At 47.1% G+C, this 133,047-nt stretch overlaps 1 protein-coding gene across 2 annotated transcripts; it reads left to right on the forward strand.

Annotated features, from left to right (window-relative positions):
* The first annotated feature begins 15,318 nt into the window (after nucleotides 1–15,318).
* Nucleotides 15,319–114,296, forward strand: tmem107l (transmembrane protein 107 like). 2 transcript variants are annotated; one of them, XM_038779512.1, is made up of 6 exons: nucleotides 15,319–15,395; nucleotides 23,924–24,042; nucleotides 49,080–49,147; nucleotides 71,529–71,629; nucleotides 100,502–100,598; nucleotides 114,005–114,296. In XM_038779512.1, exons 2-6 carry the CDS (start codon nucleotides 23,956–23,958, stop codon nucleotides 114,072–114,074), a joined length of 423 nt encoding a protein of 140 aa, XP_038635440.1. In that variant the 5' UTR covers nucleotides 15,319–15,395; nucleotides 23,924–23,955; the 3' UTR covers nucleotides 114,075–114,296. The 2 variants fall into 2 exon arrangements, with proteins under 2 accessions (XP_038635440.1, XP_038635441.1); XM_038779513.1 differs by lacking the exon at nucleotides 100,502–100,598 and adding an exon at nucleotides 105,855–105,951.
* The last annotated feature ends 18,751 nt before the right edge of the window (nucleotides 114,297–133,047 follow it).

Genomic DNA, 133,047 nt, shown 5'->3' on the forward strand with positions numbered 1-133,047 from the left:
AGTGAAAGAGCGCGAGGAGAGCGGCGGGGACACAGGATAAAAGAGGGAGAGGAGAGCGGCGGGGACACAGGATAAAAGAGCGCGAGGAGAGCGGCGGGGACACAGGATAAAAGAGCGGGAGGAGAGCGGCGGGGACACAGGATAAAAGAGCGCGAGGAGAGCGGCGGGGACACAGTGAAAGAGCACGAGGAGAGCGGCGGGGACACAGTGAAAGAGCGCGAGGAGAGTGGCGGGGAAACAGTGAAAGAGCGCGAGGAGAGTGGCGGGGACACAGTGAAAGAGCACAAGGAGAGCGGCGGGGACACAGTGAAAGCGCACGAGGGGAGAGCGGCGGGGACACAGTGAAAGAGCACGAGGAGAGCGGCGGGGACACAGTGAAAGAGCACGAGGAGAGCGGCGGGGACACAGGATAAAAGAGCGCGAGGAGAGCGGCGGGGACACAGTGAAAGAGCGGGAGGAGAGCGGCGGGGACACAGTGAAAGAGCACGAGGAGAGCGGCGGGGACACAGTGAAAGAGCGCGAGGAGAGCGGCGGGGACACAGTGAAAGAGCGCGAGGAGAGCGGCGGGGACACAGTGAAAGAGCGCGAGGAGAGCGGCGGGGACACAGGATAAAAGAGGGAGAGGAGAGCGGCGGGGACACAGGATAAAAGAGGGAGAGGAGAGCGGCGGGGACACAGTGAAAGAGCGCGAGGAGAGCGGCGGGGACACAGGATAAAAGAGGGAGAGGAGAGCGGCGGGGACACAGGATAAAAGAGGGAGAGGAGAGCGGCGGGGACACAGGATAAAAGAGGGAGAGGAGAGCGGCGGGGACACAGTGAAAGAACGCGAGGAGTGCGGCGGAGACTCAGGATAAAAGAGGGCGAGGAGTGCGGCAGGGACACAGGATAAAAGAGGGTAAGGAGGGCGGCAGGGACACAGGATAAAAGAGCGCGAGGAGAGCGGCGGGGACACAGGATAAAAGAGCGCGAGGAGAGCGGCGGGGACACAGTGAAAGCGCGCGAGGAGAGCGGCGGGGACACAGTGAAAGAGCGCGAGGAGAGCGGCGGGGACACAGGATAAAAGAGGGAGAGGAGAGCGGCGGGGACACAGGATAAAAGAGCGCGAGGAGAGCGGCGGGGACACAGGATAAAAGAGCGGGAGGAGAGCGGCGGGGACACAGTGAAAGAGCGCGAGGAGAGCGGCGGGGACACAGTGAAAGAGCGCGAGGAGAGCGGCGGGGACACAGGATAAAAGAGCGCGAGGGGAGCAGCGGGGACACAGTGAAAGAGCGCGAGGAGAGCGGCGGGGACACAGGATAAAAGAGCGTGAGGGGAGCAGCGGGGACACAGTGAAAGAGCGCGAGGAGAGCGGCGGGGACACAGGATAAAAGAGCGGGAGGAGAGCGGTGGGGACACAGTGAAAGAGCGCGAGGAGAGCGGCGGGGACACAGTGAAAGAGCGCGAGGAGAGCGGCGGGGACACAGGATAAAAGAGCGCGAGGGGAGCAGCGGGGACACAGTGAAAGAGCGCGAGGAGAGCGGCGGGGACACAGGATAAAAGAGCGTGAGGGGAGCAGCGGGGACACAGTGAAAGAGCGCGAGGAGAGCGGCGGGGACACAGGATAAAAGAGCGGGAGGAGAGCGGTGGGGACACAGTGAAAGAGCGCGAGGAGAGCGGCGGGGACACAGTGAAAGAGCGCGAGGAGAGCGGCGGGGACACAGGATAAAAGAGGGAGAGGAGAGCGGCGGGGACACAGTGAAAGAACGCGAGGAGTGCGGCGGAGACTCAGGATAAAAGAGGGCGAGGAGTGCGGCAGGGACACAGGATAAAAGAGGGTAAGGAGGGCGGCAGGGACACAGGATAAAAGAGCGCGAGGAGAGCGGCGGGGACACAGGATAAAAGAGCGCGAGGAGAGCGGCGGGGACACAGTGAAAGCGCGCGAGGAGAGCGGCGGGGACACAGTGAAAGAGCGCGAGGAGAGCGGCGGGGACACAGGATAAAAGAGGGAGAGGAGAGCGGCGGGGACACAGGAGAAAAGAGCGCGAGGAGAGCGGCGGGGACACAGGATAAAGAGCGGGAGGAGAGCGGCGGGGACACAGTGAAAGAGCGCGAGGAGAGCGGCGGGGACACAGTGAAAGAGCGCGAGGAGAGCGGCGGGGACACAGGATAAAAGAGCGCGAGGGGAGCAGCGGGGACACAGTGAAAGAGCGCGAGGAGAGCGGCGGGGACACAGGATAAAAGAGCGTGAGGGGAGCAGCGGGGACACAGTGAAAGAGCGCGAGGAGAGCGGCGGGGACACAGGATAAAAGAGCGGGAGGAGAGCGGTGGGGACACAGTGAAAGAGCGCGAGGAGAGCGGCGGGGACACAGTGAAAGAGCGCGAGGAGAGCGGCGGGGACACAGGATAAAAGAGCGCGAGGGGAGCAGCGGGGACACAGTGAAAGAGCGCGAGGAGAGCGGCGGGGACACAGGATAAAGAGCGCGAGGGGAGCAGCGGGGACACAGTGAAAGAGCGCGAGGAGAGCGGCGGGGACACAGGATAAAAGAGCGGGAGGAGAGCGGTGGGGACACAGTGAAAGAGCGCGAGGAGAGCGGCGGGGACACAGTGAAAGAGCGCGAGGAGAGCGGCGGGGACACAGTGAAAGAGCGCGAGGAGAGCGGCAGAGACACAGGATAAAAGAGCACGAGGAGAGCGGTGGGGACACAGTGAAAGAGCGCGAGGAGAGCGGCGGGGACACAGGATAAAAGAGGGAGAGGAGAGCGGTGGGGACACAGTGAAAGAGCGCGAGGAGAGCGGCGGGGACACAGTGAAAGAGCACGAGGAGAGCGGCGGGGACACAGTGAAAGAGCGCGAGGAGAGTGGCGGGGACACAGTGAAAGAGCGCGAGGAGAGTGGCGGGGACACAGTGAAAAAGCGCGAGGAGAGCGGCGGGGACACAGTGAAAGAGCACGAGGAGAGCGGCGGGGACACAGTGAAAGAGCACGAGGAGAGCGGCGGGGACACAGTGAAAGAGCACGAGGAGAGCGGCGGGGACACAGGATAAAAGAGTGGGAGGAGAGCGGCGGGGACACAGGATAAAAGAGCACGAGGAGAGCGGCGGGGACACAGGATAAAAGAGCGCGAGGAGAGCGGCGGGGACACAGTGAAAGAGCGGGAGGAGAGCGGCGGGGACACAGTGAAAGAGCGCGAGGAGAGCGGCGGGGACACAGTGAAAGAGCGCGAGGAGAGCGGCGGGGACACAGGATAAAAGAGGGAGAGGAGAGCGGCGGGGACACAGGATAAAAGAGGGAGAGGAGAGCGGCGGGAACACAGTGAAAGAGCGCGAGGAGAGCGGTGGGGACACAGGATAAAAGAGGGAGAGGAGAGCGGCGGGGACACAGGATAAAAGAGGGAGAGGAGAGCGGCGGGGACACAGGATAAAAGAGGGAGAGGAGAGCGGCGGGGACACAGTGAAAGAACGCGAGGAGTGCGGCGGAGACTCAGGATAAAAGAGGGCGAGGAGTGCGGCAGGGACACAGGATAAAAGAGGGTAAGGAGGGCGGCAGGGACACAGTGAAAGCGCGCGAGGAGAGCGGCGGGGACACAGGATAAAAGAGCGCGAGGAGTGCGGCGGGGACACAGGATAAAAGAGCGCGAGGAGAGCGGCGGGGACACAGTGAAAGCGCGCGAGGAGAGCGGAGGGGACACAGTGAAAGAGCGCGAGGAGAGCGGCGGGGACACAGGATAAAAGAGGGAGAGGAGAGCAGCGGGGACACAGGATAAAAGAGCGCGAGGAGAGCGGCGGGGACACAGGATAAAAGAGCGCGAGGAGAGCGGCGGGGACACAGGATAAAAGAGGGCGAGGAGAGCGGCGGGGACACAGGATAAAGAGGGAGAGGAGAGCGGCGGGGACACAGTGAAAGAACGCGAGGAGAGCGGCGGGGACACAGTGAAAGAGCGCGAGGAGTGCGGCAGGGACACAGGATAAAAGAGCGCGAGGAGAGCGGCGGGGACATAGTGAGACCGAGGGGAGAGCGGCGGGGACACAGGATAAAAGAGCGCGAAGAGAGCGGCGGGGACACAGGATAAAAGAGCGCGAGGGGAGCGGCGGAGACTCAGGATAAAAGAGTGCGAGGGGAGCGGCGGAGACTCAGGATAAAAGAGCGCGAGGAGTGCGGCGGAGACTCAGGATAAAAGAGTGCGAGGGGAGCGGCGGAGACTCAGGATAAAAGAGCGCGAGGAGTGCAGCGGGGACACAGGATAAAAGAGCGCGAGGAGTGCGGCGGAGACTCAGGATAAAAGAGCGCGAGGAGTGCGGCGGGGACACAGGATAAAAGAGCATGAGGTGTGTGGCGGAGACTCAGGATAAAAGAGCGCGAGGAGAGCGGCGGGGACATAGTGAGACCGTGGGGAGAGCGGCGGGGACACAGGATAAAAGAGCGCGAAGAGAGCGGCGGGGACATAGAGCGGGGAGAGCGGCGTGTTTCAGCAGCAGGAGGAGAGGGAGTGCTGTCCAGGGGACCGCCGGGAAGGTGAGTGACTGATTGTTCAATTTAAAAACGTAATTTGTCTATAGGCGGAGCGCATGTGGGACTGCCGGGTAAGTGAGATACATATTTGTGTGGTTGCTTTACCCGAAACACTACTTAGGTAGTGTCTCCCACCCATCCTCTTCCTCTAACCAAAAAAAAAAGTTCTCTCCGTCGGATTGCTAAACTAACAATTTTTTTTTTTGTTGTTGTTTTCTTTTGGTTTTTCAGTAGTTGGGAAGTTAGTTCAGTGGGAATGGAGGCTAGGGCAGTTGAATGTTCAACCTGCAGAATGTGGGAGGTAAGGGTCACCTTGAGTGTCCCTGCTGGCTACATCTGCGGGAAGTGCACCCAACTCCAGCTCCTCGAGAACCGCATTAGGGAACTAGAGCTGGAGATGGATGAACTTCGGATCATTCAGGAGGTGGAGGGGGTTATTGAAAGGAGTTATAGTGAGGTAGTCACACCTCAGGTAAAAGAAGAAGGAAGATGGGTTACCGTCAGGGGAACGAGAGGGAACCGGCAGGCAGTGCAGGGATCCCCTGTGGTCGTTCCCCTCAATAAAAAGTATACTGTTTTGGATACTGTTGGGGGGGGGGGGGGGGGGGGATTTACCAGGGGTAAGCAATGGGGCACAGGTCTCTGGCACAGAGTCTGTCCCTGTTGCTCAGAAGGGAAGGGAGAAGAGGAACAGAGCACTTGTCATTGGGGACTCCATAGTTAGAGGAACAGACAGGAGGTTCTGTGGGAACGAAAGAGACTCACGGTTGGTGTGTTGCCTCCCAGGTGCCAGGGTTCATGATGTCTCTGATCGTGTTTTTGGGATCCTTAAGGGGGAGGGGGAGAAGCCCCAAGTCGTGGTCCACATAGGTACCAACGACATAGGTAGGAAGAGAGATGGGGATTTGAGACAGGAATTCAGGGAGCTAGGGTGGAAGCTGAGAGCTAGAACAAATAGAGTTGTTATCTCTGGGTTGTTACCCGTGCCACGTGCCAGCAAAGTGAGAAATAAGGAGAGAGAGGAGTTGAACACGTGGCTACAGGGATGGTGGTATATAATAAGGAAGTATGGGATTGAAGGTGATTTAGCGGTTTGGATCAGTAATTGTCTAGCTGAAAGAAGACAGAGAGTGGTGGTTGATAGCAAATGTTCATCCTGCAGTTCAGTTACTAGTGGTGCACCGCAAGGATCTGTTTTGGGGCCACTGCTGTTTGTCATTTTTATAAATGACCTGGAAGAGGGTGTAGAAGGATGGGTTAGTAAATTTGCAGATGACACGAAGGTCGGTGGAGTTGTGGATAGTGCTGAAGGATGTTATAGGATACAGAGGGACATAGATAAGCTGCAGAGCTGGGCTGAGAGGTGGCAGATGGAGTTTAATGTGGAAAAGTGTGAGGTGGTTCACTTTGGAAGGAATAACAGGAATGCAGAGTACTGGGCTAATGGCAAGATTCTTGGTAGTGTAGATGAACAGAGGGATCTCGGCATCCAGGTACATAAATCCCTGAAAGTTGCCACCCAGGTTAATAGGGCTGTTAAGAAGGCTTATGGTGTGCTAGCCTTTATCAGTAGGGGGATTGAGTTTCGGAGCCACGAGGTCATGCTGCAGCTGGAAAAACTAGAACCAGAGGACACAATCTCAGACTAAAGGGATGATCCTTTAAACAGAGATTAGGAGGAATTTCTTCTTCCAGAGGATGGGGAATCTGTGGAACTCTTTACCACAGAAGGCTGTGGAGGCCAAATCACTGAATGTCTATTAGACAGAGATTGATAGCTCCTTCTTGATTAATAAGGGGATTAGGGGTTGTGGGGAGAAGGCAGGAGAATGGGGAAGAGAAAAATATCAGCCATGTTTGAATGGCGGAGCAGACTCGATAGGTTTAGTGGCCTAATTCTGCTCCTATGTCTTATGGTCCCAGGTTCAATTCCGGGCTTGGGTCAATGTCTGTGCGGATACTGCACGTTCTCCGTGTCTGCCTGGGTTTCCTCCGGGTGTTCCAGTTTCCTCCCACAAGTCCTGAAAGGTGTGCTGTTAGGTGAATTGGATATTCTGAATTCTCCCTTTGTGTACCCAAACAGGTGCCGGAATGTGGCAACTCAGGGCTTTTCATAGTAACTTCATTGCAGTGTTAATGTAAGCCTACATGTGACAATAAAGTATTATTTACTGTATAATGCACACCAGAGAGGGAAGTGCAATGAGACCTGGGTATCATGGTGGAACAGTCGCTGAAGATTGACATGCAGATATAGCAGCCGATGAGGAAAGCTAATGGCATGCTGCCCTTCATAGCAAGATGATTTGAGTATAAGAGTAGGGATGTCTTGCTCAGCTATACAGGGACTTGGTGAGGCCACACCTTGAGTATTAGATGTGGTTTTGGTCTCCTAGTCGAGTAAGGGCATTCTTGCTATTGAGGGTGTCCAGCGAAGGTTCACGAGACTAATTCCCAGGGTGGTAGTGAGGAAGTGAGCAAACGAATATGATGGACAGTAGGACCTTGAGGGTGATGAGTTCACAGACAGAGAACAAAGGGATGAGCAAAGCATGGCTCGGGGGATGGTAGCCTCGTAGAGAGAATGGTGAAAAGGATGTTGGGTAACAAGAGGCCCAGGATAAGTGAGCCAATTAGGATATATGACCAGATCAGGAGGTGTGTAAAATGACCAATGGGAAGTTTGTATGCGAATCTTGATGTAATTTGAAGTATATCTCCAGTGTTCCTTTGTCCTGAGGTTCTCTTTATCCTGGGCTCTCAGAAGACAGTGTGTGTGTCCTGAGGTCCTATGGATTAAGTCAGCCTTGCAAGTTAGTTATTATCAAATGATATGATACCTGCAAATCCATCTCAGATTTTATTGAATCCAGACTGACAGCAAAATAATCAGGAATTAACCGTAGGACGGACATTTGAAGAAAGAATGGATCGACTGGGCTTGTACTCACTGGGGTTTAGAAGAACGAGAGCTGATCTCACAGAAACATATAAAATCTTGATGGTAGTGGACAGGTTAGATGTGGGAAGATTGTTCCCGATGTTGGGGACGTCCAGAACTTGGGATCACATCCTAAGAATAAGGGATACGCCATTCAGGACTGAGATGAGAAAGAACTTCTTCTCTCAGAAGTTGTGGAATTCTCTACTACAGAAAGCTGTTGGAGTCAGTTCTTGGATATATTCAAGAGGGAGCTTGACGTGGCCCGTGCGGCTAAAGGGATCATGGAGCATGGGGAGAAAGCGGGAGTGAATTTGCATGATCAGAATGAATGGTGATGCAGTCTCGAAGCCCAAATGGCCTACTCCGGCACCTATATTCTATCTTTCTATGTTTCAAGAAGGTGATGGTGCGGCAACTGTGCCATGTCCTTGTGGATTTGGCACCACATGGATGAGGAGGACACCTGCTCTCTGTGGCCGTCATGGTCACCGCAGCCCTTAACCTTTACGCTTTGGGATCATTCTGAGGCTCAAGCAGGACCTGTGTGGCATCTTGCAGGCCACAGCCCCCAAACCCAGAGGCCGATAAGTAATCCTGTGTTTGTTAACTTTATTTATAAGTGTTTTTGACCTGTGATGTGTTATGCTTGATTGGAAGTAAAGGAGGTATCAGTAATGAGATAAAGGGCATGAATCTCCGGAAAGTGCTGGTAGAGAATGGGAATTGCAGCGAACTTCCCAGCAATCATGCCAGCGAGGCCGGCAACGCTATTCAACGTTAATTGGTCCATTTAATGATGCCTCAAGGGCTTCCTGCCGCAAATGAAGGCTTGCCAGCTGATTCGCCGGCACTGCGCTCGCCAGACCCCTGCTAAAAAGGTTGAGTAGCCCTTAAGCTGCAGTTGCTCAGCCACCCCAGCCAGCTAGCAACAATGGCGCCGAGGAGACCAGCCCCGGAGACACTGACCTGGGGAGGCTGCTAGACGCTGTGACATTCAGAGGGACATGTCAGCATCAATCCAGCAGTCTATGGCTGCTTGGAGGAATCCGAGAGTCTCCAGGCACAGGAGATGTTGCCAGCAATGTGTGACACCGAGGCCAACATTGCTCGGGTGGCAACCGCAATGGAGAGCCTGTTGCACGACGTCGACACCATTAGTGAAGGTGTCCAAGACGGCATGCAGTCAGGACGGCCATGGCTGAGGATCTCAACAGAATGTCCACCTCGCTGGAGGATATGACCCAGCACCAGGTTGACCTTGATGAGGTTCTGCGGGCAGGTCCTGCTCTCAGATGAGTATGGCCGAGGCGCTGCGGAGCATGTGCCAGTCACAGGTGGGCATTGCCAAGGCACTGCAGAGCGGAAATGGCTGTCACGAGGGGACAGAATTTTAAGGTGATTGGAGGAAGGTATAGGGGAGATGCCTCTGCCACTTTCTTCCGCAATGCAGGCTTGGCCCATCTCTCCAGGCAGCTCCTCCTCCTCGTGGCACTCACCTGCCCTCTGGCCATGGACATGTCCCTGGAGGTGTGTTTGGATGCTGGCTGTTTCATGTGTGGTGTTACCTCTCACAGTGTTCAAGCTCAATGTCCAGGCATCAAGGTGTGCTTTGGATGCTAGGCAATGACTTCTACATGCTACATGGCCCACACAACCACAGGGATCCACTTGTGTTGTGTGAAGTGCTCACTTAACTAACCAAGTATTGTTGGTTATTTTACTTTTCTTTTAAATTTGGAGTACCCAATTATTTTTTTAAAGTAAGTGCAATTTAATATGGCCAATCGACCTATTTTTTGGGGGTTGCGGGGTGAAAATCATGCGGACACGGTGAGAATGTGCAAACTCCACATGGTGTGGCCATCTAAAATGGCCACCCACAAAGGATAATGGGAATTGTGGTCAAGGTGGAACACAGACAGTACACAGCCCCTGTGTATTGTGCAATGGAAAACCAGACCAAACTGAAATTTGCACCTGTTAAAGGTCAATCACCGATTTCCCTTGGACAATAGACTCAAATTAAGGAATAGCAACAGTAGCAGACTCACCGATGCCGCCTCCCCTTATATGGAAAGGCCTACTTACTTGGGACAATGATAACTAAGACCCGCGATCACTACCTGAGAGAGACGAGCCGCAGCCGAGACGAACCTGATGAGTTACAGCCGACACACGTGGGGATTCAGATAAAGGCTCTATCTACCTGCACCGGTCACCCAGAAGTTAAGTAAAAGTCATCTTAGTTGATAGGTGTAGTTTAATGCATAGCCGCGTGTATCATTGCACATAGAGATAAGTCTTGGGCGCGATTCTCCGCAAATGCAGAGAATCGTAAAGGCTGCCGTGGGACAGGCCGTGACCCACGGCAACCTTCACGACCACTTCTGGGGCCGATTCTCCCCCCAGGGCGGGGCTAGGAGCGCGGCCCCGTGCGTCACGATGGCGCGGCCTTGACGACGGTCGTCAAGGCCGCACGTCAAGTGTCACAGCGGCTGACGCGCCCGATGATGTCAGCCGCGCATGCGCAGGTTGGACAACGCCAACACGCGCATGCGCAGTTGCCGTCTTTCTCCTCAGCCGCCCGGCAAGACGTGGCGGCTTGATCTTGCCGGGCGGCGGAGGGGAAAGAGTGCGTCTGTTTTTGACGCTGGCCCGACGATCGGTGGGCACCGACCGCGGGCCTGTCCCCTCCCGAGCACAGTCGTGGTGCTCCCGTGCCAATCGGGCCTCTAGATGCCCCAAACGGGCATCTGGCGCCGTTTCACGATGGCAGCGAGCAGGTGTGTTTGCTGCCGTGGTGAAACGGGCGTGAAGGGCCGACTGCTCGGCCCATCGGCCTCGGAGAATCGCTGCTTGCCGTAAAAAACGGCGAGCGGCGATTCGTGGCGTGGGTCGGGCATGGAGGGGGGAAAATAGCGGGAGGGCGTGATAAATGTCGGGAGGCCCTCCCGCTATTCTCCCACCCGGCGTGGGGGGGCGGAGAATCGCGCCCCTTGTGTTTAATAATAAACTGTCTTTTGAACTAACAGACTGGTTGTGTGGTAATTTGATCAATACTCGTAAACATACTCGTGGCTTGTGGTTATTAATAAAGATAGCAACAATGGACAGTGCTCCAGGGCCGGGATCGAACAGGGGTCCTCAGCGGCATGAGACAGCAGTGCTAACCACTGCACCACTTCGATGCCTCCATTGTTAAGCCCTGTTAACTGGTAATTGTAAGCTATATTTCTGTGATGTAAGACAGTTTAATACTATGTTAATAATATACTTTGTGTTAATAAACCATATCCCAATTGGTGCGTGGAATCACTCCTGGAGCAAAGTATCCTTTCCTTACAGTTTTACATATTATAAAAAAGTGATTAGGGTTTTTGTATGGCATCGTAGTAAATATTGAAGTCTGGTGCAGGATTGTAATGTATGGTAAATGTGCAGATTAATGTGAAAATTGGGGGTTGGCGTAAGCTGGTACTTGAACATCAGGATGCCAAAAGCGTGAACGTTGTCCTAGGGGGGTGTTTGCTAGAGCTGTTGGGGAGGGTTTAAACTAATGTGGTAGGGGGATGGGAACCGATGCAGGAAGTTGGAAGGTAGTAAAACAGGGACAGAAGCAAAAGGAAGTAAGGGGAAAAGTGCAAGGCAGAGAAGACATAGTCAAAAATCTAAAAGGGCAACAGTACAAGGTACAGTGACTGAGGGGAGCTCAGTGAATAGGCCCAGTAATACGAAAAGGAATAAAACTGGAGATGTTAAGATTCAAAACAGAGGTAAAAAAACCAACATAAGTGTACTTTACCTGAATGTTCGTAGTATTCGGAATAAAGTAAATGAGTTGATGGCACAAATCATCGTGAATGACTATGATTTAGTGGCCATTACTGAAACATGGTTAAAGGATGGTCACAACTGGGAGTTAAATATCCAAGCGTATCAAACTATTCGGAAGGACAGGGTGGATAGTAAGGGAGGTGGTGTTGCTTTGTTATTTAAGGATGACATCCAGGCAATAGTAAGGGATGAAATCTGTGCTATGGAGGATAAGGTTGAATCCATTTGGGTGGAAATCAGGAATAGTAAGGCGAAAAAGTCACTGATAGGAGTAGTCTATCGGCCAGCAAACAGTAACGTTATGTTGGGGCAGGCAATAAACAAAGAAATAACTGATGCATGTAGAAATGGTACAGCAGTTATCATGGGGGATATTAATCTACATGTCGATTGGTTTAACCAGGTCGGTCAAGGCAACCTTGAGGAGGAGTTTATAGAATGTATCCGCAATACTTTCCTTGAACAGTATGTAATGGAACCTACGAGGGAACAAGTGGTCCTAGATCTTGTCCTGTGTAATGAGACAGGATTGATTCATGATCTCATAGTTAGGGATCCTCTCGGAAGGAGCGATCACAATATGGTGGAATTTAAAATACAGATGGAGGGTGAGAAAGTAAAATCAAATACTAGTGTTTCGTGTTTAAACAAAGGAGATTCAAATGGGATGAGAGAAGAACTAGCTAAGGTAGACTGGGAGCAAAGACTTTATGGTGGAACAGTTGAGGAACAGTGGAGAACCTTCCAAGCGATTTTTCACAGTGCTCAGCAAAGGATTATACCAACAAAAAGGAAGGACGGTAGAAAGAGGGAAAATCGACCGTGGATATCTAAGGAAACAAGGGAGAGTATCAAATTGAAGGAAAAAGCATACAAAGTGGCAAAGATTAGTGGGCGACTAGAGGACTGGGAAATCTTTAGGGGGCAACAGAAAGCTACTAAAAAAGCTATAAAGAAGAGTAAGATGGAGTATGAGAGTAAACTTGCTCAGAATATAAAAACAGACAGTAAAAGTTTTTACAAATATATAAAACAAAAAAGATTGGTTAAGATAAATATTGGTCCTTTAGAAGATGAGAAGGGAGTTTTAATAATGGGAGATGAGGAAATGGCTGAGGAACTGAACAGGATTTTTAGGTCGGTCTTCACAGTAGCACTGTGAATAGCACAATTGCTTTACAGCTCCAGAGTCCCAGGTTCGATTCCAGCTTGGGTCACTATCTGTGCGGAGTCTGTACATCCTCCCCGTGTGTGCGTGGGTTTCCTCCGGGTGCTCCGGGTTCCTCCCACAGTCCAAAGATGTGCAGGTTAGGTGGATTGGACATGATAAATTGCCCTTAGTGTCCAAAATTGCCCTTAGAGTTGGGTGGGGTTACTGGGTTATGGGGATAGGGTGGAGGTGTTGACCTTGGGTAGGGTGCACTTTCCAAGAGCCGGTGCAGACTCGATGGGCCGAATGGCCTCCTTCTGCACTGTAAATTCTATGATAAACATGCCAGCAACTGATAGAAATGAGGCTATGACAGGTGAGGACCTTGAGAGGATTGTTATCACTAAGGAGGTAGTGATGGGAAAGCTAATGGGGCTAAAGATAGACAAGTCTCCTGACCCTGATGGAATGCATCCCAGAGTGCTAAAAGAGATGGCTAGGGAAATTGCAGATGCACTAATGATGATTTACCAAAATTCACTAGACTCTGGGGTGGTCCCGGTGGATTGGAAATTAGCAAACGTGACACCACTGTTTAAAAAAGGAGGTAGGCAGAGAGCAGGAAATTACAGGCCAGTGAGCTTAACTTCGGTAGTAGGAAAGATGCTGGAATCTATCATCAGGGATGAAATAGCGAGGTATCGGGATAGAAATGGGACAGCATGGGTTCATAAAGGGCAGGTCGTGCCTAACTAATTTAGTGGAATTTTTTGAGGACATTACCAGTGCAGTAGATAATGGGGAGCCAATGGATGTGGTATATCTGGATTTCCAGAAAGCCTTTGACAAGGTGCCACACAAAAAGTTGCTGCATAAGATAAAGATGCACGGCATTAAGGGTAAAGTAGTAGCATGGATAGAGGATTGGTTAATTAATAGAAAGCAAAGAGTGGGGATGAATGGGTGTTTCTCTGGTTGGCAATCAGGAGCTAGTGGTGTCCCTCAGGGATCCGTGTTGGGCCCACAATTGTTCACAATTTACATAGATGATTTGGAGTTGGGGACCAAGGGCAATATGTCCAAGTTTGCAGATGACACTAAGATGAGTGGTAAAGCGAAAAGTGCAGAGGATACTGGAAGTCTGCAGAGGGATTTGGATAGGTTAAGTGAATGGGCTAGGGTCTGGCAGATGGAATACAATGTTGACAAATGTGAGGTTATCCATTTTGGTAGGAATAACAGCAAACGGGATTATTATTTAAACGATAAAATATTAAAGCATGCCGCTGTGCAGTATGCTAGTGCTTGAGTCACAGAAAGTTAGTTGACAGGTGATTAAGGCGGCAAATGGAATTTTGTCCTTCATTGCTGGAGGGATGGAGTTTAAGACTAGGGAGGTTATGTTGCAATTGTATAAGGTGTTAGTGAGGCCACACCTGAAGTATTGTGTTCAGTTTTGGTCTCCTTACTTGAGAAAGGACATACTGGCACTGGAGGATGTGGATATGCAGAGGAGATTCACTAGGTTAATTCCACAGCTGAAGAGGTTGGATTATGAGGAGAGGTTGAGTAGACTGGGACTGTACTCGTTGGAATTTAGAAGGATGAGGGGGGATCTTATAGAAACATATAAAATTATGAAGGGAATAGATAGGATAGATGCGGGCAGGTTGTTTCCACTGGCGGGTGAAAGCAGAACTAGGGGACATAGCCACAAAATAAGGGGAAGTAGATTTAGGACTGAGTTTAGGAGGAACTTCTTCACCCAAAGGGTTGTGAATCTATGGAATTCCTTGCCCAGTGAAGCAGTTGAGGCTCCTTCATTAAATGTTTTTAAGGTAAAGATAGATAGTTTTTTTGAAGAATAAAGGGATTAAGGGTTATGGTGTTCGGGCCGGAAAGTGGAGCTGAGTCCACAAAAGATGAACCATGATCTCATTGAATGGCGGAGCAGGCTCGAGGGGCCAGATGGCCTACTCCTGCTCCCAGTTCTTATGTGACAAAATGTAAGGCTCGATAAACTAGTTAACCTGCACACATTAATCATTTTCATATTTCCTCCCTCTATTCTCCAGTCAATGACTAGATGTTAGGGGCCTCACGGTAGCATGGTGGTTAGCATCAATGCTTCACAGCTCCAGGGTCCCAGGTTTGATTCCCGGCTGGGTCACTGTCTGTGTGGAGTCTGCACGTCCTCCCCGTGTGTGCGTGGGTTTCCTCCGGATGCTCCGGTTTCCTCCCACAGTCCAAAGATGTGCGGGTTAGGTGGATTGGCCATGCTAAATTGCCCATAGTGTAAGGTTAATGGGGGGATTGTTGGGTTACGGGTATACGGGTTACGTGGGTTTAAGTAGGGTGATCATTGCTCGGCACAACATCGAGGGCCGAAGGGCCTGTTCTGTGCTGTACTGTTCTATGTTCTATGTTACTTCCCAAATCTGTGATAATGTTTTCCACAAGCTGTTTGAACCTTTTCAATCTGGGTTTCTGCCTTTAATAATCTGTATTAGTGTCACGAATAGGCTTACATTAACACTGTAATGAAGTTACTGTAAAAATCCTCTTGTCACCACACTCCAGCGCCTGTCCAGGTACACTGAAGGAGAACTCAGAATATCCCATTCACCTAACACATATTTCGGGACTTTGCCCCGAAACCGGAACACCCAGAAAAGCCTCGCAGACGTGGGAGACCGTGCAAACTCCGGCCAGACACCCAAGCCGCCCTTTGCTACAGGGCTGAAAATGGTTTTATCAAATTAACCCGGCTGTTCCTCACCAATCAGTCGTTGAACTCAAGGCGACATTAGGAAGCAGAGAAACACGCCACCTCCCACCCAGACACTCTCTCTGAGAGATGATCAATGGCACATGCATCAACCCAGTATGCACTGCGAGGTGGAATAGGCTCAGTGCAGACAAGAGGGGTTTAGTACGCAGGCGCAGCGAATAGCGGCCGGTGACCGTTTTCAGGGCGGAGGTGAGAGACAGAGAACCGAGACGGCGAGGAGGGGATAGGGAAACGATGGGATGGGGTAGATCAGATCCAGATTCCTTTCACGGGGGTTGAGGCGTCTCAGTTCATTTTGTTTGGAGCCGGTGTTAAGCCCCTGTTGCCCGGGAAACCGGCCGCCATCTTGTCCCAGGCCGCAGACATCCCCAAATTAAATTATTTAAAATCGAGCTCCCCCCCACACCCCCGAAATCCAGGGTGAACCGTCTTCCTTCTCTCATCCATTCACCGCACCGGATTAAAAAACCCTTGCCCCTCCTCCCCCAGACCGGGTACCCCTCCATACACATGAAATAAACCCCCCAGTACCCCCTCCAAACAATGGGGTAAACATCCCAGCCCCCCTCCAATCGCAGGGTAAACCTCCCCCTAAAACAGAGTAAACCATCGTGGGTGAACCCCCTTCAACTGGATGAAATTCCCTGTCTCTCCCCGCCCCTGTGGGTGTAACACCTCTTCTTCCCGCGCCCCCCCCCCCCCCCCCCCCCCAGTGGGTGAACCCGCCCCAACTGGGTGAATCCCCTTTGTCCCCCCACCAAGCCAGGTGAAAACCCCTCTTCCCACCGCCCCCCCCCCCCCGGTAAAGCCACTCTTCCCAGCCCCCTCCCCAAGCTGGTGAAAAAACCCTTTCACCTGCCGCCCACCACCACTGGGCATGGCAGCATAGTGGCTAGCACAGTTGTTTCACACCTCCAGGGTCCCAGGTTCAATTCCTGGATTGGGTCATTGTGTTTGCACTTTCTCCCCGTATCTGCATGGGTTTCCACCGGGTGCACCGGTTTCCTCCCACAGTCCAAAGATGTGCAGGTTAGGTGGATTGGACATGATAAACTGCCCCTTACTGTCCAAAAAGGTGGGGTAGGGTTACGGGGATAGGGTGGGGATGTGGGCTTAGGTGGGGTGCTCTTTCAAGGGCTGGTGCAGACTCGATGGGCCGAATGGCCGCCTTCTGCACTGTAAATTCTACGACTTCCCCCCCCCCCCCCCCAGCGGGTGAAACCCCCTCCCCCTCCCAGCGGATGAAACTCCCTTGACTCCCCCCGCCCCACACACACACATCGGGTGGAACCCCCTTCCCACCCTTTCTTCTCTGCCCAAACAGGGAACTCCCACCCCGGACTCCAGTTACAAACACCCTCACCGTCCCATCCCCCAAATGCTGGGCAAAACGTCCTCCCCTCCTGTGCGAGGTGAACCCCGTCTTCTTTTCCCCCTCCCCCCAAACAACCGGGTAAAACACCCTCCCCACCTGGAGAAAACCTCTTTCCCACCTCGCACCGGTATGTTTCCCTGCCCCCCCACCGGGCTGGTCCTGTCCCCAGTTTGCCCCCCCCCCACACCGAATAAGTACCCTCCCACCCCACACACCGGGTTAGAACCACCCCCCCCTCCACACTAGGTAAGCCCCCAACCCGCCCCACCCCACACTGGGTTAGACCCCCCCCCCCACACCAGGTTAGACACTCCTCCACCCCCCCCCCCCCCCCCCCCACCCACCACACCGGGTAAGACCCCCTCCCCCTCACACCGGGTTAGATGACCCCCCCCACTGGGTTAGACCTCCCAACCACACAGGGTTAGACCCCATTATCCTCCTACCTGGGTTAGACCCCCTCCTCCGCCTACCTGGGTTAGGACCCCCCCCACCGGGTTAGACCACCCAACGGATAAGACCCACCCCCACCAGATTAAACCCCCCCTCCGCACCGGGTTAGACTCACCTCCCCCAACCCCCGTACGGGTTAAACCCCCCCCCCCCCCCCCACACGCGATTAGACTATCTTTCTCCCCCCCCCCCCCCCCCCCCCCCCCCCCAACACGGGGTTAGAGTTCCCCCTCATCATGGGTTAGACACTCCACTCCCACATCGGGTTAGACCCAAAGACCCAATCTCCCCCCCCCCCCCCCCCCCCACCAGGTAAAGGCCCCCACTCCGGGTGGAACAACTCCCCCCTCTTCCCCCAACCGCACCCCTGTTAAAAATAAACTACCACTTAGAATCATAGAATTTACAGTGCAGAAGAAGGCCATTTGGAAAGAACACCCCATTTAAGCCCACCCTCCACACTAATCACGTAAACCAGTAGCCCCACCTCACCTAAGGGCAATTTAGCACGGCCAATCCACCTAACCTGCACATCTTTGAACTGTGGTAGGAAACCGGAGCACCCGGCGGAATCCATCGCAGACACGGGGAGAATGTGCAGACTCTGCACAGACAGTGACCCAGCCAGGAATTGAACCTGGAGATGTGAAGCAACTGTACTAACCACCGTGCTGCCCATGCCAGGGAAACTGCCTCCCACCCCCTCCCCCCATGTGGCAAAACCCCCTCAGGGTAAGCACGTTCCTTTTTGAGTGAAAGGCAAGGCTGGTAGAAGTAGGGAACCCTGGATGACTCGGAATATTGAGGCCCTGGTCAAAAAGATTTTGATTTGATTTTTTATTGTCGCATGTATTAGTATCCAGCAGTGTTTTTCAAACTTTTTTTCCAGGGACCCATTTTTATCAACCGGCCAACGTTCCCGACCCACGCCGGCCAACCTTTGCGGCTCATGCCGGCCGACCTGCGCAACCCACCATTTTCTCTTGCGTTGTTTGTTGCTGACAAAAATGGAGGAAATGGTTTTGGGTCCCTTTGGCCCCCTGAACTTTGGGGGGGGGGGAGGCTACGACCATATAAAAAAAATAGTGGCCGCACTGCGCATGCATGCCCGATCATCGGTGCGCATGCGAAGTGTGGTCGAATTTTTTTTAGCTGTTCCTGGCCATTTTGAAGGCTGCTCGCAGCCGGCATTGTTAAAAGCCAGCTGTTGCGGCTGTTGCGCGTGGATTTGCGCGATCGGAGCTCCGCGGCGGACGGCTCTGTGGGCCTCCCGACACCCACCTGCGGGTCGCGCTCCTGAGTTTGACACTGAAAAGTATTGTTTCTTGTAAGCTGTACAGACAACGCATACCATACATCGGAAGGAAGAAGAGACTACAGACTGTAATGTTAGGGGCCTCACGGTAGCATTAGGGGCCTCACGGTAGCATGGTGGTTAGCATCAATGCTTCACAGCTCCAGGGTCCCAGGTTCGATTCCCGGCTGGGTCACTGTCTGTGTGGAGTCTGCACGTCCTCCCCGTGTGCGCGTGGGTTTCCTCCGGGTGCTCCGGTTTCCTCCCACAGTCCAAAGATGTGCAGGTTAGGTGGATTGGCCATGCTAAATTGCCCGTAGTGTAAGGTTAATGGGGGGATTGTTGGGTTATGGGTATACGGGTTACATGGGTTTAAGTGGGGTGATCATTGTTCGGCACAACATCGAGGGCCGAAGGGCCTGTTCTGTGCTGTACTGTTCTATGTATTTATGTTAGTTATAGCTAGAGTGTAGACAAAAGATCAACTCTAATAAATAAGAGCAAAGAAAATTACAGCACAGGAACAGGCCCTTCGGCCCTCCCAGCCTGCGCCGATCCAGATCCTTTAAACCTGTCGCCTATTTTACAAGGATCTACTTCCCTCTGTCCCTGCCCGTTCATATATCTGCTAGATGCATCTTAAATGATGCTATTGTGCCCGCCTCTACCACCTCCGCTGGTAAAGCGTTCCAGGCACCCACCACCCTCTGCGTAAAAAAACCTTCCACGCACATCTCCCTTAAACTTTCCCCCTCTCACCTCGAAATCGTGACCCCTTGTAACTGACACCCCCACTCTTGGAAAAAGCTTGTTGCTATCCACCCTGTCCATACCTCTCATAATTTTGTAGCCCTCAATCGGGTCCCTCCTCAACCTCCGTCTTTCCAATGAAAACAATCCTAATCTACTCAACCTTTCTTCATAGCTAGCACCCTCCATACCAGGCAACATCCTGATGAACCTCCTCTGCACCCTTTCATAAGAACATAAGAACTAGGAGCAGGAGTAAGCCATCTGGCCCCTCAAGCCTGCTCCGCCATTCAATGAGATCATGGCTGATCTTTTGTGGACTCGGCTCCACTTTCCGGCCCGAACACCATAACCCTTAATCCCTTTCTAAAGCATCCACGTCCTTCTGGTAATGTGGCGACCAGAACTGCACGCAGTATTCCAAATGTGGCCTAACCAAAGTCATATACAACTTTAACGTGACCTGTCGACTCTTGTACTTAATACCCCGTCCAGTGAAGGCAAGCATGCTGTATGCCTTCTTGACCACTCTATCGACCTGCATTGCCACCTTCAGGGTACAATGGACCTGCACTCCCAGATCTCTCTGTACATCAATTTTCCCCAGGACTCTTCCATTGACCGTATAGTCCGCTCTTGAATTAGATCTTCCAAAATGCATAACCTCGCATTTGCCTGGATTGAACTCCATCTACCAGTTCTCTGCCCAACTCTCCAATCTATCTATATTTTGCTGTATTCACTGACAGTCCTCCTCGCTATCTGCAACTCCACCAATCTTAGTATCATCTGCAAACTTGCTCATCAGACCACCTATACCTTCGTTCAGATCATTTATGTATATCACAAACAACAGTAGTCCGAGCACGGATCTGTGTGGAACACCACTAGTCACCTTTCTCCATTTTGAGACACTCCCTTCCACCACTACTCTCTGTCTCCTGTTGCCCAGCCAGTGCTTTATCCATCTAGCTAGTACACCCTGAACCCCATGCGACATCACTTTTTCCATCAACCTGCCATGGGAAACTTTATCAAACGCCTTATAGAAGTCCATGTATAAGACATCTACAGCCCTTCCCTCATCAATTAACTTTGTCACTTCCTCAAAGAATTCTATTAGGTTTGTAAGACGTGACCTTCCCTGCACAAAACCATGCTGCCTATCACTGATAAGTCTATTTTCTTCCAAATGTGAATAGATCCTATCCCTCAGTATCTTCTCCAACAGTTTGCCTACCACTGACGTCAAGCTCACAGGTCTATAATTCCCTGGATTATCCCTGCTACCCTTCTTAAACAAAGGGACAACATTAGCAATTCTCCAGTCCTCCGGGACCTCACCCGTGCTCAAGGATGCTGCAAAGATATCTGTTAAGGCCCCAGCTATTTTGTCCCTCGCTTCCCTCAGTAACCTGGGATAGATCCCATCCGGAGCTGGGGACTTGTCCAACTTAATGCCTTTTAGCATACCCAAAACTTCCCCCTTCCTTATGCCGCTTGACCTAGAGTATTTAAACATCCATTCCCAGCCTCAACATCCGTCATGGCCCTCTCCTTGGTGAATACCCAGGCAAAGTACTTATTAAGAATCTCACCCATTTCCTCTGACTCCACGCATAAATTCACTCTTGTCTTTGAGTGGGCCAATCCTTTCTCTAGTTACCCTGTTGAAGGAGGCATATAACATGCATTTGCAGATGGGATCAAGTGGATCCCTTGAAGAGTTTAGAGGTTGTAGGATTAGAGTTACATAGATACATAGAAGATAGGAGCTGGAGGAGGTCTATTGGCCCTTCGAGCCTGCTCCGCCATTTATGACGATCACGGCTGATCATCCAACGCAATAGCCTAATCCTGCTTTCTCTCCATTACCTTTAATTCCATTCGCTCCAAGTGCTATATCCAGCCGCCTCTTGAATATATTCAGTGTTTTAGCATCAACTACTCCCTGTGGTAATGAATTCCACAGGCTCACCACTCTTTGGGTGAAGAAATGTCTCCTCATCTCTGTCCGAAATAGTTTACTCTGAGTCCCCTAGTTCTGGACACACCCACCATTGGGAACATCGACCCTGCATCCACCCTGTCTAGTCCTGTTAGAGTTTTATAAGTCTCTATGAGACCCCCGACCCCCCCTCATTCTTCTGAAATCCAGCGAGAACAATCCTAACCTAGTTGATCTCTCCACATGACAGTCCCGCCATCCCTGGGTTTGATTCCCTTTGCGGAGTCTGCATGTTCTCCCCATGTCTGTGTGAGTTTCCTCTGGGTGCTCCGGTTTCCTCCCACTACTCCCAAAAGATGTGCTGTTAGGCCATTTGGACATTCTGAATTCTCCTTCTGTGTACCCAAACAGGTGCCGGAATGTGGCGATTAGGGGTTTGTTGAAATCTACCATGCAGTTTAAGTGTAGTCTCGTATACACTTTGAACTCAGTAGAAATTTAAGTTGCACGTCTCGGGTGTGAAATTAAATCTTTTATTGTGTCTATTGATTATAATTGAGAGTTTGAGATCTTCTTGTGATTACAAATCAAATGTTCTCAATAAAGCCTCGCCAGCAGAAGACTTTCGAGATACAATTGACTGAGTAGTCTACAAACAGATTTAACTTTCAAAATACAGTAATGGTTTCTTGCTCAAAGCAAAACGGCTTGAGCATACTTTAAGAGTTAGAGTGGAAATTTGAAAATACGAAATAAGGATAGCGAATAGTTAGGTAAAAGTGATCCTGGAAGGAAAATGGCTGCCCCGATCTTGATGTTTAAGGAGAATGTTATCAGTCTGACTCCATCTGTCCCGACCCCTGCAATGTGCGGATTGGCTTGGATGAGTCTCAAATGCATTTGGTAGGATAGTTGTCAATCTTCAATATGCAACATAGCTGTAGATATGTTACTTTTTAGATGCTTGTCGTGTGTTGGAATGTGAGTTATACTTTTAATCAGCTCTGGTTTCTGCTGGTTTTTCTGCTGACTGCTATATTATTTATATTCTGAACAATGGTAGATTCATGTTATCATGGTGCTTATTTTGACCTTGATCAGATTGTGGTAATGAAACTAATTTGAACTTTTGCAAGTCTGTTCATTAGAACAATGGACAGTTTATAATGTAAAAATGTTGCATTAGCTTCCAGCTAGCCTGTAGACCTCCTCTCCAAAGCATCCACATCCTTCTGGTAATGTGGCGACCAGAACTGCACGCTGTACAGAAAAGGGAGACTCAGGCTGTTTTCATTAGAAAGACAAAGGTTGAGGGGGTGACCTGATAGAGGTCCACAAGATTATGAGGGGCATGGATTATGAGGGGCATGGGGCAGGCACACTTTCCCAGGGTGGAAGGGTCAGTCACCAGGGAGCATAGGTTTAAGATCCGTGGGGCAAAGTTTAGAGGAGATGTGCTAGGCAGATTTCTTACGCAGACAGTGGTGAGTGCTTGGAACGCGCTGCCAGGGGAGGTTGTGGAATCAGATATGTTAACGGTGTTCAAAAGGCAACTTGACAAACACGTGGATAGGATAGGTATAGAAGGATACGGCACAAGGAAGTGCTGAGGGTTTTGGCAAAGGTTTGTATCATGACTGGGTACAAGCTTGGAGGGCCGAAGCGGCTGTTCCTCTGCTGTATTGTTCTTTGTTCTTTCTTTGTTAGTTGGAAGGGGCCTCTGTGCCTCAGAATGTAGATAGAACTGGCCTGTCTGCTTGTTGTATAGAAAACTAGTCTCCTTCCTCAATGAGGGGCTGCAATTATACTGTTCAGCCTCTTTGATATTCCCCTCTAAGGAGTCTACAGTCTACCTCTCTCAAATCCATTGCCTTATTTGTATACCCCACTGATCTCTGGGGATCTTTGTTTCTGATATGGCCATTCACACCTCAGTGTTTCTAGATTCCTGTTAATCTTGTTACTGGGCAAATCATATCTCATTATTCCTCGTTATTTTCATCCCAAGTTCACTGTTACTCTTGTTCACTACCCACTTTCTTAAAGCTCTCCATTTGTTTATTCTGATATAGCTCTTCATTTTAAAGTTCAGATGAAAGTCTGATTGATTAAATGTTATTTATTCTTTCCATAGATTTCTGTTTTTTGTTTAAGATCTGCAGTTGTTTTCTTTAACTCTATTTCTTGGTCAGTGAATGACAGTCAAAGACATCAAGATAATGTTAAGGTTTGGATTTAAGCTTGAATATAGTGTTTGGTTTGGTAACTAGAGCATGAGTTGGCTGAGGAGGAGGAGGAATCTTCTCTACCCTTGAGTGGGCATCCTCCCTGTCTTGACTCCGATTCTCTGTTTTGCTCAGTTTTTTTCCGGGCCTCAGTATTACCGGCTCTCTGGCAGCACAAAGATTCTCTGAATTTCTCATTGTTCACACTGTCCTGACCTTCCTCGCGGGGGCCTTCTTGAATTTTCCTTGTAGATTTAAGCTTTTCCAGACTTTATTTCTGATCCACTTTGTATATGAGAAGAATAGTGTAATTTCTGAATGAAAAATGAAAATCGCTTATTGTCACGAGTAGGCTTCAATGAAGTTACTGTGAAAAGCCCATAGTCGCCACATTCCGCCGCCTGTCCGGGGAGGCTGGTACGGGAATCAAACCGTGCTGCTGGCCTGCTTGGTCTGGCAAGGAACGTTGGAATTAGGGTAAATAGCTAGATCACGGTAATCAAAAAACCAATGAAATTCAAATGTGAGGAAGTCATGCTTTGGTGCACAAAGTCCTGGCTTGACCTCATCTAGCAAAGGTTAAAGAATTGTGAGAACTTCTGCATAAACATGACATTTCACACCAGGGTAGTGGAAATCCGGAACTCACTCCCAAAATCTTCCTTTTCACAGGTAGAACTTGAGCGAATGAACCAGAATTGGCAATGCCGATACCAAGCAGCCTGATACCATCCCGGTTTTTGACACTCGTGGCTCATTTAATCATTGTCATCATCATCTTCTGGTCCAGGGTAAGTAAGAGCAGAGAAACAGTAAGGGCTGCAACATATGGGAAGCAATTTCCCCTCCAGACCTCCCCACAACCTTTCTCAACCTCTTGCTACCTGACATTAATTATGTGAGAGTCAGTCACAACAGAAGCCAACTACTTGGCAGACCAGCACCTGGAAATGGTAGGAAAAGGTCAACAGATCCAGCAGAGGGCAGCAGAGCAGAGCTACTGATCAGCTGTTCTGGGGAAATTTGCATACGTGCATTGCGGTCTGCCTAAGTTGAAGGTGGTTTGTGGAGGGGCTGTTGGAAAGTGACAGTTAAACCCGAAACACTTCGTGAGTGTTTCCCACCCTACCTCCTCCTCTAACCAACCCCCCCACCCCACCTCCTCCTCTAACCAACCCCCCCCACCCCACGGTGGTTGGGAAGCGGGAGCAGGGGCCTGACGTGAAGGTGAGTGAGTGCCTTTAAATTTGCTTACCTTTCAGCGGCAGCAGGGTTTGAGGTAATATCAGGTAAGCTCTTCCTTTCTTTTTCTTTTTCTTGTTTTTAAAAAAAATCTAGAGGTGATGTCAGGGAAGGCAGTACAATGCTCCTCCTGCAGAATGTTTGAGGTGAGGGACGCCATCAGTGTCCCTGCTGATTTCATCTGTGGGGAGTGCACCCAACTCCAGCTCCTCAAAAACCGTGTTAGGGACCTGGAGCTTGAGCTGGATGAACTTCGGATCATTCGGGAGGCAGAGGGGGTCATAGATAGGAGCTTCAGGGAAGTAGTTACACCAAAGACTGGAGATAGATGGGTAACTGTAAGAGGGACTGGGAAGAAGCAGTCAGTGCAGGGACCCTCTGCGGTCGTTCCCCTGAGTAACAAGTATACCGTTTTGGATACTTGTGGGGGGGACGACTTACCAGGGGTAAGCCATGGGGTACGGGCCTCTGGCACGGAGTCTGTCCCTGTTGCTCAGAAGGGAAGGGGGGAAAGGAGTAGAACATTAGTAATTGGGGACTCAATAGTCAGGGGCACAGACAGGAGATTTTGTGGGAGCGAGAGAGATTCACGTTTGGTATGTTGCCTCCCAGGTGCAAGGGTACGTGATGTCTCGGATCGTGTTTTCCGGGTCCTTAAGGGGGAGGGGGAGCAGCCCCAAGTCGTAGTCCACATTGGCACTAACGACATAGGTAGGAAAGGGGACAAGGATGTCAGGCAGGCCTTTAGGGAGCTAGGATGGAAGCTCAGAGCGAGAACAAACAGAGTTGTTATCTCTGGGTTGTTGCCCGTGCCACGTGATAGTGAGATGAGGAATAGGGAGAGAGAGCAATTAAACACGTGGCTACAGGGATGGTGCAGGCGGGAGGGATTCAGATTTCTGGATAACTGGGGCTCTTTCTGGGGAAGGTGGGACCTCTATAGACAGGATGGTCTACATCTGAACCTGAGGGGCACCAATATCCTGGGGGGGGAGATTTGTTAGTGCTCTTTGGGGGGGTTTAAACTAATTCAGCAGGGGCATGGGAACCTGGATTGTAGTTTTGGGGTACGGGAGATTGAGAGTATAGAGGTCAGGAGCACAGATTTGACTTCGCAGGAGGGTGCCAGTGTTCAGGTAGGTGGTTTGAAGTGTGTCTACTTCAACGCCAGGAGTATACGAAATAAGGTAGGGGAACTGGCAGCATGGGTTGGTACCTGGGACTTCGATGTTGTGGCCATTTCAGAGACATGGATAGAGCAGGGACAGGAATGGTTGTTGCAGGTTCCGGGGTTTAGGTGTTTTAGTAAGCTCAGAGAAGGGGGCAAAAGAGGGGGAGGTGTGGCGCTGCTAGTCAAGGACAGTATTACGGTGGCGGAAAGGATGCTAGATGGGGACTCTTCTTCTGAGGTAGTATGGGCTGAGGTTAGAAACAGGAAAGGAGAGGTCACCCTGTTGGGAGTTTTCTATAGGCCACCTAATAGTTCTAGGGATGTAGAGGAAAGGATGGCGAAGATGATTCTGGAAAAGAGCGAAAGTAACAGGGTAGTTGTTATGGGAGACTTTAACTTTCCAAATATTGACTGGAAAAGATATAGTTCGAGTACATTAGATGGGTCATTTTTTGTACAATGTGTGCAGGAGGGTTTCCTGACACAATATGTTGACAGGCCAACAAGAGGCGAGGCCACTTTGGATTTGGTTTTGGGTAATGAACCAGGACAGGTGTTAGATCTGGAGGTAGGTGAACACTTTGGAGACAGTGACCACAATTCGGTGACCTTTACGTTAGTGATGGAAAGGGATAAGTATACCCCGCAGAGCAAGAGTTATAGCTGGGGGAAGGGCAATTATGATGCCATTAGACATGACTTAGGATGTGTTGGTTGGAGAAGTAGGCTGCAAGGGTTGGGCACACTGGATATGTGGAGCTTGTTCAAGGAACAGCTATTGCATGTTCTTGATAAGTACGTACCAGTCAGGCAGGGAGGAAGGGGTCGAGCGAGGGAACCGTGGTTTACCAAAGAAGTGGAATCTCTTGTTAAGAGGAAGAAGGAGGCCTATGTGAAGATGAGGCGTGAAGTTTCAGTTGGGGCGCTTGATAGTTACAAGGAAGCGAGGAAGGATCTAAAGAGAGAGCTGAGACGAGCAAGGAGGGGACATGAGAAGTCTTTGGCAGGTAGGATCAAGGAAAACCCAAAAGCTTTCTATAGGTATGTCAGGAATAAAAGAATGACTAGAGTAAGAGTAGGGCCAGTCAAGGACAGTGGTGGGAAGTTGTGTGTGGAGGCTGAGGAGATAAGCGAGATACTAAATGAATACTTTTCGTCAGTATTCACTCAAGAAAAAGATAATATTGTGGAGGAGAATGCTGAGACCCAGGCTATTAGAATAGATGGCATTGAGGTGCGTAGGGAAGAAGTGTTGGCAATTCTGGACAAGGTGAAAATAGATAAGTCCCCGGGGCCGGATGGGATTTATCCTAGGATTCTCTGGGAAGCCAGGGAAGAGATTGCTGAGCCTTTGGCTTTGATTTTTAGGTCATCATTGGCTACAGGAATAGTGCCAGAGGACTGGAGGATAGCAAATGTGGTCCCTTTGTTCAAGAAGGGGAGTAGAGATAACCCCGGTAACTATAGGCCGGTGAGCCTAACGTCTGTGGTGGGTAAAGTCTTGGAGAGGATTATAAAAGATACGATTTATAATCATCTAGATAGGAATAATATGATTAGGGATAGTCAGCATGGTTTTGTGAAGGGTAGGTCATGCCTCACAAACCTTATCGAGTTCTTTGAGAAGGTGACTGAACAGGTAGACGAGGGTAGAGCAGTTGATGTGGTGTATATGGATTTCAGTAAAGCGTTTGATAAGGTTCCCCACGGTCGGCTATTGCAGAAAATACGGAGGCTGGGGATTGAGGGTGATTTAGAGATGTGGATCAGAAATTGGCTAGTTGAAAGAAGACAGAGAGTGGTAGTTGATGGGAAATGTTCAGAATGGAGTTCAGTTACGAGTGGCGTACCACAAGGATCTGTTCTGGGGCCGTTGCTGTTTGTCATTTTTATAAATGACCTAGAGGAGGGCGCAGAAGGATGGGTGAGTAAATTTGCAGACGACACTAAAGTCGGTGGAGTTGTAGACAGTGCGGAAGGATGTTGCAGGTTACAGAGGGACATAGATAAGCTGCAGAGCTGGGCTGAGAGGTGGCAAATGGAGTTTAATGTGGAGAAGTGTGAGGTGATTCACTTTGGAAAGAATAACAGGAATGCGGAATATTTGGCTAATGGTAAAATTCTTGGTAGTGTGGATGAGCAGAGGGATCTCGGTGTCCATGTACATAGATCCCTGAAAGTTGCCACCCAGGTTGATAGGGTTGTGAAGAAGGCCTATGGTGTGTTGGCCTTTATTGGTAGAGGGATTGAGTTCCGGAGCCATGAGGTCATGATGCAGCTGTACCAAACTCTGGTACGGCCGCATTTGGAGTATTGCGTACAGTTCTGGTCGCCTCATTATAGGAAGGACGTGGAAGCTTTGGAACGGGTGCAGAGGAGATTTACCAGGATGTTGCCTGGTATGGAGGGAAAATCTTATGAGGAAAGGCTGATGGACTTGAGGTTGTTTTCGTTAGAGAGAAGAAGGTTAAGAGGTGACTTAATAGAGGCATACAAAATGATCAGAGGGTTAGATAGGGTGGACAGCGAGAGCCTTCTCCCGCGGATGGAGGTGGCTAGCACGAGGGGACATAGCCTTAAATTGAGGGGTAATAGATATAGGACAGAGGTCAGAGGTGGGTTTTTTACGCAAAGAGTGGTGAGGCCGTGGAATGCCCTACCTGCAACAGTAGTGAACTCGCCAACATTGAGGGCATTTAAAAATTTATTGGATAAGCATATGGATGATAAGGGCATAGTGTAGGTTAGATGGCCTTTAGTTTTTTTTTTTTTTCCATGTCGGTGCAACATCGAGGGCCGAAGGGCCTGTACTGCGCTGTATCGTTCTATGTATGTTCTATGTTCTTGTTAAGAGGAAGAAGGAGGCCTATGTGAAGATGAGGCGTGAAGTTTCAGTTGGGGCGCTTGATAGTTACAAGGAAGCGAGGAAGGATCTAAAGAGAGAGCTGAGACGAGCAAGGAGGGGACATGAGAAGTCTTTGGCAGGTAGGATCAAGGAAAACCCAAAAGCTTTCTATAGGTATGTCAGGAATAAAAGAATGACTAGGGTAAGAGTAGGGCCAGTCAAGGACAGTGGTGGGAAGTTGTGTGTGGAGGCTGAGGAGATAAGCGAGATACTAAATGAATACTTTTCGTCAGTATTCACTCAAGAAAAAGATAATATTGTGGAGGAGAATGCTGAGACCCAGGCTATTAGAATAGATGGCATTGAGGTGCGTAGGGAAGAAGTGTTGGCAATTCTGGACAAGGTGAAAATAGATAAGTCCCCGGGGCCGGATGGGATTTATCCTAGGATTCTCTGGGAAGCCAGGGAAGAGATTGCTGAGCCTTTGGCTTTGATTTTTAGGTCATCATTGGCTACAGGAATAGTGCCAGAGGACTGGAGGATAGCAAATGTGGTCCCTTTGTTCAAGAAGGGGAGTAGAGATAACCCCGGTAACTATAGGCCGGTGAGCCTAACGTCTGTGGTGGGTAAAGTCTTGGAGAGGATTATAAAAGATATGATTTATAATCATCTAGATAGGAATAATATGATTAGGGACAGTCAGCATGGTTTTGTGAAGGGTAGGTCATGCCTCACAAACCTTATCGAGTTCTTTGAGAAGGTGACTGAACAGGTAGACGAGGGTAGAGCAGTTGATGTGGTGTATATGGATTTCAGTAAAGCGTTTGATAAGGTTCCCCACGGTCGGCTATTGCAGAAAATACGGAGGCTGGGGATTGAGGGTGATTTAGAGATGTGGATCAGAAATTGGCTAGTTGAAAGAAGACAGAGAGTGGTAGTTGATGGGAAATGTTCAGAATGGAGTTCAGTTACGAGTGGCGTACCACAAGGATCTGTTCTGGGGCCGTTGCTGTTTGTCATTTTTATAAATGACCTAGAGGAGGGCGCAGAAGGATGGGTGAATAAATTTGCAGACGACACTAAAGTCGGTGGAGTTGTAGACAGTGCGGAAGGATGTTGCAGGTTACAGAGGGACATAGATAAGCTGCCGAGCTGGGCTGAGAGGTGGCAAATGGAGTTTAATGTGGAGAAGTGTGAGGTGATTCACTTTGGAAAGAATAACAGGAATGCGGAATATTTGGCTAATGGTAATATTCTTGGTAGTGTGGATGAGCAGAGGGATCTCGGTGTCCATGTACATAGATCCCTGAAAGTTGCCACCCAGGTTGATAGGGTTGTGAAGAAGGCCTATGGTGTGTTGGCCTTTATTGGTAGAGGGATTGAGTTCCGGAGCCATGAGGTCATGTTGCAGTTGTACAAAACTCTAGTACGGCCGCATTTGGAGTATTGCGTACAGTTCTGGTCGCCTCATTATAGGAAGGACGTGGAAGCTTTGGAACGGGTGCAGAGGAGATTTACCAGGATGTTGCCTGGTATGGAGGGAAAATCTTATGAGGAAAGGCTGATGGACTTGAGGTTGTTTTCGTTAGAGAGAAGAAGGTTAAGAGGTGACTTAATAGAGGCATACAAAATGATCAGAGGGTTAGATAGGGTGGACAGCGAGAGCCTTCTCCCGCGGATGGAGGTGGCTAGCACGAGGGGACATAGCCTTAAATTGAGGGGTAATAGATATAGGACAGAGGTCAGAGGTGGGTTTTTTACGCAAAGAGTGGTGAGGCCGTGGAATGCCCTACCTGCAACAGTAGTGAACTCGCCAACATTGAGGGCATTTAAAAGTTTATTGGATAAGCATATGGATGATAAGGGCATAGTGTAGGTTAGATGGCCTTTAGATTTTTTCCATGTCGGTGCAACATCGAGGGCCGAAGGGCCTGTACTGCGCTGTATCGTTCTATGTTCTATGTAACAAGGATTTGCTTTCATATGGAGCCTGTAATGTAGAAAAGTTTTCCAACACACTTCACAAAAATGTAATCTGTATGTCACAACCATTGAGGATAGAGAGGAACCTTAAGACCATAAGACATAGACATTCGACCCATCGAGTCTGCTCCGCCATTCAATCATGGCTGATATTTTTCTCATCCCCATTCTCCTGCCTTCTCCCCATAACCCCTTATTAATCAAGGACCTATCTATCTCTGTCTTAAAGACACTCAGTGATTTGGCCTCCACAGCCTTCTGTGGCAAAGAGTTCCACAGATTCACCACCCTCTGACTGAAGAAATTCCTCCTCATCTCTGTTTTAAAGGTCTTACAACACCAGGTTAAAGTCCAACATGTGTGTTTCAAACACTAGCTTTCGGAGCACTGCTCCTTCTATTCACCTGAGGAAGGAGCAGTGCTCCGAAAGCTAGTGTTTGAAACAAGCATGTTGGACTTTAACCTGGTGTTGTAAGCCGCCTTAATGTGCTCACCCCAGTCCAACACCGGCATCTCCACATCCTGTTTTAAAGGATCGTCCCTTTAGTCTGGGATTGTGTCCTCTGGTCCTAGTTTTTCCTACAAGTGGAATCAACCTCTCCATGTCCATTCTATCCAGGCCTCGCAGTATCCTGTAAGTTTCAATAAGATCCCCCCTCATCCTTCTAAACTCCAACGAGTACAGACCCAGAGTCCTCAACCGTTTCTGATACGACAAGCTCTTCATTCCAGGGATCATTCTTGTGAACCTCCTCTGGACCCTTTTCAAGGCCTTCCTTAGATACAGGGCTCAAAACTGCCGACAGTGCTCCAAATGGGGTCTGACCAGATCCTCATAGAGTCTCAGAAGTAAATCCCTGCTCTTGTATTCTAGCCCTCTCGACATGAATGCTAACATTGCATTTAATAATAATAATAGCTTATTGTCACAAGTAGGCCTTCAATGACGTTAATGTGAAAAGCCCCTAGTCGCCACATTCCGGCGCCTGTTCGGGGAGGCTGGTATGGGAATTGAACCCGGGCTGCTGACATTGTTCTGCATTACAAGCCAGCCATTTAGCCCACTGTGCTAAACCATTTGCCTTCCTAACTGCTAACTGAAACTGCAGGTTAACCTTAAGAGAATCGTGAACACGGACTCCTTTGTGCTTATGATTTCCTAAGCATTTCCCCATTTAGAAAATAATCTATGCCTCCATTCCTCCTCCCAAAGTGCATCACCTCACACTTTTCCACATTGTATTCCACCTGACACTTCTTTGCCCACTCTCCTTTCTTGTCCAAATCCTTCTGTAACCCCTGTTTTCTCAATATTACCTGTCCATCTGCAGATTTTTGTATCATTTGCAAACTTAGCAACAGTGCCTTCAGTTCCACAACTTTTCACAATTTATAATTAATGATCTGGAAGAGAACCCCAAAGTATATCATGGAGTTCACCTGACCCACAACTTTAAATAGATTCTGATTGCGGGGAGCACAAGGGCCCACTTTACAGGTGTGATGCAACAGAGAGCTAAGGTATGTTTAAAACAAAACAGTATTGACTGCCGGTGGCGGCCATGGAGGAATACGTCGCACATTTGATAGCTCCCGCCTGTTACGGACTTTTAGACCGTTTTCCCTGGTTTTTTTCGGATTTTGTGGGATAAATCGGTGAAGAGTGAGACAGTAAGGAGAAGTCCCCCTCCGGTATATGGGGAATTGGACCAGAAGTGGCCGTGTGAGACGACAAAGTCCTCTAAGGAAGACGTGAGCAGAGCTCGTAACGCGGGAAAGCAGGGCGGGGCAGCAGGGTCGCGGGGAAACGGCACAGTGGTCAATGGAGCAGCTGGTGAAGGTTTTCGAGGATTGCTTCGCCAAGCTGAAGAAGGACACGGTGGACCCGATTAAGGCTTCGATTGATCAAGTGGTTCAGAATCAGGAAACCCACGGGAGAGCAATCCAGGAGGTGGAAAAAAGTTGTCCGAGCACGAGGAGTATATAACCGAGGTGGAAAGCAAGGTGGGGATGATGAATGACTGCCAGAAAAGAATGCAGGAGAAGCTGGAGGACGTGGAGAGTAGGTCCAAGAGGCAAAATCTCAGAATTATTGGCCTCCCTGAAGGCAGTGAGAGATCGGATGTGAGTGCTTATGTGACTGACATGTTGGAGAAGTTGATGGGGGCTGGGGAGTTCCCTTGGCCCCTGGAATTGGACAGAGCGCACAGAGCCTTTGCGAGGAAGCCCAGAGCAGACACGCCGCCGAGGGCCATGGTGGTACGTTTTCACCGTTTCATGGATAAGGAACACATTTTGCGGTGGGTCCAGAAAGAACGAAGCAGCAAGTGGGAGAACTGTGACTTGCGCATCTATCAGGACCTGGGAGCAGATTTGGCCAAGAGGCGAGCTGGGTTCAATCGGGCAAAGACTACCCTCTTCAAGAAGGGGGTGAAGTTCTTGCAGGGACCTGGTTAGAGCTTTGAATTTAGTTCTGCTTTTTGGGTGACTATTTTTCGAAAGTGACTGTTTCTTCACTGTTTTTTCTGATGTTTGTTTACTGGGGAATGTGATGCTTTTAAAATGTTTATTCATGTGGGGGGAGAGGGGAGAGAACAGTAGGGAGACAGACTGCTTGGTGTCAGGGGCGGGAGCTACCAAGTCAGCAGGGGTCAGCTGACTCTCGGAAGCTCAGTGGGGGGTGAACAGGTGTTAAGCTGGAGCTTGACTTGGGGGATTGAGTTTCTAGTGTTGCTAGAGGGGGGAGAGGTGGGGTGGGGGAGCTGCTTTGCTGACGGGGAGGAACTATTACTGGGGGACAAACGGGAGGTAGGGAACGGCGACTGCCCGATTGGGGACTCAAGGAAGTGGAGGGCGTGAGCTTGAGGCTGGCCTGAAAAGGATGATGGGGGGTGGGGGGGGGAGAGGGTGGAGGAAGCCCCCCGTCCAGGCTGATCACATGGAGCGTGAGAGGACTGAATGGGACAGTCAAGAGGGCTCGCGTGTTCGCGCATTTGAGGGAGCTGAAGGCGGATGTGGCAATGCTACAAGAGACACACCTGAAAGTTGCAGACCAGACGAGATTGAGGAAGGGGTGGGCCTGCCAAGTGTTCCACTCAGGACTGGACTCAAAGACCAGGGGAGTAGCAGTCTTGATCAGCAAACGAGTGGAATTTGAGGCAGGGAGAATCGGTCAGACAAGGGGAGTAAGTACATAATAGTGAGTGGGAAGCTGGAGGGGGTGAGAGTGGTACTTGTGAAACATATATGCTCTGAACTGGGACTACATGCAATTTATGAGGTGGGTGTGAAGTAAGATCCCAGACTTAGAGTCACATAACCTGATCATGGGAGAGGACTTCAATACAGTAATTGATCCGGAATTGGACCGGTCAAAATCCAGGACAGGGAGGAGCCGGCTGTGGCAAAGGAATTGAAGGGTTTTATGGAACAGATGGGGAGAGTAAACCCATGGAGGTTTGCACGGCCGAGGATGTAGGAGTTTTTCTTTTTTTTCACATGTCCACAAGGTATACTCTAGCATCGACTTTTTGTTCTGAGCTGGGCGCTAATACCAAAGGTGATGGATACTGAGTACTCGGCAATCGCAGTGTCGGATCATGCCCCGCACTGGGTGGATCTATGGGTTAGTGTGGAGAGAGGGCAACGCCCGCTGTGGAGACTGGATGTGGTATTGCTAGCGGACAAAGCGATCTGTGGGTGGGTTAAAAAGTCCATCCAGAACTACCTGGAAACAAATGATATGGGGGAGGTCTCTGCAGCGACGGTCTGGGAAGCTTTGAAGGTAGTAGTCAGAGGGAGAGGGGAATTGATCTCGCTACGGGCCCATGGAGAAAAGGTGGAACGGGCTGAGAGGGACAGGTTAGTTGAGGAAATGCTCCAGGTGGATAGGAGATACTCGGAGGCCCTGGACGCGGAGCTACAGAGGGAGCGGCGGAGGTTACAGGTGGAGTTTGGGCTGTTGTCCACAGGGAAAGCAGTGGAACAGTTAAGGAAGGCAAGGGGAGGGGTGATCTTTGAGTACAGGGAAAAGGCAAGCAGAATGTTGGAGCACCAGCTCAGGAAAAGAGAGGTGGCCAGGGAGATAAGTAAAGAGTAGAGACGGTAATACTGTCCTGGACCCAGCGGGGGTGAACGAGGTGTTTAAGGACTCTGTAGTAAATTATATGAGTCGCAGCCCCCGGCTGGGGTGGAGGGGATGAGGCAGTTTCTGGATCAGTTGAGGTTCCCGAGGGTAGACGAGGATCTGGTGGAGGGGCTGGGTGCCTCAATTGAGATTGAGGAAATAATCAAGGGGCTGGAGGGCATGTAGTCGGGCAAGGCCCCAGGGCCTGATGGCTACTCGGTGGAATTCTATAAGACGTTTTCAAGAGTTATTGAGCCCACTGCTGGTGAGGACATTTAACAAAGCAGGGGAGAAGGGAGTCCTACCCCCAACAATGTCGCAGGCCTCCATTTCATTGATCCTGAAACGGGAGAAGGATCCAGATCAATGCGGATCATACAGGCCGATTTCTCTACTGAATGTAGCTGCCAAACTGCTGGCTAAGATACTGGCCAGGAGGATAGAGGACTATGTCCCGGGGTTGATAGGGGAAGACCAGACGGGATTTATTAACGGGCAGGCAACTTGAGGCCAATGTTCGAAGGCTGCTCAAGGCCACTGTTCGAAGGCTGCTCAATGGTATGATGCCCTCAGAAGGAGAGGAGGCGGAGGTGGTGGTGGTACCGTCTCTACTCGTTACTTTACCTATCTCCCTGGCCGCCTCTCTTTTCCTGATCGGGTGGAGTGGAATTACCTGTGGGAGGCGCTGGGAAGGTTTGGGGTTGGTAAGAGCTTCATTGACTCGGTGTGGTTGCTCTATCAGGTACCAGTAGCGAGTGTGTGTACGAACTGGCTGAGGTCGGGGTATTTTAAACTACACCGAGGGACGAGGCAAGGGTGCCCCCTCTCCCTGTTACTGTTTGCTTGGGCCATAGAGCCATTGGCCATGGCGTTAATAGCCTCGAGGAACTGGAAAGGGCTGGTTTAGGGTGGTGGGGGTGGGGGGTGGGTGGGAGCACCGGGTCTCACTCTACGCAGATGACCTGCTCTTGTACATTTCATACCTGCTGGAGGGGATGGGGAAGTAATGCGAATCTTGGGGGAATTTGACAATTTTTCAAGGGGATAAATTGAACATGGGGAAATGCGCGATGTTTGCGATCCAGGCAAGAGGACAGGGGAAGACACTGGGAGAGCTGCCGCTTAGAATGGTAGGGAAGAGCTTTCGCTATCTGGGAATCCAGGTGGCCCGGGAATGGGATGTACTGCACAAGTTAAACCTATCCCGGTTGGTAGAATAAATGGAAGGGGACTTTAAGAGATGGGACTGGCTGGGAGGGTACAGACCATGAAAATGATGGTCCTCCCCAGATTTCTGTTTGTCTTTCGATGCCTCCCCATCTTCATCCCTAAGGCCTTTTTCAAGCGGGTTGAATAAGATTATTTCAGGCTTTACGTGGGCGGGTAAAACCCCCCAAGTGTCGCTGGAGCGCAGTCGAGGGGCTGCCAAACTTCTGCAACTACTACTGGGCGGCTAAAATAGCCATGATTCGGAAGTGGGTAATGGGGGAGGGTTTGGCATGGGAGCGGATGGAGGTGGTATCATGTAAAGACAACAGTCTGGGGCACTGGTAACGGCACCCCTGCCGTTCTCGCCTGCCCGATACGCCACAAGTCAGTGGTAGTGACGGTTCTAGGAATCTGGGGGCAATGGAGGAGATATAAGAGAGTGGAGGGAGCATCGATTTGGACCCCGATTTATAATAGCCACAGGTTTGTACTGGGTAGGCTAGATGGCGGGTTCCGGAGTTGGCAGAGGGCAGGAGTTAGAAGGATGGGGGATCTATTTATAGGCGGGAGCTTTCCCCGCTTGAAAGCTTTGGAGGATAAAAGTGAATTGCCAGCAGGGAATGGTTTTCGGTATTTGCAGATACGAGACTTCCTGAGAAAACAGGTGCTGGCCTTTCCGCTGCTGCCGCCACGGGGGATACAGAATAGAGTAGTTTCCAGTACCTGGGTGGGAGAGGGGACGGTATCGGACATTTGCCAAAAGCTTTTGGAGGCAGAGGAAATGTCGGTGAAGGAGCTTAAGGCCAAGTGGGAGGACGAGATAGGAGGAGGGTCTATGGGCGGATGCCCGAAGCGGGGTCAATACCTCCTCATCATGTGCCAGGCTTAGCCTGATACAATTTAAGGTAGCCCACCGGGCACACATGACAGTGGCTAGGATGAGTAAGTTCTTCGGGGTGGAAGATAGGTGTGCGAGGTGCGCGGGAAGATCAGCAAATCATGTCCACATGTTTGAGCTTGCCCGAAGCTTAGAGGGTTTTGGCAGGATTTTGCTAAGGCAATGTCCGTGGTGCTAAAAACATGGATGGTGCTGTGTCCGGAGGTAGCGATAGAACCATAGAACAGTACAGCACAGAACAGGCCCTTCGGCCCTCAATGTTGTGCCGAGCAATGATCACCCTACTCAAACCCATGCATCCACCCTATACCCGTAACCCAACAACCCCCCCCTTAACCTTACTTTTTTTAGGACACTACGGGCAATTTAGCATGGCCAATCCACCTAACCCGCACATCTTTGGACTGTGGGAGGAAACCGGAGCACCCGGAGGAAACCCACGCACACAGGGGGAGGACGTGCAGACTCCACACAGACAGTGACCCAGCCGGGAATCAAACCTGGGACCCTGGAGCTGTGAAGCATGTATGCTAACCACCATGCTACCCTGCTGCCCGATCTTTGGAGTGTCGGGAGATCCAGGAGTTCAGGGGGCGAAAGAAGCCGATGTCTTGGCCTTTGTAGTTGGGCAAGGCCCCGGGATCTGACAATAGCCCGGAGACGGATCTTGTTAATGTGGAGGGACTCAGAGCCCCCGAGTGTAGAGATCTGGGTTAGTGACATGGCTGGGTTTCTCATACTCAAGAAAATAAAGTTCACCTTAAGAGGGTCAATGTTAGGGTTCACCCAGAGGTGGCAGCCGTTCGTCGACTTTCTCGGGGAAAATTAAAATGTCAGCGGGGGGGGGGGGGCGGCGGATTGTTGTTGTGTGGTTGAGGTGCGTGAGTATCGGGCTGGGGGGAAATGTTTATTTTACCATGTTGATGTCATTGTTTATTGGAGCTGGATGAACTCAGGATCATTCGGGAAGCTGAGGGGGTGATAGATGGAAGCTACAGGGATATAGTTACACCTGAGAACAAAGGTAGCTGGGTAACAGTTAGAGGTGGGAAGAGGAGGAATCAGTCAGTGCTGGGATCCCCTGTGGTCGTTCCTCTCAACAATAAGTATACCACTTTGGATACTGTTGGAGGGGGATTACCGAGCAGCGGTAGACTGCAGTGACCGGGTCAGTGGCGCGAGGTCCGGCTCTGGGGCTCAGAAGGGAAGGGGGGAAATTAGGAGAGCATTAGTTATTGGGGGACTCAATAGTTAGAGGTATAGACAGGCGGTTCTGTGGGCACGGGCGAGACTCTTGGATGGTTTGTTGCCTCCCGGGTGCCAGGGTCCATGTCGTGTTGGATCGTATCTTCAGGATCCTTAAGGGGGAGGGGGAGCAGCCAGAAGTCGTGGTGCACATTGGTACCAACTACGTCGGTAGGAAAAGGGTTTAGGGAGTTAGGCTGGAAGTTAAAAGCCAGGACAGACACAGTTGTCATCTCTGGTTTGTTGCCGGTGCCACATGATAGCGAGTCTAGGAGACAGTTCAGTTGAACACGTGGCTGCAGGATTGGTGTAGGAGGGAGGGCTTCATGTATTTGGATAATTGGAGCGCATTCTGGGGAAGGTGGGACCTGTACAAGCAGGATGGGTTGCATCCGAACCAGAGGGGCACCAATATCCTGAGAGGGAGTTTTCTAGTACTCTTCAGGAGGGTTTAAACTAATTTGGCAGGGGAATGGGAACCGGATTTGTCGTCCAGCAACTAAGGTAGCCGATGTTCAGGATGTCAAAGCGTGTCGTGAGGCAGTGGAGAAGGTAACACAGACAAAGGAGAGTACTTGCAGGCATGGAGATGGGTTGAAGTGTGTATACTTCAACGCATGAAGCATCAGGAATCAGGTAGGTGAACTAAAGGTACTTGGGACAACGATGTGCTGGTCATCACGGAAACTTGGATAGAGGAGGAGCGGAAATGGTTGTTGGAGGTTCCTGGTTATAGATGTTTCAATAAGATTAGGGAGGGTGGTAAAAGAGGTGGGGGGTGTCATTGTTAATTAGAGATAGTATAAAAGCTGCAGAAAGGCAGATTGGGAAACAGATTTTGGAAAGGTGCAGAAGTCACAGGGTGGTAGTCATGGGTGACGTATCTTCGCAAATATTAAATGGAAACTCTTTAGATCAAATAGTTTGGATGGGGTGGTGTTTATGCAGCGTGTCCAGGAAGCTTTTCTAACACAGTATGTATATTGTCTGACCAGAGGGAGGGCCATATTGGATTTGGTACTTGGTAATAAACCAGATTTGTTGGTGGGGGAGCATTTTGGAGATAGTGACCACAATTCTGTGACTTTCACTTTAGTAATGGAGAGGGATAGGTGCGTGCAACAGGGCAAGGTTTACAATTGGGGGAAGGGTAAATACGGTGCTGTCAGACAAGAACTGAAGTGCATAAGTTGGGAACATAGGCTGTCAGCGAAGGACACAATTGAAATGTGGAACATGTTCAAGGAACAGATACTACGTGTCCTTGATATGTATGTCCCTGTCAGGCAGGGACGAGATGGTCGAAATAGGAAACCGTGGTTGACAAGAGAGGTTGAATGTCTTGTTAAGAGGAAGAAGGAAACTTATGTAACGCTGAGGAAACCAGGTTCAGACAGGGTGCTAGAGGGATATAAGATAGCCAGGAGGGAACTGAAGAAAGAGATTAGGAGAGCTAAGAGAGGACATGAAAAATCTTTGGCAGGTAGGATCAAGGAAAACCCCAAGGTCTTTTACACACATGTGAGAAATATGAGAAGGACTAGAGCGAGGATAGATCCGATCAAGGACAGTCGCGGGAAATTGTGTATTGAGTCTGAAGAGATAGGAGAAGTCTTGAACGAGTTATTTTCTTCAGTATTAACGAAAGAGAGGGGCCATATTGTTGGAGAGGATAGTGTGAAACAGACTGGTAAGCTCGAGGAGATACTTGTTAGGAAGGAAGATGTGTTGGGCATTTTGAAAAACTTGAGGATAGACAAGTCCCCCGGGCCTGATGGTATATATCCAAGGATTCTATGGGAAGCAAGAGATGAAATTGCAGAGCCGTTGGCAATGATCTTTTCGTCCTCGCTGTCAACAGGGGTGGTACGAGGGAATTGGAGAATGGCAAATATCGTGTCCCTGTTCAAAAAAGGGAATAGGGATAACCCTGGGAATTACAGGCCAGTTAGTCTTACTTCGGTGCTAGGCAAAGTAATGGAAAGGATACTGAGGGATAGGATTTCTGAGCATCTGGAAAGACACTGCTTGATTAGGGATAGTCAGCATGGATTTGCGAATGGTAGGTCTTGCCTCACAAGTCTTACTGAATTATTTGAGGAGTGGAAGAAGCACGTGGATGAAGGTAAAGCAGTGGATGTCGTGTAAATGGATTTTGGTAAGGCATTTGATAAGGTTCCCCATAGATATCATAGAATTTGCAGTGCAGAAGGAGGCCATTCGGCCAATCGAGTCTGCACCGGCTCTTCGAAAGAGCACCCTACCCAAGGTCAACACTTCCACCTTATCCCCATAACCCAGTAACCCCTCCCAACACTAAGGGCAATTGTGGACACTAAGGGAAATTTATCATGGCCAATCCACCTAACATGCACATCTTTGGACTGTGGGAGGAAACCGGAGCACCCGGAGGAAACCCACGCACACACGGGGAGGATGTGCAGACTCCACAAGCTCCACAGACAGTGACCCAAGCTGGAATCGAACCTGGGACCCTGGAGCTGTGAAGCAATTGTGCTATCCACAAGGCTACCGTGCTGCCCACAATAGTAGGCTTATGCAGAAAGTAAGGAGGCATGAGATAGTGGGAAATTTGGCCAGTTGGATAACGAACTGGCTAACTGATAGAAGTCAGAGAGTGGTGGTGGATGGCAAATATTCAGCCTGGAGCCCAGTTACCAGTGGCGTACCGCAGGGATCAGTTTTGGGTCCTCTGCTGTTTGTAATTTTCATTAATGACTTGGATGAGGGAGTTGAAGGGTGGGTCAGTAGATTTGCAGACAATACGAAGATTGGTGGAGTTGTGGGTAGTGAGGAGGGCTGTTGTCAGCTGCGAAGAGACATAGATAGGATGCAGAGCTGGGCTGAGAAGTGGGAGATGGAGTTTAACCCTGAAAAGTGTGAGGTCCATTTTGGAAGGACAAATATGAATGCGGAATACAGGGTTAATGGTAGGGTTCTTGGCAATGTGGAGGAGCAGAGAGACCTTGGGGTCTATGTTCATAGATCTTTGAAAGTTGCCACTCAAGTGGATAGAGCTGTGCAGAAGGCCTATGGTGTGCTAGCGTTCATTAGCAGAGGGATTGAATTTCAGAGCTGTGAGGTGGTGATTCAGCTGTACAAAACCTTGGTAAGGCCACATTTGGAGAACTGAGTGCAGTTCTGGTCGCCTCATTTTAGGAAGGATGTGGAAGCTTTGGAAAAGGTGCAAAGGAGATTTACCATGATGTTGCCTGGAATGGAGAGTAGGTCTTACGAGGAAGGTTGAGGGTGCTAGGCCTATTCTCATTAGAATGGAGAAGGATAAGGGGAGACTTGATAGAAGTTTATAAGATGATCAAGGGAATAGATAGAGACTTTTTCTTCGGGTGGAACAAACCATTACAAGGGGACATAAATTTAAGGTGAATGGTGGAAGATATAGGGGGTTGTCAGAGATAGGTTCTTTACCCAGAGAGTAGTGGGGGCATGGAATGCACTGCCTGTGGAAGTAGTTGAGTTGGAAACATTAGGGACCTTCAAGCGGCTATTGGATAGGTACACGGATTACGGTAGAATGATGGGGTGTAGATTAATTTGTTATTAATCTAGGACAAAAGTTCGGCACAACATCGTGGGCCGAAGGGCCTGTTCTGTGCTGTATTTTCTATGTTCTATGTTTCAGTTACTGTTATTAAAAATTTCAAATACCTCAATAAAAGATTATTTAAAAAAAAACCAAAGTTTATTTTATTCATATTTTATAAACACCCAGTAAACAGTTCATCAACTACCAATCCTGACCACACCCCAGAAGATATAGTATACTATAGATAACCCTTGATAACTTTCCAACAACATCCACAAGTTAAACCCTTTTTAAATAAAGACAGCAAGTTTACATTCTTAAGGGAAACAGATATTACTTTGAAATCATCAAGTGATCTTTAGAATGCAGCGAGAGATCATAACATCTTCTTGCTGTGAATGCAGCTCCTCAACTCTGAAAACCAAAACCAAAAGACACACTGCAGCTATTTGATAAACACCCATTTCTTAAAGGTACGTCCACCTGACAAAAGCCTCCACATCCTTCTGGCAGTGTGGCGACCAGAATTGTGCACAGTATTCCAAGTGTGGCCTTACCAAGGATCTATACAACTGTAGCATGACTTGCCAGTTTTTATACTCTATGCCCTGTCCAATGAAGGCGAGCATTCCATTTGCTTTCTTAACCACCTTGTCCACTTCTGTTGCCACCTTCAAAGATCTGTGGACCTGCACGCCCAGATTTCTCTGATTTACTATATTCCTTGGGAGTTTTTGCCATTTACGGTATATTTCCCCTCTATGTTAGACCTACCAAAATGCATTACCTCACATTTGTCCGGATTAAACTCCATTTGCCATTTTTTTGTCCAAGTCTCCAACCTATCTATGTCCTGCTGTATCCTCTGACAATCCTCAACATATCTGCCACTCTACCAACTTTAGTGTCATCCACGAACTTACTAATCGGACCAGCCACATTTTCCTTCAAATAGTTTATGTACACTACAAACAACAGAGGCCCAAGCACCGATCCCTGTGGAACACCACTAGTCATAACCTTCCACTCAGAAAAACACCCTTCTGCTGCTACCCTTTGCCTTCTGTGACCGAGCCAGTTCTTTATCCATCTTACCACATCACCTCTGATCCTGTGTGATTTCACCTTTTGTACCAGTCTGTCATGAGGCACCTTGTCAAAGGCTTTACTGATGTCCATGTAAAAAACATCCAACGCCCACCCCATATCAATCATCTTTGTCACCTCCTCAAAAAAGTCGATCAAGCTAATGAGGCATGACCTCTCCTTCACAAAACCATGCTGTCTTATGAGTCCATTTGTTTCCAAATTGGTATAAATCCTGTCCCTGAGAATCTCTCCAATAATTTGCCGAGTTCAATCCAGGCAGATGCATTTTGGAAGATCAAATTCAAGAGCGGACTATATGGTCAATGGAAGGGTCCTGGGGGAAATTGATGTACAGAGAGATCTGGGAGTTCAGGTCCATTGTACCCTGAAGGTGGCAACGCAGGTTGAAAGAGTGGTCAAGAAGGCATACAGCATGCTTGCCTTCATCGGACGGGGTATTGAGTACAAGAATCGGCATATCATGTTACAGTTGTATAGGACTTTGGTTAGGCCACATTTGGAATACTGCGTGCAGTTCTGGTCGCCACATTACCAGAAGGATGTGGATGCTTTGGAGAGGGTGCAGAGGAGGTTCACCAGGATGGTGCCTGGTATGGAGGGTGCTAGCTATGAAGAAAGGTTGAGTAGATTAGGATTGTTTTCAATGGAAAGACGGAGGTTGAGGGGGACCTGATTGAGGTCTACAAAATTATGAGAGGTATGGACTGGGTGGATAGCAACAAGCTTTTTCCAAGAGTGGCGTTGTCAATTACAAGGGGTCACGATTTCAAGGTGAGAGGGGGAAAGTTTAAGGGAGATGTGCGTGGAAAGTTTTTTACGCAGAGGGTGGTGGGTGCCTGGAACGCTTTACCAACGGAGGTGGTAGAGGCGGGCACGATAGCATCATTTAAGAGGCATCTAGACAGGCATATGAACGGGCGGGAACAGAGGGAAGTAGACATTGGAAAATAGGAGACAGGTTTAGATAAAGGATCTGGATCGGCGCAGGCTGGGAGGGCCGAAGGGCCTGTTCCTGTGCTGTAATTTTCTTTGTTCTTTGTTGACTACCACCGGCCTATAGTTTCCAGGATTATCCCCGTTACCTTTCTTAAACAACGGTATCACATTAACTAATTATTTGACTATGAAGGGAAATTCTTTCTGGTAATGCTTGACTATTATTCCCGATGGATAGAGGTGCAAACCTACATCACATCACATCGCCTATTATCTCCTTGATGAAAACGTCTCTATAAATTCCATTCCAGATATAGTCATCTCCAGTCTGCCAATGAATGCTTTCAATCCTTTGCAAAGTCGTATGGATTTGTACACCCCCAAACACCCTGGACTAATTGAGAAGCTGAGTGAGCAGTACGTACTATCAAAGACGTCTGAAAGAAGAATGACAACTCTGGGCTTGCACTGCTTCGCTATCACATTAACTATTCTCCAGTCCTCTGGGATCTCACCTATACAAAGATGTCAGTCAAGGCCCCAGCAATTTGCTCACTTGCTTCCCTCCGTATTCTGGGGTAAATCCCATCCGTCCCAGGAGACCTATCTACCTTAATATCTTAAAAGATCCAATACCTCCTTTCCGATGTTAATATGAACCAGACTGTTCACAAACACGGGCAGCACGGTAGCATTGTGGATAGCACAATTGCTTCACAGCTCCAGGGTCCCAGGTTCAATTCTGACTTGGGTCATTGTCTGTGCGGAGTCTGCACATCCTCCCCGTGTGTGTGTGGGTTTCCCCCGGGTGCTCCGGTTTCCTCCCACAGTCCAAAGATGTGCAGGTTAGGTGGATTGGCCATGATAAATTGCCCTTAGTGTCCAAAATTGCCCTTAGTGTTGGGTGGGGTTACTGGGTTATGGGGATAGGGTGGAGGTGTTGACCTTGGGTAGGGTGCTCTTTCCAAGAGCCGGTGCAGACTCGATGGGCCAAGTGGCCTCTTTCTGCACTGTAAATTCTATGATAATCTATGAAACCCTACTCCAGAGTCATCTTCCACAAAGTCCATTTCTTTGGTGACCATACATAGAAAGCAGGTGGGCTTAAAGATGCATATATAAATTAGCAATGCACATATGATCCATTTATGTGCTCCAATTTTTTGTACTGTGTTTCAGAGTCATAGAGGTTTATAGCACAGAAAAGGCCAATCACACCTGCACCGGTCAAAAACAACCACCTAAGTATTCTAATCCTAATTATTTTAGGATTAGAAACGCAGGATAGGCAGGGTGAATGCGTGGCTTGAGAGATGGTGCAGAAGGTAAGGGTTCAGATTTTTGGGACATTGGGACCGGTTCTGGGGGAGGTGGGACTACTACAAATTGGACGGACTACACCTGGGCCGGATTGGAACCAATGTCCTTGGGGGTGTTTTTGCTAATGCTGTTGGAGGGTTTAAACTAATGTGGCAGGGGAGTGGGAACCAAATGAGGAGGTTAGTGGACAGTAAGGAGGCAGTAACTAAAGCCTGTAAGAAACTAGATCATGAAGTCAGGGTGATGAAGGGGAAGAGTAGGCAGGGAGCAGATGATGAACACAAAGGGACTTGTGGTCTGAGGTGCATTTGTTTTAATGCAAGAAGTGTAGTAGGTAAGGCAGATGAACTTGTGGCTTGGATTAGTGTAGCCACCTAAGATGGACACTGGGCTACAAAATGGAGAACTGCTAAGGCTGCAGGGAAAAACCAGTCTTAGCAAGGACAAGCAGTTTGCGGAAGACTAATTAGCATTCTGCACGTACAGAAACCAGATTGTGGCCAGGTGCAGAGTCCCAGCCAAAGGTGTAAATGGCAACAAGATCTGCATAGTAATGAGGTGATCCAGATCCAGACCCCACACAATAGAAACATTTAAGTATGAACGGATACTTTTGAGTAGACGCCCAGACAGAACGGCACCACTGTATCCAACACAAAGAACCATAGGGACAGCCCACCCATCGAGAAACGACCCTCAGATTGGGGGGTTTGGAATGATATCGATTGGGAAAGGCCCAATCGATACAGGGCAGGTAAAAGGCCCGCCCCGAAGGGGCACGGACTTCTAGGGACTATAAAAGTAGACCCCACACATGGTTCGGTCTGTTTTGCTCTGGCTCTGACTGCTGCTTTGCTCCGGCTCAAGTCTGTTGCTTCCAGACTCCGGCCCAGACTTGTTACATCGCATCCTGACTCCAGTTTCAGCACCGGCCGTTGAGCATCAGCCATCGAACTGTAAGTGACACTACAACGATCGCTACGTGATCCAGACTTTGCTAGACCCTGACAACTTTAAGTACCTGAGAGTTGCAGACCAAGAACGGGACGAAGGCCTTGCTCCCTGACCTTGACTGTTCCTGTCTAGATAAGTATTTTAGTTGTTTAGTATTAGAAGTAAGTTAGTCTCTTTAGCGTATGCATGTGTATTTATTATATTTGTCATAATAAATATCAATTGTTTGGACTTACTAATCGGTGTACAGATTTATTACTTTGAACCTGACCTTGATATACTTGTGAGGTGTCTAAATACGGCACCTGGTGACTCCTGAGCATAATTACATTCACAGAGCCATAGTAGTGTTAAGCACACGGTCTTTAAACGGAGGCGTGTTAATACACTCCAGTAAAACGAGCAACATTAGTACCTGGGAGTATGATGTTATTGCTATCACTGAGACTTGGGTGAGGGAAGGGCATGATTGGTAACTAAATATCGCAGGATATCGATGCTTCAGGTGGGGCAGAGAGGGAGGTAAAAGGGGTGGAGGAGTTGCATTACTGGTCAGAGAGGATATCACAGCTGTGCTGAAGGAGGGCACGATGAAGAACTCGAGCAGTGAGGCGATATGGGCAGAGCTCAGAAATAGGAAGGGTGCGATAACAATGTTGGGGCTGTACTACAGACCTCCCAGGGTGGTGGTGATAGGAGATTTTAATTTTCCCAACATTGACTGGGATATACTTAGTGTCAGAGGTCGAGATGGAGCGGAATTTGTATGGAGCATCCAGGAGGGTTTTCTAGAGCAGTATGTAAATCGAGCAAGTCGGTATGGGGCCATACTGGACCTGGTGTTGGGGAATGAGCCCGGCCAGGTGGTTGAAGTTTCAGTCGGGGATTACTTTGGGAATAGTGATCACAATTCCGTAAGTTTTAGAATACTCATGGACAAAGACAAGAGTGATCCTAAAGGAAGAGTGCTAAATTGGGGGAAGGCCAACTATACCAAAATTCAGCATGAGCAGGGGAATGTGGATTGGGAGCAGCTGTTTGAAGATAAATCCACATTTGATATGTGGGAGGCTTTTAAAGAGAGGTTGATTAGAGTGCAGGACAGCGATGTCCCTGTGAAAATGAGGGATAGAAATGGCAAGATTGGGGAACCATGGATGACAGGTGAAATTGTGAGACTAGGTAAGAGGGAAAAGGAAGCATACAAAGGTCTAGGCGACTGAAGACAGACAAAGCTTTGGAAGAATATCGGGAATGTAGGACCAATCTGAAACGAGGAATCAAGAGGGCTAAAAGGGGTCATGAAATATCTTTAGCAAACAAGGTTAAGGAAAATCCCAAAGCCTTTTATTCATATATAAGGGGCAAGAGGGTAACTAGAGAAAGGGTTGGCCCACTCAAGGACAAAGCAGGAAAGTTATGCGTGGAGTCAGAGAAAATGGGTGAGATTCTTAATGAGTACTTTGTATCGCTATTCACCGAGGGGAGGGACATGACGGATGTTGAGATAAGGGGTAGATGTTTGATTACTCTCGGTCAAGTCGGCATAAGGAGGGAGGATGTGTTGTGTATTCTAAAAGGCATTAAGGTGGACAAGTCCCCAGGTCTGGATGGGATCTATCCTAGGTTACTGAGGGAAGTGAGAGAGGAAATAGCTGGGGCCTTAACAGATATCTTTGCAGCATCCTTGAACACGGGTGAGGTACCGGAGGACTGGAGAATTACCAATGTTGTCTCCTTGTTTAAGAAAGGTAGCAGGGATAATCCAGGTAATTATAGACCGGTGAGCCTGACGTCAGTGGTAGGGAAGCTGCTGGAGAAGATACTGAGGGATAGGATCTATTCCCCTTTGGAAGAAAATGGGCTCATCAGTGATAGGCAACATGGTTTTGTGCAGGGAAGGTCATGTCTTACCAACTTAATAGAATTATTTGAGGAAGTGACAAAGTTAATTGATGAGGGAAGGGCTGTAGATGTCATATACATGGACTTCAGTAAGACATTTGATAAGGTTCCCCATGGTAGGCTGATGGAGAAAGAGAAGTCTCATGGGGTCAAGGGTGTAATAGCTAGATGGATAAAGAACTGGCTGGGCAATAGGAGACAGAGTAGTAGTGGAAGAGAGTTTCTCAAAATGGAGAACTGTGACCAGTGGTGTTCCACAGGGATCCGTGCTGGGACCACTGTTGTTTGTGATATACATAAATGATCTGGAGGAAGGTATAGGTGGTCTGATTAGCAAGTTTGCAGATGACACTAAGATTGGTGGAGTAGCAGATAGTGAAGGGGACTGTCAGCGAATACAACAGAATATAGATAGATTGGAGAGTTGGACGGAGAAATGTCAGATGGAGTTCAATCCGGGCAAATGCGAGGTGATGCAATTTGGAAGATCCAATTCAAGAGCGAACTATACAGTAAATGAAAAAGCCGTGGGGAAAATTGATGTACAGAGAGATCTGGGTGTTCAGGTCCATTGTACCCTGAAGGTGGCTGCGCAAGTCGATAGAGTGGTCAAGAAGGCATACGGCATGCTTTCCTTCATCAGAAGGGGTATTGAGTACAAGAGTTGGCAGGTCATGTTACAGTTGCATAAGGCTTTGGTTCGGCCACATTTGGAATACTGCGTGCAGTTCTGGTCGCCACATTACCAAAAGGATGTGAATGCTTTGGAGAGGGTGCAGAGGAGGTTCACCAGGATGTTGCCTGGTATGGAGGGCGCTAGCTATGAAGAGAGGTTGAGTAGATAGGATTATTTACATTCGAAAGACTGAGGTTGAGGGGGGACCTCATTGAGGTCTACAAAATCATGAGAGGTACAGACAGGGTGGATAGCAAGAAGCTTTTTCCCAGAGTGGGGGACTCAATTACTCGGGGTCATGAGTTCAAGGATGAGAGGGGAAAAGAAGGGAGATATGCGTGGAAAGTTCTTTGCGCAGAGGGTGGTGGGTGCCTGGAACGCATTGCTGGTGGAGGTGGTAGAGGCGGGCACAATAGCGTCATTTAAGATGTATCTAGACAGATGCATGAATGGGGAAGGAGCAGAGGAATACACATCCTGAGAAAATAGGCGACAGTTTTAGATTGAGAATCTGGATCGGTGCAGGCTTGGAGGGTCGAAGGGCCTGTTCCTGTGCTGTGATTTTTCTTTGTTCTTCTTTGTTTTGCTGGATAATATAAGATGAATTTATTCTCAGAAGTTCATCCCTTCTCTGTTGCAGAAGAACAATGTCCTGGCCTGTCTTCCTCCCAGCTACACCCCTCGCCAGTATCAAAGCCGTGATACAGAGTAAGTAATATATCATTGAAGGGGGTTATCATAATGGCATTATGCACATTTTCAACGCAGCTATTGAGTACTTTGATCCCAGAAGTTCCAAGATGTATTCTGCATCTCCATACTATTTTACAAATATTACCTTACATGCAAAAGTCTGTTCTCTTAAAGAGAAACTCTCTTTGGTGGTTTAATCAGTGCCCCCGAATGAGTGCAGAACTCCTTCAGATGTAGATAAGAATCCTGTTGCTCTGACGTTACTTTGAGAAAGCTTTCGCTGTTGGTGTCCTTCATTTCTGATGTAGCAGGCGTGGCACTCTTCAGGTTCAGGAAACGCTATCCATGCTTTTCCATCCATTGAGATGAGGGAAGATTTGTTTCATCGAATGAAGCCTGACTGTACCTGACCTGGAGCAATACCTGCACGATTCTGGTCTGTAACCCATACCCTCTCACCTGTAGTATGAAAGATTGAACAGTTTAGGCCTATACTCTCTAGAGTTAAGAAGAATGAAGGGAGATCAAATTGAGATATACAAGATGATTAAAGGTATGGATAAAGTGGACATGGAGCAGATGCTTCCTCTTGTGGGACATTCAAGGATGAGTGGTAGCAAATTTAAAATATGAGTTGAGGAGAAGCTACTTCTCCCAAAGGGTAGTGAATCTGTGGAATTCGCTATCCCAGAGTGCGGTGGATGCTGGGACAGTGGGTAACTTTAATGAACAAAGAACAAAGGAGGAGTTAGACAGATTTTTAATTGGTAATGGGTTGATAGTTTGTGGAGGACAGGCAGAGCGGTGGAATTGGCCAGGATAAGATCAACCATGATCGATTGGTGGAACAGACTCGATGGGACAAATGGCCTAATTCTGTTCCTATATATGATGACTTTATCATAATAATAATCGCTAATTGTTCGGGGACGCCGGTAGGGGAATTGATCCCGCGCTGCTGGCATTGTTCTGCATTACAAGCCAACTGTTTAGCCCACTGTGCTAAACAAGCCCCTGAACTTATGAACCTCTAGTCAGAATCGGAAGATATTGAGCTCTTATGTTGCTGGTTGAAAGTATGAACTCGCTCGGTAGAGTTTCTATCTATCTTGATCATGGTCTTCCACCATGACATTCTGTAGGAAGGTGTGGGGCAGGAAGAGAAATTGAGTCTTTCGGCACAGGGCACACCCTCAATGTAATGGCGTTGAACAATAGCGAAGCAGAGCAAGCCCAGAGTTGCCATTCTTCTTTCAGAGGTCTTTGACAGTACATACTGCTCACTCAGCTTCTCAATTAATCCAGGGTGTTTGGAGGTGTACAAATCCATACGACTTTGCAAAGGATTGAAAATATTCATTGGCAGACTGGGGATGACTATATCTGGAATGGAATTTATAGAGACGTTTTCATCAAGGAGATAATAGGTGATGCGATGTGATGTAGGTTTGGACCTCTATCCATCGGGAATAATAGTCAACCATTAGCAGAAAGAATTTCCCTTTATAGTGAAATAAATCCATGCCAACGTGCTCCCAAAGCCTTGATGAGATGGAGGATTGGCTCTTTCTGCTCCTGCGGTGCAGGTGACAGAGCTAGAGACCAAATGAGTGTGAAATCCTTGGGTACTATACAGACTGATGTGCCCTGTGTCAAAGCTTGGTTATGCCAATTTGTTCTTGGGGAATCTTCTTGAGATGGCGACACGGTAGCACAGTGGTTAGCACTGCTACCTCACAGTGCCAGGGACCCAGGTTCAATTCCAGCCATGGGCGATTGTGTGAAGCTTGCACGTTCTCTCCGTGACACCATGGGTTTCCTTCAGGTGCTCCGGTTTCCTCCCACGAGTCCTGGAAAGACATGGAAAGAATTCTCTCGGTGTACCCGCCGGAGTGTGGCGACGAGGGGATTTTCACAGGAACCTCATTGCAATATTAATGTAAGCCTACTTGTGACAATAAAGATTATTGTAAAAATTGCAGTGTTAATGTAAGCCTACTTATGACAACAATAAAGATTATTATTGTTATTGTGATACCACCACACTTGTACACCAGGGAAACGTTCACAAGTGCCACAATTCAAAATATTGCTTGAAGACAGGATTTCTTGGGTTGTACTATGGCCATCTGGCAGGAAGTACTTGGTTTCAATCATATGTAATTCACACAACCTCTGGGCTGCTGTTAGAAGTTTATGGGAATGTGGCGAGGGACTGGGCCTAGATGGGGTGTTCTTTCACAGAGGGTCGGTGCAGACACAATGGGGTGAATGGCCTCCTGTACTGCAGCAATTATGAGCTGCTTTCAAAGAACAAAGCAAAGTACAGGACAGATCAGGCCCTTCGACCCTCCAAGCATGATACCCTAACTTAAAAAAACCTGCCCTTGGTCCGTATCCCCCTATTCCTCCCTATTCATGTACCCAGCCGGATGCCCCTTAAATGTTGCTAATGTGCTTGCTTCCACCATATCCTCTGGCAGAGAATTCCAGCCACCCACTCTCTGCCTGAAAAATCTATCCCGCATATCTCCCTTAAACTTTCCCCCCTCTCACCTTGAATTACAAGGAATTGACACTTCCACTATGGAAAAGGCCTCTGACTATCCATCCTGTCTATGCCTCTCATAATTTTGTAGACCTCTTATCAGGTCTCCCCTCCGCCTCTTGTCTTTCCAGTGAAAATAATCATAGTTTATTCAATCTCTCCTCATAGTCAACACCCTCAAGACCATCTGTCCTTCCACTTAATGTGTAAGATCTTCCACCAGCAGTGTTGATCGTATTGCTTCAGTTCGTTGAGATGTATCCTATACATTGTTCATTTTCAGCCCCCGATAGGTCACAACCATCTGGTAGACCATGAGCTTGGCTTGATGATATTGCAATCATCAAACACTTCTTCAGGTGACTAAAGGCTGATTTCATGCTAGATTCCTTCAAGCCTTCGATGCTTCTGGAAGTGTTACACATTTTCTTTTTTTAAATGTTTTTATTCAAGTTTTACATTTTATACAGTGGACATTCAACAAGGTTATGTGCATTGGATACAATATACAAGACCCCCCCCCCCCCCCCTCTTGTTTCAGGATCTTTTCTTGGGTCACAGTTGGCAGTTATCTTGTTATATATATATATATAGTGTTTTCCCCTCCCCTACCCCCACCCTTGTCTTTTGCCCCCCCCCCCCCCCCCCCCCCCCACCTCGCTTTTGGTGTTTCTTTGGGCGTTCCATTTCTTGTGGCCTTGCTCTGGGCCCCCGATATCTGTTTTGGCAGTTTTCCCACCTCCCCCCTCCCCCTCTCTTTTTGGCTCCTGTGTGCTCCCCCTCCCTCCACTCACTCTATTGGCTGTTGGCCTCGAACAGATCCTGGAACAAGTTGGTGAATGGCCGCCATGCTTTGTGGAAGGCATCCACTGACCCTCGGTTAACGAACTTGATCTTCTCTGGTGGAGAAATTCCAACAGGCCTGCAGCTGTGGATGGTGCTGCTGATCCCCAGCCAAACAGGTTTCTCCGGCGGGCGATTACGGAGGCCAAGGCAAGGGCATCGGTCCTCTTCCCCATGAATAGTTCTAACTGGTCTGATACCCCAAAGGCTGCCACTCTTCGGCACGTCTCCACCCTCACCCCCACTATCTTGGACATTGCTTCGTAGTAGTCCAAAACCCGACAAGTCCAGAACATGTATATGTGGTTGGCCGGGCCTCCCTGGTACCGTTCACGTTTGTCCTCCACCTCCGAGAAGAACCTGTTCATTTGGATTCTTGTCAGGTGTGCTCTGTGCACCACTTTCAACTGCCTTGCGCATGAGGAGGTGGCGTTGGCCCAGTTCAGTGCTTCGCTCCAGAGACCCCACCCTATTTTCGTCCCTCGTGTTTCCTCCCATTTTTGCCGTGTTTCGTCCAGTGTCCTTTCTAATAGTCATCTGTACAGGTCCACGCAATTTCCCCTCCCCAGATGGCCCGCATCCAGTAGCTCCTCGGGGCCCCTGACTCCTCGGGGTCCGTGGGTATGCTGTCGTCTCCTTGTGGAGAAAGTTCTTAAACCTGTAGAGGTCGGATTTAATTTCCACTAGGTAGCTGCAGTCTCTCTGTCTGTTCCTCTAAAGTCGCTAGTCTGTCTTCTGTGTAAAAATTTCTTTCATGGTTAGTCTATCCTGTCCTGTCTCCGCCTCTTAAAAGTGGCGTTAAGTATGGCTGGTGTGAACTTGTGGTTACTGCAGATGGGGGCCATGGTGGATATTTCGGTCAAGCCAAAGTGCTGCCTCATCTGGTTCCAGGTTCTGAGGGTGGTTACCTTGTTGAGTGTTTTTTTGACAGGGATGGGAGCACTACCGTGATGAGGGCCCAGAGGGGTATTTCTGTAGAGGAGGTCTCCTCCATTCTCACTCATTCTGTGTCTGGTTCTTTCACTCATCCCCTCACTCTTACCGACGTGGCTGCCCAAAGGTAGTACTGTAGGTTTGGGATGCCAGCCAGCCCCCCCCCCCCCCCCCCCCCCCCCCCCCAGTTTCTTCTTTGTATGACCTTTTTGGGGATCCTTGGGTTCGTCCCCACGTGGGGTGGGAGGCACACACAAACACCATAATCATCTTGAAAAAAATCTTGGGGATGTAGATCGGTGTGGACCTGAACAGGAAACACGAAACACGAGGAAAAACAGGAAGAGGAACATGGGCAGACCGTTCACCTTGATCCTCGCCAGTGTACCCTCCCCGGCATAGGGAGCAGACGTGAATTCCATCTCTGCAGGTCTTTTTACACTTCCTCCGCCAGACTGGTCAGGTTCCACTTGTGGATCTGTGCCCAGTCATGGGAAATATGGATCCCCAGATAGCAGAATTATTTTTGAGCTAGTTTGAATGCCAGTTCTGCCCCTCTCCCCCACCAGCTCTGCCCCTCTTCCTCTCAGGTTCACAGGGAATACTTCACTCTTGCTCAGGTTGAGTCTGTAGCCCAAGAAGGTTCCATACTCTCTCAGGAGCCTCATGATCCCTTCCATGCCACTTTGCGAGTCCGAAATGTAGAGGAGTAGGTCATCCGCACAGAGTGAGACTGCTGTATGTATCCTCTTCGGATTCCCTTCCTGCTTCTTGCCGCTCTGAAGGCGACCGCCAGCGGTTTGAATGCCATGACAAATAAGAGCGGGGACAGCAGGCATCCATGCCTTGTGCTTCTGTGCAGCTGGAAGCATTCAGAGCTGGTCCATACGTTCGCCTTGGGGGCATTGTGCAAGAGTTCCATCCATGAGGCGAACTCTGTCCCTGGCCCAAACCGCTCCAGTACCTCAATGAGGTACTTCCACTCGACTCTGTCGAAGGCTTTTTCTGCATCCAGGGAAACGATCACCTATGGTGTTCTATGCCCGGATGGGCTCATCATCACGTACAGCAGTCGTCTGATGTTCGTTGTTAGCTGTCTACTCTTAACCAAGCCCATCTGGTCCCCGGCGACCACCTCTGGTATGCAGTTCTCCAGCCACTTAGCCAGGATGTTTTCGAGTGTTTTTGCGTCCACATTGAGCAGCAAAATGGGTCTTTATGAACTGCATTCTGTTGGGTCTTTGTCTTTTTTGGGTGTTAGCGATATGGTGGTTTGTGTTAGCCTTGGAAGCAGGGTGCCCCTCGCTAGCGAGTCTGCTAACATCTCCCGCAGGTGCGGGGCCATTGCCATTCCAAATTTTCTTGTGGAAGTCCACCGGGAACTCGTCACGTCCCGACGCCTTCCCCGTCTACATGGAGTTCATACTCCCCATGACCTCTCCCAGTCCGAGTGTGCTTCCAGCCCCCTCTGTCTATCGTACCGAGCGACTGGCATGTCCAGACCGTCGAGGAACTGTTTGATCCCCGTGCTCGGAGGTGTACAGCTCCTGGTCTACGTTATCTTTTAGGGGCAGCAGGGTAGCATGGTGGTTAGCATAAATGCTTCACAGCTCCAGGGTCCCAGGTTCGATTCCCGGCTGGGTCACTGTCTGTGTGGAGTCTGCACGTCCTCCCCCTGTGTGCGTGGGTTTCCTCCGGGTGCTCCGGTTTCCTCCCACAGTCCAAAGATGTGCGGGTTAGGTGGATTGGCCATGCTAAAATTGCCCGTAGTGTCCTAATAAAAGTAAGGTTAAGGGGGGCGTTGTTGGGTTACGGGTATAGGGTGGATACGTGGGTTTGAGTAGGGTGATCATGGCTCGGCACAACATTGAGGGCCGAAGTGCCTGTTCTGTGCTGTACTGTTCGATGGTCAAAGACCTTGAACGCTTCGTTGACCTTTTTTGGTTTGGCTACCAGTCCACCTCTGCTATCCTCCACCTGTGCTATTTTCCTCATGGCTGCCTGTTTCTCAGCTGGTGAGCCAGCAGGCGGCTAGTCTTGTCTTCGTGTTCGTAGGTCTCCCATGTCTGGTGGAGTTGGTGCACTGCCTTCCTGCTGCATAGCCGGTTAAAATTCATTTGCAGCTTCTTTTTTACTCCGTCAGAACCTCTATGCTTGGGGCCTTGGCGTACCTTCTATCGACCTCCAGAATGAAGTTGTTGCCTAGCAGCCCTCTCTTCCCTATCCCTGCTTGCCTTATAGGCAATAATTTCTTCTCTAATCACAGCCTGTAGCGTCTCCCAGAATGTGGAAGATGAAATTTCCCATTCCGGTTGTTAGTAACTCGCCTTTGGCCTGTGATGCTCGGGGCGGCAGTGTCGCACAGTGGTTAGCACAGCCCCAGGATTCTGAGTTCCTGGCTTGGGTCGCTATCTGTGCGGAGGCTGCACGTTCTCCCTGTGTCTGTGTGGGGTTCCTCCGGGTGCTCCGGTTTCCTCCTTCAAGCCCCGGAAAATGTGCTTGTCAGGTGAATTGGACATTCTGAATTCTCCCTTAGTGTACCCTAACAGGCGCTGTAGTGTGGCGACTAGGGGATTTTCACAGTAACTTCATTGCAGTGTTAATATAAACCTACTTGTGACATTAATAAAGATTATAAAAAAAGACCTTGTCGGCCAGGTGGCCGTGTCCAACCTCCACGGCGTTGGGCAGAGAAATGGCAGATGGAGTTCAATCCAGGCAAATGCGAGGTGATGCATTTTGGAAGATCTAACTCAAAAGCAGACTATATGGTCAATGGAAGAGTCCTGGGGAAAATTGATGTACAGAGAGATCTAGGAGTTCAGGTCCATTGTACCCTGAAGGTGGCAACGCAGGTCGATAGAGTGGTCAAGAAGGAATACAGCATGCTTACCTTCATCGGACAGGGTATTGAGTACAAGAGTCGGCAGGTCATGTTCCAGTTGTGTAGGACTTTGGTTAGGCCACATTTGGAATACTGCGTGCAGTTCTGGTCGCCACATTACCAGAAGGATGTGGATGCTTTAGAGAGGGTGCAGAGGAGGTTCACCAGGATGTTGCCTGGTATGGAGGGTGCGAGCTATGAAGAAAGGTTGAGTAGATTAGGATTGTTTTCATTGGAAAGACGAAGGTTGAGGGGGGACCTGATTGAGGTCTACAAAATTATGAGAGGTATGGAAAGGGTGGATAGCAACAAGCTTTTTCCAAGAGTGGGGTTGTCAATTACAAGGGGTCACGATTTCAAGGTGAGAGGGGGAAAGTTTAATGGAGATGTGCGTGGAAAGTTTTTTACGCAGAGGGTGGTGGGTGCCTGTAATGCTTTGCCAGCGGAGGTGGTAGAGGCGGGCACGATAGCATCATTTAAGATGCATCTGGACAGATATATGAACGGGCGGGGAACAGAGGGAAGTAGATCCTTGGAAAATAGAAAATAAATAGGATCTGGATCGGCGCAGGCTGGGAGGGCCGAAGGGCCTGTTCCTGTGCTGTAATTTTCTTTGTTCTTTGTTCATCTCCAACCTCACATCCATGTAATGTGGAGTCTGGTCGGAGATTACAATCGTGGACTTTTCCGCTCTCACCTTCTCTGGAAGCACCGTTTCCCCACTAAAAAGAAGTCGATACAGGTTGTGTACTGCCGAGAAAAAAGAAAATTCCTTTCCACCTAGGTGCATGACCTGCCATGGGTCCACTGCCCCCATGTGCTCCATAAATGTTCCCAGTTCTCCATTCCTGCCGTTTTTCCCGTTCTGGGGCTCTGTCCGTCGATGGGTTCTGTACACAAGCCCCTCCTCCCTCATCAGTCGCTGTGTATCTATGTCGGGATTTTCGCCACAGGCATCTTTACAAATTCTGTGTCATCCCAGTTGGGAGTATACACATTGACCAGGACGACTGGTGTCCTGTGTAGGGCACCCCTGACGCACCCCCACCCCCCCACGTCCTGTAGCAGGAATGGTATGTATGTCCCACCCAGCCCTTCCTGACCTGCAATCGGACCTTCTCCCTCAGGTGCATCTCTTGGAAGAAGACCATGTCAGCTTTCATACTTTTCGGGTGGGCAAAGACTCTGGATCTCTTCACTGGGCCATTAAGTCCCTTGACGTTCCAGGGTTCCAGGTGATTATCTTGATGGGGTTTTTGTCCCCTCCCCACTGCGGGATCAACTGTCCTTACCTTGTGGATGTGCCCCTGCACTCGAGGGTTTCCCTTTGTCCGAGGGGCCACCCAACATGGCCGCCAACTGTTTGTACGCGATGTGGGTGAGTCCCTGCACTCCAGAGTTTCCCTTTGTTCAGGTACCCTCAAAAGTGGCTGCTTGCAGTGCCACCTTGTTCCACGTCTCCGCGTGTCACCTGCTGAAGCTAGTCTAGAGCAATCTCACCCCCCTCCATTTTATTCCCCCTCCGGTTTTGTTTTCCCCCTCTTGCTGCCCCACTTCTGTTTACCTTTTTGCTCCCCCCGCTCCCTCCGGGTGGTTGTTTCTTTTTCCACACCCTCCACTGCCAGACTCTGATGCTCTACGACCACCATCTTACTCATACCTCCTGCCACAAGCTTTCCTGTTGGTAAGGTGGCCCCCTTCCTGGGATCGGTCCAACCCCCTGCTCTGTTCGCTCTGTTGGTGTCCCCTCTATCTCCTCCTCGTGTCCTGCGCTGTGCTGCACTCGTCCCCTCCTTTCTATGAACTGGTTCCCCTGTTCATAACGATGCGATGCATTCCTCGCAAAATTGTCCGCAGGTTTTCTTTGCCTCCTCTGTGCCTTCCTTACTGTCTGTCTAAACCTTTCTTATGGTGAACTCGTCGACCTCTGTCGGGGCAATAAAGTAATGTTCCTTTGCCTGATATGTTACCCAGAGCCTGGCTGGGTGCAGCATCCTGAATTTAATTTTGTTCTTGTATCGGGCCGATTTTGCCTGATTAAATTCTGCCCTGCCCTTTGTCTGCCCCAGTGTCCAGGTAGACTCTGATTTTATGTCCCTCCCAGTTGCATATTGTTGTCTGTCTGGCCCAGTGAAGGATCCTTTCCCAGTCCTCGTATCTGTGCAGCTTCTCTATGACCGCTCTCGGCTGCTCCCCCATCTTTGGGTTTTGGTCCAAGCGACCTGCAGTGGGAGCTGGGCCCTCGGCAATTGTAATATCGGACCATACTCCACATTATGTGGATGTGCGATTGGAGATGGGCTGAGCTCATTGCACTCCGTTGTTCTTTGCAGATAAGGGGCTTTGTCAAAGGGTCGCTTTGGCCGTCAGGAACGGCATCGGTTTTAATCAGAATGGGGAGTTTCGTCCTCCATGTTGTGGGAAGAGTTGAAGATGGTGGGAGGTAATCTTAGGGCCCACAGCGCTATGGTTGGCAGGGTGGAAAGGCAGAGGTTGGTTGACTCAATTTTGGGGGTGGATTGGCAGTACTCAATGGCCCCTACAGCAGAGTTGTTAGTGGAGAGAAACAGGCTACCAATTGGAGTTTGAACTTGAATTGACAAGGAAGGTGGTGAGCTAACTTCGTCTTTTATGAGGGGCATTTTATGAGCACAGAGCCAGCTGTCTATTCGCTCACCAGCTGAGGCGGCAGGCAGCCTTACAAAAGATAGCCTAGGTTAAGCTGAGGGGGGAGGGCTGGTCATTGCTCCAGACAAGATTAACGGAGCTTTTGAGGCTTTCTACCGCCGGCTGTATAAGTCTGAGCTGCCAGAGGGTGGCTCAGGGGTGGAGCAGGTTTTGTATGTGTTGGACTTCCCGGTGGTGGAGAAGGTGAAGAGGCAGGAATTGGAAGCACCGTTGGGGTTGGAAGATGTTATGGATTGTATTGGTTCCATGCAATCAGGAAAGGCACTGGAACAGGACAGTTTACCAGTGGAATTCTACAAACAGTTTGCGATCTTGTTGGTGCCACATTTCCTGGGGATGTCCCATGATTCTCTATCAAGGCGAGTGCTGCAAGCCACATTGGTGCAGACATCGATCTCCCTCATCCTGAAAAAGGGCAAGGATCCCGTGGAGTGTGGGTCTTACAGTCCTATTTCACTGTTGAATACTGATGCTAAGGTATTAACTGAGGTTCTGGCAAAGCGTCTGGCGGGGTGCTTGCCAGAGGTGATTCTCTGTGCACGAAACAGGATTTGTTAAGGGCTAACAGTTGTCGACTAACATCAGGAGACTTTCGAACGTGATCCTGTCGCACTCTATGGGGCAGCTGCCTGAGGTAATCATTTCCATGGTGGCAGAGAAGGCTTTTGATCGGATGGAGTGGACATACCTCTTTGTGGTCTTGGGACGATTTGGGTTTGGACCAACACCTACCTCCTGGGTGAGACTGTTGTATCGTGCCCTATGGGTAGTGTCTGGACCAATGATGTGAGCTCAAGGTATTTCCGGTTATATAGGGGCACAAGGCAAGGTTGCCCACTGTCCCCTCTGTTGTTTGAGCTAGCGATTAAGCCATTGGCCATTGCACTTAGATCGTCAGGGGAGTGGAGAAGTATTGGGGAGGTGGTGAGGAGCGTATGGTGTCCCTTTATGCGGACAATTTGTTGTTGTACATTTCTGATCCTCTCGCTAGTGTGGGAGGGATGATGGGGCTGTTGAGGAAGTTTGAATCCTACTTGGGGTACAAATCAAATGTGAGCAAGAGCAAAATCTTCCCAGTGAATCCCCTGGGGAGTGGCGCAGATTTAGGGAGGCTGCCGCTAAAGCTGGCCAAGACGAAGTTTAGATATTTAGCGATTCAGGTGGCGTATGCCTGGGCTCTGTTACACCAATGAACTTGGCCAGTCTGGTAGAGTTGGTGAAGGGGCACTTGAGATGGGATGCCCTCCCACTTTCCTTGGTGGTGTAAGGGTTCATTTACTCCACACGCGGTGGTCTCGGCTATCACTCTTGGATGTGAGTGTCTCTGTCCTGCAAGTGGTGGTAAACTGTGGAAATATCACACTGGGCCGACTTCAAAGTGAGCGTTTTCGAGGCGCCCAGACCTTTATGGTTCTAGACTTCGGAATTATGTTCTGACTCTGTGATTCACCAGAACGAAAAGAGAGATGAATGGGTGACACAAAAAGCCACATTTTATTCAGGAAGGGAAAAAGTCAACCAGACCAGTCAATATACACAGGCACAACCAGCTACTAATATGGAAGAAATAAAGGACTGTAGCGGCACAACAAATATCTTTAAATTTACACAGATTTACACAATTCCCAACCACCCTTCCTCAACACCTAGCTAATTGGGGATTTCAGGGGACTGAAAGGATATACTCACCAATCCTGGGGTCGAGTTCATTTTAAAGTCTTTTCAGTTGTTTGGAGCAGTCGAAGTTGATTGATTGCTGGTGTCTTCTGTCGGTCCCTGGGTCATAGATTTCACAGATTTCATAGTCTTCACTTCTTTCTTGCCCACCAACTAACTGAGTTCTCGCTCTTCTCCCTGCTCTGTGCTTCTGCTCTGAGTCCAATATTTTAAAAGAAGCGACCTTTACAATTTTGGCTGGCTCCTGGCTGATGGGGTGAGGAATGGTTCAGGATGGCCTGCATGAGGTGTTTTTTTTAATATAAATTTAAATTACCCAATTTTTTTTTCCAATTAAGGGGCAATTTAGCGTGGCCAATCCACCTAGCCTGCACATCTTTGGGTTGTGGGGGCGAAACCCACGCAAACACGGGGAGAATGTGCAAACTCCACACGGACAGTGACCCAGAGGCGGGATCGAACCTGGGACCTCAGCGCCGTGAGGCAGCTGTGCTAACCACTAGGCCACCGTGCTGCCCCTGCATGAGGTGTTAACCGTTTTCCCATCAGGGTGGTTTACACGAGAAAGGCCGGGACTCGAACCTGTTGGAATCTTGTAGACTTCCTGGAGTCACCAATGTGCTCCCCCAATGTTTTCCAGTTTCGAACCAGGGCTAACCGGCCTGATTTGCATAACTATCTGGCTAGTTGTGCCCATGACCCATAGTCCCGTTGTCATCTTCCAGATGGGTTTGATCAGGTTGTGTATTTCTGTGTCTGCCTGCAGCCATTTTGAGCCCATGTGGGTTTTTTATACATTAAATTTTTAAGTTGTCCGTATTTCATTTAAAATGTCCATTTTCCAGCCCAGTCGTGGTTCAATGTTCCTGTATCATATTGACATTGGCCAAAGGTGGATTTATCTCATCTTACAGTGGGTAGAGTGCACCCGGTCAAAATGAACGTTCTACATAGAAGATAGGAGCAGGAGGAGGCCTTTTGGCCCTACGAGCCTGCTCCGCCATTTATCAAGATCATGGCTGATTATCCACCTCAATAGTCGAATCCTGCTTTCTCCCCCATAACCTGTGATTCCATTCACCCCAAGTGCTATATCTAGCCTCCTGTAATACAATATTCAATGTATTAGCATCAACTACTTCCTGTGGTAATGAATTCCACAGGCTCACCACTCTTTGGGTCAAGAAATATCTCCTCATCTCTGTCCGAAATGGCTTACCCTGAAACCTCAGACTGTGACCCCTGGTTCTGGACATACCCACCATCGGGAACATCTTCCCTTCATCTGCCCTGTCTAGTCCTGTTAAAGTTTTATAAGTCTCTATAAGATCGCCCCTCATTCTTCTGAACTCCAACGAGAACAATCCCAACCTAGTCAATCTCTCCTCATATGACAGTCCCGCCATCCTTGGAATTAGTCTGGTAAACCTTTGCTGCACTCCCTCGAGATCAAGAACATCCTTCCTCAGAAAAGGAGGCCAAAACTGCACATAAGAGTCTAGGTGTGACCTCACCAAGGCCCTGTATAATTGCAACAACATATCCCTGCTCCTATACTCGAAACCTTTCGCAATGAAGACCATCATCCCATTAGCCTTCTTTACCACCTACTGCACTTGCATGCTTACCTTCTGCGACTGGTGCACATTATTTCTCTTGGCCAATCTGTATGCTTCTTCCTTGGATCAGATACTATTTCTAATTTCCTTTGCAAGCCATGGATTGGCCTTCTTACCCATTTTGCTTTAATGACAGACAGGAATGAACAGTTGCTGCAGTTCCCCCATAGGTGGTTGATGGCAAATGTTCATCCTGGAGTTCAGTTACTAGTGGTGTACCGCAAGGATCTGTTTTGGGGCCACTGCTGTTTGTCATTTTTATAAATGACCTGGAAGAGGGTGTAGAAGGATGGGTTAGTAAATTTGCAGATGACACGAAGGTCGGTGGAGTTGTGGATAGTGCTGAAGGATGTTATAGGATACAGAGGGACATAGATAAGCTGCAGAGCTGGGCTGAGAGGTGGCAGATGGAGTTTAATGCGGAAAAGTGTGAGGTGGTTCACTTTGGAAGGAGTAACAGGAATGCAGAGTACTGGGCTAATGGCAAGATTCTTGGTAGTGTAGATGAACAGAGAGATCTCGGCATCCAGGTACATAAATCCTTGAAAGTTGCCACCCAGGTTAATAGGGCTGTTAAGAAGGCATATGGTGTGCTAGCCTTTATAAGCAGGGGGATTGAGTTTCGGAACCACAGGGTCATGCTGCAGCTGTACATAACTCTGGTGCGGCCACACCTGGAGTACTGCGTGCAGTTCTGGTCACCACATTATAGGAAGGATGTGGAAGCTTTGGAAAGGGTTCAGAGGAGATTTACTAGGATGTTGCCTGGTATGGAGGGAAGGTCTTACGAGGAAAGGCTCAGGGAATTGAGGTTGTTTTCGTTAGAGAGGAGAAGGCTGAGAGGTGACTTAATAGAGACATATAAGATAGTCAGAGGGTTAGATAGGGTGGACAGTGAGAGTCTTTTTCCTCGGATGGTGATGACCAACACGAGGGGACATAGCTTTAAATTGAGGGGTGAGAGATATAGGACAGATGTCAGAGGCAGTTTCTTTACTCAGAGAGTAGTAGGGGTGTGGAACGCCCTGCCTGCAACAGTAGTAGACTCGCCAACTTTAAGGGCATTTAAGTGGTCACTGGATAGACATATGGATGAAAATGGAATAGTGTAGGTCAGATAGGCTTCAGATGGTTTCACAGGTCGGCGCAACATCGAGGGCCGAAGGGCCCGTACTGCGCTGTAGTGTTCTATGTTCTATACGTTCCTTGAATGTTTGCCATTGCCTATCCACTGTCATCCCTTTAAGTAACTCTTTCCAATCTATCAAGGCCAACTCACGCCTCATACCTTCATGGTTTCCTTTGTTAAGATTCAGGATCCTAGTCTCTGAATCAACGACTTCACTCTCCACCTTGATAAAAAAAATTCTATCATGTTATTGTCGCTCATCCCCAAGGGGTTTCACGCAGCCAAATTGGCAAAGGTCCCTTCTCATTAAACAGTTTCCAGTCTAAGATGGCCTGCCCTCCAGTTGGTTCCTCATATTGGTCAAGAAAACCATCCCGCATGCACCCCAGGAATTCCTCCTCTACGGAATTGTGGCTAATTTGATTTGTGCAGAGTATCACCCATGATCACCGATATTCCCTAATCACATACATCTCTAATTTTGTGTTTAATGCCATTCCAATATCGCCACTGCAGTTTGGGGGTCTATATATGACACCCACTAGTGTTTTTTGCCCCATGGTATTTCTCAACTCTACTCATTGTTATGGGCCAGGGTTTAGAGAACCCCAAAGTGTATCATGGAGTTCACCTGACCCACAACTTTTAATAGATTGTGGTATGGGGAGCGCACAGCCCACTCTACAGGTGTGGTACAGCAGAAATGGAAAAGTCTTTTTTAAAGCAAAACAATGTTTATTCTATGAACTCAAGTTAACCTTTTTAAAACATCTTAGCAACCATCAATTCAAATACAACCCCCAAAAAATACAACACTAAGTAATCCTTAATAACTTCCCAAACATCCAGAAGACAAAAGAAACACCTTTTAACAGAAGCACATCAGCTTTACATTCACTACTGAGAACATTTATAATTCTGAATTCACCAAATGATCACGAGATAGTCTTTTCATGACAGAGAGAACAACAGTACACCTGCTTTGTCTGGCTTCAGCTCCAACACTGAAACAAACCAAAAAAAACACAGACACACCCAAGCTTTTCTCAAAGTGAAACTAAAAAGCAGAGTCAGAGCTCAGCTCCACCCACACTCTGTCATCACTGCAGTAAAATGAGCAGCCAAACATTCCTTAAAATGAAATTCTCATGACACCATACAGACTCCACATTGTCAGAGCTAATATCTTTTCACTATTGTGTTAATTTCCTCTTTAACCAGCAGTGCCACAACACCACCTTTTATTTTAAGCCTGTCCTTCCTAAATACTGAATACCTTGAGACATTCATTTCCCATCCCTTGCCCCCCTGCAGCCAAGTCTCCGTAATCCCAATTATGTCATACCCATCTGCGCGATTAGTTCATCCACTTTATTGCAAATGCTTCTTTTACCACGACCAGTGATAAGTTTACCGACTAAACCTCGCATCCGACGTGGACTTCTGAGGTCCCTGCGATCACCTATGGCTCCCCGATATAGTTCGCCAGCCGGGCGGCAGTATCTCATAATGCCAAGTCCCGTATCCCTGAGTGAATTTGGACGTATGTGCGGCGGATGATCACAGAAACTGCGGCTCCAGTATCAAGCTCCATCCGTATCAGTGGAGAGTTAGTAAGTATTGTGTTACACCTGGCACAAAGGATGATGGTTGTGGTGGGTGGAGGTCAATCATCTCCACTCCAGGGCATCACTGCAGGAGTTCCTCAGGGTAGCGTCCGAGGTCAAACCATCTTCAGCTGCTTCATCAATGACCTCCCTTCCATCAAAAGGCAGCAGCAGCCAGGTTCATGGCACCGTGGCTGGCTCTGCTGCACGGCAGGGCAGGAAGAAAAATGGCAGGGCTATAGTGATAGGGGACTCGATCGTAAGGGGAATAACAGGCGGTTCTGTGGACGCAATCAAGACTCCAGGATGGTATGTTGCCTCCCTGGTGCAAGGGTCAAAGATGTCTCGGAGCGGCTGCAGGACATTCTGGGGGGGGGGAGGGTGAACAGCCAGCTGTCGTGGTGCACATAGGCACCAACAATATAGGTAAAAAACGGGATGAGGCCCTACAAGCGGAATTCAGGGAGTTAGGAGTTAAACTAAAAAGTAGGACCTCAAAGGTAGTAATCTCAGGATTGCTACCAGTGCCACGAGCTAGTCAGAGTAGGAATGTCATGATAGATAGGATGAATGCGTGGCTCGAGAGATGGTGCAAGAGGGAGGGATTCAAATTCCTGGGGCATTGGGACCGGTTCTGGGGGAGGTGGGACCAGTACAAACCGGACGGTCTGCACCTGGGCAGGACTGGAACCGATGTCCTAGGGGGGGTGTTTTCTAGAGCTGTTGGGGAGGGTTTAAACTAATGTGGCAGGGGGATGGGAACCGATGCAGGAAGTTGGAAGGTAGTAAAACAGGGACAGAAGCAAAAGGAAGTAAAGGGAAAAGTGCAAGGCAGAGAAGACATAGTCAAAAATCTAAAAGGGCGACAGTACAAGGTACAGTGACTGAGGGGAGCTCAGTGAATAGGCCCAGTAATAACAAAAGGAATAAAACTGGAGATGTTAAGATTCAAAACAGGTAAAAAAACCAACATAAGTGTACTTTACCTGAATGCTCGTAGTATTCGGAATAAAGTAAATGAGTTGATGGCACAAATCATCGTAAATGACTATGATTTAGTGGCCATTACTGAAACATGGTTAAAGGATGGTCACGACTGGGAGTTAAATATCCGAGGGTATCAAACTATTCGGAAGGACAGAGTGGATGGTAAAGGAGTTGGTGTAGCTCTGTTATTTAAGGATGACATCCGGGCAATAGTAAGGGATGGCATCGGTGCTATGGAGGATAAGGTTGAATCCATTTGGGTGGAAATCAGGAATAGTAAGGCGAAAAAGTCACTGATAGGAGTAGTCTATCGGCCACCAAATAGTAACGTTATGGTGGGGCAGGCAATAAACAAAGAAATAACTGATGCATGTAGAAATGGTACAGCAGTTATCACGGGGGATTTTAATCTACATGTCGATTCGTTTAACCAGGTCGGTCAAGGCAACCTTGAGGAGGAGTTTATAGAATGTATCCGCGATAGTTTCCTAGAACAGTATGTAATGGAACCTACAAGGGAACAAGCGGTCCTAGATCTTGTCCTGTGTAATGAGACAGGATTGATTCATGATCTCATAGTTAGGGATCCTCTCGGAAGGAGCGATCACAATATGGTGGAATTTAAAATACAGATGGAGGGTGAGAAAGTAAATTCAAATACTAGTGTTTTGTGTTTAAACAAAGGAGAGTACAAGGGGATGAGAGAAGAACTAGCTAAGGTAGACTGGGAGCTAAGACTTTATGGTGGAACAGTTGAGGAACAGTGGAGAACCTTCCAAGCGATTTTTCACAGTGCTCAGCAAAGGTTTATACCAACAAAAAGGAAGGACGGTAGAAAGAGGGAAAATCGACCGTGGATATCTAAGGAAATTTAGGGAGAGTATCAAATTGAAGGAAAAAGCATATAAGTGGCAAAGATTGCTGGGAGATTAGAGGACTGGGAAATCTTTAGAGGGCAACAGAAAGCTACTAAAAAAGCTATAAAGAAGAGTAAGGTAGAGTATGAGAGTAAACTCACAAAGAGTGGAGATTAATGGGTGTTTCTCTGGTTGGCAATCAGTAGCTAGTGGTGTCCCTCAGGGATCCGTGTTGGGCCCACAATTGTTCACAATTTACATAGATGATTTGGAGTTGGGGACAAGGGCAATGTGTCCAAGTTTGCAGATGACACTAAGATGAGTGGTAAAGCGAAAAGGGCTGAGGAAGTCTGCAGAGGGATTTGGATAGGTTAAGTGAATGGGCTAGGGTCTGGCAGATCGAATACAATGTTGACAAATGCGAGGTGATCCATTTTGTTAGGAATAACAGCAAACGGGATTATTATTTAAACGATAAAATATTAATGCATGCCGCTGTGCAGTGTGCTAGTGCATGAGTCACAGAAAGTTGGTTTGCAGGTGATTAAGAAGGCAAATGGAATTTTGTCCTTCATTGCTAGAGGGATGGAGTTTAAGACTAGGGAGGTTATGTTGCAATTGTATAAGGTGTTAGTGAGGCCACACCTGGAGTATTGTGTTCAGTTTTGGTCTCCTTACTTGAGAAAGGACGTACTGGCGCTGGAGGGTGTGCAGAGGAGATTCACTAGGTTAATCCCAGAGCTGAAGGGGTTGGATTATGAGGAGAGGTTGAGTAGACTGGGACTGTACTCATTGGAATTTAGAAGGATGAGGGGGGATCTTATAGAAACATTTAAAATTATGAAGGGAATAGATAGGATAGATGCGGGCAGGTTGTTTCCACTGGCGGGTGACAGCAGAACTAGGGGACATAGCCTCAAAATAAGGGGAAGTAGATTTAGGACTGAGTTTAGGAGGAACCTCTTCACCCAAAGGGTTGTGAATCTATGGAATTCCTTGCCCAGTGAAGCAGTCGAGGCTCCTTCATTACATGTTTTTAAGGTAAAGATAGATAGTTTTTTGAAGAATAAAGGGTTATGGTGTTCGGGCCGGAAAGTGGAGCTGAGTCCACAAAAGATCAGCCATGATCTAATTGAATGGCGGAGCAGGCTCGAGGGGCCAGATGGGCTACTCATGCTCCTAGTTCTTATGTTCTTATGTTCTAAGTGGGAATTTTTGCTGATGACTGCACAATGTTCAGCACCATTCGCTACTCCTCAGCTAATGAAGCAGTCCATGTCCTGGACAATATCCAGGCTTGGGATGACAAGTGGCAAGTTACATTCACGTCACACAAGTGCCGGGCAATGACCATCTGCTACAAGAGAGGATTTAACCATCACACCTTGACATTCAATCCGACAGCGAGTAATTTACCTCCTGATGCCCCCCCAAAGCCTGTCCACAGTCTACAAGGCACAAGTCTGGAGTGTTATGGAATACTCTCCACTTGCCTGAATGAATGCAGTTCCAACAAGGCAAGAAGCTCAACACCATCTAGGACAAAGCAGTCCGCTTGAGTGTTTCCCCCTTCCACAACATTCATACTCTCCACCACCAACGAACAGTGGCAGCCCCCTGTGTACCATCTACAAGATGCACTGCAGTAACTCACCAAGGTTCCTTAGAGAGCGTTCCACGACCATTACCATCTAGAAGGATGAGCAGTAAATACCTGGGAACCCCACCACCTGGAGGTTCCCCTCCCAAGTCACTCACCACCCTGATTTGGAAAATATATCGCCGTTCCTTCACTGTCGCTGGGGCAGCATCCTGGAACTCCCGCCCTAACAGCACAGTGGGTGTACCTACACCTTTGGGGCTGCAGCAGTTCAAGAAGGCAACTCGCCGCCACCTTCTTAAGGGCAACTAGGAATGGGAAATAAATGCTGCCCTAACCAGCGACGCCGACATCCCCAAATGAATTTGAATTTGAAAAAAACAAATGAGCTCCGTAAACGGGTGGGTGTGGGCCGGGCACGAGAAACCCTTTGGGGAGTAGGAGGTGGAAATAGTAAAGAGAGTAAATCAAAACTTTTCTACAGTCATCGTTTCCGAGTGGTCACTTGCCTGAGACTTTACATTGGCGACAAGGATTAAGTGGAGCTGCAGGAAGCGCCATTTCCTCCAAACTAGGCCCACCCCTTTGGGCCTCAGGAGGCCACCATTCAGGAAACAGATAATCTCGAGGCATTCGACGCCGGGACAAGGGATAGGACCCAGTACTTGAGTGAAAGTGCTACTTTTCTCATCTGAGTACCATCGTCAGAGGCGACAGACAGTGACCCTCCTCATGGTTTGTGGCGCGGACACTTACAGCATAATCAAAAATATAAGTTTTCCCGACTCACCTGACACCCGCCCGTTTGTTTTTTTTCAAATTCATTTGGGGGATGTCGGTGTCGCTGGTTAGGCCAAGTGCGGCCTTACCAAGGTTCTATACAACTGTGGCATGACTTGCCAGTTTTTATACTCGGTGCCCCGTCCATTGAAGAGACTTCTGATCCTGGACTCTCGGCACATGTAAAACCCTAACTGGTACTTTATTGTGGACATGGCACTGAATCCTCTTCCTTTTTTTGTGTATGCATGCATCTTTTTATTTAATCTTAGCACGAGTTTGCTATGCAAGTTATTCATTGGAACACTCCAGATTAAAGGGTTGGGAAATTACACCAGGTTAATTGGACCCACCCTCCTCTCTTTAACAATATCCTGTCATTGAGAAGGGTGTGGAGTCATTGAATCTTGGTAGGATTGGAAATAGGTGGGGATTGGCCATTAAAAATTGTTCCGTAGTGTCCAAAGGTTATAGAAATATAGAAAGTAGAAGCAGGAGGAGGCCATTCGGCCCTTCAAGCCTGCACTGCTATTCATTATGATCTCGGCTGATCAACAAGTTCAATACCCTGATCCCGCCTTCGCCCCATATCCCTTCATCACGGTAGAACAGTGGTTAACACTGTTCCTTCACAGTGCCAGGGCTCCTGGTTTGATTCTCGGCTTGGGTCACTGTCTGTGCAGAGTCTGCACGTTTTCTTTGTGTCTGCGTGAGTTTCCTCCGGGTTCTCTGGTTTCCTCCCACAAGTCCCGAAAGACGAGCTTGTTAGGTGAATTGGACATAAGAACTAGGAGCAGGAGTAGGCCATCTGGCCCCTCGAGCCTGCTCCCCCATTCAATGAGACCATGGCTGATCTTTTGTGGACTCAGCTCCACTTTCCGGCCCGAACACCAGAACCCTTAATCCCTTTATTCTTCAAAAAACTATCTATCTTTATCTTAAAAACATTTAATGAAGGAGCCTCTACTGCTTCACTGGGAAAGGAATTCCGTAGATTCACAACCCTTTGGGTGAAGAAGTTCCTCTTAAACTCAGTCCTAAATCTACTTCCCCTTATTTTGAGGCTATGCCCCCTTGTTCTGCTTCCACCCGCCAGTGGAAACATCCTGCCCACACCTATCTTATCCATTCCCTTTATACTTTTATATGTTTCTATTAGATCCCCCCTCATCCTTCTAAATTCCAACGAGTACAGTCCCAGTCTACTCAACCTCTCCTCGTAATCCAACCCCTTCAGCTCTGGGATTAACCTAGTGAATCTCCTCTGCACACCCTCCAGTGCCAGTACGTCCTTTCTCAGGTAAGGAGACCAAAACTGAACACAATACTCCAGGTGTAGCCTCACTAACACCTTATACAATTGCAGCATAACCTCCCTAGTCTTAAACTCCATCCCTCTAGCAGTGAAGGACAAAATTCCATTTGCCTTCTTAATCACCTGTTGCGCCCGTAAACCAACTGAACGGGACATTCTGAATTCTCCTTCTGTGTACCCGAACAGGTGCCGGAATGTGGCGACTAGGGGATTTTCACAGTAACTTCATTGTAGTGTTAATGTAAGCCACAATAAAGATTATTATTATTATCCCTTTAGCCCCAAGAGCTATATCTAATTCCTTCTTGAAATTATGCAACGTTTTGGCCTCATCTACTTCCTGTGGTAGCGAATTCCACAGATTCTCTGGGTGAAGTAATTTCTCCTCACCTCAGTCCTAAAATGTCTTGAACCTGTCCCTTATCCTCAAACTATGACCCCTAGTTCGGGAATATTCTTTATGTGGGGTTATGGGGTTACAGGGATTGGATTGGGCTGGAGAGTGGGCCGAGGTAGGGTGCTCTTTCAGAGGGTTGGTATAGACTCTGGGCTGAATGATCTCCTTCTGCACTGTAGGAATTCTATGATTCAATGAAATCATAAATATAATGTAAAAATTTAAACAAATGTACATTTTTTAAACATAAACTGTATCATGAAATCAAAAACATAAAAATTGAGTGGTGGTTAATAGTGGCTATTATGATAGAAGGTTCTGAAGAAGAGTCATATTGGAGTTGAAATGTTAACATAGTTTCTCCCTCCTCTGATGCTACCAGACCTCTTATGTTTTTCCAGCATTTCATTTTTATTATTAATGGCAGATTAAGCTTGTGTTTTGCTCGTGTTATACATTTTGCATATCTAATTCCACTTTTTCTCTAGAATTTATTGGTTTCACTGATTGTTGTCCTTTTGCTTCCTTCCAGATTAATTGTGGCATTGTCGGTAACTCTAGGCATGTTTCTAATTGAGCTGCTGGGCTTCTTCTCTGGAGTCTCCATGTTCAACGGCACCCAGAACCTAATTTGTATCCTTCAGGCAGTCACAAAGCACTTCGAGTAAATTGTGAATATTACTGTCTCGGACCAGATAGATTGAATGGCATTGTCTCTGAATTTCTATGCTTTTCTATGAACTTACCTCGTCATTGATGACTGGAGTTATAGGACACTATTTAATGGAAAAAAGTTTTAAGTGTCATTCTGGGCGCGATTGGAGGGGTGTTTTTCGACAGCTGCGTTGGTGAGATTGCGGCCCGTATTTACTGGCGCTTAGTGCTGGAAATGAGACCCCCGAGCTTCTTGCTGGCTGTCTCGCCATCTGATTTGCCAGACTCGAGCCTCAGCGTCTTGCCGTTAACAAGGGAGAGCTGTTTTTAAACGCTCGCTCATCACTCACTCCCAGATTTGAAGATGCTGACCTGGCCAGGCTTCTCAACGTTGTGGATGCGACTGTTGTTCTCCCTAGGCTGTTTGGGAGGCAGTGGCTGTCAGTGCAAGCAGCATGACCAGGAGAACCACCATCCAACGCAGGAAGAAGGCCAGTGACCTCCACCAAGTTGCAAGGGTAAGTTACCACCTCTCTCCTGACATCAGTTCTGTCTGCCACCCCTCAAATTCCCCCCCCCCCCCAACCCCCCAAATTACTGCTGATACTGTGCAACCTACCCACATATCCGATCTTTGTGATTGCCCCTCAGCACCTATCAGCACAAACCCTTCATGTCCAGGTGCGGTGCCTATACATGCCACCTACTTATAGACCCCCCCCCCCAAGCGTGGGAACCCATCAAGCGTACGGATTACAATGCCTTCTCTTAGTCCCCGCAGGAACAGAAAGCCCAAAAGCGGGAAAGGGCTATGGGGTGGTGGACTACCAGAGATTCAGGTTCTCAACCCCGATAAAGAATGGGCCATGGCGCAAGGTTGACCAAGGAGAGAGCAGTCCCCAACAGCGAGATTGGAATGCACCGTAATGGTGAGGATCCTCTGCCCTTTCACTCAGATCACCTGTCTCAAGTGATTTGATCATGTCAGACAAAATGATCCTGTCTACTCACTGACCACATGTCCAATGTCTCGCAGGATCTCCATCTGGTGGGGCCGGGCCATCCGGAATCATTTCTCTTCCCCGCCCCCCCCCCACCACCCAAGAGACCACCTCGGAGGAGACCCCCATTGACCCGTTACAGCTATCATCCCCACCTTCTACTAACCCAGAGACATACACCTTTGAGGGCAACATTAGTGCACAGGCTTCTGGGCACATTCTGGTGAGCACCACACAGTTGCTGATGCACATCAGATGGAGGCATGAACATCCAAAGCTGAGTCCCAATCAAATGCCGAGCCTCTGATCAAGATTATCCCAGAGCTGATGCACATGATAGAACACAGTTTTGTGTGATTCATGAGGGAATGTCAGCGACATTCCAGCGAGTGCATTGCCGATTAGAGGAGTTCCAAAGACTACAGGTGCAGGAGATGATGCCGACAATGCGTGGCATTGAGGCCAACACTGCTAGGGTGGCGACCGCAGTTGAACACCTTCAGCACAAAGTCCATGTTTTGAGTGGTAATGCCCAAGGCATGGCTCACTCTGTGACAATCATGGCTGAGGGCCTCGACATCATGTCCCAGTCGATGAGGGACATGTCCAGACGCAGGTGAACGTTGCTGAGGCACTACAGAGCATCTGAAGAAGCATCACTGAGGGCGGCGGTACCATGGTACAGACAATTGGGAACCGCCAGGACTGGCAGAGCTAGATGATGCAAAGCCTGTAGAGCTCACTCCAGCTGCCCCTCCATCACATGTAAACCCTCAAGACCCTACAGGCACATTCAAGACTGAGGAAGCGCTGGAGGCCAACCCGAGTGCCACCGAGGCGATGCCGGCGGTTTCCAGTTCTTCTGAATTCCCCCTCCTGACACCGACACATCTTGAGGGCAGCAGGCAGAACAGGGTGGCATAGCGATGCCGGCGACACCAGTAAGTCAGCTGGTGCTCCAGGCGCTCCAGAGGATGTCTGCCATGGGCATCAAAAGTCACAGGGCACGAAAAACGGCAGGCTGCTTCCACTTCGGATGTGCATTCTGGGGACACACCTAGACGTAGCACTGGACCACGAAAGATCAAGAAGAGAAAGGATCACTGAGTGGGCACTATCTGTAGCTGGGGGGAATGGAAATGTCTGATGTTCAGAATTAAAAACATGTAACACCTGACGTATGTGAAGCCTCTGTCATGTCACAGTGAGCCTGCCTGCACACCCACCCCCTGTTGCCTTCTGCTCCCCCTGCTTCCTGGGTGCAGTGGTCCAAGATCAAACGTACCCAACGCAGACCCCGTTCAGAGGATAGATGTGAACGTGTGAGCGCTCTGTCATCAAAATGACAGGAGTCAGACATTAGCACAAACTGAGGAACCACCAGAGCTTACCTCACATCGAGTTATCATCACTCTCCTATCTTTTATATTGACCCGCTGACAGTCCCATCACCCTGGGGTGATGTACAAAGACCCTTGGAGGTTGGAACAGGGCGGGGGAGGGGGGGGGGGGGTTTGTGGTGTGGGAGTGTCGGGGAATTGGGGGAAGGAAGGAGGGAAATGGGAGGAAGGAGGGATTAGTTGGGAAGGGGGAATTGGGTTAGGGGATTTGGGGTGAAGGAGGGATTTGGGGCAAAGACAGATTGTATGCTGACGGACAAAGCCTCGTCCTATGAAAATCAGGAAAATGTGTTGCATCCCTGGTCCTCCAGGCATATTGAACCCTTGCCGTTACTTGTCCTCCATCCTCCGGCACCGCCTGCAGCTCGTCCTCCGGCCCCTCCTGATCCACCTTCTGCTTAGACAGGGCCTCATGTCCCTTCCCTTCCCAGCATGTTGCCCTACTGCTGTGCCAGATTGTGAAGGGCATAGACCACCACAAAGCGAGTGACCCTGTGGGGGATTTACTGCAAGGCACCACCAGAATGGTCCAGGCATTGGAACTGCATTTTGAGCAGTCCAAAGCGCCGCTCAATGACAGCTCGGATGGCCACCTGGGCCTGGTTATATTGGGTTTCCCCCTCAGTCTCTGGCCTTGGCACTGGCTGCATCAGCCAGGACCTCAGTGGACGCTCCTTATCGCCCAAGAGCCAACCTGGGATGGTCCTCGAAGACTCTGGGACCTCCCAAGTGTCCCAGGACGTAGCTGTCATGCACGCTCCCTGGAAACGTGCACACACGTGCATGATCTGGAGACTGTGATTGCACACAATGTGAACATTAAGAAAGTGGAACCCCTTCCTGTTAATGAAGGACACACGGTGATGCCCATTGCGCGCAAGGCGGCATGCGTGCCATAAATTACACCCTGGCGGAGAATCCTGCAGCACAGCCATCTTGGTGGGCCTGGTCCAGTTCAAAGTTGATATGGTCTGATGCCCAGCATACAGGGCATCTGTAACCTAATGCTTTGTACTTGTGGGCTGCAGCTTGGGAAATTCTGCACAAGTCTTCACTCAAGTCCACCAGCAATCTGCAAATGCATTTCTTCAACACGTCATCAGGTGGCCCATTTGGATCGCCAGGTCTTCTTGCTTAAAACCAGATTGCCCTCTGGATTCATACATCCCCCTGAGCCCAGTGTTCCAGTACCAAGGTATCTTAGAAAAAAATGTCCTTCTTTCCGGCAACAGAAAAGGAAGGAAACAGCAACAGCAGCCCCAGGCATTTGGAGCCACAAGCTGGAGCAAATAGCAAATACAACCCGCAGCTGTGAAGTGCTCTCATAACTAACAAGCACAACTCCTCATTCAGCTGTGAAGTTTGAGGCTGCTCACAGTCAAAGGGATTTAAAGTGACCTTCAGCATAGAACAAGAGCAAGGCTCTATCTTGGAATTGTTTACTAGGCAGCAGCTGTAGTTGTCCCACTGTTATGGGTATCCACAATATTTAAAGATGGCTTGATGGCCTCTCGTACAGAAGGTCGCCAACCCTCCCCGAGAGGTCTCCCACCTCTCCGAGCCCAAGGGCAGCAGCTCCAGTGCCCTTGAGCAGCATGTCGGTAAATGGAATCTCATCTCAGTTCCCCTCAGCAGCTATTGCACCAGCTTCACGTTTTTAAAAACAAATACTAAATGACACTCACGTGATTTCTTGCTGGGCAGTCGGTTAGTTCCCAGGAGGCTGTTGCATTCAACTTCGATCACGCTAATTAATGCAAATGCGGGTTAATGATATGCTCACCATATTTGGGCGTGATCCGGAACTCGCCAGTGGGAGTGGGCCAGCTAGACAGCAAACGATTCGTGCCCAACGCAAGTTTCGATTTTGATCTTTCCCGCTATTTAACCGGCGTACCCAGATCTGCGCCGAGCACAACATGGTGATTAAATCCCACCAATAGTGTCTGATTTACCTTATTCCATAGCTATCTGGTCAAGCATTCAGTGAATCTATTGGGCGTTTTTAGCTTCCCTGTTTTTCAGTTTTAATTTTATCCTGTGACATTTTAAGTGGCCACTTTCAGGAAGATTGAATCCCACTTTGTCGACTTGGGTTACTGACCTCCATTTCCAGTCTATTCAGCCTCTCAGCATAGCTATTACCCTCCAGACCAAGCAACATTCTGGTAATATCTCCCCTGCACCCTCTCCAAAGCTGGTAGTATGGCTACCAGAATTGTGCGCAATATTCCAAGTCCGGCCTTACCAAGGTTCTATACAACTCCAGCATGATTTGCCAGTTTTTATACTCCATGCCCCATGCAATGAAGGTAAGCTTTCCGTATGCTTTCTTGACTACCTTGTCTAAGTGTTGCCACTTTCAAAGATCTGTGGACATGCATGCCCAGATCTCTGACTTTCCATATTCCTAAGAGATTTGCCATTTACGGTATATTTGATTTGATTTGATTTATTGTCGCATGTACCGAAGTACAGTGAAAAGCATTTTTTCTGCGGCCGAGGGAACGTACGTACATAGTAGACAAAAAGAATAATCAACAGAGAACATTGACAAATAGTAAATCGACAAAGTGATTGGTTGCAGTGCGGAACAAGGTGCCAAACAAAGCAAATACATGAGCAAGAGCAGCATTGGGCGCACATTTCCCCTCTATGTTAGATCTACCAAAATGCATCGCCTCACATTTGCCATTTCACTGCCCAAGTCTCCAATCTATCTCTGTCCTGCTGTATCCTCTGACAATCCTCAACACTATGTGCCACTCCACCATCCTTGGTGTCATCTGCAAACTTACTAATCAGAGCAGCTACATTCTCCTCCAAATCATTTATATATACTACAAACAACAGAAGCCCCAGCACAGATCCCTGTGGAACACCACTAGTCACAACCTTCCATTCCAAAAACACCCTTCTACCCTCTGCCTTCTGTGACCGAGCCAGTTCTGCATCCAGCTTACCACCTCACCTCTGATCCCGTGTGACATCACCTTTTGAACCAGCCTGCCATGAGGCACATTGTCAAAAGCTTAACTGAAGACCATGTAAACAACATCCACCGCCCTCCCCTCATCAATCATCTTCGTCAACTCCTGAAAAAACCCATCAAGTTAATGAAGCATGACCTCCACTTCACAAAACCATTTTGTCTATCGCTAATTAATCCATTTGTTTCCAAATGGGTAAAAATCCTGTCTCTGAGAATTCTCTCCAATAATTTGCATACTACCAACGTGAGGCTCACCGACCTATAGTTTCCTGGATTATCCCTGCTACCTTTCTTAAACAGTGGTACCACGTTAGGTATTCTCCAGTCCTCTGGAACCTGACCTGTCGTCAATGAGGATACAAAGATGTCAGTCAAGGCCACAGCAATTTACTCCCTTGCTTCTCTCAGTATTCTGAGGTACATCCCATCCATCCCAGGAGATGTATCGACCTTAATGTCTTTTAAAACACCCAATACTTCCTCCTTTTTGATGTCAACATGACCTAGACTATCCAAACACCCTACCCAAGGATCACCTTCCACAAAGTCCTTTCCTTTGGTGAACACTGATGCAAAATACTCATTTAGTACCTCGCCCATTTCCTCCCCCACTGTCCTTAAGTGGTCCAATACTTTCCCTGGCCACACTCTTTTTACATATGAATAAGAAGCTTTAGGATTCACCTTAATCCCACTTGCCAAGGACTTTTCATGACCCTTCCTAGCCCTCCTAATTTCCCCCTTAAGTACCTTCCTACTTTCTTTATACTCCTCAAGGGTTTCGACTGTCCCCACCCTTCTAGACCGTACTTGGGTGGCGACCATTAGCCGACGCTGAAATCAATAAAGGGGATTGGGCGGAGAATACGTTCCGATGCCGAAATTGCGACAGGTGCCAATTTGACACCAAATCGCAATGCTCCAGCACCTCAACAGCAGCATCAATGCATTCCGGAACACACGTACAGTAGACACCATTTGCTTATCATAATGGGCCCGAATTGGTGTTCTCTGAGGTCTCCACGATTCTCCGCCTCCGATGGGCCGAGTTCCCGACGGCATTTCATTTCCATAGTTTGCTGAAATTTTTGACGCTGGCTGGGGGAATAGTGGGGAGTGGCCAGGATGTCAGCTGTGGGGTTGGGTGGGCATGGAACACCATTGTCGAAGCCAGCAAGGCAGCCCTGCAGCTGCGCACGTGGCTAACAGCCCACTGCGCCAGTTTTTCAGTTGTAATAGTCCACGGATTCTGTGTTAGTGTCAACACTTAGTCTCAGGAACGGAGAATACCGTCCCTATTTCTTTTTGACGAGGACAATATCCTAGCGTTCAGCTACCAATCCTGCCCTTTCTTTAACCACCTTTCTGTGATAGCCACAATACCACAGTTCCAAGTACTAATCAGTGCTCTAAGTTCATCTGCCTTACCTGCAGTACCTCTGACGTTGAAACAAATACACTTCAGACCCCTGAGTTTGAGCAGGCAGGGTGATGTTGTTGTTCTCTTATTTTTGTTCTCTATTTCCCCTTCAGTTATTACACCTTCTAAGCGAACGCTCTGGTCCCCCCCCCCCCCCCCCCCCCCGGCTTAAATCTTCCCGAGTGATTTCAGCACACCTCCCAGCCAGGATATTTGTGCCCCTCCAGTTTAGATGCAACCCCTTATTCTTTTACAGGTCCCACCTGCCCTGGAAGAGATCCTAAATGTCCAGAAATCTGAAACCCTTCATCCGATACCACCAGTTTAGCCACGTATTTAGCTGCACTATCCTCTTATTTCTAGTCTCACTGGCACGTGGCACAGGGAATAATCCTGAGATTACAATCTGTGAGGTCCTGATTTTTAGCTTACTGCCCAACTCCCTGAACTCTTTCTGCATGACTTCATCGCTTTTCCTGACTATGTCATTGGTACCTATGTGTACTACGACCACTGGCTGTTCACCCTCCCCCTTCAGGATGTCCTGTGTTCCTCCAGAGACATCCTTGACACTGGATAGTGTGGATAGTACGTATAGAGAGGTGATCACACCTCAGGCTCCGCAGGCAGGAAGGGAATGGGTGACCACCAGACAGAGCAAGAGAGCGAGGCAGGTAGTTCAGGAGTCTGCTGTGGCCATTCCCCTGCAGGACAGGTATACCGCTTTGGATGCTGTTGAGGGGAATAGCCTCTCAAGGGAAAACAGCAACAGCCAAACTTGTGGCACCACGGTTGGTTCTGCTGCAGAGGGGAGGGGTGATAAGTCTGACAGTAATAGGGGATTCAATTGTAAGGGGAATACACAGGCGTTTCGGTGGCTGCAAACGAGACTCCAGGATGGTATGTTGCCTCCCTGGTGCTGGGGTCAAGGATGTCTCGGAGGGGGTACAGGACATTCTGGAGGGGGAGGGTGAACAGCCAGTGGTCGTGGTACAAGGAGCTAGGAAGGAAGTTAAGAAATCGGACCGTGAAGGTAGTGATCTCAGGACTACTCCCGGTGCCACATGCTAGTCAGAGTAGAAATGAAAGGATATATTGGATGAATACGTGACTGAAGGGATGGTGTCAGGGGGAGGGTTTCAGATTCCTGGGGCTGGGACCGGTTCTGGGGGAGGTGGGACCTGTACAAACTGGACAGGTTACACCTGGGCAGGACTGGAACTGATGTCCTAGGGGAGCTATTTGCTAGAGCGGTTGGGGAGTGTTTAAACTAATGTGGCAGGGGGATGGGAACCGATGCAGGAAGTTGAAAGGTAGTAAAACAAGGGCAGAAAACAAAAGGCAGTAAGGGGAAAAGTATAAGTAAGAGAAGCCATCGTCAAAAATCAAAAAGGGCGACAGTACAAGGTACAGTTACTGAGGGGAGCTCAGTGACAAGGCCCAGTAATACTAAAAGGAATAAAACGGGAAGTCAAAACATAATGGAAAGCGACATGGCAGATTGTTACATGAAGATATGGGTTCAACGACAAGGAAAATTAGGAGAAACGTTAAGAGGAAAAATAACTTAGGAGAGGTTACTGATCAAGGTGTTAAGATTCAAAACCGAGGTATAAAAGCCAACATAGGTGTACTTTACCGGAAGTATTATTCGGAGTATTCGGAATAAGGTAAATGAGTTGATGGTGCAAATCAGCGCGAATGACTATGATTTAGTGGCCATTACTGAAACATGGTTAAAGGATGGTCACGACTGGGAGTTAAATATCCAAGGATAAAGTTGAATCCATTTGGGTGGAAATCAGGAATAGTAAGGCGAAAAAGTCACTGATAGAAGGAGTCTATAGGCCACCAAATAGTAACATTATGGCGGGGCAAGTAGTAAACAAGGAAATAACTGATGCATGTAGAAATGGTACAGCAGTTATCATGGGGGGATTTTATTCTACATGTCGATTGGTTTAACCGGGTCAGTCAAGACAGTCTTGAGGATTTATAGAATGTGTCCGCGATAGTTTCGTAGAACATTATGTAATGAACCTACGAGGGAACAAGCGGTCCTAGATCTGGTCCTGTGTAATGAGACAGGATTGATTAATGATCTCATAGTTAGGGATCCTCTCGGAAAGAGGGATCATAATATGGTGGAATTTAAAATACAGATGGAGGGTGAGAAGGTAAAATCAAACACTAGTGTTTTGTGCTTAAATAAAGGAGATTACAGTGGGGTGAGAGAAGAGCTAGCTAAGGTAGACTGGGAGAAAAGACTTGATGGTGAAACAGTTGAGGAACAGTGGAGAACCTTCCAAGCGATTTTTCACAGTGCTCAGCAAAGGTTTATACCAACAAAAAGGAAGGACGGTAGAAAGAGGGAAAATTGACCGTGGATATCTAAGGAAATCAGGGAGAGTATCAAATTGAAGGAAAAAGCATACAAAGTGGCAACGATTAGTGGGAGGCTAGAGGACTGGACATCTTTAGGGGGCAACAGAAAGCTTCTAAAAAGCTATAAGAACAAAAGAACAAAGAAAATTACAACACAGGAACAGGCCCTTCAGCCCTCCCAGCCTGCGCCGATCCAGATCCTTTATCTAAACCTGTTGCCTATTTTCCAAGGATCTACTTCTCTCTGTTCCACGCCCGTTCATATATCTGTCCAGATGCATCTTAAATGATGCTATCGTGCCTGCCTCTACCACCTCCACTGGCAAAGCGTTCCAGGCACCCACCACCCTCTGCGTAAAAAACTTTCCACGCGCATCTCCCTTAAACTTTCCCCCTCTCACCTTGAAATCGTGTCCCCTTGTAATTGACACCCCCACTCTTGGAAAAAGCTTGTTGCTATCCACCCTGTCCATACCTCTCATAATTTTGTAGACCTCAATCAGGTCCCCCCTCAACCTCCGTCTTTCCAACGAAAACAATCCTAATCTACTCAACCTTTCTTCATAGCTAGCACCCTCCATACCAGGCAACATCCTGGTGAACCTCCTCTGCACCCTCTCCAAAGCATCCACATCCTTCTGGCAATGTGGCGACCAGAACTGCACGCAGTATTCCAAATGTGGCCTAACCAAAGTCCTATACAACTGTAACATGACCTGCCGTATATAAGGAGCAAGACGGTAACTAGAGAAAGGATTGGCCCACTCAAAGACAAAATAGGGAATTTATGCGTGGAGTCAGAGGAAATGGGTGAGATTCTTAATGAAATTAAATGAAAATCGCTTATTGTCACGAGTAGTCTTCAATTAAGTTACTGTGAAAAGCCCCTAGTCGCCACATTCCTGCGCCTGTCCGGGGAGGCTGTTACGGGAATTGAACCGTGCTGCTGCCTTGCCTTGGTCTGCTTTCAAAGCCAGCAATTTAGCCCAGTGAGCTAAACAGTACTTTGCATCGGTATTCACTAAGGAGAGGGACATGACGGATGTTGAGACTAGGGATGGATGTTTAAGACCTGCTTGTACTCAATACCCCGTCCGATGAAGGCAAGCATGCTGCATGCCTTCTTGACCACTCTATCGACCTGCATTGCCACCTTCAGGGTACAATGGATCTGAACTCCCAGATCTCTCTGTACATCAATTTTCCCCAGGACTCTTCCATTGACCATATAGTCTGCTCTTGAGTTAGATCTTCCAAAATGTATCACCTCGCATTTGCCTGGATTGAACTCCATCTGCCATTTCTCTGCCCAACTCTCCAATCTATCTATATTTTGCTGTATTCCCTGACAGTCCTCCTCGCTATCTGCAACTCCACCAATCTTAGTATCATCTGCAAACTAGCTCATCAGACCAATTATACCTTCGTCCAGATCATTTATGTATATCACAAACAACAGTGGTCCAATTATGGATCCCTGTGGAACACCACTAGTCACCTTTCTCCATTTTGAGACACTCCCTTCCACCACTACTCTGTCTCCAGTTGCCCAGCGAGTTCTTTATCCATCTTGCTAGTTAACCCTGAACCCCATGCAACTTCACTTTTTACATCAACCTGCCATGGGAAACTATATCAAACGCTTTACTGGAGTCCATGTATATGACATCTACAACCCTTCCCTCATCAATTAACTTTGTCACTTCCTCAAATAATTCTATTAGGTTTGTAAGACATGACCTTCCCTGCACAAAACCATGCTGCCTATCACTGATAAGTCTATTTTCTTCCAAATGTGAATAGATCCTATCCCTCAGTATCTTCTCCAACAGTTTGCCGACCACTGACGTCAAGCTCACAGGTCTACAATTCCCTGGATTATCCCTGCTACCCTTCTTAAACAAAGGGACAACATTAGCAATTCTCCAGTCCTCCGGGACCTCACCCGTGCTCAAGGATGCTGCAAAGATATCTGTTAAGGCCCCAGCTATTACTCGCTTCACTTAGTAACCTGGGATAGATCCCATCCGGTCCTGGGGACTTGTCCACCTTAATGCCCTTTAGATACCCAAAACCTCCCCCTTATGCCGACTTGACCTAGAATATTTAAACATCCATCCCTAGTCTCAACATCTGTCATGCCCCTCTCCTTGGTGAATACCGATGCAAAGTACTCATTAAGAATCTCACCCATTTCCTCTGACTCCACGCATAAATTCCCTATTTTGTCTTTGAGTGGTCCAATCCTTTCTCTAGTTACCGTCTTGCTCCTTATATACGAATGAAAGGCTTTGGGATTTTCCTTAACCCTGTTAGCCAAAGATATTTCATGACCCCTTTTAGCCCTCTTTATTGTGCGTTTGAGATTTGTCCTACTTTCCCGATATTCCTCCAAAGCTTCATCAGTTTTGATGAGAATATAAAGAAGAGTAAGATAGATTATGAGAGTAAACTTGCTCAGAATATAAAAACAGACAGTAAAAGTTTCTCCAAATATATAAAACAAAAAAGAGTGGCTAAGGTAAATATTGGTCCTTTAGAGGCTGAGAAGGGAGATTTAATAATGGGAGATGAGGAAATGGCTGAGGAAGTGAACAGGTTTTTTGGGTCGGTCTTCACAGTGGAAGACACAAATAACATGGCAGTGACTGATGGAAATGAGGCTATGACAGCTAAGGACCTTGAGATGATTGTCATCACTAAGGAAGTAGTGATGGGCAAGCTCATGGGGCTAAAGGTAGACAAGTCTCCTGGCCCTGATGGAATGCATCCCAGAGTGCTAAGAGATTCCTATGGAAATTGCAAATTCACTAGTGATAATTTACCAAAATTCACTAAATTCTGGGGTGGTCCCGGCGGATTGAAAATTAGCAAATGTGACACCACTGTTTAAAAAAGGAGGTAGGCAGAAAGCGGATAATTATAGGCCAGTTAGCTTAACTTCGGTAGTCGGGAATCTAACATCAAGGAAGAAATAGCGAGGTATCTGGATGGAAATTGTCCCATTGGGCAGACGCAGCATGGGTTCCTAAAGGGCAGGTCGTGCCTTACTAATTTAGTGGAATTTTTTGAGGACCTTACCAGTGCAGTAGATAATGGGGAGCCAATGGATGTGTTATATCTGGATTTCCAGAAAGCTTTTGACAAGGTGCCACACAAAAGATTGCTGCATAAGATAAAGATGCATGGTGTTCAGGGTAAAGTAGTAGCATAGATAGAGGATTGGTTAATTAATAGAAAGCAAAGAGTGGGGATTAATGAGTGTTTCTCTGGTTGGCAATCAGTAGCTAGTGGTGTCCCTCAGGGTTCAGTATTGGGCCCACAATTTTTCACAGTTTACATAGATGATTTGGAGTTGGGGACCATGTGCAATACGTCCAAGTTTGCAGACGACACTAAGATGAGTGGTAAAGCAAAAAGTGCAGAGGATATCGGAAGTCTGCAGAGGGATCTGGATAGGTTAAGTGAATTGGATAGGGTCTGGCAGATGGAATACAATGTTGACAAATGTGAGGTTATCCATTTTGGTAGTAATAATAGCAAAAAGGATTATTATTTAAATGATAAAATATTAAAACATGCCGCTACGCAGAGAGACCTGGGTGTGCTAGCGCAAAAAGTTGGTTTACAGGGCAACCGGTGATTAAGAAGGCAAATGGAGTTTTGTCCTTCATTGCTTTTGGGATGGAGTTTAAGACTATGGAGCGTATGCTGCAATTGTATAAGGTGTTAGTGAGGCCACACCTGGAGTATTGTGTTCAGTTTTGGTCTCCTTCCCTGAGAGAGGACGTACTGGAGCTGGAGGGTGTGCAGAGGAGATTCACAAGGTTAATACCACAGCTGAAGGGGTTGGATTATGAGGAGAGGTTGAGTAGACTGGGACTGTACTCGTTGGAATTTAGAAGGATAGGATAGATGCGGGCAGGTTGTTTCCACTGGCGGGTGAATGCAGAACTAGGGGGAATAGCCTCAAAATAAGGGGGAGTAGATTTCGGACTGGGCTTAGAAGGAACTTCTTCATCCAAAGGGTTGTGAACCTATGGAATTCCTTGCCCAGTGAAGCAGTTGAGGCTCCTTCATTAAATGTTTTTAAGGTAAAGACAGATAGTTTTTTGAAGAATAAAGGGATTAAGGGTTCTGGTGTTCGGGCTGGAAAGTGGAGCTGAGTCCAAAAAAAAAATCAGCCATAATCTCATTGAATGGCAGAGCAGGCTGAAGGGGCCAGATGGCTTACTCCTGCCTGTAGTTCTTATGTTCTGGCACCAGGGAGGCAATAGGCCATCCTGGAGTCTCTTTCACGTCCACAGAAGTGTCTATCTATGCCCCTTGCTATAGAGTCCCCTATAATTACCACTTTCCTGCACTTTGCCCTCCCCTGCTGAGCAATCGAGCCACTGTGTTTTCCCCTGATAGGCTATCCACCCCTAACAGTATCCAAAGTGGTATACTTGTTAGAGAGGGGGACAGCCACAGAGGATTCCTGCACTGACTGCCTGCCCTCGCTGGCAGTCACCTATCTGTTTGCCTGCACCTTGGGTGTGATGATGTCTCTCTTGCTCCTATCTATGATGCTTTCTGCCACTTGCATGCTCCTAAGTGCATCCAACTGCTGCTCCAACTGAACCAGGCGGTCTGTGAGGAGCTGACATTGGTTACACTATCTGCAGACGTAGTCAACCGGAACGCTTGAAGCGTCACGGATCTCCCACATCTCACACAGTTAGAGCACTGCACCCTGCGGAGTGGCATTTGAGCACTAGTTAATTAGTTTAAAATAATTACTAATTAAATTGTTCCTAGATTAATTTGCGGTTAACTCTCTGGTCACTGGCGCTAGATTTCTACTGTAAAATTAAATGCTAAATGCTAATCTCCATCTCCGGTTTAATTACTCCCCAACCGAGTTAGTTAATTAGTTTTATTTAGTTTTTTTCAAAGTTTTCTTATTTAAATTTTAAACCGATTCCCTACCAGCCAATCAGGTCACAGCTTTACTATGATCTCACTACTCAGTTTTTTTCCCCCCACAATTTGAAAACACAGAGACACAAAATACCACTTACCTTCCCAGACTGCACTCCGGATTTCTCCCGCTCAGAGACACAGAGACACAAATACCACTTACTGTCCCAGACTGCACTCCGGATTTGTCCCACTCAGAGACACAGACACAAATACCTCTTACCTTCCCAGACTGCACACCGGATTTCTCCCGCTCAGAGACACAGAGACACAAATACCTCTTACCTTCCCAGACTGCACTCCAGATTTGTCCCACTCAGAGACACAGACACAAATACCACTTACCTTCCCAGACTGCACTCCGGATTTCTCCCACTCAGCGACACAGACACAAATACCCTTACCGTTCCAGACTGCACTCCGGATTTGTCCCACTCAGAGACACAGAGAGAGACACACTTTTGTTAATGTTCTTCGGGAGGGTTTAACCTAATTCAGCAGGGGGATGGAAACGTGAATTGGAGCTCCAGTGTACAGGAGGTTGAAAGTAGTGAGATCAAGAGTAAGGTTACAAGGTCGCAGGAGTGTACCGGCAGGCAGGAATGTGGTTTGAAGTGTGTCTACTTCAATACCGGGGCATCCGGAATAAGGTGGGTGAACTTGCATCATGGGTTGGTACCTGGGACTTCGATGTTGTGGCCATTTCGGAGACATGGATAGAGCAGGGACAGGAATGGTTGTTGCAGCTTCTGGGGTTTAGATGTTTCAGTAAGCTCAAGGAAGGTGGAAAAGAGGGGGAGGTGTGGCATTGACAGTCAAGGTCAGTATTACGGTGGCAGAATGAGGACTCGTCTTCTGAGGTAGTATGGGCTGAGGTTAGAAAGAGGAAAGGAGAGGTCACCCTGTTGGGAGTTTTCTATAGGCCTCCGAAAAGAGATATAGAGGAAAGGATTGCAAAGGTGATTCTGGATAGGAGCGAAGGTAACAGGGTAGTTATTATGGGGGACTTAAACTTTCCAAATATTGACTGGAAACGCGATAGTTCGAGTACTTTAGTTTTTGTCCAATGTGTGCAGGAGGGTTTCCTGACACAGTATGTGGATAGGCCAACGAGAGGCGAGGCCATATTTGGTACTGGGTAATGAACCAGGCCAGGTGTTAGATTTGGAGGTAGGTGAGCACTTTGGTGATCGTGACTACAATTCGATTACGTTTACTTTAGCGATGGAAAGGGATCGGTATATACCGCAGGGCAAGAGTTATAGCTGGGGGAAAGGCAGTTATGATGCGATTAGGATGCATAGGATGGGGAAGGAAACTGCAGGGGATGGACACAATTGAAATGTGGAGCTCGTTCAAGGAACAGCTACTGTGTGTCCTTCATAAGTATGTACCTGTCAGGCAGGGAGGAAGTGGTCGAGCGAGGGAACCGTGGTTTACTAAAGTAGTTGAATCACTTCAAGAGGAAGAAGGAGGCTTATGTAAAGATGACACGTGAAGGTTCAGTTAGGGCACTTCAAAGTTACAGGTTAGCCAGGAAGGATAAAAGAGAGAGCTAAGAGCCAGGAGGGGACATGAGAAGTCCTTGGCAAGGAAAACCCTAAAGCTTTCTATAGGTATGTCAGGAATAAAAGAATGACTAGAGTAAGAGTAGGGTCAGTCAAGGACAGTAGTGGGAAGTTGTGCGTCGAGCCCGAGGAGATAGGAGAGGAGCTAAATGAATATTTTTCGTCAGTATTCACAGAGGAAAAAGACAGTGTTGTCGAGGAGAATACTGAGATATAGGCAACTCGACTAGACGGGATTGAGGTTCATAAGTAGGAGATGTTAGCAATTCTGGAAAGTGTGAAAATAGACAAGTCCCCTGGGCAGGATGGGATTTATCCTAGGATTCTCTGGGAAGCTAGGGAGGAGGTTGAAGAGCCTTTGGCTTTGATCTTTATGTCGTCATTGTCTGCAGGAATAGTGCCAGAAGACTGGAGGATAGCAAATGTTGTCCCCTTGTTCAAGAAGGGGAGTAGAGACAACCCCGGTAACTATAGACCAGTGAGCCTTACTTCTGTTGTGGGCAAAGTCTTGGAAAGGATTATAAGAGATAGGATTTATAATCATCTGGAAAGGAATAATTTGATTAGGGATAGTCAACATGGTTTTGTGAAGGGTATGCCTTGCCTCACAAACCTTATTGAGTTCTTTGAGAAGGTGACCAAACAGGTGGACGAAGGTAGTGGAGTTGATGTGATGTATATGGATTTCAGTAAAGCTTTTGATAAGGTTCCCCACGGAAGGCTATAGCAGAAAATACAGAGGCATGGGATTGAGAGTGATTTAGCGGTTTGGACTAGAAATTGGCTAGTTGCAAGTAAACAGAGGGTGATGGGAAATGTTCAGCCTAGAGTTCAGTTACTAGTGGTGTACCACAAGGATCTGTTTTGGGGCCACTGCTGTTTGTCATTTTTATAAATGGCCTGGAGGAGGGCGTAGAAGGATGGGTGAGTAAATTTGCGGATGACACTAAAGTTGGTGGAGTTGTGGACAGTGCGGAAGGATGTTGCTGGTTACCGAGGGACAGAGATAAGCTGCAGAGCTGGGCTGAGAGGTGGCAAATGGAGTTTAATGCAGAAAAGTGTGAGGTGATTCATTTTGGAAGGAGTAACAGGAATACAGGGTACTGGGCTAATGGTAAGATTCTTGGTAATGTGGATGAGCAGAGAGATCTCGGTGTCCAAGTACATAGATCCCTGAAAGTTGCCACCCATGTTGATAGGGTTGTTAAGAAGGCATACGGTGTGTTAGCCATGAGGTCATGTTGCAGCTATACAAAACTCTGGTGGGGCCGCATTTGGAGTAACGCATGCAGTTCTGGTTGCCGCATTATAGGAACGATGTGGAAGCATTGAAATAGGTGCAGAGGAGAATTACCAGGATGTTGCCTGGTATGGAGGGAAGATCTTATGAGGAAAGGCTGGGGGACTTGAAGCTGTTTTCGTTAGAGAGAAGAAGGTTAAGAGGTGACTTAATAGAGGCATACAAGATGATCAGAGGATTAGATAGGGTGGACAGTGAGAGCCTTTTTCCTCGGATAGTGATGGCTAGCATGAGGGGACATAGCTTTAAATTGAGGGGAGATAGATATAGGACAGATGTCAGAGGTAGGTTCTTTACTCAGAGAGTAGTAAGGGTGTGGAATGCCCTGCCTGCAACAGTAGTGGACTCACCAACATTAAGGGCACTTAAATGGTCATTGGATAAACATATGCATGATAATGGAATAGTGTAGATGGGCTTTAGATTGGTTTCACAGATTGGCGCAACATCGAGGGCCAAAGGGCCTGTACTGCGCTGTAATGTTCTATTGTTCTATTGACACAGACACAAATACCACTAACCTTCCCAGACTACACTCCAGATTTCTCCCACTCGGAGACACAGACACAAATATCACTTATCTTCCCAGACTTATCTCCGGATTTCACCCGCTCAGCTCCGCCCTCGATATGAAGGCCGCAGATCCCTGAGGTAAGTTTTTTAAAAATACCAGTTACTTTCCCAGACTGCACTCCGGATTTCTCCCGCTCAGCTCCGTTCCTGATGTGAAGGCTGTAGATCCCTGAGGTAGCCTTTTTCTTATACCACTTACCTTCCCAGACTGCACTCCGGATTTCTCCCGTTCAGCTCCGCTCCCGATGTGAAGGCCCTACAACTCTATGATTCTCCTATGAATGTTTCCTTTTATATGGATTAAGTATTGAAATGTGTTGGGTGGGCTTTTATCAATCGAAGTGTGTTTTTTTTGTATGGAAAGACTATAATAGATACTTAGAATTTTATTTTATTTAATCTCAACATGGAGTTTGAAGTCTGCACATTGTGGATACTGGAAGAGTTGGCATTGTGGGTATGAGGTCAAAGAGTGGATTGGCATGAGTTCATAGAGTCATAGATGTTTACAGCATAGAAACAGGCCCTTCGGTCCAGCTTGTTCATGCCGTCCAGTTTCTATCGTTAAGCTTTCTCGCATTTGGCCCATATTGCGCTATATCCACCATGTAACTATGTTGGCACTATGTTGGCAGAACAAAGAGCAGAAGTCCCAGAACAGATCCCTGCGGGACACCACTGGTCACTGACCTCCAGGAGGACTTCTTTCCATCTACTACCACTTTCTGTCTTCTTTCAGCCAGCCAATTCTGTATCCAGACAGCCAAATTTCCCTGTATCCCATACCACCTAACTTTCTGAGTGATCCTACCATGGGGAACCTTATCAAATGCCTTACTGAAATATACACCACATCCACTGCCCGACCTTCATCACTGTGTCTCGTCACATCCACGGGAGCCACGGTAGCATGGTGGTTAGCATAAATGCTTCACAGCTCCAGGGTCCCAGGTTCGATTCCCGGCTGGGTCACTGTCTGTGCGGAGTCTGCATGTCCTCCCCGTGTGTGCGTGGGTTTCCTCCGGGTGCTCCGGTTTCCTCCCACAGTCCAAAGATGTGCGGGTTAGGTGGATTGGCCATGCTAAATTGCCCGTAGTATCCTAAAAAGTAAGGTTAAGGTGGGGGTTGTTGGGTTACGGGTATAGGGGGGATACGTGGGTTTGAGTAGGGTGATCATTGCTCGGCACAACATCGAGGGCCGAAGGGCCTGTTCTGTGCTGTACTGTTCTATGTTCTATGTTCTATATCCTCAAAGAATTCAATGAGGCTTGTGAGGCATGACCTGCCCCTCACAAACCCATGCTGACTATCTTTAATCAAACTATGTTTTTTGAAATAATCATAAATCCTATCTCTCAGAATCCTTTCAAGTACTTTGCTCACCACAGAGGTAAGACTGGCTGGTTTGTAATTCTTAGGGATTTCCCTACTCCCTTTCCTGAACAGGGGAACAACATTCATCATCCAGTACTACTCTAGTGGAGAGTGAGGATGCAGTGATCATTGCCAAAGGTGCTGCAATCTCCTCCCTCGCTTCACATAGGAACCTTGGGTATCTCACACTTGGCCTAGGAGACTTATCTATCCTGATGCTTTTCAAAATTTCCAGCACATCCTCCTCCTTAATATCAACCTGTTCAAGCCTACTAGGCTGGTTCACACTGTTCTCATGAGCAACAAGGTCCCTCTCTCTAGTGAATACTGAAGCAAAATATTCATTTCGGACCTCCCCTACCTCCTCAGACTCAAGGCACAAGTTCCCTCCACTCTTCCTGATCAACCCTACTCTCACTCTAATCATCCTCTTATTTCTCACATAAGTGTAGAACACCTTGGGGGGTTTCCCTACTCCTTCCCGCCAGGGCTTTTTCATGCACCCTTCTAGCTCTCCTCAGACAATTTTTGACTTCCTTCCTGGCTACCTTTTAACCCTCCGGATCCTTGCTTTCTCAACCTTGGCAATCAGTAGCTAGTGGTGTCCCTCAGGGATCTGTGTTGGGCCCACAATTGTTCACAATTTACATAGATGATTTGGAGTTGGGGACCAAGGGCAATGTGTCCAAGTTTGCAGATGACACTAAGATGAGTGGTAAAGCGAAAAGTGCAGAGGATACTGGAAGTCTGCAGAGGGATTTGGATAGGTTAAGTGAATAGGCTAGGGTCTGGCAGATGGAATATAATGTTAACAAATGTGAGGTTATCCATTTTGGTAGGAATAACAGCAAACGGGATTATTATTTAAACGATAAAATATTAAAGCATGCCGCTGTGCAGAGAGACCTGGGTGTGCTAGTGCATGAGTCACAGAAAGTTGGTTTACAGGTGCAACAGGTGATTAAGAAGGCAAATGGAATTTTGTCCTTCATTGCTAGAGGGGTGGAGTTTAAGACTAGGGAGGTTATGTTGCAATTGTATAAGGTGTTAGTGAGGCCACACCTGGAGTATTGTGTTCAGTTTTGGTCTCCTTACTTGAGAAAGGACATACTGGCACTGGAGGGTGTGCAGAGGAGATTCACTAGGTTAATCCCAGAGCTGAAGGGGTTGGATTATGAGGAGAGGTTGAGTAGACTGGGACTGTACTCGTTGGAATTTAGAAGGATGAGGGGGGATCTTATAGAAACATTTAAAATTATGAAGGGAATAGATAGGACAGATGCGGGCAGGTTGTTCCCACTGGCGGGTGAAAGCAGAACTAGGGGGACATAGCCTCAAAATAAGGGGAAGTAGATTTAGGACTGAGTTTAGGAGGAACTTCTTCACCCAAAGGGTTGTGAATCTATGGAATTCCTTGCCCAGTGAAGCAGTTGAGGCTCCTTCATTACATGTTTTTAAGGTAAAGATAGATAGTTTTTTGAAGAATAAAGGAATTAAGGGTTATGGTGTTCAGGCCGGAAAGTGGAGCTGAGTCCACAAAAGATCAGCCATGATCTCATTGAATGGCGGAGCAGGCTCGTGGGGCCAGATGGTCTACTCCTGCTCCTAGTTCTTATGTTCTTAAGTAAGCTTCCTTCTTCCTCTTGACAAGAAGGTTCACTTCTCTTGTCATCAAGCTCCTTCACCTTACCATTCCTTGTCTCAGTGGGACAAAACTATCCAGCCCTTGCAGCAAGTGCTCCTTAAACAACCCCCACATTACTGTTGTGCATTTCCCTGAGAACAACTGTTTCCAATTTATGCTTCTCAGCTCCTGTCTAATAGCAGTATAATTTCCCCTCCCCCAATTAAATACCTTTGCATACTGTCTGTTCCTATTCCTCTCCATGGCTCTGGTAAAGGTCAAGTAGTTCGGGTCACTGTTACCAAAATGCAATCCCACCGAGACATCTGACACCTGGCGGCCTATCTACATATTAAGTCAGGAATCCTTCCTGGACACCCTGATAAAATATTCTCCATCCAAACCATTTGCACTAAGGAGGTTCCAGTCAATATTAATGAAGTTGAAGTCACCCATGACAACAAGTCTGTTCCTTCTGTACTTTTCCAAGATCTGCCGCCCAATCTGTTCTTCCATCTCTCTGCTGCTATTGGGGGTCTATAGAAAACCACCAATAAAGTGACTGCTCCTTTCTTGTTTCTGACTTCCACCCATACTGACTCAGTAGACAAACCCTCCTCGACTATCTCCTTTTCTACAGCTGTGATGCACTCTCCAATTAACAGTGTCAGTCCCCCTCCCTATTTTTCTTGAAACATCTAAAACCTGGAACATCTAACAACCATTCCTGCCTTTGTGAAATCCGTGTCTCCGTAATATAGAACATAGAACATAGAACACTACAGCGCAGTACGGGCCCTTCGGCCCTCGATGTTGCGCCGACCTGTGAAACCATCTGAAGCCTATCTGACCTACACTATTCCATTTTCATCCATATGTCTATCCAGTGACCACTTAAATGCCCTTAAAGTTGGCGAGTCTACTACTGTTGCAGGCAGGGCGTTCCACACCCCTACTACTCTCTGAGTAAAGAAACTGCCTCTGACATCTGTCCTATATCTATCACCCCTCAATTTAAATCTATGTCCCCTCGTGTTGGTCATCACCATCCGAGGAAAAAGACTCTCACTGTCCACCCTATCTAACCCTCTGACTATCTTATATGTCTCTATTAAGTCACCTCTCAGCCTTCTCCTCTCTAACGAAAACAACCTCAATTCCCTGAGCCTTTCCTCGTAAGACCTTCCCTCCATACCAGGCAACATCCTAGTAAATCTCCTCTTCATGGCCACAACATTGTAGTTCCCAGTACTCATTACATTTGGTATTTTAGTAGCTGTTTTGTATTTTCCCTTTCAATCATACTATGTAATGAGTAATGATTCAGATTTACATTTATCTAATGCCAATCATAGTATGATTGAAATGGAAATCACAAAACAGCTACTAAAATTTTACATTTCAATGCGATGAAACAGAGATTGTCCACAAAATAACAGGTCAGTGGGAGTTGTTGAAAACTAACTCAAGTATTTACCATTTCAAATGTGTTCTAATAGCACATTTTCATTTGGTATAGCTTGTAAATTTGGGAAGTTCCCCAAATAGTGCTGCCTCCATTTTCATTTTAGAGCAGTTACACACATGCGGCAAGTACAGTGTTGTAGCATGCATGTTTAAGTCTGTTTTTTAATGCGCCATTATTGTCCCGCTTGCCACTTCCCTCTCCTGCTTCCTCCTGCTTGCTTCCCTTCTCCAGCACCCCCAATTGCTGCAACCCTCCTGTACTTTCCCACACGTTCACTACATTCATCTCCTCACTGTCAAACTTGTCACTTCCTCTCCCAGACCCTTGGTGCTTCCTGCTCACTGTATCGCTTGCCATCCCTCTCATTTTCTGTGTGTAAGGGCACAGGAAAGGGATGATTGGTAAGAGGGAGGAAGGAGGGGGAAGCAATGGGAGGGATAGCGAACAGGATGGTTAGGGGAGGGAAGCGGCATATGGAAGAGTCCGGAGAGGGAAAAAGCAAGTGGGAGAATCAGGAGAAGGAAGCAGCGACAGGAACATGGAGAAGAGGAGGTAAGGGCCAGTTAGGTTCAAGGCAGCCAATAGGTTTTTTAATATAAAATTAAGGTTAGTATTGTAACCCACCATTATGGGGATTTATTTTGAACTCCATACATTTTGCTGGGCTTTAAATTATAATAAAGAGTTAATTCGCTTGATAGCTTTGACAGTTCTTTGACCGTTTCCAACGTGTCTGTGCACAATTATTGACTTAACAATCTTAGAGTACCTTACCTCTCAGGGTGCCTTAACTACCCTAAAATGTGCCTCCCTATTCCAAAGATGGCCCAGGACCATTTCCAAAGGAGTATGTTACCTCTTCAAAGGGGCACCCTGTCTATCCAAACAAATCCACCCAGTTCAGACAGGCTTTTGTCTGCTTTAATCTGCACACTGCAGGTTTCACACTCCTGGCCGACCAAAGTCGGTGGCAGCTAATAATTTAAATAGCCAGCTGCTTCTGCAAACCACACCTACATGAACTGTCCCATCTCCAGTCACATCCCTACAAAAATAAGAAATGCCATGTTCGTGATCAGGAACTTTTTAAAACTCTGGATACAGCACCAGACACTGTTATTTAAAGCAAATGCTTAATTTTTAGGTTGAAGGGCCGCAGCATCAAATTGCAGTGAAACATAGAATATACAGTGCAGAAGGAGGCCATTCGGCCCATCGAGTCTGCACTGACCCACTTAAGCCTTCACTTCCACCCTATACCCCTAACCCAATAACACCTCCTAACCTTTTTGGACACTAAGGGCAATTTAGCATGGTCAATCCACCTAATCTGCATGTCTTTGGACGGTGGGAGGAAACTGGAGCAACCGGAGGAAACCCACGCAGACACGGAGAGAACATGTAGACTCCGCACAGACAGTGACCCAGCGGGGAATCAAGCCTGGGATCCTGACACTGTGAAGCCACACTGCTAACCACTATACTACCGTGCTGCCCAAACAACTGAAGATTCTGTATGGAACTTCTCCAGTAACACCAATGGATTATATCAGTGTAAATTAATGTCTCTTCATGGTTATTCAAAACATACTTCAAATTGTTGAGCAGCCAAAACAAGGCTTCCCTTCTCAATTATGGACTATTTTTGCTGATATATATTATGTTTCTTTGAGACTCCTATACCTACATCACCTGCACCAATTTGAATGGTTTATTGACATTTGGAGCATGTAAAGCAGGATAATTTATGAATATGGACAAGGTGTCCCAGCTTTTTAAAATGTTAAGATGGAGCAGAAAGATCGTTCCAAGAGTGATAATATACGAAATAGGGCTTGGTTATTTTATAAGCAAACTTTATTAAAAGAAAAGAAAGCAATATTTAAATTTATAAACCTCAACTCTAACATTAACAGATAACATGTAGTTTCTTAAACTTAACACACTAGTTCCTGTTAAACATAAGAACATAAGAACATAAGAACTAGGAGCAGGAGTAGGCCATCTGGCACCTTGAGCCTGCTCCGCCATTCAATTAGATCATGGCTGATCTTTTGTGGACTCAGCTCCACTTTCCGGCCCGAACACCATAACCCTTAATCCCTTTATTCTTCAAAAAACTATCTATCTTTACCTTAAAAACATGTAATGAAGGAGCCTCAACTGCTTCACTGGGCAAGGAATTCCATAGATTCACAACCCTTTGGGTGAAGAAGTTCCTCCTAAACTCAGTCCTAAATCTACTTCCCCTTATTTTGAGGCTATGCCCCCTAGTTCTGCTGTCACCCGCCAGTGGAAACAACCTGCCCGCATCTATCCTATCTATTCCCTTCATAATTTTAAATGTTTCTACAAGATCCCCCCTCATCCTTCTAAATTCCAACGAGTACAGTCCCAGTCTACTCAACCTCTCCTCATAATCCAACCCCTTCAGCTCTGGGATTAACCTAGTGAATCTCCTCTGCACACCCTCCAGTGCCAGTACGTCCTTTCTCAAGTAAGGAGACCAAAACTGAACACAATACTCCAGGTGTGGCCGCACTAACACCTTATACAGTTGCAACATAACCTCCCTAGTCTTAAACTCCATCCCTCTAGCAATGAAGGACAAAATTCCATTTGCCGCCTTAATCACCTGTTGCACTTGTAAACCAACCTTCTGTGACTCATGCACTAGCACACCCAAGTCTCTCTGAACAGCGGCATGCTTTAATATTTTATCGTTTAAATAATAATCCCGTTTGCTGTTATTCCTACCAAAATGGATAACCTCACATTTGTCAACATTGTATTCCATCTGCCAGACCCTAGCCCATTCACTTAACCTATCCAAATCCCTCTGCAGACTTCCAATATCCTCTGCACTTTTCGCTTTACCACTCATCTTAGTGTCATCTGCAAACTTGGACACATTGCCCTTGGTCCCCAACTCCAAATCATCTATGTAAATTGTGAACAATTGTGGGCCCAACACGGATCCCTGAGGGACACCACTAGCTCCTGATTGCCAACCAGAGAAACACCCATTCATCCCCACTCTTTGCTTTCTATTAATTAACCAATCCTCTATCCATGCTACTACTTTACCCTTAATGCCGTGCATCTTTATCTTATGCAGCAACCTTTTGTGTGGCACCTTGTCAAAGGCTTTCTGGAAATCCAGATATACCACTTCCATCGGCTCCCCGTTATCTACTGCACTGGTAATGTCCTCAAAAAATTCCACTAAATTAGTTAGGCATGACCTGCCTTTAACGAACCCATGCTGCGTCTGCCCAATGGGACAATTTCTATCCAGATGCCTCGCAATTTCTTCCTTGATGATAGATTCCAGCATCTTGCCTATTACCGAAGTTAAACTCACTGGCCTATAATTTCCTGCTTTCTGCCTACCTCCTTTTTTAAACAGTGGCGTCACGTTTGCTAATTTCCAATCCACCGGGACCACCCCAGAGTCTAGTGAATTTCGGTAAATTATCACTAGTGCATCTGCAATTTCCCTAGCCATCTCTTTTAGCACTCTGGGATGCATTCCATCAGGGCCAGGAGACTTGTCTACCTTTAGCCCCATTAGCTTGCCCATCACTCCCTCCTTAGTGATAACAATCCTCTCAAGGTCCTCACCTGTCATAGCCTCATTTCTATCAGTCGCTGGCATGTTATTTGTGTCTTCCACTGTGAAGACCGACCCAAAAAACCTGTTCAGTTCCTCAGCCATTTCCTCATTTCCCATTATTAAAACTCCCTTCTCATCCTCTAAAGGACCAATATTTACCTTAGCCACTCTTTTTTGTCTTATATATTTGTAAAAACTTTTACTGTCTTTTTATATTCTGAGCAAGTTTACTCTCATACTCTATCTTACTCTTCTTTATAGCTTTTTTAGTAGCTTTCTGTTGCCCCCTAAAGATTTCCCAGTCCTCTAATCTCCCAGCAATCTTTGCCACTTTATATGCTTTTTCCTTCAATTTGATACTCTCCCTTATTTCCTTAGATATCCACGGTCGATTTTCCCTCTTTCTTCCGTCCTTCCTTTTTGTTGGTATAAACCTTTGCTGAGCACTGTGAAAAATCGCTTGGAAGGTTCTCCACTGTTCCTCAACTGTTCCACCATAAAGTCATAGCTCCCAGTCTACCTTAGCTAGTTCTTCTCTCATCCCCTTGTAATCTCCTTTGTTTAAACACAAAACACTAGTATTTGATTTTACTTTCTCACCCTCCATCTGTATTTCAAATTCCACCATATTGTGATCGCTCCTTCCGAGAGGATCCCTAACTATGAGATCATGAATCAATCCTGTCTCATTACACAGGACAAGATCTAGGACCGCTTGTTCCCTCGTAGGTTCCATTACATACTGTTCTAGGAAACTATCGCGGATACATTCTATAAACTCCTCCTCACGGTTGCCTTGACCGACCTGGTTAAACCAATCGACATGTAGATTAAAATCCCCCATGATAACTGCTGTACCTTTTCTACATGCATCAGTTATTTCTTTGTTTATTGCCTGCCCCACCATATCGTTACTATTTGGTGGCCGATAGACTACTCCTATCAGTGACTTTTTCGCCTTACTATTCCTGATTTCCACCCAAATGGATTCAACCTTATCCTCCATAGCACCGATGTCATCCCTTACTATTGCCCGGATGTCATCCTTAAATAACAGAGCAACACCACCTCCCTTACTATCCACTCTGTCCTTCCGAATAGTTTGATACCCTCGGATATTTAACTCCCAGTCGTGACCATCCTTTAACCATGTTTCAGTAATGGCCACTAAATCATAGTCATTTACGATGATTTGTGCCACCAACTCATTTACTTTATTCCGAATACTACGAGCATTCAGGTAAAGTACACTTATGTTGGTTTTTTTACCTCTGTTTTGAATCTTAACATCTCCAGTTTTATTCCTTTTGTTATTACTGGGCCTATTCACTGTGCTCCCCTCAGTCACTGTACCTTGTACTGTCGCCCTTATGGATTTCTGACTATGTCTTCTCTGCCTTGCACTTTTCCCCTTAATTCCTTTTGTTTCTGTCCCTGTTTTACTACCTTCCAACTTCCAGCATTGGTTCCCATCCCCCTGCCACATTAGTTTAAACCCTCCCCAACAGCTCTAGAAAACACCCCCCCTAGGACATCGGTTCCAGTCCTGCCCAAGTGCAGACCGTCCGGTTTGTACTGGTCCCACCTCCCCCAGAACCGATCCCAATGCCCCAGGAATTTGAATCCCTCCCTCTTGCACCATCTCTTGAGCCACGCATTCATCCTATCTATCCTGACATTCCTACTCTGACTAGCTCGTGGCACTGGTAGCAATCCTGAGATTACTACCTTTGAGGTCCTACTTTTTAGTTTAACTCCTAACTCCCTGAATTCCGCTTGTAGGACCTCATCCCGTTTTTTACCTATATCGTTGGTGCCTATGTGCACCACGACAGCTGGCTGTTCACCCCCCCCCCCCCCAGAATGTCCTGCAGCCGCTCCGAGACATCCTTGACCCTTGCACCAGGGAGGCAATATACCACCCTGGAGTCTCGATTGCGTCCACAGAACCGCCTGTCTATTCCCCTTACGATCGAGTCCCCTATCACTATAGCCCTGCTATTTTTCTTCCTGCCCTGCTGTGCAGCACAGCCAGCCACGGTGCCATGAACCTGGCTGCTGCTGCCTTCCCCTGGTGAGCCATCTCCCTCAACAGTATCCAAAGCGGTATATCTGTTTTGCAGGGAGATGACCGCAGGGGACACCTGCACTGCCTTCCTACTCTTGCTCTTTCTTTTGGTCACCCATTTTCTATCTCCCTCAGTAACCTTCACCTGCGGTGTGACCAACTCGCTAAACGTGCTATCCACGACCTCCTCAGCATCGCGGATGCTCCAAAGTGAGTCCATCCGCAGCTCCAGAGCCGTCAAGCGGTCTAACAAGAGCTGCAACTGAACACACTTCTTGCACGTGAAGGAGCCAGGGACAGTGGACGTGTCCCTGAGCTCCCACATCGCACACGAGGAGCATGACACGGGTCTGGGATCTCCTGCCATGTCTTAAACCCTTGGTAAACTTAAACAACTACAATTTCAAAATAAAAATAAATAAATTAGACAATGAAAAGAAAAAGAGAGACTACTTACCAGTCACTTACCAGGGTTAAAAAGCACCTCCTCACACTCTGTAACAGAACATGCTGCTCTCGTTCCACTTGCACAAACAGACAAAGGCAATGCTTGCATTTACAAAGCAATTTTTCTTCTGGCAAGGACATTCATTCTTTGTTTGATTAACTCCTGGCATGCTTTTTGAATCTCTGCTTTCTTTTATCTGCTGCTGCTGGTGACAAATCCAGTCAGGTCCATACTCTTCTTTGGTCCATGCACTTTTTGTGTTGAGAATTAGTCGCAGAAAGAAAATAACTGCCCTTCTATCGCACCTTTTATGACCACCAGATGTCTCAGTGCACTTTATGACAAAATGTAGTCGCAATTATAATGTAAGAAACTCCGCAGCCACGGTGTACACAGCAAAATCTCACAAAGAGTGATAATGAATCAGATCAAGTATTTGTGATGTTAATTGATGCATAAATATCAACAGGATACCCAGGATTTTCATCAAAATAGTGCCATTGGATTTTATACATCCACACAAATAGGGCCTTGGTTTTAAGTAATTCACACAAGCATAATGAGTTTGGGTAATGGAAGCTTGGAGAGTCACGCTGTCACTGTATCTGAACAGTGCTGGTTCTTTCGCTCTTTCCTATTAATTGTACCTCAGCTATTGGAACACATGCCAGTGGCTCAGTCACTCTTCTCTTCTTCCTCTTTGAGCAGTGGCCCTGCAATACGTACTGGTGGATATTCTCTTTCTGCAGGTAAGTCATCTACCATGTTGAATGTTTAGACAAATTGCCTGTAATGGACGTTCGGCCAAATTCATTGTAAATCTCTGACCAGTTTTAGTCTGTGCAGCATTGAAGATGCTCACTGTATCCAAGCATAATAAACTCTTGAAAAACTCAACAGGGTAGATGCAGGAAGAATGTTTCCCCTGGCTTGGAAAACAGTCTCAGAATAAGGGATAGGTTATTTATGACTTGAGATGAGGAAAAGTTTCTTCACTCAAAGGATGGTAAATCTTTGGAACTTTCCACCCCAGAGGGACGTGGAAACTCAGTTATTGAGTATGTTCAAGACAGAGATCGATAAATTTCTGGACAAAGGCATCAAGGAAAATGGTATTGAGGTAGAAGATCAACTGTGATCTAGTTGAATGATGGAGAGGCTCGAAGGGCCAAAGGGCCTCCTGCTTCTATTTCTTCTTATACAGTTAGCTTCTGTTTTCACGCATCAAACCATCCCTGCTTCTCAAACATTTGCTCACTGCTCATGTTCTAGGAGTGTCAGTGAGACATCGCTTAGTTCCATGAGGTTAGTGAGACCCCTTCCCTCAATGCAATGGAATCAACTCGACCCCCCCTCAACCCAGTGCAAGAGTGTCATGGGGTTTAGGAATTAGGAGCAGAAGTAGGCAATTCAGTCCTTGAAGCCTACTCTGCTATTCAATCAGATCATGGCTGATCCCTTCCTGGTCTCAAATCCGCCTCCCCACCTGTTCCCCGTGTCTCTTTAACCCGCTTTTTAATCAGAAATATATCTATCTCCTTCTTGAAACCATTTAATAATTCAGTTTTCACCGCACTATGGGGCAGTGAGTTCCACAAATTTACCACCCTCTGCAAGATCTGTTGATCACCCTCTGTTGATCCTCATCTCCGTTCTAAATCTGCCACCTCTCAACCTATATCCGTGAGCTCTATTTCTATATTTCCCCAGAAAGGGGAACATTTGGTCCATGGTTTACTTTATCAATCCCTTTTAGTATTTTATATACCTCGATCAGATCCCCTCTAATCCTTCTAAACTCCAGGAAGTATAAGCCCAAACTGTTTAATCTCTCCTCATACGTCAACCCTTTCATCCCCGGAATCCATCGGGTTAACCTCCTCTGAACTGCCTTCAATGCCACCATATCCTTCCTCAAATACCAAGACCAAAGCTGGACACAATACTCCAGATGTGGTCTCACCTTATACATTTACAACAACACTTCTATACTTTTATACTCCAGTCCCTTTGCAATAAACGCTAACGTTCAATTTGCCGCTTTAATCACATGCTGTACCTGCATGCCGATTTTCTGTGATCCATGAACAAAGGCATCCAGAACCCTCTGCCTAGACACATTTTGAATCTGTTTTCAATTAGATCATTTGGCTTTCTATTTTTTTGGCCTCTACATTAAACTCCATCTGCAAAATTTTGACCCAATCTCCTAGCCTATCTATATTCATCTGTAAAATGTTTATTTCCTGCTTACTTTCCCACGTATTTTAGTATCATCCGCAAATTTTGCTGTTGCAGTCTGTCCCTGCTTGCAGATCATCTATATAGATTGCAAACAGTTGATATCCAAGGACTGACACCTGCAGCGCCCCGCTAGTTACAGTTCCCCAGCCAGAGAAGAACCCATTATCCCAACACTCTGTTTTCCGTCAGTCAGCCAATCCTCAATCCAATCCAGTACTCTACTCCCAATCCCCTGCGATCTCACCTTCTGGATCAGTCTTTTAGGGGATATCTTGTCAAACTCCTTCTGGAAATCTAGATATACCACATCCACAGGTTCCCCATCATCCACCTTGTTGGTTACATCCTCAAAGAACTCAAGAAAGTCTGTCAAGCATGACTTACCCTTCATTTAACTTGGCTGACAATGGTGGATTGAAACTTTTTTTTTTAAAAGTAATTTTTATTGAAAAATTTTGAATTTATACAACAACAACGAACCATAATAAAATACCAAAAATAACAATATTAGCAATCATAAACATTCGCCACCTCCATGAACAACACAGCATTTTAACTATAACGCAAATTAACCCAATATTAAGTTACATAATAGAAACTACAATAAGGAACACCCCCCCCCCCCCCCCCCCTGCTATTAATCAAGATACCTATCTTTGAGCCAGGAAGTCCAGAAAAGGCTGCCATCAAACTTGACTTTCCAATTGTTCAGTCATTTCTCCTTAATGATTGATTCCAGCAACTTACCCACCACAGAGATCCAGTTCACCAGTCTATAGTTCTCTACTTTTGCCTCTCTCCCTTTTTGAATAGGGTGTCACTTTAACAAGGGTGTCAGCAAGACCACCCTCCCCTTAGTGCAAAGGTATCAGTGAGAACCCTCCCCCTCAGTGGAAAGATGTCAGTGAGAACCCTCAATGAAAGGGTGCATCAGTGAGATCCTCCTCACCTTCAGTGCAGGGGTGTCAGTGAGACACCACCACCCCTCCTCCTCAGATGAAATGATAAAAGGGATCATAGTGAAAAGTAAAAGTAGATTTTTCTAATGAGGACTTTCCTTGTATCCACCACAAAATGTAACCTGTCTTGGCACCACTCTATCTAGGGAGCAAGTTAAGAACTGATAACTGGAAACATAGGAGCAGGCCGTTGAACCTGCCCTGCTATTCAATACGATCATGACTGAACATCCATTTCAGTGCCTTTTTCTTCACGCCATCCCCAATCCTCATAATGTCACCGGAATTTAGAAATCTCTGCTTTAATCGTACTCTGAGCTTTTCTCATCTCCTGTAACTTTACCCCTCCTCCCTCGTACCTGGAATCCCCAAAACAGGAGGTTATGTTAGCTTCATAACCTCCAAGCAGAATGAACGATTCACGGTCAGGGTTTTGCCATGTCTGTATTAACGTGCTTCTCCCACACTCCCCATTACCTCAGGTTGAACAGACTGTTCTCGATTAACAAATGTCTGAGGAGCCAGAGAAACATTTAATATACTTGAACTGTGTGGGTTCAGTGCTCCAAAGTATATAAGATAAAGAAGGGCAAGGACAGTGGGACAAGGGATGTGTATGCGGCAGCACCAAGCATCATAGAACATTACAGCGCAGTACGGGCCCTTCGTCCCTCGATGTTGCGCCGACCCGTGAAACCAGCTGAAGCCTATCTGACCTACACTATTCCATTTTCATCCATATGTCCATCCAGTGACCACTTAAATGCCCTTAAATTTGGCGAGCCTACTACTGTTGCAGGCAGGGCGTTCCACACCCCTACTACTCTCTGAGTAAAGAAACTGCCTCTGACATCTGTCCCATATCTACCACCCCTCAATTTAAAACTATGTCCCCTCGTGTTGGTCATCACCATCCGAGGAAAAAGACTCTCACTGTCCACCCTATCTGACCCTCTGACTATCTATTATGTCTCTATTAAGTCACCTCTCAGCCTTCTCCTCTCTAACGAAAACAACCTCAAGTCCCTGAGCCTTTCCTCGTAAGGCCTTCCCTCCATACCAGGCAACATCCTAGTAAATCTCTGAACCCTTTCCAAAGCTTCCACATCCTTCCTATAATGTGGTGACCAGAACTGCACGCAGTACTCCAGGTGCGGCCGCACCAGAGTTTTGTACAGCTGCAGCATGACCTCGTGGCTCCGAAAGTCAATCCCCCTACTGATAAAGGCTAGCACACCATATGCCTTCTTAACAGCCCTATTAACTTGGCTGGCAACTTTCAGGGATTTATGTACCTGGATGCCGAGATCTCTCTGTTCATCTACACTACCAAGAATCTTGCCATTAGCCCAGTACTCTGCATTCCTGTTACTCCTTCCAAAGTGAGCCACCTCACACTTTTCCGCATTAAACTCCATCTGCCACCTCTCAGCCCAGCTCTGCAGCTTATCTATGTCCCTCTGTAACCTATAACATCCTTCAGCACTATCCACAACTCCACCGACCTTCGTGTCATCTGCAAATTTACTAACCCATCCTTCTACACCCTCTTCCAGGTCATTTATAAAAATGACAAACAGCAGTGGCCCCAAAACAGATCCTTGCGGTACACCACTAGTAACTGAACTCCAGGATGAACATTTGCCATCAACCACCACCCCCTGTCTTCTTTCAGCTAGCCAATTACTGATCCAAACCGCTAAATCACCTTCAATCCCATACTTCCTTATTTTCTGCAATAGCCTACCGTGGGGAACCTTATCAAACGCCTTACTGAAATCCATATACACCACATCAACCGCTTTACCCTCATCCACCTGTTTGGTCACCTCCTCAAAAAACTCAATAAGGTTTGTGAGGCATGACCTACCCTTCACAAAACCGTATTGACTATCACTAATCAACTTGTTCTTTTCAAGATGATTATAAACCCTATCTCTTATAACCTTTTCCAACATTTTACCCACAACCGAAGTGAGGCTCACAGGTGTATAATTACCAGGGTTGTCTCTACTCCCCTTCTTGAACAAGGGGACAACATTTGCTATCCTCCAGTCTTCCGGCACTATTCCTGTCGACAAAGACGACATAAAGATCAAGGACAAAGGCTCTGCAATCTCCTCCCTGGCTTTCCAGAGCATCCTAGGATAAATCCCATCTGGCCCAGGGGACTTATCTATTTTTACACTTTCCAAAATTGCTAACACCTCCTCCTTGTGAACCTCATCGATGTTACAAAAATCTTTTCAGAGGTTTCCAAGAATCTTTTTTTTCCTTTCATGGGGTGCAGGTGTCACTGGCTGGGCCAACATTTGTTACCCACCCGTAATTGACCTTGAACTGAGTTGCTTGACCATTTCCATTAAAAATCAATCGCATTAGTGCAGTCTGGAGTCACTTGTCAGCTACACCAGGTAAGGATGGCAGATTTCCTTCCCTTTTTTGACAATCAATGATGGTTTCATGGTCATCATTGATGAGGCTGGCTTTTAATTCCTGATTTATTAATTGAATTCAAATTCCACCACCAGCTGCGGCGGGATTTGAACCCATGTCCCCACAGTTTTAGCCTGAACCTCTGGATTAGTAGTCCAGTGACACGACCAATATGCTACAATTTTTCCCTTTTTAGTTAGATTTGTGGGGAATGATTAACATTCAGTGGAAGGAAAAGGAGCTTGCAAGATAAGTACTCCATGCATTCAGGAAGTGGATCATAATAAAAATGAGTGCTGTGCCTGTGTTTGTTGGTTCTGTCTTCTGCCATTTCAGTATGCAATTTTTCCCTGACTTGTGCTTCAGCTATTGCAGCACATTGCAGTGCCTGCATCTGTCTGTCCTTCTTTGTCTTCGAGGAATGGGAGTGTTGGACCTACTGGTATATCTTTGGCTTCTGCAGGTATCACTGATTTGTTTGTATTTAATTTGACAATGTCCCATGGCAGGCTGGTTAAAAAAATAAAAGCCTCTGGGATCCAGCGGATGTAGAAAGCTTGATACAAAATTGGCTCAGTTACAGGAAAAAAAGGTAATTGTTGATGGATGTTTTTGTGACTGGAAGGCTGTTTCCAGTGGGGTTCCACAGCGCTTATCACTCGGTCCCAGTTTTTAATCAAGGAGTTTGCAGACAGCTAAAATTGGGCAAGAGGTAGATAGCGAGGAGGGTTGCAGCAGAATGCAGGAACATATCAATGAACTAGTCTGGTGGGCAGAAAAGTGGCAAATGGATTCAACCCAGAGAAGTGTACCCTGAAGGTGGCAACACAGGTTGATAGAGTGGTCAAGAAGGCATACAGCATGCTTGCCTTCATCGGATGGGGTATTGAGTACAATAGTCAGCAGGTCATGTTACAGTTGTATAGGACTTTAGTTAGGCCGCATTTGGAATACTGCATGCAGTTCTGGTTGCCACATTACCAGAAGGCTGTGGATGCTTTGGAGAGGGTGCAGAGGAGGTTCACCAGGATATTGCCTGGTGTGGAGGGTGCTAGCTATGAAGAAAGGTTGAGTAGATTAGGATTGTTTTCGTTGGAAAGACGGAGGTTGAGGGGGGACCTGATTGAGGTCTACAAAATTCTGAGAGGTATAGACAGGGTGGATAGCAACAAGCTTTTTCCAAGATTGGGGGTGTCAGTTACAAAGGGTCACGATTTCAAGGTGAGAGGGGGAAAGTTTAAGGGAGATGTGCGTGGAAAGTTTTTTACGCAGAGGGTGGTGGGTGCCTGGAACGCTTTACCAGCGGAGGTGGTAGAGGCGGGCACGATAGCATCATTTAAGAGGCATCTAGACAGGTGTATGAACGGGCGGGAACAGAGGGAAGTAGACCTTGGAAAATAGGAGACAGGTTTAAATAACGAATCTGGATCGGCGCAGGCTGGGAGGGCCGAAGGGCCTGTTCCTGTGCTGTAATTTTCTTTGTTCTTTGTTCTTTGATACATTTGGGAGGTCAAACAAGGGAAAGTATCACACAGGAGATGTAGGGGAAGTGAGGAACTTTGGAATCAATGTCTACAGATCCCTGAGGAAGCAGGACAGGTTGATAAGGTGTGAGACATATGCAAATTGGTGTGCATATCCACAGATCTCTGAAGACAACAGGACAGGTAGATAAGCTGGTTAAGAAAAGAGTACCTCACTCCACTTCTCTAACTGAGGAAGTCGCACAGATCACTCAACTAAGCCGCTACCTGCCGTGCAATCAGAGAGGCAAAGGCCACGACATCGGCCTTCCTCCTGTCCATGAGCTCCGGCATCTCTGAAACCACAAATATCGGCATCAAAGGGTTCGTGTCCACCTCTTCTACTATCCTGGCTAAGACCGCAAACACTCCTGCCCAGAATCTTCCCAATCTTTTGCAACCCCAAAACATGTGTGTGTGATTTGCTAGCCCCCCACCTCCACCTCCACCTCTACCTCCACCTCTCACATTCATCTGCTACCCCCTGAAAGAACCCACTCATTCTCGCCCCTAGTCATATGCATCAGGCTCATCCTTGCACAGTCCAAAGATGTGCAGGTTAGGTGGATTGGCCATGCTAAATTGCCCGTAGTGTCCTAATAAAAGTAAGGTTAAGGGAGGGTTGTTGGGTTACGGGTATAGGGTGGATACGTGGGTTTGAGTAGGGTGATCATGGCTCGGCACAACATTGAGGGCCGAAGGGCCTGTTCTGTGCTGTACTGTTCTATGTTCTAAGAGGAGATCCCGTTTACCCTACGCATTGTCTCACTCCATACTCTCCAGTTGATCTCCCCTCCCAACTCCTCATCCCATTTCTCCTTGATCTTCACCACCTGCTCCCCCAGCCATTTGTATATATCCCCAATTCTTCCCTCCCCTTCCACATCCATCAGCCGCTCCGGCAAGGTATATCCTGGCAACCGAGGGACCCCCTCCAGACCTTTTGCGCAAAGTCCCAAACCTGCAAGTACCTGAACGAACTCCCCCTCGGCAGCTCTACCTCTCCCTTAGCTCCTCCAGACTGGCGAACCCTTCCTCCAAACACCTCCCTCACCTTTACCAGCCCCACTCCCCTCCACCTCCTGTATACACTATTCATCCCGCCCCCCCAAACCCATGATTCTCACACAGCGACGTTTGCACCGACATCCCTTCCACACTAAAATGCCTCCTCAACTGATTCCATATCTTCACTGTGGACTGCACACCGGGCTCCCTGAATACCTACTCGGAGCCATTGGCAATGCTGTCGTCACCATAGCCCACAAACTAGACCCCTTACAAGATTCCTCCTCCATCCTCATTTTTAAATAAATTTAGAGTACCCAATTCATGTTTTCCAATTAAGGGGCAATTTAGAGTGGCCAATCCGCCTACCCTGCACATCTTTTTGCGTTGTGAGGGCGAAACCCACGCAACACAGGGAGAATGTGCAAACTCCAAACGGACAATGACCGAGAGCCGGGATCGAACCTGGGACCTCGGCGCCATGAAGCAACAGTGCTGGCGCTGTGAAGCAACAGTGCTACCCCCTGCACCACCGTGCTGTCCTAGATTCCTCCTCCATCCTAACCCACTCTACCCCTTCTACTTCCCACCACCAACGCACCTTGTCCACATTCACCGCCCAATAATAATGAAGCCAGTTTGGCAACGCCAACCCCCCCTGCTGCCTGTGCCTCCGTAGCAGGGTCGTTTCCCCCCCCCCCCCCTCCCCGCCTATGCAAAGTCCGAAATGATTGTGTCACCACTTGGACCCTCCCCGCCAGCGTTAAGTGCACTGTATCCCACCTCTTATGATCCTACACCTGGCTTCCTACACCAGCTTTGTTAAGTTCCACATGTGGAGCCCCATCCATTCCATCGCTACCTGAATCCCCAAGTACCTAAACCTATCCCTCGCTACTGTAAATGGCATCCCCCAAAATTAGCCCGCTGTCTCAATTCATTCACCGGGAATACCTCGCTTTTCCCTGAATTCAGTTTGTCCCCCGAGAACCCTCCAAATCTCCCCAGCAGGCCCATAATCCTTCCCATACTATCCAAACGATCCGAAACATACAGCAAGATGTCATCGGCATAGAGTGGCACCCGATGCTCCTTCTGTCCCCTCATAATCCTCCGCCGACACCCTGAGAGCCATCGCCAACGGCTCTATGGCCAATGCAAACAGCAGCGGGCACCCCTGCCTCGTCAACCCTTTGTAAGTCAAAGCTCTGTGAGCTCATATCATTCGTCCTCACCCTTGGTGCCACATACAGCAACCGTATCCATGCCACAAATTTCGGCCCAAACCCAAACCTCCCCAAAACCTCAAAAGTCCCTCACTCCACCTGATCAAATGCCTTCTCCGCATCCATGGACACCACCACCTCCGGTACCAGAGCCCCCGACGGATTCATCACCACATTCAACAACCTTCTTATCTTACTCGCGAGTTGCCTGCCCTTCATGAAGCCTGATTGATATTCTGCAACCACCCCTGGACACAATCCTCCATCCTCCCCACCAACAACTTAGCCAATACTTTCACATCCGTGTTCAATAGTGATATGGGCCTATATGATCCACATTCCACCGGATCCTTCCCCTTTTTCAGGATTAGTGTGATTACTACCTGCATCATCGTCTCCAGCAACTCGCCCTTCTCCAGAAGCTTCATTAAACACCCCCAATAGATGTGCCAGGTACGTTGCAAATTCTATATAAAATTCCGCCGGGTACCCATCCTGCCCAGGGACCTTCCCCGACTTCATACCACTGATGCTATCCAGCACCTGCCTCAGCCCCAGGGGCGCCTCCAACACCCGTCTCTTTGCTTCCTCCACCTGGGGAAATTGTAGCTCGTCCAGAAACCGTCCCATGTCCCCCTCCTCTCCCACGGGTCTGCCTCATAAAGTCCCAGGTTATACTCCGTAAATGCCTCATTTATCTTCCCTGGCTCCGATGCCACATTACCCAGCCCCTGGACGGAGCCTGCCTCTGCAGCTGGTACGCCAGCATGCAGCTCGCCTTCTCCCCATACTCATATTGCCCTACGCAGTTACCCTGCTGCCCTCCCATTGTCAGCCTGGGATTAGAATGGTTAGGTGTTTGATGATGCTTGATGGTCAACACGGATGCGATGCGCCGAAGGGCCTCTTTCCATGCTGTTATGCTCTGACACTATTAGATGGTTAAACATAAACTGAGAGGAAATCCTATTAAAATAAGTCCATATACCTGTGCAATAATGTACACAGTGTTTATACGAAAGCCTGGGTGGTGTAGGCAATCGTACGTTGGGAGGTACCAGACATAATGGGGAAACTGAGACATGGCTACAGCAAAATCAGGAGTGGGGATTTAAACATTGTAACGTATAATATGTTTGGAAAAGATAGACGGAACACGGAGAAGGGATGGTATTCAGGATAACAATGACAGTAGAGAAAAGGGACGCAGTTAACATCATAAAAATAAAAAATTGAATCCATATAAGAGAAACAGCAAAAGATCAATCACAGTAATTCTTGTGAAGGAAGGCAGAAGTATGAGGAAAAATTAGGGAACTGAGTAAAAACATAGAATAATAAGCAGGGGATTTTAACAATCCTAATGTTAATTAGACAGAAAGGGGACAAGGGGATGGAGTTTCAGGATTGAGTGTAGGGCTCCTTTCTAACCCAGTGTTTCAAATGTCAAGAAAGGGAAGATTTATGATTTAATCTAATGTCCTTTCGGGAAGAAAATCTGCCCTCCTTGGCTACATGTGACTCCAGACCCACAGCAATGTGGTTGACTTTTAATTGCCCTCTGAAATGACCGAGCAAGTCACTCAATTTCAAGGGAAGTTAGGGACGGGCAACAATTACTCATCTTGGCAACAACGCCCACATCCCATGAATGACATTTTAAAAGTAACAATTTATCTACATTTTCAAAAAGCCTTTGAGCAGGTGCCCCATAATAGACCAGTCAATAAAGTCAGGGAAGATGGAGTCAGGACACAAATGGCAGAAGAGATTGCTGGTTGACTTCAAGAAATAAAGCAGATAGTGGGAGTAATGGGTTTTGTTCAGATTGGCACAAGGTGGGAAGTGGTATTCCACAAGGATCAGTACTGGGACCGCTGATCACAATTTACATTAACCATCAGCACTTTGGAATCAAAAATACAATTTCTAAATTCACAATGACACCAAATTCAGGAAGGACCATAGGGCACAGAATTGTTACTGCCCTATTTGGCCCATTGTGTCTGCACTGGGCCTCCAAACGAGCATCATGACTGCCATTCCCCTGCCTTTTCCCCATACCCCTGCATATTGTTTCTATTCAAATCATCATCAAATGCCCTCTTGAATGCCTTGATTGAACCTGCCTCCACAACACTTCCACACAGTGCATTCGCGACCACAAACATGCATTGTGTGAAAAGGTTTTTCTCATCACATTTGCTTCTTTTGAAATCACTTTAAATCTGTGCCCTCTCGTTCTTGATCCTTTTACAAGCGGGAACAGTTTCTCCCTATTTACTCTGTCCAGCCCCCTCATGATTTTGAACATCTCTATAAAATCTCCTCTTATCCTCCTTCTCCAAGGAGAACAGTCCCAACCTCTCCAATCTATCCTAATAATAATATCAATAATCCTCATGACTGAAGTTTCTCATCTCATGGAACCATTTTTTTAAACCTCTTCTGCACACTCTCCAAGGTGTTCACATCCTTCCCATAATGTGGCACCCAGAACGAGACACAACATTCTAGCTGAGGTCTAACTAGTGTCTTGCATAAGTGTCAGAATAAGCTCCTTGCTCTTTTACCCTATTAATAAAGCCCAGAATGCTATACGCATTATTAACTGCTCTCTCCACCTGTCCTACCACCTTCAGTGATCTTTGCACATATACACCAAGGTCTCTCTGCTCCTGCACCCCTTTTACAATTTTACCCCTTATTTTGTGTTGCCTCTCCATGTTCTTCTACCAAAATGCTTCACCTCACACTCCTTTGCATTAAACTTCACCTGCCACCTCTCTGCCCATTCCACCAATTTTTCTATATTAAAGCAAATTACTGCGAATGCTGTAATTCGCACATTGTCTCACATTGTCTGCTGCCAGACTTGCTGAGATTTTCCAGCATTTTCTCTTTCGTACCAACTTTTCTATGTCCTTTCGAAGCTCTACACTGTCCTCTTCACAGTTTACAATACTTCCATGTTTTGTATCATCTGCAAACTTTGAAATTGTCCCCTGCACACCAAGATCGAAATCATTAATATATATCAGGAAAACCAAGGACCCCAATACCGACCTCTGAGGAACACCATTACAAACATTCCTCGAGCCTGAAAAATATCCATTATTCTCTGCTCCTATTATTCAGCCAATTTTGTATCCACGTTGCTACTGGCTCTTTTATTCCATGAGCTATAACGTTTCTAAAATCCATTGTATAGCACTGTGTCAAATACTTTCTGAAAGTCCATGTACACCACATCAACAACATTACCCTCATCAACGCTTTCTGTTATTTACTCAAAGACTCCAGCAAGTTGGTTAAACACAATTTCCCCATTAGAAATCCATGTTGGCTCTTCCTAATCAATCTACATTTTTCCATGTGAATACTAATTCAATCCTGAATAATTGTTTCTAGAAGCTTGCCCACCAGTGATGTTAAACTGACTGGCCTGTAATTGCTGGAGCTATTCTTACAATCTTTTTGAACAAGTGTGTAACAAGGCAGCATGGTAGCATTGTGGATAGCACAACTGCTTCACAGCTCCAAGGTCCCAGGTTCGATTCCGGCTTGGGTCACTGATTGTGCGGAGTCTTCACATCCTCCCCGTGAGTGCGTGGGTTTCCTCCGGGTGCACCGGTTTCCTCCCACAATCCAAAAATGTGCAGGTTAGGTGGATTGGCCATGATAAATTGCCCTTAGTGTCCAAAATTGCCCTTAGTGTTGGGTGGGGTTACTGGGTTATGGGGATAGGGTGGAGGTGTTGACCTTGGGTAGGGTGCTCTTTCTAAGAGCCGGTGCAGACTCGATGGGCCGAATGGCTTCCTTCTGCACTGTAAATTCTGTGATTTGCAATTCTCCAGTCATCTGGAACCCACTTGAGTCCAGAGAGGACTGGAAGATTATGGCCAGTGCCCCTGCAATTTCCATTCGCACTTCAGTATCCTTGGATGCATCGCGTCCAGTCCCGGTGCCTTGTCAACTTTCAGTACTGACAGTCTATTCAATACCTTATCAATTTTCAACCCTTTTCGGGACAGAATTTTCTCGTCTGTCACCACGTCATGGGTAGTGTCTACCTCCTTGGTAAGGAATAGTCAATAATTTTAGATCTGAGATCAATTGGTTTATGTTTGCCAAGTGTAATAGGGATATTTATTTATTTAGTGTATGCAAAGTCCCACAATCTGGAAAAAAACACAAAAGTTATCAAAGCGAAGCAGTGTCTTCCAGTCCTGCTGTATTGAGTACGGATAGGCCTCCACTGAGTCTGTGGATTGGACATTCTTCTGTGACGTGGTGCATAGTTTGCTTTCTTCCACAGACATATATTGACCTAGCACTAATTCCCCATTCGTGTAGGTTGGCCAAGCAGGGACCATGGCCGGTCCTGAACCTGTTGAGGGTGAACCACTCTTTCCTTGGAAGGTTGAAATCAAGGCACATAACTGGAGTTAAGTCACAGATTGGGGGTTATTTCATTGAATGCTGGAATAGGTTTGAGGAGCCGAATGGCCATCTACAATACCGTGTTGAAGTACATGGGGCATTGGATACATCGATACTGAGATCTTCCTGTGGACCCCTGTCCTAAGTCACACATAAGTACAACAGAAATAGGACTCCTGTTACTCCATCAATGCCTAGACACACAAGCTCCGCTTTGATAACTTTTGCGCTTTTCTCCAGATTTCCCAACATAAAATGCTTATATGACGAAGACTTTTTATTCTGACATGTCATGGTGGTTCTGCTTGATTTTCAGTACTCTTCCAGCATGTATTGAAATTGTCCTTATGATCGCGGTGTTTGTGCTGAAGAAGAAGCCAGTGTGAGTGTGCTGAAAGCTCACATTAAAAAAACTGGAATCCACCATTAAAGTAAGAAGAAGAATGGAACAACTGATCCAACATAATGGATCCTCACTCGGGACTGTAAAGTGGGCACCAGTAATAATTGTAGAGCTTCAACACCAGGCTACATTATAGAGCTTGTATGTCACAGTTTACATTATAGACTTTTGTATTTCCTTCATTATAGAAAGTAGCTATCTCCTATTCAATTATTGATCATGTATATCATTTTGGAATCTGCATCACATGTTTTATTACGGAATATGTTTTTGAGCATCTCCCTTTCAGAACATTAATATCACAGCCTACATTATGAAATATGTATACCAGTATCTCCGTTATGGAACACGTATTATCAATTTCCATCATAGAAAGTGTTAATTACTATCTTCGTGATAGACAATTGTATCTGGCTCACAGAACACAGCATGGAATACCAAAAGAGAAGGCAGGCCCTTTGCTCGTCTGATTTTCATCTGCTTTCACAGATGCTGCAGCACATTTTAGCAGAGGTTCTGTAGGAGTGTCCTATACTCTGCAGTAAATGGAAGGTTATCAGCAGATCCAACCTACTTCCCTGCTGAATGTTGGGAATGATCCACTGTGGCACTGAGCTATCAGGGGAGTTGAACTAGCTGATCTCAACTGAGGTAGCAGTTGAATCACTGGAACAAACTCAGTCCCCATGAATTAGGGAGGGGAACATTAGCCATGATACGTACTCCTGTGATGCCTTCAGGAAAGTGCAAGTGTGTTGATGTTGAGTTAAGGCAGAATTGTCCATGCAACGGAGTGAGCTGTTGATGTTGCCTACTCACAAAAGAAATTGATAAAGTGGTTGACTGCGCACTATCAAAAAAAGAGGCTAAAAGATTCAGTTACTCAACCATGGGTCAGAGGGAGCAGTAAGAGACATTTAGTTATTAACATTAACAGTCTGTTTTTTAATAGAATCTATAACTTTTTTTCAACTTGTATCACGTGTATAAAATAGACGGAAATGTGCCATGATTCATTGGCTGCAGGGTAGCACAAGTGGCTAGCACCGTGGCTTCACAGTGCCAGGGTCCCAGGTTCGGTTCCCCACTGGCTCACTGTCTGTGCGGAGTCTGCACGTTCTCCCTGTGACTGCGTGGGTTTCCTCCCACAGTCCAAAGATGTGCAGGTTAGGTGGATTGGCCATGACACTAATTGCCCTTAGTGTCCAAAAAGGTTAGGGGGTTTATTGGGTTACGGGGATAAGGTGGAAGTGAGGGCTTAAGTGGGTCGGTGCAGGCTCAATGGGCCGAATGGCCTCCTTCTCCACTGTATGTTCTGTGTCTAGGGTTCTTTACTACTAGCTCAGCTGCTGACAGAGGGGACACAGTTTGAAGAGTTGGTGATATAGCCTTATTTTCATGGTGTGTCGCTATGGAAATATCTGCCGGAGGTATAGCTTGAATCACCCAGATAGCTTTTAATCACTGTAATATCTTCTGACAATGTTCTGTGTAATGGAATGCAGTTATTCATACATCCTTCATCTGTCTCTAATTAAAAAGAAAATAATTAGATTTAAATAAAGAGAAATAATCATGTTTGAATTCTTAGAGGAGGCAATGGAAGTGGTACATCTTCCCCTATCACAGTACCAAAATAGGTCTTATCAAAGGCGCAAATTATAACCTAAGTGACTGTTACAAAGGTAAACTTTTCTTCATCACCCTTCATGGTCGGTCCACAGCATCCTCCTTCATTCATGCATCTGGGTGAATGTGCTCTCATGTGGCTCCATTCAAATGAGCCAATTGTATCCAGAGGATCACTTAGAACATAGAACAGTACAGGCCCTTTGGCCCACGATGTTGTGCCGACCATTTATCCTACTCAAACATCAACCTAACTGCTGTCAATTTACCTAACTCAATTTACTGCTGTCCATGTGCCTGTCCAAGCGTTGCTTAAATGTCCCTAATGACTCTGACTCCACCACCTCTGCTGGCAGTGCATTCCTCGCACCCATCACTCTCTGTGTAAAGAATCTACCTCTGACATCTCCCCTAGACCTTCAATCAGCTCAAAATGATGTCCCCTCGTGCAGCCATTTCCGCCCTGGCTATCCACTCTGTCCATGCCTCTCATCACCTTGTATACCTCTATCAAGTCACCTCTCTTCCTTCTTTGCTCCAGTGAGAAAAGTCCTAGATCCTTTAACCTTTCTTCATAAGACATGCGCTCCAGCCCAGGCAGCATCCTGGTAAATCTCCTCTGCACCCTCTCCAATGCATTCACATCCTCCGTATAATGACTAGAACTGGACACAATATTTGAAGTGTGATCTAACCAGGATTTTATAAAGCTGTAGCAAAACTTTGCGGCTCTTAAACTCAATCCCCCTGTTAATGAAAGCCAACACACCATACACTTTCTGAACAACCATATCAACCTGGGTGGCAACTTTGAGGGATCTATGTACATGGATCCCAAGATCCCTCTGTTCCTCCACACTTCCAAGAATACTGCCTTTAACCCTGTATTCAGCATTCAGATTCGACCTTCCAAAATGAATAACTTCACATTTATCTGGGTTGAACTCCATCTGTCACTTGTCAGCCCAGCTCTGCATCATGTCTATGTCCTGTTGTAACCTGTAACAGCCCCCAACACTATCTACAACTCCACCAACCTTCGTGTCATCGGCAAACTTACTAACCCACCCTTCCACTTCCTCATCCAAGTCATTTACAAAAACCCCAAAAGCAGAGGTCCCAGAACAGGTCCCCGCGGGACACCACTCGTCACCGACCTCCAGGTGGAATATTTTCCATCCACTACCACTCGCTGTCTCCTTTCAGCCAGCCAATTCTGCATCCAGACAGCCAATTTTCCCTGTATCCCATGCCCCTAACTTTCTGAATGAACCTACCATAGGGGCCTTATCAAATGCCTCACTGAAATCCATATACACCACATCCATTGCCCGACCTTCATCAATGTGTCTCGTTACAACCTCAAAGAATTCAATGAGGCTTGTGAGGCATGACCAAAGCCATGCTGACTATCTTTAATCAAACTATGTTTGTCTAAATAATCATAAATCCTATCTCTCAGAATCCTTTCCAATATTTTGTTCAGCACAGACGGAAGACTGACTGGTCTATAATTCCCAGGGATTTCCCTATTCTCTTCAACAGGAGAACAACATTTGCCTCCCTCCAATCATCTGGTACTTCTCCAGTGGAGAGTGAAGATGCAAAGATCATTGCCAACGGCGCAGCAATCTCCTCCCTCGCTTCCCGTAGTAACCTTGGGTATATCCCATCAGGCCCAGGGGACATATCTATTCTGATGCTTTTCAAAATTTCCAGCACATCCTCCTTCTTAATATCAACCTGTTCGAGTTTCTATAAGATCCACCCCTCATCTTTCTAAATTCCAACGAGTACAGTCCTAGACTACTCAACCTCTCCTCGTAATCCAACCCCTTCAGCTCTGGGATTAACCTAGAGAGGAGATTCACTAGGTTAATCCCAGAGCTGAAGGGGTTGGATTACGAGGAGGGGTTGAGTAGACTGGGACTGTACTCATTGGAATTTAGAAAGATGAGGGGGGATCTTATAGAAACGTATAAAATTATGAAGGGAATAGATAGGATAGATGCGGGCAGGTTGTTTCCACTGGCGGGTGAAAGCAGAACTTTGTTTCTGTGGTCGAAAATGAGACTCCTGAATGGTATGTTGCCTCCCGGGTGCACGGGTCAGGGATGTCTCAGATCAGCTGCAGGACATACTGAAGGGGGAGGGTGAACAGCCAGTTGTCGTGGTGCATATAGGCACCAACGATATAGGTAAAAAACGTGATGAGGTCCTACAATCAGAATTTAGGGAGTTAGGAGATAAGTGAAAAAGTAGGACCTCAAAGGTAGTAATCTCAGGATTGCAACCAGTGCCACAAAACAGAGTAGAAATTTAAGAATAGTCAGAATGAATACGTGGCTTGAGAGGTGGTGCAGGAGGGAGGGGTTCAGATTTTTGGGACATTGGAACCGGTTCTGGGGGCAGTGGGACCATTACAAATCGGATGGTGTACACCTGGGCAGGACTGGAACCAATGTCCTCGGGGGTGCTTTTGCTAACACTGTTGGGGAGGTTTTAAATGAATGTGGCAGGGGGATGGGAACGAGATTAGGAAGTTAGAGGTCAGTAAAGAAGCAGCATCTAAAGCCAGTAAGGGACTGGATAATAAACTCAATGTGACTAAGGGGAAGAGTAGACAGGGAAGAGATGATGATCGCAAAGGGACAGGTGATCTGAGGTGCATTTGTTTTAATGCGAGAAGTGGAGCAGGTAAGGCAGATTAATTTAGGGCTTGGATTAGTACCTGGGAATATGATGCTATTGGTATTACTGAGACTTGGTTGAGGGATGGGCAAGACTGGCAACTAAATATTCCAGGGTATAGATGCTTCAGGAGGGATAGAGAGGTAAAAGGGGTGGAGGGGTTGCATTACTGGTCAGAGATGATATCACAGCTGTGATTAAGGAGGGCACAATGGAGGATTCGAGCACTGAGGCAATATGGATAGAGCTAAGAAATAGGAAGGCTGCAGTAACATTGTTGGGACTTAACTATAGGCCTCCCAAAAGCGAGCGTGAAGTAGAGGTACAAATATGTAGACAGATTATAGAACAATGTAGGAGCAATAGGGTGGTTGTGATGGGAGATTTTAACTTCCCCAACATTGAATGGGACTCATGTATTGTTGGAGGCGTAGATGGAGCAGAATTTGTAAGGAGCATCCAGGAGAGTTTTTTAGAGCAGTATGTAAATAGTCCAACTCGGGAAGGGGCCATACTGGACCTGGTATTGGGGAATGATCCCGGCCAGGTGGTTGACGTTTCAGTCGGCGATTACTTTGGGAATAGTGATCACAATTCCATAAGTTTTAGAATACTCATGGACAAAGACGAGAGTGGTCCTAAAGGAAGAGTGCTAAATTGGGGAAAGACCAACTATAACAAAATTCGGCAGGAGCTCGGGAATGTGGATTGGGAGCAGCTGTTTAAGGGTAAATCCACATTTGAAATGTGGGAGTCTTTTAAGGAAAGGTTGATTAGAGTGCAGGACAGACATGTTCCTGTGAAAATGAGAGACAGAAATGGCAAGATTAGGGAACCATGGATGACGGGTGGAATTGTGAGACTAGCTAAGATGAAAAAGGAAGCATACATAAGATCGAGGCGACTCAAAACTGATGAAGCTTTTGGAGCAATATCGGGAAAGTAGGACAAATCTCAAACGTGCAATAAAGAGGCCTAAAAGGGGTCATGAAATATCTTTGGCTAACAGGGTTAAGGAAAATCCCAAAGCCTTTTATTCGTTTATAAGGAGCAAGAGGGTAACTAGAGTAAGGATTGGCCCACTCAAAGACAAAAGAGGGAATTTATGCGTGGAGTCAGAGGAAATGAGTGAGATTCTTAATGAGTACTTTGCATCGGTATTCACCAAGGAGAGGGACATGACGGATATTGAGGCTAGGGATGGATGTTTAAATACTCTAGGTTATGTCGGCATAAGGAAGGGGGAGGGTTTGGGTATTCTAAAAGGCATTAAGGTGGACAAGTCCCCAGGACCAGATGGGATCTATCCCAGGTTACTGAGGGAAGCGAGGGACAAAATAGCTGGGGCCTAAACAGATATCTTTGCAGCATTCTTGAGCACGGAGGACTGGAGAATTGCTAATGTTGTCCCTTTGTTTAAGAAGGGTAGCAGGGATAATCCAGGGAATTATAGAACTGTGAGCTTGACGTCAGTGGCAGGCAAACTGTTGAAGAAGATACTGAGGGATAGGATCTATTCACATTTGGCAGAAAATAGACTTATCAGTGATAAGCAGCATGGTTTTGTGCAGGGAAGGTCATGTCTTACAAACCGAATAGAATTCTTTGAGGAAGTTAATTGATGAGGGAAGGGCTATAGATGTCATATACATGGACTTCAGTAAAGCATTTGATAAAGTTTCCCATGGCAGGTTGATGTAAAAAGTGAAGTTGTATGGGGTTCAGGGTGTACTAGCTAGATGGATAAAGAACTGGCTGGACAACAGGAGACAGAGAGTAGTGGTGGAAGGGAGTGTCTCAAAATGGAGAAAGGTGACTAGTGGTGTTCCACAGGGATCCGTGCTCGTACCACTGTTGCTTGTGATATACATAAATGATCTGGACGAAGGTATAAGTGGTCTGATGAGCAAGTTTGCAGATGATACTAAGATTGGTGGAGTTGCAGACAGCGAGGAGGACTGACAGAGAATACAGCAAAATATAGATAGATTGGAGAGTTGGGCAGAGAAATGGCAGATGGAGTTCAATCCAGGCAAATGCGAGGTGATGCATTCTGGAAGATCTAACTCAAGAGCAGACTATATGGTCAATGGAAGAGTCCTGGGGAAAATTGATGTACAGAAGAGATCTGGGAGTTCAAGTCCATTGTACCCTGAAGGTGGCAACGCAGGTCGATAGAGTGGTCAAGAAGGCATACAGCATGCTTGCCTTCATCGGACGGGGTATTGAGTACAAGAGTCGGCAGGTCATGTTGCAGTTGTATCGGACTTTGGTTAGGCCACATTTGGAATACTGCGTGCAGTTCTGGTCGCCACATTACCAGAAGGATGTGGATGCTTTAGAGAGGGTGCAGAGGAGGTTCACCAGGATGTTGCCTGGTATGGAGGGTGCTTTCTATGAAGAAAGGTTAAGTAGATTAGGATTGTTTTCATTGGAAAGGCAGAGGTTATGGGGAGACCTGATTGAGGTCCACAAAATTATGAGAGGTATGGACAGGGTGGATAGCAACAAGCTTTTTCCAAGGTGAGAGGGGGAAAGTTTAAGGGAGATGTGCGTGGAAAGTTTTTTACGTAGAGGGTGGTGGGTGCTTTGCCAGCGGAGGTGGTAGAGGCGGGCACGATAGCATCATTTAAGATGCATCTGGACAGCTATATGAACGGGCGGGAACAGAGGGAAGTAGATCCTTGGAAAATAGGCAACAGATTTAGATAAAGGATCTGGATCGGCGCAAGCTGGGAGGGCCGAAGGGCCTGTTCCTGTGCTGTAATTTTCTTTGTTCTTGTTCTTTGGTCCATTTCCGCCTTATTCTTATGGAAAGAAACCTTTTTGTTAATAAATATTGCCACCCTTCAGGCTCTGCTATCAAAGCCCGAGTGAAATACCTGGTTAATCATAGAATGTAGAGCAGAAGGAGCCATTTGTCCCATCAAGTCTGCGCCGACCCTCTGAAAGAGCACTTCACCCAAGCCCAAGTCATACCCTATCCCTTAACCTAATCTATACATTCCTGGACACTAAGGGGCAATTTAGTACGGCCAATCCACCTAACCCGCACATCTTTGGACTTTGGGATGAAACCGGAGTACCCGGAAAAAAACCAAGGAGATACATGCAAACTCCAAACAGGCTGGAATTGAACCCGGGTCCCCATCACTGTGAGGCAGCAGTGCTCACCACTGTGCGGCCCGTTAACCCAACTCTTATGAAGTCTAATTTAGCCTCTTACCCGTCAGCGGGTTTCCTGCAACAGCACATCGGCCCTCAAACTTTTTAAATGAGAGAAAACTCTTGCACGTTTAACTGGGCTCCCAAACCCCTTACATTCCATGTAACCAATCGAATTGGGGGTCTCTCATTCCCCCTTCACTTTAAATCAACCATTAACACCGTGAGGACACGTTCTTTTTGTCACCAAACTACTGAAATCAAAGGACGTCCTAGATGGCCGCCTGTTCCGCCCTGCAGGTGGGATAGTTTCCTGTTCCCGTCTCTGTGAGCACTTTAGCTCCCAACCTTTTCTTCTCCCTATTCCAAAAATCCCCCATCCATTTCTTCTTGAAACACCCTAAACCCTATTCCCCCACCATTCAAACCTTCTAGGTTCCACAAAATTAGTTTGTACAGGTTCCGCAAGCCACAGCCCTTCCCCTCATTTCACTCCCATATACTAGCCAACCTAAATAAGCTAGCAAGGTCGCCTCCCCACCAGATCCTATCCTATCTGAATAAATAACAAAGAACAAAATTGGTCACTAATCGAAAAGCAAAATCTCTTTCCCCCATTTTCTACCTTTTATTTATTCCTTATTCCCATCCCCATAAAATATCCCTTTTAACTTTGTTCAAAAAACCTAAGGATTAAAGGAGACAAAACTCCAACACTAACCAACAACCATTTCATCCAAAATAGAAAAAAGGTGGAAAAGGAATGATGAACAAGGAACATAGAAACACTTGTAACAATAACATTTTCAAACAGATGCATCTCAACCATCAAAAAATCTTATATATATTTCCTTAGTTCAGTTGTAGCCACCTGGGTTGGCCACTTCCCGACTTTAAAATGGAGATCTGCTAAGAATGCAGGGAGAAATGGCCAAACGCAGGAAAACAAGCAGGTGCAAAATCTCCTGTATATTAGAACTTGCAGAAACCCAGACAGCACTGAAACTGACGACCATCTACATATTGATGAGCGATCCCCGGGAACAATTGAAACAGTTAAGATAATCGAGGCCAAGCCAGACTCCTCGGCGCCTGCGGGAGCCAAAACAAAGGGAGGCCAACAGACACCCAGCGATCAGGGAACAGCTCCAGTATTGGAGAAATCGATCCAAGTGATCAGAACTCAGTCCAATCACTTGGAACCAGGTAGGGGTCTTCCCAAAAGGGCGCAAAGCCCTTGGGGACTATAAAGTAGAGTCCCCAAATTCAATTCGTCCTTCTTGGCAGGGTCTCTCAGCAGCTCGAAACAACCCTTGACCGTGACCTGCCGAGCAGCTGCATCAACCAAGTAAGTGTCCAGTCAACGCACACTACGAGATAGGCACTCCTAACCATTAGTCCATACCAGCTGGAAGCCTGCAGACTCAGGATCGAACGAGAGGCCAATTGTTCCCCTGACCTAGTGGGTCCCTTTTCCAAAGCTAAGTATTGGCCTGTTAGTGTTAGAAATAGTCTAGTGAGTAGTGTTTTATGCATGAGTAGCGATTGACTGTGTATATAATAAATGTGTTTTCATTTGAACCTTACTAACTGGTGTATTGAGTTATTGATCAGCACTTGAACTTGAACCTTGTGGTGGTATCATAAAGATACCTGGCGACTCTAGAGCAAGGTGATTAAACAGAGCAAATTAAGTGTAAAGCACAAACACAATTAGCAACACAGTCCAAGTCCTTCAGCTTTAATAAATGCCTCTGCTTCATCCACGTTTCAAAAAACTATCTTTGGACTTGTGTGTAATAATTAATCTTGCCGGGTATACAATACCAAACCGCACTCCTCTGTGATGAAGAGCTGATTTCGTATTATTGAAAGTTGCCCTTTTTCTTGCCAATTCCGTTGCAAGATCTTGATATAAATGAATAATGGTACCTTCTTATCGCACTGCTCGATTTTCTTTGGCCCATTTTAGATCCTGCTCCTTCAACCGAAAACAGTGAAAACATACTATCACAGTGGTTCATTAACTCATGGCTTTGCTCCATCGATGGACCCAATGAAGCACGAGAGAGGGCACCTGTTTCTCCTCTCCCAACAGCTTGGTCAACATTGCTTCAAAATATTCAGGTGGCCTTGGACCCTCCATCTCCTCATGAATGGGTTAGGTGGATTGGCCATGCTAAATTGCCCGTAGTGTCCTAATAGTAAGGTTAAGGGGGGGAGTTGTTGGGTTACGGGTATATGGTGGATACGTGGGTTTGAGTAGGGTGATCATTGCTCGGCACAACATCGAGGGCCGAAGGGCCTGTTCTGTGCTGTACTGTTCTATGTTCTATGAATCCCCACGATCTTCAGGTTACGCCGCCTTGAACTGTTTTCCAGGTCATCGATCCTTGCTCTCAGGCTCTTATTTTGCTCTTCCATTCTTCAGCATTTAGTGAGGCCATATGGTGACTGCTGTGACAGCGCCTCTTCCACTTCCCTCAAAACCTTGCCGTGCTGTCGCACTGTCCTCGTCTTTTCAACTATTTCTTTTATAGGTTCATTATAGGTTTTATCGACCAATTTTTTGAAGACTTCATCATTTCCGTCCCGTTTTGTTCAAAATGTTTGCTGAATTCTTTGTCAAATTCAGCAGCTAATTTATCAATTGTAATCAGCATGGCTTCACCTGCTTGAAGCACTTGCCTCCGCCATTTTAAGTTTCTCTTACCCGATTCTTCAGACTAATTGCCGTTTCCACTTTTTTTAATTAATCTTTTTTTTGTACCCGTGGACATTTTTATTCATTAAATTCTTGATTGGGATGGGTTTCTTCATCAAATACTCTTGAAGAAAGGGAGACAAAAGTTTAAAAATCGATGACGACATCGCGCTAAAAATAAAGCATTAAGAGGGTAAATGCCTCAACTTCTTGCCCGAGGTTGGGGCTGATACAGTTAAAGGTGGTGTATAGGGCGCACCTCACAGGGGCGAGGAAGAGCTGACTTTTTGAGGGGGTGCCCCGCAAATCATGTTCATAAGTTTTGGTCCTGTCCAAAACTGGAGGGGTATTGGAGGGAGGTCTTTAGGGTAATCTCAAGGGTGCTGCATGTGAGACTCGAATCAGGAGTCCCAGAAGCCATATTCGGTGTGTCAGATCGGCCAGGGTTGGAAGCGGAGGCAGATGTCTGAGCCTTCGCCTCGCTGATTGCCCGAAGGTGGATTCTGTTGGGGTGGAGGTCGGCTTCTCTGCCCTGTGCCTTGGCGTGGCGGGGAACCTGCTGAAATTCTTAAAGCTCGAGAAAGTAAAGTTCGAGTTTAGGGGGAGGATGGAAAGGTTCTACAACTCATGGGCGTTGTTCATCATGCATTCTCACTAATTGGATGACATCGAACATTAGGGGGGGTTGGAATGTATAAACTAATGGTGATTCTTTTTCATTGATGTTTTGTATTCAAAATGTTGGGAGCTGTTTGAGGGTGGGTGGGATGAGGGCATTATTGGCTAGGGGATTGTATTTGTTATTGTTATTTGTTGTAAATATAAAAGAATAAAATTATTTTTAAAAAGCATTAAGTTGAATCATTTCACCCAACTGCACACCAATATTAATGGGTCTGTTATACTGCTCATATTGTTCATTCTAACCTTGACTAATTATGATTTAATAGAAACCTTCCTATGACCACATTCTTCTACTGATGGTTGATAACATTTCCATTGTTCACACTCTCTTCACAAAGTAAACATGATTTGATCTTCTACCCGGGCATATTCACTCCTAGATAAATCAACAAGTTAGTCACAGTCACTGAAGCACTTTTCCTTCACTCAGACTAGAGTACAGCCTCCAGTCTCAAACTAACCCAGTTTATAAAACCTTTTGTGATGTGTAATCTCAGTGTGTGAGGGTAAGACTTGTCCTGCGCTCTCACAGTTTAACACATCCTGTTCAAGGGAACTCATGTTAACAGAGTTTGGCAATGTCTTGGACATCATGGAGATTATGGTGAATTGATACACGAGAGTGAAATAACAGATTTCCCTATGGTCATGATCCAGCAAACGGTGCACAGGCAATGGGAAGTAATGGCAATTATTTCTTCTTACCATTTACATTAATATAGAATAGAAGGTGGATATTAAGCTCCTTGAACCAACTTCATTAGATGATATCTGTGTCTTAACTCCAAACATCCACCTTAATCCCATAACGTTTAGAACACACATTACAGCGCAGTACGGGCCCTTCGGCCCTCGATGTTGCGCCGACCCGTGAAACCATCTGAAGCCTATCTGACCTACACTATTCCATTTTCATCCATATGTCTATCCAGTGACCACCTAAATGCCCTTAAAGTTGGCGAGTCTACTACTGATGCAGGCAGGGCGTTCCACACCCCTACTACTCTCTGAGTAAAGAAACTGCCTCTGACATCTGTCCTATATCTACCACCCCTCAATTTAAAGCTATATCCCCTCGTGTTGGTCATTTCCAAAGCTTCCATATCCTTCCTATAATGTGGTGACCAGAACTGCACGCAGTACTCCAGGCGCGGCCGCACCACAGTTATGTACAGCTGCAGCATGACCTTGTGGCTCCGAAACTCAATTACCCTACTGATAAAGGCTAGCACACCATATGCCTTCTTAACAGCCCTATTAACCTGGGTGGCAACTTTCAGGGATTTATGTACCTGGATGCCGAGATCTCTCTGTTCATCTACACTACCAAGAATCTTGCCATTAGCCCAGTACTCTGCATTCCCGTTACTCCTTCCAAAGTGAACCACCTCACACTTTTCCGCATTAAACTCCATCTGCCACCTCTCAGCCCAGCTCTGCAGCTTATCTATGTCCCTCTGTATCCTATAACATCCTCAGCACTATCCACAACTCCACCGACCTTCGTGTCATCTGCAAATTTACTAACCCATCCTTCTACACCCTCTTCCAGGTCATTTATAAAAATGACAAACAGCAGTGGCCCCAAAACAGATCCTTGCGGTACACCACTAGTAACTGAACTCCAGGATGAACATTTGCCATCAACCACCACCCTCTGTCTTCTTACAGCTAGCCAATTACTGATCCAAACCGCTAAATCACCTTCAATCCCACACTTCCTTATTTTCAGCAATAGCCTTCCGTGGGGAACCTTATCAAATGCCTTACCAAAATCCATATACACCACATCAACCGCTTTACCCTCATCCTCCTGTTTGGTCACCTTTTCAAACAACTCAATAAGGTTTGTGAGGCATGACCTACCCTTCACAAAACCGTGTTGACTATCGCTAATCAACTTGTTCTTTTCAAGATGATTATAAACCCTATCTCTTATAACCTTTTCCAACATTTTACCCACAACCGAAGTAAGGCTCACAGGTCTATAATTACTAGGGTTGTCTCTACTCCCCTTCTTGAACAAGGGGACAACATTTGCTATCCTCCAGTCTTCCGGCACTATTCCTGTCGACAAAGACGACTTAAAGATCAAGGACAAAGGCTCTGCAATGTCCTCCCTGGCTTCCCAGAGAATCCTAGGATAAATCCCATCTGGCCCAGGGGACTTATCTATTTTTACACTTTCCAAAATTGCTAACACCTCCTCCTTGTGAACCTCAATTCCATCTAGCCTGGTCGACTGAACCTGAGTATTCTCCTCGACAACATTGTCTTTCTCCAGTGTAAACACTGACGACAAATATCCATTTAACGTTTCCCCTATCTCCTCTGATTCCACACACAATTTTCCACTACTATCCTTGATTGGCCCTAATCTTACTCTAGTCATTCTTTTGTTCCTGATATACCTATAGAAAGCCTTAGGGTTTTCCTTGATCCTATCCGCCAACGACTTTTCGTGTCCTCTCCTCGCTCTTCTTAACTCTCCCTTTAGGTCCTTCCTGGCTAACTTGTAACTCTCAAGTGCCCTAACTGAGCCTTCATGTCTCAGCCTAACATAAGCCTACTTCTTCCTCTTGACAAGTGCTTCAACTTCCTTAGTAAACCACGGTTCCCTTGCTCGACAACTTCCTCCCTGCCTGACCGGTACATACTTATCAAGGACACACAGTAGCTGTTCCTTGAAAAAGCTCCACATTTCGATTGTACCCATCCCCTGCAGTTTCCTTCCCCATCCTATACATCCTAAATCTTGCCAAATAGCATCATAATTGCCTTTCCCCCAGCTATAATTCTTGCCTTGCGGTATATACCTATCCCTGCCCATTGCTAAAGTAAACATAACCGAATTGTGATCACTATCACCAAAGTGCTCACCTACATCTAAATCTAACACCTGGCCGGATTCATTATCCAGTACCAAATCCAATGTGGCCATGCCCTTGTTGGCCTGTCTACATACTGTGTCAGAAAACCCTCCTGCACACACTGCACAAAAACTGACCCATCTATAGTACTCAAACTATAGTATTTCCAGTCAATATTTGGAAAGTTAAAGTCCCCCATAAGAACTACCCTGTTACTGTCGCTCCTGTCGAGAATCACCTTTGCAATCCTTTCCTCTACATCTCTGGAACTATTCGGAGGTCTATAGACAACTCCCAACAGGGTGACCTCTCCTCTACTGTTCCTCACCTCGGCCCATACCACCTCAGTAGACGAGTCCTCAAACGTCCATTCTACCGCCGTAATACTTTCCTTGATTAACAATGCCACACCCCCCCCCTCTCTTTTACCATCTTCTCTGTTCTTACAGAAACATCTAAATCCTGGGACCTGCAACAACCATTCCTGTCCCTGCTCTACCCATGTCTCCGAAATCGCCACAACATCGAGATCCCAGGTACCAACCCATGCTGCAAGCTCACCCACCTTATTCCGGATGCTCCTGGCGTTGAAGTAGACACACTTCAAACCAGCGTCTTGCTTGCCCTCTTTCGAACTTTTAACCCTATCCCTGACCTCACTACTCTCAACATCCTGTACACTGGGACTACAATTTAGGTTCCCACCCCCCTGCTGAATTAGTTTAAACCCCCCCAAAGAGCACTAGCAAATCTCCCCCGCAGGATATTGGTACCCCTCTGGTTCAGGTGAAGACCATCTTGTTTGTAGAGGTCCCACCTCCCCCAGAATGAGCCCCAATTATCCAGGAAACCAAAACCCTCCCTCCTGCACCATCCCTGTAGCCACATGTTCAACTCCTCTCTCTCCTTATTTCTCACTTCGCTAGCACGTGGCACGGGTAACAACCCAGAGATAACAACTCTGTTTGTTCTAGCTCTCAGCTTCCACCCTAGCTCCCTGAATTTCTGTCTCAAATCCCCATCTCTCTTCCTACCTATGTCGTTGGTACCTATGTGGACCATGACTTGGGGCTTCTCCCCCTCCCCCTTAAGGATCCCAAAAACACGATCAGAGACATCACAAACCCTGGCACCTGGGAGGCAACACACCAACCGTGAGTCTCTTTCGTTCCCACAGAACCTCCTGTCTGTTCCTCTAACTATGGAGTCCCCAATGACAAGTTTGATATTTGAATCTAACAATACTCAATTCTACGCCAGTCTCAACAGATTTTTGGAGGAGTCAGTTCCAGATTTCTACTATCCTTTGTGTGAAGAGGAACTTCCTGGCATCATGCCTGAATGACTGAGCTCTAATTTCAAGGTTATGCCCCCACGTCTCCATCTGCACTCTCAACTTTTTTGCTTATTTTAAACAGTTAGATCATGCTTAATAATCTATTCTCAATACAATACAAATCTGGTCTGTGCAAGCTGCACTCATGATTTAACCTTTCATGGAATTTTTGCTTTGCACAAATGGTTAGCTGATTTTTTTTCATGATATGGAGATGCCGGCATTGGACTGAGGTGAGCACAGTGAGAAGTCTTACAACACCAGGTTAAAGTTCAACATGTTTGTTTCAAACACTAGCTTTCGGAGCATTGCTCCTTCCTCAGGTGAATGAAGACTTATGTTCCAAAAACATCTAGACAAATTCAAAGATGCCAGACAATGCTTAGAATGCGAGCATTAGCAGGCGATTAAGTCGTTACAGATCCAGAGATAGGGGTAACCCCAGGTTAAAGAGGTGTGAATTGTCTCAAGCCAGGACAGTTGGTAGGATTTCACAAGCCCAGGCCAGATGGTGGGGGATGAATGTAATGTGACATGAATCCCAGCTGCCGGTTGAGGCCACACTCATGTGTGCGGAACTTGGCTATATGTTTCTGCTCGGCGATTCTACGTTATCGCGCAACCTTGGAGAATGCTTACCCGGAGATCAGAGGCTGAATGCTTTTTTTTCAGTCATCTAATCTTCTTTTCTGCAATTTTAGTGATTTCAACCACCACAACTTGCTATAAATGTACTGTGGCTCAGACAAGGATTATCCAATTAAGGTGAACACTTTGGATAATTTTAAATTTAATAATCAGAACACAAAATGGCTTCTTTGCCTCTGTGTTGATATCAAAATGGCTTCCTTGACCAAGTTGTTATAGTGGGTACAATGAAAATGGTCAGGTTCAACTAAATTGTAACCACCCAGGTCTACTTACATTTTTTTGCATTATGACAGTGACTACACTTAAAAGCACTTGGTTGTGAACATTGTCTAAGGTGTTGAAATGTGCTCTTTAAATGGAACTCCAATATTCCTTACTCCAAGGCTCATTTTGCAGCATGCCATGCACTGGAACCCTAAAGATGTGGCAATATAAACTGTTCCAAACATCCAATTCGAATTGGAAACTCCAAAATTGACCAGTGTCACTAATAATCTTGTGCTCTGCTTCCTTTAAGGCTGTGCCCTGGAAATCACAATTATTTCTTCCCTCTCCATATATGTGATTCATGTTCTTCATTGAGCACCTCCAGCTGCTGCTGTTCACTCCTCTAATTCCCATTGGTCTGCATCAAACTAACCATCTCAATCCATACCTTCAATACCCAGCCTTCAATGGATCTGTGTGGGTGCCAGTTACAGTGAGTTTAAATCTTCTAAGATTAATGGGAAGCCTATGCAATGGATTGACTTAAGATAACAGAGATTTCTAGTTTCCATAATGGTTGAAACTTTATGCCCCCTCCCCACAGAACGGGATGGTTGACAGGGATGCAGCATATGAAATGGGATGGAGGGGATTGCTGTACCCCTCACCTTCCCGAATCTACTGGTATTTTACCAGTGGCAGGATAGGTGTCCAGCAGACCACCCTTAGGTCACTTGAGTCCATTTGATTGGCACCTCCCACCACCATGACAGGGACTGTGTGGTAGCCCTGGCAAGCTTACCCCACTTACCTGATTTTCATGCCTCGAATGTGGTTCAGGGACTGTCAACAATCCCAGCAATGGTCACCTTTTAATTGGCCAGCAGTTCTTGGATACAGGAAATGCTGCCTCAATGGGTTGGAAGGCTCAAACTCAGGCAATTTCCCAAGCCACGTATAACAATATCTTCAATTTTATATAGATATGAAAGCATCTTTACTGTCACTTGCCTAATTTCGTTAATGTGCTCAAATGCAATCCATCTGGATTAGGGATTTCTGCCTCTCTTGCTTTGGTGATTTTAACAATTATCTCAATCCGTTTCTACCTTAAATGTATTTGAATCTTTCTCAAACTCTTCTTCTGATGATTTCCTGGTAATTTCGGAGGCAAAGTAACTATGCAGCATGTCTAATTGCTCCCTGCCATTATCTGAAGGCTTATCTTGTGCATCCTTTATTTTATTTTGTAATTTATGGGTGCAGAAAATATTTTCTTATGTGCCTTGATAATTTTTCAGTTTCTTTTTTCTTTCTCAATAGTTTTTCTGATTTCTTTACTGAACTCTTCCTGTGGAAGAGTGCACGGTGGCACAATGGTTAAAACTGCTGCCTCGGGCAGCATGGTGGTTAGTATTGCTGCCTCACGGCACCGAGGTGCCAGGTTCGATCCCGGCCCTGGGTCACTGTCCGTGTGGAGTTTGCACATTCTCTGTGTTTGCGTGGGTTTCACCACCACAACCCAAAAGGTCTGCAGGTTAGGTGGATTGGCTATGTTAAATTGTCCCTTAATTGGAAAAAATGAATTGGGTATTCTAAAAAAAATTTTTTTAAACTGCTGTCTCACAGCACCAGGGGAGCTGGCTTCAATTCCGGGGTTGGGTGACTATGTGGGGCCGAGGTAGGGTGCTCCTTCAGAGGGTCAGTGCACAGTCAATAGGCTGAATGATCTCCTTCTGCAGTGTAGGGTTCAATGATTCTATTTTGCTGAAGATATGTTGCAAGATGTACTCATCAGGACAAACGAAAGACCAAATTTCAAACGATCACAACAATTTATACTAGAAAAGTAGAAAAGGAGTGCTGATTGGTTTGTAGTCAACTCTGATTGGCTGAGGCATTGGCATGAGAAAACAAGAGGCTCCATGTTTTTCTAGTCAATTCAAAAAGGTGCAAGACATATTCCTTTTTGCAGAGATCGAGTCCCTACGCATGTCTGGTTCTGGACATCCCCAACATTGGGATCATCCTTCTTGCATCTACCCTGTGTCATCCTGTTAGAATTTTAATAGATAATGGTTATACAGTTGAATGTCAAGGGATGGGGTTGGAAATTATTTCTTGTTGTAGATAAGTCATTCTCAGTGTGGTATGAATGTTACTTGTCAAATATCAGTTGGCCAGGTCTTGCTGCAGTTATGAACCTGCTTCACCATCTGAGTTGTGAATAATCTAGTTGGAATAATCTCGAATCATAAATCATTTAAAAAAAAGTTCTACCTGCATGACACCACAAGCCCATTCATGCATCCTTAATATTTTATTTTTCCTGTATCCTCTATGTTGTAATGTTTGGAAGCAATGTGCCAGTTTTTAAGATCAAGCGCACCCATCTGCACTCAGGCATACACACAGGGAAACATGCAGAAATTGGACAGTTCAAAATTCTCAGTGCACTGTTCTTAAGACTATCATCATACATGTTGTTGAAAGAACTATTCATGGCCTAATACTATTAGATCTCAGAGTAGATTACTGCCTGTATTCAATTTGAATTATCAATATCATGAAGAGATGTTAATTTCCTGGTTGTTGCAGCCACTTGGGGTGGCCACGTCCCGATTACAAAATGGACACTTGCAGAGAATGAAGGAAAAATTGGACAATGCTAAGAAAGCAAGCAGGTGCAAGGTTTGTCTGTGGATTGAAGTTTGCAGCTCCCAGACAAGACCGATACTGCAAAGCCATTAGCATCCGAATGAGTTATCTCCGGGAACAAAAGAGAAACATTTAAGCAAACGATACCAAAGCAGACACCCCGGCGCCAGAGGAGACTAAAACAAAAGCAGGCCAACGGTCACCCAGCGATCAGGCAGCCACCCCTTTATTGGAGAAAATCAATACCGATGAATAGAATATAGTGCAATTAATTGGGGCCAAGTTCAACGCCCGCCCAAAAGCGCACGAAGCCCCTTTGAGGTATAAAAAGAAGCCCCCAAGCAAGAATCGTTCTTCTTGG

The sequence above is a fragment of the Scyliorhinus canicula genome, chromosome 19 (genome assembly GCF_902713615.1).
Source record: "Scyliorhinus canicula chromosome 19, sScyCan1.1, whole genome shotgun sequence".
Classification (NCBI taxonomy): domain Eukaryota; kingdom Metazoa; phylum Chordata; class Chondrichthyes; order Carcharhiniformes; family Scyliorhinidae; genus Scyliorhinus; species Scyliorhinus canicula.

Coding starts and splice junctions, on each gene's coding strand:
- tmem107l (XM_038779512.1), top strand. CDS start 23,956: ATGCCGATACCAAGCAGCCTGATACCATCCCGGTTTTTGACACTCGTG. Junction 24,043..49,079: donor TCATCATCTTCTGGTCCAGG/GTAAGTAAGAGC, acceptor TCTCTGTTGCAG/AAGAACAATGTCCTGGCCTG. Junction 100,599..114,004: donor TGGATATTCTCTTTCTGCAG/GTAAGTCATCTA, acceptor CTTGATTTTCAG/TACTCTTCCAGCATGTATTG.